The sequence below is a fragment of the Pleurodeles waltl genome, chromosome 10 (assembly GCF_031143425.1).
Source record: "Pleurodeles waltl isolate 20211129_DDA chromosome 10, aPleWal1.hap1.20221129, whole genome shotgun sequence".
Taxonomy (NCBI): domain Eukaryota; kingdom Metazoa; phylum Chordata; class Amphibia; order Caudata; family Salamandridae; genus Pleurodeles; species Pleurodeles waltl.
The window spans coordinates 598,709,588-598,853,766 of NC_090449.1; the positions used below are offsets into that span (position 1 = coordinate 598,709,588).

At 43.9% G+C, this 144,179-nt stretch overlaps 1 long non-coding RNA gene across 1 annotated transcript; it reads right to left on the reverse strand.

The window, feature by feature from the left end:
* Positions 1-4,783: 4,783 nt before the first annotated feature.
* On the reverse strand, positions 4,784-67,238 carry LOC138261737 (uncharacterized). Its single transcript, XR_011199143.1, has 4 exons — positions 67,214-67,238; positions 66,381-66,437; positions 10,078-10,168; positions 4,784-9,702 (listed from the first exon to the last, which is right to left on the reverse strand). It is a non-coding gene; the product is annotated as an uncharacterized lncRNA (long non-coding RNA).
* Positions 67,239-144,179: the final 76,941 nt, after the last annotated feature.

Consider the following 144,179-nt stretch of genomic DNA (forward strand, 5'->3'; position numbering starts at 1 on the left):
ACATTTAACAAGTCTCCTTTGGCATTTTTTTTTCTTACAATGGGAGTAATGAGCTGGTTAAACACTAAGGGCCAGATGTAGCAAAGGTTTTTACCCATTCTGTGTCTATGGGGAAAAGTGTTCGTACATATGGCCCTTAATTCCATGTAAAATGTTATTGTTGCATGTATTAAAATCTAGGTCTAAACTCAAAAATAAATGACTTTATCAGTACTCGTTCAAACTTCTTCAGGTATGTGGAGCTTCTGGCCAATTCTGAAAGTATAATTAAATATTATTTGGCATCATGGGGGATTGACTGCCCCGAAGAAAAGGTAATCAGTTCAAAGTTGCTCCAAAGAGGGTGCCAAAATATATTTTGCCCAGAGACTCTCCAATCCTTAAATTGTCACTGCATTTAATTTTTGAAAACTATTGCTGAGTTGCCCCCAATTTTCATCTCAAACAGCTATAAACCATGGCGCCGCTGTGGGTTTTGCAAGGGGAAACAACTGATGCACAGACAGGCACAAATGTCCTTAATAATCACAAGTGTTACCAGAGGGGTGCATATTGATGTGTAAACAAATCAGAACAAGAAAATTAGCTTTTTTATTATCAAGACTTGAATATATATAAGAGATGCTGGGGTAAAAATGTGGGACAAATTTAAAATAGCATATGGGAAACATCTGAGAGTAAAGTATACATAATTGAACAGTCAGTTTAAAAGAATCGCTGAACATTGCTGTAAAGCAGCTGCCTAATGGTTCCATGTTAGGCTTATGCTGCCGGTGCTGCCATCCCAGTCATCAACACTTTGTATTATTAGATGTTTAAACCATGCCTGTAGGAAGTTGGCTCTGTATGTACTATTTCAAAATAAGAAATAGCATGCACAGAGTCCAAGGGTTCCCCTTAGAGGTAAGATAGTGGCAAAAAGAGATAATTCTAATGCTCTATTTTGTGGTAGTGTGGTCGAGCAGTAGGCTTATCAGAGGGTAGTGTTAAGCATTTGTTGTACACACACAGGCAATAAATGAGGAACACACACTCAAAGACAATTCCAGGCCAATAGGTTTTTATATAGAAACATATATTTTCTTCGTTTATTTTATGAACCACAGGTTCAAGATTTACAAACAACACTTTAAATGAAAGGTATTTCACTTAGGTATCTTAGGAACTTTGAATCATCACAATAGCATGTACAGTTTTGGCAAAAATGGCAATAAGCTATTTTAAAAATGGACACAGTGCAAAAGTCAACAGGAGGTAAGAATTTGTTAGATTCACAGGTAAGTAAAGCACTTACAGGGTTCAAAGTTGGGTCCATGGTAGCCCACCTTTGGGGTTCAAGGCAACCCCAAAGTTACCACACCAGCAGCTCAGGGCCGGTCAGGTGCACAGGTCAAAGTGGTGCCCAAAACACATAGGCTTCAATGGAAATAGGGGTGCCCCAGTTCCAGTCTGCCAGCAGGTAAGTACCCGTGACTTCGGAGGGCAGACCAGGGGGGTTTTGTAGGGCACCAGGGGGGACACAAGCAGGCACAGAAAGTACACCCTCAGCGGCACAGGGGGGGCCGGGTACAGTGTGCAAACAGGCGTCGGGTTCGCAATAGGTTTCAATGGGAGACCTGGGGGTCTCTTCAGCGATGCAGGCAAGTGGGGGGGCTCCTCGGGGTAGCCACCACATAGGCTAGGAAGAGGGCCACCAAAGGAGTTTGGTTCCTTCAGGTCCTGGGGGCTGCGGGTGCAGTGTCTTTACCAGGCGTCGGGTTCCTTGAAGCAGGCAGTCGCGGTCAGGGGGAGGGTCTGGATTCCCTCTGCAGGTGTCGCTGTGGGGGATCAGGGGGGTCAACTCTGGCTACTCACGGGCTCGCAGTCGCCAGGGAGTCCTCCCTGTAGAGTTAGTTTTCCGCAGGTCGAGACGGGGGTGTCGGGTGCAGAGTGGAAAGTCTCACGCTTCCGTCAGGAAACGTCTGGTCTTTAAAAGTTGCTTCTTTGTTGCAAAGTTGCAGTTTCTGTGGAACAGGGCCGCTGTCCTCGGGAGTTTCTTGGTCCTTTTAAATGCAGGGTAGTCCTCTGAGGCTTCAGAGGTCGATGGCCCCTGGAGGGCGCGTTGCTGTTGCAGTTTTTCTCGAAGTGGGGAGACAGGCCGGTAGGGCTGGGGCCATAGCAGTTGGTGTCTCCGTCTTCTCTGCAGGGCTTCAGGTCAGCTGTCCTTCTTCATCTTCAGGTTGCAGGAATCTAATTTCCTAGGTTCTGGGGAGCCCCTAAATACTGAATTTAGGGGTGTGTTTAGGTCTGGGAGGGCAATAGCCAATGGCTACTGTCCTTGAGGGTGGCTACACCCTCCTTGTGCCTCCTCCCTGAGGGGAGGGGGACACATCCCTATTCTTATTGGGGGAATCCTCCAAAACCAAGATGGAGGATTTCTAAAGGCAGGGGTCACCTCAGCTCAGGACACCTTAGGGGCTGTCCTGACTGGTGGGTGACTCCTCCTTGTTTTTCTTATTATCTCCCCTGGACTTGCCGCCAAAAGTGGGGGCTGTGTCCAGGGGGCGGTCATCTCCACTAGCTGGAGTGCCTTGGGGCATTGTAACACGAAGCCTGAGCCTTTGAGGCTCACTGCTAGATGTTACAGTTCCTGCAGGGGGAGGTGTGAAGCACCTCCACCCAGAGCAGACTTTTGTTTCTGTCCTCAGAGAGCACAAAGGCCCTCATCACATGTGGTCAGAAACTCGTCTCTCAGCAGCAGGCTGGCACAGACCAGTCAGTCCTGCACTGAACAATTGGGTAAAATACAGGGGGCATCTCTAAGATGCCCTCTGTGTGCATTTTTTAATAAATCCAACACTGGCATCAGTGTGGGTTTAATATTCTGAGATGTTTGATACCAAGCTTCCCAGTATTCAGTGTAGCCATTATGGAGCTGTGGAGTTCGTTTTTGACAAACTCCGAGACCATATACTTAATATGGCCACAACTGTTCTTACAATGTCTAAGAATAGACTTAGACACTGTAGGGGCATATTGCTTATGCAGCTATGCCCTCACCTGTGGTATAGTGCACCCTGCCTTAGGGCTGTAAGGCCGGCTAGAGGGGCGACTTACCTATGCCACAGGCAGTATTTTGTGTGCATGGCATCCTGAGGGGGGTGCCATGTCGACTTTGCCTTTTTCTCCCCACCAACACACACAATCTGCAATGGCAGTGTACATGTGTTAGGTGAGGGGTCCCTTAGGGTGGCAAAACATATGCTGCAGCCCTTAGGGACCTTCCCTGGTCACAGGGCCCTTTGGTACAACTGGTACCTTTTACAAGGGACTTATCTGGGTGCCAGGGGTGTGCCAGTTGTGGAAACAATGGTACATTTTAGGTGAAAGAACACTGGTGCTGGGGCCTAGTTAGCAGGGTCCCAGCACTCTTCTCAGTCAAGTCAGCATCAGTATCAGGCAAAACGTGGGGGGTAACTGCAACAGGGAGCCATTTGCTTACAATGCCTATGACGTAAACTGTGATCTACAAATTCCTGAATACCTACATGGTTGACTTAAAAACGGAACCAGATGAAATTGCCATGCATGAGTTAGGCGAGTTGCTATTATTCAGCTGCACAACATTAAATATCTTTTTGTATCACGACCACAGGAGGAGTTGGTGCTTGCAGTAAACGCCGGGGTAAACCTCTGACCTCCACTGCAAGTAAGACAAGTGAAAGAGTTAACTGGCTGATCAGCAAGAAAATAGCCTAAACTGTGTTAGTTAGGGCCTCTGTGTTGACTGATGGACTGTGATTGGCTACTTAAAAACTCTGTGAATAGCTGGTCCAAGTATTCTGGGTAGTGAAGTTTTCTTTGCGGTCTTTAAAAACTGGTTGGCTGCTCTAAAAATAAAGAACATAACATTGTTTTTCATTGCAATGTTTTTTGTTGTTTGGAGAGTACTGCACTTGCAGTATGGAGAAACCGTATAATTGGCAACAATCAATATGTGTTTGTAATAACTTTTTTTCTTCACAGGATCTCTGCAGAAGTAAGTCGTTGAAAAAAAATGATAATAGTATTTTGTCCTGTATTATGTTTTTCTTTAAGTTGTTACGAAAAAAACCTTTATTTTCTTGCATACGAGTGAGTGCGATGAAGCTTTGCTTTTTAAAATCAGAATCTGTTTTTATGGTGCCACTTGTGAAGTCTGTTCATCTGCTAAATAAATATATGTTGATACTCTGAGTAAGGAACGGCCTGCATTCTTTTATTGGCATATGCATTTTTGTTTATTTTATTTTACCTTGATATGTTTGTGTCTAGTCATTTGTTCATATGCATGCTACATGCTTCCATAACGTTGCGATAGAGCACACATGTAGAGTCCTAGTACGGAGTTACACATATGACCGGAGTATGAGATTAGTGATCCCAGAAAAGGGGTAGTTCTTAGGGGGTTCATGTGGGTGGCATAGTTGATATTATGGATGTTATTGGTACGCGAAATAGCAGACCAATTAGATTTCCTTCGACTCTAGGCAAGTCATATACTTGGTTGTATTTAATGGTTGATGGTGGAACGGATATATACTAAGAAAGTGATGTATTAATGTGTTATAATTTATAAATATAGTGTATCTGTGACACCTTGGTCTAAGTAATTGATGTGTCAAAAGCCAACAGAAGATAATGTTCATGATGTTGTTTAAATATAAAATGAATTGATCATATTGCATGAGTGATATTTATGAGTTAGTAATGGAAACTTCATCCCACTGTATTATTATTATTCATGGTGTTCAAACCAACCAAATTCTTTTTTTATTTTTATTATTTAAATTGCATATCAAGCATAGAGCAAATAGCAGTTCATACTAAAGTCATGGATCAATGTCAAACAAAGTCAACCAATTTCTTAGCACATGTACTTTCAGTCCATTAGGAAAGCGTTGAGTTATCAACATTACCTGGATGCTGTTCAGCTTTCCCTTTGAAAATCCAATGCCCTGATTTCTGTTGTAGGGCTAAGTCTCTGTTAGCTGCTCTTTTACGAGTATTGACATAGTCCGAGAGAATCCATACACAATTTCTCTGGTGTGATCCTTGGTACGCGCACTTGCCATGTAGTATCCAGAATACTGGTTCATATTGGCTCTTTGATCTTCTAGCATGTGTACTTTGAAGATACTGTTACCACTTATATATTTTCTTGGTATTTGTGTAGGTTTATCACATTTGTGGAGAGGCAGTTGAATTCGGTCTGTTCACTTCAAATGTTGAATTTAGTAAGAAGAAGAAGAAACGCAAGGTGGCTGGTGTGCCAGGTCCTGTCAGTGTCATTTTTTTTTTGTTTAAATGGAAGTGACCTGCGAAGATCTTGAGGTTGGGTAGTTCGTTGTCTGTGTCCATATGGGTTTTGTCTCTGTTGAATACTTTTGATGTTTGAATCTGTTGTAGGCTGTGCCAGTAAATTCTCGAAATTGCCTAGAATAGTGCACCACTCCTACTATGATATTCTCGAATCAGTGTGATTTTTTATTCACTTTATATATTGTTCTTCTTTTATGCTTTCAAAAGGTTACTTCTTTCTGTTTGAGATTAATTTTACAACATATTTTTTCTTGTATCTGTTCTTTATTAGATGGTGTTTACCTGGCTTAGTTAGACTCCAACAACACTATGAGAACCAGTCAGATTTCCTTAATGTGTGTTATAGATGTAAGCAGACACAGATATTCATACACACAATTTCATTTTATTGTATAATTGTAAGGTCTGTGCAATTTTCAAAGTGTTAGCTGCATAACTGTTCTTCAAAGCATCTTGTAGGTATCAATGACTTCCCCCGTACAACCTGAAGGCTAGTTTAAACATATCCCAAGCACATGTTTTTCAAGTACTTTATGAAGTCGGGGACTAGAATATTGGTATAGAGCACCTGCTAGAACAAAGACTATCTGCATATATTCTCCATGACAGTTGTATCCTATGCATTACTAGCCTTTCTCGTGCATATGAGAATGAGGGATTACAGGCCATCGAGACTGACCAGATATTCTTACAGGTATGCACATGCTTTGTTTCAAAATTCAAAGTAAGTGTTACACGATCTACCATGACTCACGGCTGGAACCTATCAGCACATAGCATGAAAATGTGAGTATACAGTCTGTTTTGCACTACATCTACCATGCTATCTTCGAGGATGACTTTTGCAAGCAGCCAGTCATTGTGTGACCAGACTGTGTGAAATTTAGTACTTGCTCCTCCTCCTCACTAGAAGAGTTGGCAAAGGCTGTCTGTCAGCACCTGCACCTATACGCTGTTGGGTATTTGACCACTGTAACTAAAGCAGCAAATCATGCAAAATTACAGAGACTGCTTCCTTCTGACGAGTAACCCAATTACAAAACTATGGCCCAGATTTATAAAAAGTGGTGCTGCACCTAGTGCAGCGCCACTTTTCTTGCGCCCGTTAGCGCCCCTCTAACACTACCATGTGTGCGCCATATTTAAAATACGGCACACCATGGCGGTAGTCAGGGGGACTAGCGTCATAATTCTTTACACTAGTCCAGCGCTTTGCAGGACTAGCATCAAAGATTTGAACGTTAAGCCTGCAAAGCACCCAGAGGCCCATTGAACACAATGGGAGCCTCTTTTTAATGCAAGCTTTGTGCCACTTTGTAAGTCCGCCCAGCGGTTTTGCCCTTCCAACGCCGCATTAACGTAAAAAAAAATTATGCTAATGTGGCATTGGAATGGCGGTAGGCCACCATAAATCTGGGCCTATGTATACAAAAAGGGATGTTTACCTCTTGCTTTGCTTGAACCTATCAGTGAAAAATGGGTGTAATGAGGCTGCTGAAGCCTCTGGACTACTTTCGAGGAAGGGCTAAGAGCTGTTTATGGTCTCACCCTTACAAGGTCAGTTATATTATGATGAACCCGGGAGGACTGGACCATGCTTTGAACCCCCCAAACATCCTGCTACTTTGCTGGATTCTGAAAGAGGCATAGACGTGCATGGGACACTTAACCACAGCAACCAGTGCGGCTTAAAACACCCCCCAAAATATCAGAGTTTAGCATATTTCCCCATAAACAACACGGGCGCACCCTACAGTCACACACAACACACACGAAATTCTGGGTGTATCAATAACCAGAGCTTTAGCTCCCCAAAGCCCATATAAGATTGTGGCTCTCCCAATATCGCGGTGTCAGGTTTGGGGCGCAAAAAAATCAAAAACGTCATCATCATAGAAAGATGTGCCATATTGTGAAATATTTGTGGATCGAAAGTGGGCATGAACTAAGAGTAGCGTAATAGGTTTATATTTTATAGTCTGGAAGTCATGCCTTCTACCAGGCAGCAGAACTCAGAACAGAAGCTTGACAGTGGATTTACCATCTGTCACTTTTACTACCAAGGGTTTTGATGGGTATAAGGATTCGCCTCAGCACTCAGGCTCATCTGTTTAGTGGTTACTATTGTTTTGTAAAAACGTGTAGCCTTGCTGCAGGACTGAGTATTGCAGTTGTCAGAACCAGCCTTATACCCTGGTACACACAGATATTTGCCTGGGGTGACAAGTACTAGTGGCTCAGCAAAAATCTTTTCATCCTGGCCTTGTGGCATTATTACAAAGTGAATTTACTGTGTTTTTTTAAGTTTTCACTTGCTAACCTCAATTAGTCTTTTCAATGTGAAACAAATTAATGTTATTTTGAGTAAGTGAAAATTCATCTGAACGTGTGATACATTTAATTGCATTTGTTACGAAAATGTATTCCTGAATCAGTCAATAGGCTCGTTCAAAGCATTAATAAATCCATAGCATAACTACACATCACATTCACCATGCCACAAATATTTTTCCCTGCTATCCTAGCTAGATGAGTGGAACACATAGTTCATAATATTATAACAGTGTATATCTTCTTTAAAATATCAGCTTTCATTTTTTTGTGACAAACTTGCTGAGTCATTAGTTTCAGTTTAAGCTGTATTTATCTTATCTTGAAAGTACAGTTCAGTGTCATATGCAACTCTTTATAGTTTCAGGCTCATCAGTGGTATAGCAAGGCTGTTTTGTGGTCTGTAGGGGTCATAAGGATAACGTCTTGTTAGTGTATTCTTGGTAGCCTGTCATCTGATCTGGATGCAAGATCAAGCAATAAGTGCCCAACTCAGTGTTATTGTTTCCTTGCAAGCTTGTCAGCTTTTCACAAATATAACTTGCCAACCTCACCCTCTGCCATTACCAATTTAAGAAGGTCGGGCCTCCATACAACAATGCTGGGTGCTCGTAAAGACCTTCAATTCATTGCATTTTATCTTTTAGTCAGCAACATTGCCAAACATTGCCAAATCTAAGAACTTGTTTTGAGACTGGGCATCAATCCCAACAGATATAAGTTGAGTTTACATATTTAATGTTTGTTTGTCAGTTCCGCTTCTGGTTGGATTCCTTTCAGTAAAGGTATGCTGCCTTCCTTAGCTTCAGAGGCACTAGAATTGTATTCTGATTCTTGCGTGGCCCTCTCTGTATCAATGAGACCAGTTGGGCATGGTAAGAAAGTAAATGTAGATGCAGTTGCTACCACTACCCCTGGTCTTTGTTCGGTTGCATATTAGTGGGTTTGTCTGCTATCCCATGCGTTAATCTATTCTGCCATCTTCTGTGTTGTGATCTGGGAACCTGGTTGGTTGTTTTTCATTGGATGTTCCCCAGCACTCGGTCCAACTCCATGGTTCTTTTGGGTCAGTGAATAAGACAGATTTGCCTTTATTCAAGATCTCCAATTTTGCTGGAAACATCAACATATTACGTAGTTATGGCTTGTTTGGTTTTACTTTCACAACTCAGAACGAGACACTTTATTGCTGTACTGTCCCTGTGAAATTCAGCAACTGAAGAACTTTGGTGTTTTCAGTTACGATTGGCCCAGAACTTCAAGTGGGCTGCAGAAGCAGGTATTGGTTTTGGTAGTTCAATAACTTTGCAACCACGATTCTGGGCAGCATTCCGGCCATCGCAGGGGGCACCCTGTGCTTCCTTTTGAAAAAGCTTGATAGACCAATTGGAGCTAGTTTTCTTCTTAACAATTTCTTGATCTTGTTCTGACCCCCTACTTGCCTTAGGATGTTCATTACTGTCGCCCTTCAATATCTTCTGTTCGGCATTCCAAATATCGAATCATTCCCTGCGTGAATTCAGTGTGGTTTCTCATCTTTTTCATGGCAGGAGTCAGTTCAAGTAGTTGGAATTAAGTTTCAGTGAACCTTTTGGATTGCTTTTTGTAATTGGTTAGTGAGAGACCAAAGAGACCACCTTGATTTGAAAGACCTTAATGGTATATTGGCTTGCAAATAAAATAGAGTCCAATTTCTTGCATGGATCTCTGTTACTTATATGGTAGAAGAGAACGCCCAGGGCGCAGAGGTCCACTGCACATCTTTTCCCCAGGACATCAATGTCAAGGACGGCTGAGATACGCTTCTGTTTGGGATTTCCCCTGCTAGTGGCAGCTTATGTGTGCGCAGTTCTCAGAGGACCGGCACTTCTTTGGTAAAACCAAATCCTAATGTGTGTCATAACATGCACACCTAACGGTATGGTGTTCTGCTGGTCAGGAGCACTCCACAGGGGCCAGCATTGGCTAGGGTTCCACACGTTTCAGCCTTGTGATTCTAGGCCTCTTCAGGACTTTCGTTAAGGGCATGTGCTTTAAAGGAGAAATTGAAAAAGAACAATCACAGGGTCATATACACTCATATTTTCGTGAAAATAAATCTATGTGTAGTCTTAGAAAAGTGAGCCAAAGAAGCACACATGCATGATAAAGTGTCATGCAGTAGTGGCATAGAATGAGTGATGTTAAAATAAACTGTGTTAATGCAAAGATTTAAAAACTCGGGGATGCAGTACAATAGGCATAACATTAAATTGTAACTTCACATGAGGGTTCTAGTAGACCGTAGCACCAAAGAGTGTGAGGGACCCAATATGGCAAAAAAATAGGACGTGACTAGACCCAAGCATGTTCAAGTGCAACAGAGCCAGAGTGATGTACCGTGTAATGTCTGAAATGGGTGCTTACCATTGGCTGCAATAAATGCCAGATGGATACAATGGTACTCAGGGTGCATATGATGCCACGAGGCGCAGCGGTGAGTACAAAGGAACAAATACTGAGTGGAATAAAATTGAGGGAAGGACCATTAAAATCAAGGTACACTAGAAAGAAATAGAGTAAATTCAAGCAGCTTTCCACTTGCCCCTCGGACTGAAGGAACACATTTTGTAAAATGCCCTCTGAAATTATGACAGTATAGATAACCCCAAATAATCACTGTTTCTAAACTCAATGCCATGTACACATTTCAGAAATACACACAGTTCCTTCCTATCACTTCTTCATTCATTTGATTTTACTATTTGTATTGCTGCATGGTTGAGACATGATGAAAAATTGTTATAAGCTGCAGCTCAGTTGTGGGCTCTGGGTTTGCCATGCTTTTTGAAAACCTTCATAGCTGTGTGACCAGAAGAGTCTTACAGACGTAATTATGTATTGTTTTTGTGAATCGGCCATCATAACTAAAAATTACAGAGGAAAACATTGTCACTAATTGCTATTTTCTGGTACTCATTTTCATTATTTTTTATTTCAACGTTTAGTTTCTTTGGAAAAGTGTTGTGGAATCTACATAAATGATCCCTTATATATTCTGAATTGTTTCTGCTTTTCAGAAATGTATAGCTTTTTGGATCACCCATGTGTTTTACACCTGTTTCTAGCACAAACTGTAAGTAGGTTGAAACCTCAATAATTAGGAAAAGTAGATTACCTCTTAGAAAAATACATAAAACTGTGGTAACAATGTGTTTGATACAACCCTTCGTGTTCCTGAAAGATTTGAAGATGGTGATCCTGGTAAAGCAAACCTTTAATTTGTACCATTTGAAAAAAAACAAACAGGCTTTCTTGCAGAGCAGGTTTTTCTAATTTTTGCCAAAAACACAAACTTTAGCTATGTTTGACTCTTTTTTTTATTCCATCCAGGGAAAACTACAATCCCTGGGTGCCTATAGAACCCTCAGAATGTTGGCAAAAGGACACATATTTGGCAGAGATATCTTTTGTGGACAACACATTATAAAGGTGTAAGCATGAAAACCCCCAAACATCTAAGAAAAGGACTTAACATTGGGGGGGGGGTGCCTAGGAGTCAAGAAATTAAGGATTTCCAGAATCATCTATTGGGGAAACAATCATTGTTTTGCCTATAAAGTTGAGGGACCAGTTTCAAAGTTAGTTTTAATAATTGCTGGGTCTTAGACCCAGGCTACGCACCTCAAAGCACTAGTCAGTGTCAGACTGGTCTGCATGGCAATCCGGAAGTGCCCCAACAGACTGGTCTGAGAGGTCAGTGTGTGGGCCAGTTTGTTGGCTGTTTGTGGACCTCTTTTACAGTCTCTGGGATGGTTTCTACTGTCAATTTAGAGAATATAAAAACAAACTTTGCCAGTAGCAAGCTCAAATTCATGCTGTTTTATATATATTGTATAACACTTACACAGCATATCTTTACAAGTTCAAAACTGTCAATTTGCAAAGATGGGCTACTTTTTTAGCTATCTAAATCACTAATTGTGCCCATGTTTTTTGGTGCCTGGGCCTATTTTGTGTCCCAGTCTGGCCCTTGTGGCAGACCTGGATATTTATTGATCATCTGGACCCCCAGCACGTTGAAGCTCCAACTTCTGACACACCTCTCACAGATAACTCTGTGGATCATCCTCAGTGCAGGTGCAGTATCAGTGTTGTGACGCAGCGGCACCTCACCTAGTTCCACCAAAGCATCAAGTCAGGAGACTCTCCAGGCAGGCAGCCCGGGCACAATTTTGTCAACAGGCCACGTGCTGTCTTCACTGACAGTTGCTCGCAAACACCTACCTCTAAAGTTTTGTCGCTTTTCACAAGCCGGATATGGGTTGTTTTAGAAATTGGGTCTCTAACGGGCAGAGGAATGCAACCTGTCCAAGAGGGACCACAATCCTATCCTGGGTAAGTCAAATACACACTCTAAATTAACCTTTGCTCACCCCCCTGGTAACTTCACACAGAGCAGTCAGGCTTAACTTAAGAGGCAATGTGTAAAGTATTTGTGCAACACTTAATTACAGTAACACAGCGAGAGCCTCCACAAAAAGACTCAATACCTGTTTAGAAAAATAGAGAATATTTATCTGAATCCAATCAGCAGAAGTTGAGGTATGAATTTTTAAAGATCAAATGTGAAAACTGTGTTTAGAAGTCAATAGCGGTTAAAAGGTTACTGAGGTTGCAAGGGACCAAGGCAGATCCAAAATCCAGGCCAACCATGATGGAGCTAGGCCAGCTTCAGAACCCATGCAGTGTCCACTGAACAGTACTTTTTATTGAGCAATGCGTCAACGGTGAGCAGACAATGTTTGAATATTTTTACAGCTCTCTGGGCACTGCATCGTCGTTGAGCTCTGTAGAGGTGGATGAAATGTGTTGTGGGCAGGCCGCGCAGAGCCTCATCGTTGGGCTGCACAGAAGGTGAATCCACTGTCATTGGGTAGCCGCTGCACAGCCATCAGTGATACAATGCCTAATCTTTTTTGCTGCCTTCAGGGGCAATGCATCGCTTTTTGAAGTTTGGAACAGGCAGAGGCACAGAATGGTTAAAGTAAGAAAATGCAAACTTTCTAAAAGTGGTATTTTCAGACTAACAATTTAAAATCTGACTTCACCATAAATTGGGATTTTAAATTATGAGTCCAGGGACACCAAACTCCATATGTCTACCTCGTCCCAACTTGAAATTACACTTAAAAGGTGTTTATGTTAATCCCAATGTTATCCTATGGGAGTGATAGGCCTTTCATTACAAAAAAATGAATTTAAGAGTTTTTCACTATCTGGACATGTTAAACTTAAAAGTACATGCCCAACGTTTTAAATACAGTGCACCCTACCCTTGGTGCTAACTAGGGCCTACCTAAGGGGTGACTTACATGTAATAAAACGGGAGGTTTGGGCCGGGCCAGTGGGTACACTTGCCAGTCGAAATAGCAGGGTAGCACAATCAGTGCGGCAGTCCTACTAGTAGCATTTAATTTACAGCCCTGGACACATATAGTGCACTGAACTAGGGACCTACAAGTAAATTTAATATGCCAGTTTTGAAGAAGCCAATGTTACCATGTTTAGAGTATAGAGCACCTGCACTTCAGCACAGGTCAGCAGTGGTTAATTGCCCAGAATCCTAAAACCAACAAAAACAAGGTCAGAAAATGAGGAGGAGGAAGGCAAAAGTTTGGGGCAGACCCTGCAGAAAGGGCCATTCCCAACAGTTGTGTTCTTATTGATTCTTATGGTAGCTGTCAGTTAGGGATTGGGAGCATGCAGGGGGAGCATGCCGTGCCCACTTGGACGCTTTATAATTACATACGCAGTCTACTGGCTTGACACGAGGAGTGACCTCAACCGATCGCTCCTCACTTTATATAAAACCTTGGGCTGTGCCTAGCCCTCAGGATGACTAGGGTGCAACAAAGTATAGTAGATGACGGGTGGCATTCTATGTCCCTTCTAATTTTTATTATTAACTAAACATAATCCAATTGTTTATTCCGTACACACATAATCTCACAGTCTCTGACTTGATGCTGGGTTGGGGTGAAGACCATTCCGTTGCCTTCGGCTTTCTCCATCTCACCTCCCAGTCGTTAGGGTGACAATGTGAGATTGTTCTGTGCTCACTTCGGATGGATGGAGTAATGGTGACCTCTGGGGTGCCTTCTGAGTGCTGCTGGGCACCGCTGCCTCAAAGGTGATTCCTTCGTCCTCTCTCTCTTGGGTCTCTTCCCTGTCCCCAACCGGGGCCTCTTTCATTTTAACCAGGACACATTGCGGGCAATAGTAGTGTGGTCTCACCGGACAATGACCATAGCCCCTTGGATGCCCACAACTTTCCAAACCCCTTTCTCAAAAGGTGTGTGAAACTTCCACTCTGGGTGGCGGTCTCGCATTATGACAGTGTCTCCTTCTCTCTTGAGCAGCCTGTATATCCAGCGTAGCAGGTTGCCACTGAGGCCTTGTTAGGATGCTGACTCTATTAGCCCTTTGCATCAATAAGTCCATCAGTGCACAGTTTGTCCTGCTGGGAGGAGTTTGACAGTATGCTTGCAAGAACCTGTGGAGGCAACACTTCAAGTCTTTATCGTTGTCCACACCTATGTGGAGCACTCTATTCAGTGTATACATGAAGTGCTCTACCTTGCAGTTGGCCTGGGGCCACTGAGGGAGGTCACATTTTAGTGTTTGATGTTCAGTGATCACAGATAGTCCTTGAATTCATGCCTCTGGAATGGGGGTCCGCTGTCTGTTTTCATCTTGTCCGGGAACCCCAGCATAAGCGAACACCTTCTCCAATGCTGGCTTTACCTTGGAAGACGCAGTGGATTGTACAACTTCAACCACCGGGTACTTGGTATGGAAGTCTATCATACAGTGAGCCGACCATCCAAGAAACTCCCAAAGTCCGTTCTCATCTGGGACCACGGCTGCAGATATAGTTCCTCCATAATGATCGGTGCCGTTGGTGGGTCCCCGCTCATTATCGCGCATGAATGGCAACCCACACTTTTTCATCCACCAAGATGTCCATGCTGGAGAACCACACCTTCTCTCTCAATCTGACCTTGGTTTTTACCACCCCATGTTGCCCTGATGATCTAAATCAACAACTCTGGCTCGGAGGATCTGGGGACTTACAAAATGTCTTCCTCTGAATAGCAGGCCTTCCTCACTGGTGCCCAGTACGTCTCTTACTTTCCAAAGCTGGCTCATTGTTCTTTGTTTGATGTCTGTCAGTGATCTGGATCCATCCAGGATCTTGCACCAGTGTTGCCTCAGGAGTGCTTCCTGGACTTTAGACAGGCTCACATCAGAAAGGGTTGCCCGTGCCTTCTGTGATGGATATCGGCCTTCAACATGCATTTTGTACCACCATCCTTACAAACCCCTCTGCCTCTTTGTGCTCTTTGGCCGTGTCAGGCCTGAATTCTCCTTGCGGATGTTGCGACAGGTAAACTGCCGGTTGTAGACCTCAGTGCGGTGCAAGGCACAGAACGGGTAGGGTTGCAGCTGCACTGGCCACCACTTGATGCGGGGTGTGTTGAGATGTTCTTGCAAATAGTACAACAACGGCTTATAGTCGGTGAAGACCTAGAACTGTTGCCCATGAGGTATATGTGAAAATGGCAGCCAGCTCACCTGAAAGCCAATGCATCATGCTCTATTTGTGCCTAACTTGTCTCTGTGTCTGATTATGCTCCGCTGGGTACGCAACCGGAATCCAAGACCCTTCACTCCTTTCCTGTAGCAGGGCAGCTACTAGCCCCATCTGCCTTACATTAACCACTAGTTCTGTCTGGCACTTCGGATAGCATTATGCCATGGTAGCATCCACCAATAGTGTCTCTTTCACTTGGCTGAAGGCCAAATCAGCATGTGAGCTCCATTCCCACTGGACGTTGGCTCTCATCAATATTCTAAGTGGCTCGGACAGTGTGGCTATGTTCAGGAGGAATCAGCCACCTTATGTAGTCATGCCAAGAAAGCTCTGCACTTCAGTGGCATTTGGGGGGATGGACGTCGATATTCTTACCTCCACTTTCTTTGGGTTGACTCGCAGTCCTTCCCTTGAGAATATGTACCTGAAGAACCCTACACAGTTTTCATAGAAAGTGCATTTTTTTCAATGGAGCTTTAACCCACAGTCTGCCAGTCGTTGGTGTGTGGCTCTGAGCCTCACGTGGTGTTCCTTTAGAGTATTAGAGAATATCAAGATGTAATCTGTTATATATTTAGGATGCCCACTAAGTCAGGGAGGGTTTTGTGAATGGTGTTCTGAAACACCTCTTCTGCCGATGATATCCCAAAATTTAATCTCCAATACCATTGAAGACCTATGTGGGTTGAGAAGTTTGTGATATACTGACTGCCAAGTTCTAGTTCCAGCTGATGGTACCCAGCATTTAAATCCAGTTTAGAGAACCACTGGGCTCCGTTCAGGTCCGTCACAATGTCATCTGCCATGGGGCTAATGTGTCGCTCCCTCCAATGTCTTTATTGAGGAGTCACATATCCATGCACAGTCAGATTGCTCCTGGTTGTTTGGGTTTTGGTGCGATTACAAGGGGTGACACCCATGGTGTTGGGCTGGTGACCATCTCAATTACCCTTTGCTGTTCCAGGTTCTACCGTTCTTTTTCCACTAGAGGCCGTAGGTGGAATGGGACCCTCCTGTGCTGAAGTGCTGTGAGTCTCACAGTTTCATCGATGTATTAGCCTCCCAAGCTCCTTGAACAATTGAGGGAACTCCAGCATGATAGTGACAGCGTGGGACTCATGGATCTGTCGTGCAAAGAAAACAAGCGCCAGATCTTCTCCTGTGGGGCATCCTAGCAGCATGCCAGTGTCTCCTTCTGCGATGTGATATTGGTCTTACATTGATCTTTCTTCACTCAATACCACTGCTTCCACAACACCCTTAAAGTGCAATGGCCCTATGCCTCCATATGTGTAGATTCTCGCTCTCATGGGTGCTAGTTTGGGGCGAGTCACCAACCTCCTAAACTGCAGCGCCTCCATTACCTCAGCAGAGGCCCCTGTGTCGATTAGGGCCCTCACAAATCCACCTCTGATTTTCACCATGCACATCAGTGGTGCCCTCTTCCAGTTGCCCTCTCTCCCGGCAAAGGAGACTGTGAATACCTCATTGTTATCCTCCTCATCGACTACATACGCCCTCTGAATGCCTCCTGTTGATGGTCCTTCCGCCTCATCCTCCTCTATTGAGAAGTGCCACAGAGCAGCTCTCATCTTGTCTCTGTCTACTGATCGCTGGCATTAGACCTGACATCCTTAGGGTGGTCTTACCCCAGACTTTTGCTGTATCTTTTTGTTGGCATTAGGACTCAGCACTTTACCACTGCTAACCAGTGTTAAAGTGCATATGCTTCTCCTCTAAACATGGTAACATTGGTGTATCAACAACTGACATATTTAATTTACTTGTAAGTCCCTTGTAAAGTGGTATACCATGTACCCAGGGCCTGTAAATTAAATGCTACTAATAGGCCTGCAGCACTGATTGTACAACCCACTGAAGTAGCCCTGAAAACATGTCTCAGGCCTGCCACTGCAGGGCCTGTGTTTGCAGTTTCACTGCCACTTCGGCTTAGCATTTGTAGCTTCTTGCCATGTCTTAAAATCCCCTTTTGTTAGATATAAGTCACTCCTAAGTAGCCCATGGGGCAGGGTGCCATGTCAGTAAAAGACAGGACATGTACTTTTAAGTTTTGCATGTCCTGATTGTAAAAATCTCCCAAATTTGTTTTCTACTACTGTGAGGCCTACTTCTCTCAAAGGCCAGCAATAGGAATTCCTTAATATACTTTTAAGATGTAATTCCTGATCAGAAAGGAGTAGCTGCATCATGTTTCATTTCATTGGAATGGTAATGATAAATCCTCTTCACTGGTGAAGTTGGATTTAATATTACTATTTTAGAAATGCCACTTTTAAAAAGTGGGCCTTTCTCTGGTCTTACTGCTCTGTGTGCCTGACAGCCTGTCTCCAGTACATGTCTTGACTCAGCTTAGTGACAGCTACATCTGTGCATTCCTTCCAGACAGCCACAACACAGGACACTCAACTACATATGCCGCCGTGCTCCTCTTCTGATGGTGTCCCAGCAGTCCTTAGACACCAGCACAGGTTCCCCCACACAATCCTGTTGTTGCTCTCATGCTATATCTACCATGAGAGATGCACCAGGATTGGGTTGAGCGGCTTGGACACTATGTTGGAGTCTGTGCAGTTTCTCCAACCCAGCTGTGCAACACAGCTGGGTTGGAGAAACCTAAGCGATTATGTTTATTTGGCCGGCCTAAGATGGCCGGCCAAACTGACCTGCGCACTTAGTGCACTCACTCCACTCCTCCTGCCCCCCATCCTCCCATTGCCCAGCCCCAACCCTCCCTTCACACGCTGACTCAGCTGAGCCAGCCACTGAAAAATAAAACAAAATATTGTTTTATTTTTCAGCTGCTGGCTCTTAGCCAGTGGGGCGACACTCCTTCACCATTGTGAAGATGCCTCCATAGTGAAGCCGGTTTGGGATGAAAGGAGGATCTGTTCACTTCAAGGAGCTCCTTTGGAAGTCACCTCCACTTGAAAGGCACTTTTGGGTATAAGTACTTGGGCTCTGACCCTGGCAAATCAATACACTACTGGGTTTGGAAAGAACTTTGCTGGAGTAAAAACTGCTGTGCTGTCAGGATTGCCACTTTGTCTGGACTCACTGTTTTAAGGAACTGCTTCTCTGCTTTGCAGAGCTGGCTGGCTGCCTGCTGATCTCTGCCCTCCGGGGGCAAGGACTGGACCCATCTTGCTGATCCCAGGGTGACTCCGAAGACTTGCTGGCTTGCCTCCTGTTCTTCTGCAGTGTCAGGGACATCAAAGACTGCCTGCAACACTCCTGGTGCTGTTGGACTCTGCCAGCTGTGAGTCCTACCCTTCTCTGAAGTGCCCCATCCAGTCCTCGGGCCTCAGAAGTGGGTTCTGCAGCTGATTTCCACAAAACTCAACGCATTCTTTCGAGTGTGTGAGAAATTCTGCCACATTGCTCTTTTGACGCAGAGGCTGCTCAACGACAGTAGACTCACAGCTTGCATGGCTGGACGATGATGCTCTGCGTGGCTCTATGATGATTGACTACATTCACTTCAATGGAATTTGACGTTGACGTGAGTCCCGACTATGAGACTTGGTGCTGACACATCTACCTGACTGTGCAGATCGAAACCAACACACCATGCCCTTGACGTTGACGCTTTGCTCCATCAAAGGTACTGTTTCAGGGCACCCTGCATGGGTTCTGTAGCCAGCATGCCCTCCATCGCGGTTGCCTGAACTTTGGATCTGCACCGGTCCCTCACAACCTCAAGTAACCTTTTGACCGCTAGTGACTTCTAAGCGCTATTTTACATTTAATCTTTACAAATTCATATCACGTAACACCCGGGATAAGAGGCCGTGCCAGCCGGCCACACAGCAACAGAAGATGGTCACCGTTGGCCCATCGTTGACCGTTGACGCAGGAGCAAGTGCTGGGACAGCGCAGTCTCGAGGCACAAGAGTGGCGTCCTCAAGAGAAGATGCGGAGGAAGAGGATGATGACCCTCCAGTTAGGGAGCGGTCCACCAATAAGATCCCGGAACAGACCGGCGAGAGGTCTACCAGAAGAGTGGATCAAGGACTCAGCCTGCGAGAGGCTGCAACAGAGCAAGATGCACCGGCAGAGGTGCAGCGATAGGTCCATGTGACGCAGCATGCGACCCGTGGCACGATGCCACATCGACGACGAAGAGCAGGATGCACCGGCAGAGGTGCAGAGGAAAGTTCATGTGACGCAGCATGCAACCTGTGGCACAATTCCACACCAAGGAGGAGAGAGCGTGGCACGATGCCACACCAACAAAAAGGACGAGAAGAAGAGAAGAGTGTGACAGACCGGTCACACCACAGATCGACTCCATCACAGGTGCGCAAGCGGAAGGAAGAAGAGCGACACTACTGAGGACTCGTGCGAGCAGATAAGAAGGTATCCATCAGCACAAGACAGCCACCGGGTGAGCAGACGTTACTGAAGACAGCTACGCGGGTGGACTCCCACGCTTCTCAGTGAGACCGTCCTGCCACTTGTCACCAGCTGCTTGGCTGCGATGGCATCCCTGTCGCCAACTGCACAAGCCAGGCAAGATCAGCCAGTGGCCACAAAGTCCCTCAAGTGATCCTTTCACCGGCGAAGACACCACCACCACCTCTTTGATCTGCAGAATGATGAAAAAAAGATCATCATCTTGATGAGGTGCATCACCCAACCACCGAAGGAGCACAGCACCACCCGGGTGAAGCCAGAGTCAGCAACAAGAACCGACCCTGACCAGGCATCTCTAGCAACGTGGAAACTAACCACCTGAACACCTGCCATGAGCCCCGTGAACCAGACACCTGCTGGTGAGAGCAGACCAGACCATTTGGACCATCCACCCTTGGGGTTGCACAAGACTTGGACATGGCCCTGTTGGGAGTTCAGTGTGACTCCTTTGGCACAGCCTACGTTGGCCCGCACAGCCCACGCAGTCCTGTGGCAATCCAGGGGCAAGGGCCTCCAGGGAAAGCCAGTGAGAGAGGAATCTCGCCACAAGAGATGCATCTGAGGCAGCTCCACGACAGGCATCGGGAAGCACAGAGGTCACATACAGAGACTGGTCATCCAAAGACTGTTGCACTATGGCCAGACCACCTGAATCCTGATGGCCTGAGCAGACTGACCCTGCGTCAACCACCCTCGTGGCTCCATGTTTGATTAGGATGAGGTCCTGTAGGCTCTTCCCTAGCGACGTTTTCACTTGGCCTGTGATAGGCCGGCACAGTCCACACAGTCCCGTGGCAGCCTGCCAAAGGACCTCGAGGAGACTCCTGTTCGATGGAGTTCTGGCACAAGAGGGAAGCCTGCCGCCGCTGGACATCCAGATACACCAGGTTGTCACGTCATCTGCAACCTTAGGAAGTGTGCCATCCCCAGAGTCGGAATGCCTTTCAGAACTGTGTACAGTGGACTCCAGATGCACCCGCATCAGAAGTTGTACATAGTCTTTGACAACTTGAGCCCAGACCACACCGACAATCCCCAGTGAACTGTGAGGTTGTGGACAACCGACTGAAGTATCCGGATGTCATCTGCACTGCTGTTCGTGTCCAGCTCAGTCTAGTTGAACAATGGAGGCGTGCTGTGATGCCGCGTGCCCAGCTGCACTTGTTCCATGCCGCAGGTCAGACGGACCACCTGAAGAGACTCCGTATATATTTTCTGTCTTTGTTTCTCTCCCACAGGTTGGACTTTGTTGTGTTGTTCCTCAATATAGTTTGGGAGGGATGTAGTGTCCTGCTGGACACGTTCTAGTGTTCCACCAGCCGTTCGGCTGAGGGCTGGCTTTACACACACCCCCACACCCATCCAACACAGGCATCACCAGTCAGGTGACCCTGCCAATAAAAACAAGGTCAGAAAATGAGGAGGAGGAAGGCAAAAGTTTGGGGCAGACCCTGCAGAAAGGGCCATTCCCAACAGTTGTGTTCTTATTGATTCTTATGGTAGCTGTCAGTTAGGGATTGGGAGCATGCAGGGGGAGCATGCCGTGCCCACTTGGACGCTTTATAATTACATACGCAGTCTACTGGCTTGACACGAGGAGTGACCTCAACCGATCGCTCCTCACTTTATATAAAACCTTGGGCTGTGCCTAGCCCTCAGGATGACTAGGGTGCAACAAAGTATAGTAGATGACGGGTGGCATTCTATGTCCCTTCTAATTTTTATTATTAACTAAACATAATCCAATTGTTTATTCCGTACACACATAATCTCACAGTCTCTGACTTGATGCTGGGTTGGGGTGAAGACCATTCCGTTGCCTTCGGCTTTCTCCATCTCACCTCCCAGTCGTTAGGGTGACAATGTGAGATTGTTCTGTGCTCACTTCGGATGGATGGAGTAATGGTGACCTCTGGGGTGCCTTCAGAGTGCTGCTGGGCACCGCTGCCTCAAAGGTGATTCCTTCGTCCTCTCTCTCTTGGGTCTCTTCCCTGTCCCCAACCGGGGCCTCTTTCATTTTAACCAGGACACATTGCGGGCAATAGTAGTGTGGTCTCACCGGACAATGACCATAGCCCCTTGGATGCCCACAACTTTCCAAACCCCTTTCTCAAAAGGTGTGTGAAACTTCCACTCTGGGTGGCGGTCTCGCATTATGACAGTGTCTCCTTCTCTCTTGAGCAGCCTGTATATCCAGCGTAGCAGGTTGCCACTGAGGCCTTGTTAGGATGCTGACTCTATTAGCCCTTTGCATCAATAAGTCCATCAGTGCACAGTTTGTCCTGCTGGGAGGAGTTTGACAGTATGCTTGCAAGAACCTGTGGAGGCAACACTTCAAGTCTTTATCGTTGTCCACACCTATGTGGAGCACTCTATTCAGTGTATACATGAAGTGCTCTACCTTGCAGTTGGCCTGGGGCCACTGAGGGAGGTCACATTTTAGTGTTTGATGTTCAGTGATCACAGATAGTCCTTGAATTCATGCCTCTGGAATGGGGGTCCGCTGTCTGTTTTCATCTTGTCCGGGAACCCCAGCATAAGCGAACACCTTCTCCAATGCTGGCTTTACCTTGGAAGACGCAGTGGATTGTACAACTTCAACCACCGGGTACTTGGTATGGAAGTCTATCATACAGTGAGCCGACCATCCAAGAAACTCCCAAAGTCCGTTCTCATCTGGGACCACGGCTGCAGATATAGTTCCTCCATAATGATCGGTGCCGTTGGTGGGTCCCCGCTCATTATCGCGCATGAATGGCAACCCACACTTTTTCATCCACCAAGATGTCCATGCTGGAGAACCACACCTTCTCTCTCAATCTGACCTTGGTTTTTACCACCCCATGTTGCCCTGATGATCTAAATCAACAACTCTGGCTCGGAGGATCTGGGGACTTACAAAATGTCTTCCTCTGAATAGCAGGCCTTCCTCACTGGTGCCCAGTACGTCTCTTACTTTCCAAAGCTGGCTCATTGTTCTTTGTTTGATGTCTGTCAGTGATCTGGATCCATCCAGGATCTTGCACCAGTGTTGCCTCAGGAGTGCTTCCTGGACTTTAGACAGGCTCACATCAGAAAGGGTTGCCCGTGCCTTCTGTGATGGATATCGGCCTTCAACATGCATTTTGTACCACCATCCTTACAAACCCCTCTGCCTCTTTGTGCTCTTTGGCCGTGTCAGGCCTGAATTCTCCTTGCGGATGTTGCGACAGGTAAACTGCCGGTTGTAGACCTCAGTGCGGTGCAAGGCACAGAACGGGTAGGGTTGCAGCTGCACTGGCCACCACTTGATGCGGGGTGTGTTGAGATGTTCTTGCAAATAGTACAACAACGGCTTATAGTCGGTGAAGACCTAGAACTGTTGCCCATGAGGTATATGTGAAAATGGCAGCCAGCTCACCTGAAAGCCAATGCATCATGCTCTATTTGTGCCTAACTTGTCTCTGTGTCTGATTATGCTCCGCTGGGTACGCAACCGGAATCCAAGACCCTTCACTCCTTTCCTGTAGCAGGGCAGCTACTAGCCCCATCTGCCTTACATTAACCACTAGTTCTGTCTGGCACTTCGGATAGCATTATGCATTGGTAGCATCCACCAATAGTGTCTCTTTCACTTGGCTGAAGGCCAAATCAGCATGTGAGCTCCATTCCCACTGGACGTTGGCTCTCATCAATATTCTAAGTGGCTCGGACAGTGTGGCTATGTTCAGGAGGAATCAGCCACCTTATGTAGTCATGCCAAGAAAGCTCTGCACTTCAGTGGCATTTGGGGGGATGGACGTCGATATTCTTACCTCCACTTTCTTTGGGTTGACTCGCAGTCCTTCCCTTGAGAATATGTACCTGAAGAACCCTACACAGTTTTCATAGAAAGTGCATTTTTTTCAATGGAGCTTTAACCCACAGTCTGCCAGTCGTTGGTGTGTGGCTCTGAGCCTCACGTGGTGTTCCTTTAGAGTATTAGAGAATATCAAGATGTAATCTGTTATATATTTAGGATGCCCACTTAGTCAGGGAGGGTTTTGTGAATGGTGTTCTGAAACACCTCTTCTGCCGATGATATCCCAAAATTTAATCTCCAATACCATTGAAGACCTATGTGGGTTGAGAAGTTTGTGATATACTGACTGCCAAGTTCTAGTTCCAGCTGATGGTACCCAGCATTTAAATCCAGTTTAGAGAACCACTGGGCTCCGTTCAGGTCCGTCACAATGTCATCTGCCATGGGGCTAATGTGTCGCTCCCTCCAATGTCTTTATTGAGGAGTCACATATCCATGCACAGTCAGATTGCTCCTGGTTGTTTGGGTTTTGGTGCGATTACAAGGGGTGACACCCATGGTGTTGGGCTGGTGACCATCTCAATTACCCTTTGCTGTTCCAGGTTCTACCGTTCTTTTTCCACTAGAGGCCGTAGGTGGAATGGGACCCTCCTGTGCTGAAGTGCTGTGAGTCTCACAGTTTCATCGATGTATTAGCCTCCCAAGCTCCTTGAACAATTGAGGGAACTCCAGCATGATAGTGACAGCGTGGGACTCATGGATCTGTCGTGCAAAGAAAACAAGCGCCAGATCTTCTCCTGTGGGGCATCCTAGCAGCATGCCAGTGTCTCCTTCTGCGATGTGATATTGGTCTTACATTGATCTTTCTTCACTCAATACCACTGCTTCCACAACACCCTTAAAGTGCAATGGCCCTATGCCTCCATATGTGTAGATTCTCGCTCTCATGGGTGCTAGTTTGGGGCGAGTCACCAACCTCCTAAACTGCAGCGCCTCCATTACCTCAGCAGAGGCCCCTGTGTCGATTAGGGCCCTCACAAATCCACCTCTGATTTTCACCATGCACATCAGTGGTGCCCTCTTCCAGTTGCCCTCTCTCCCGGCAAAGGAGACTGTGAATACCTCATTGTTATCCTCCTCATCGACTACATACGCCCTCTGAATGCCTCCTGTTGATGGTCCTTCCGCCTCATCCTCCTCTATTGAGAAGTGCCACAGAGCAGCTCTCATCTTGTCTCTGTCTACTGATCGCTGGCATTAGACCTGACATCCTTAGGGTGGTCTTACCCCAGACTTTTGCTGTATCTTTTTGTTGGCATTAGGACTCAGCACTTTACCACTGCTAACCAGTGTTAAAGTGCATATGCTTCTCCTCTAAACATGGTAACATTGGTGTATCAACAACTGACATATTTAATTTACTTGTAAGTCCCTTGTAAAGTGGTATACCATGTACCCAGGGCCTGTAAATTAAATGCTACTAGTAGGCCTGCAGCACTGATTGTACAACCCACTGAAGTAGCCCTGAAAACATGTCTCAGGCCTGCCACTGCAGGGCCTGTGTTTGCAGTTTCACTGCCACTTCGGCTTAGCATTTGTAGCTTCTTGCCATGTCTTAAAATCCCCTTTTGTTAGATATAAGTCACTCCTAAGTAGCCCATGGGGCAGGGTGCCATGTCAGTAAAAGACAGGACATGTACTTTTAAGTTTTGCATGTCCTGATTGTAAAAATCTCCCAAATTTGTTTTCTACTACTGTGAGGCCTACTTCTCTCAAAGGCCAGCAATAGGAATTCCTTAATATACTTTTAAGATGTAATTCCTGATCAGAAAGGAGTAGCTGCATCATGTTTCATTTCATTGGAATGGTAATGATAAATCCTCTTCACTGGTGAAGTTGGATTTAATATTACTATTTTAGAAATGCCACTTTTAAAAAGTGGGCCTTTCTCTGGTCTTACTGCTCTGTGTGCCTGACAGCCTGTCTCCAGTACATGTCTTGACTCAGCTTAGTGACAGCTACATCTGTGCATTCCTTCCAGACAGCCACAACACAGGACACTCAACTACATATGCCGCCGTGCTCCTCTTCTGATGGTGTCCCAGCAGTCCTTAGACACCAGCACAGGTTCCCCCACACAATCCTGTTGTTGCTCTCATGCTATATCTACCATGAGAGATGCACCAGGATTGGGTTGAGCGGCTTGGACACTATGTTGGAGTCTGTGCAGTTTCTCCAACCCAGCTGTGCAACACAGCTGGGTTGGAGAAACCTAAGCGATTATGTTTATTTGGCCGGCCTAAGATGGCCGGCCAAACTGACCTGCGCACTTAGTGCACTCACTCCACTCCTCCTGCCCCCCATCCTCCCATTGCCCAGCCCCAACCCTCCCTTCACACGCTGACTCAGCTGAGCCAGCCACTGAAAAATAAAACAAAATATTGTTTTATTTTTCAGCTGCTGGCTCTTAGCCAGTGGGGCGACACTCCTTCACCATTGTGAAGATGCCTCCATAGTGAAGCCGGTTTGGGATGAAAGGAGGATCTGTTCACTTCAAGGAGCTCCTTTGGAAGTCACCTCCACTTGAAAGGCACTTTTGGGTATAAGTACTTGGGCTCTGACCCTGGCAAATCAATACACTACTGGGTTTGGAAAGAACTTTGCTGGAGTAAAAACTGCTGTGCTGTCAGGATTGCCACTTTGTCTGGACTCACTGTTTTAAGGAACTGCTTCTCTGCTTTGCAGAGCTGGCTGGCTGCCTGCTGATCTCTGCCCTCCGGGGGCAAGGACTGGACCCATCTTGCTGATCCCAGGGTGACTCCGAAGACTTGCTGGCTTGCCTCCTGTTCTTCTGCAGTGTCAGGGACATCAAAGACTGCCTGCAACACTCCTGGTGCTGTTGGACTCTGCCAGCTGTGAGTCCTACCCTTCTCTGAAGTGCCCCATCCAGTCCTCGGGCCTCAGAAGTGGGTTCTGCAGCTGATTTCCACAAAACTCAACGCATTCTTTCGAGTGTGTGAGAAATTCTGCCACATTGCTCTTTTGACGCAGAGGCTGCTCAACGACAGTAGACTCACAGCTTGCATGGCTGGACGATGATGCTCTGCGTGGCTCTATGATGATTGACTACATTCACTTCAATGGAATTTGACGTTGACGTGAGTCCCGACTATGAGACTTGGTGCTGACACATCTACCTGACTGTGCAGATCGAAACCAACACACCATGCCCTTGACGTTGACGCTTTGCTCCATCAAAGGTACTGTTTCAGGGCACCCTGCATGGGTTCTGTAGCCAGCATGCCCTCCATCGCGGTTGCCTGAACTTTGGATCTGCACCGGTCCCTCACAACCTCAAGTAACCTTTTGACCGCTAGTGACTTCTAAGCGCTATTTTACATTTAATCTTTCAAATTCATATCACGTAACACCCGGGATAAGAGGCCGTGCCAGCCGGCCACACAGCAACAGAAGATGGTCACCGTTGGCCCATCGTTGACCGTTGACGCAGGAGCAAGTGCTGGGACAGCGCAGTCTCGAGGCACAAGAGTGGCGTCCTCAAGAGAAGATGCGGAGGAAGAGGATGATGACCCTCCAGTTAGGGAGCGGTCCACCAATAAGATCCCGGAACAGACCGGCGAGAGGTCTACCAGAAGAGTGGATCAAGGACTCAGCCTGCGAGAGGCTGCAACAGAGCAAGATGCACCGGCAGAGGTGCAGCGATAGGTCCATGTGACGCAGCATGCGACCCGTGGCACGATGCCACATCGACGACGAAGAGCAGGATGCACCGGCAGAGGTGCAGAGGAAAGTTCATGTGACGCAGCATGCAACCTGTGGCACAATTCCACACCAAGGAGGAGAGAGCGTGGCACGATGCCACACCAACAAAAAGGACGAGAAGAAGAGAAGAGTGTGACAGACCGGTCACACCACAGATCGACTCCATCACAGGTGCGCAAGCGGAAGGAAGAAGAGCGACACTACTGAGGACTCGTGCGAGCAGATAAGAAGGTATCCATCAGCACAAGACAGCCACCGGGTGAGCAGACGTTACTGAAGACAGCTACGCGGGTGGACTCCCACGCTTCTCAGTGAGACCGTCCTGCCACTTGTCACCAGCTGCTTGGCTGCGATGGCATCCCTGTCGCCAACTGCACAAGCCAGGCAAGATCAGCCAGTGGCCACAAAGTCCCTCAAGTGATCCTTTCACCGGCGAAGACACCACCACCACCTCTTTGATCTGCAGAATGATGAAAAAAAGATCATCATCTTGATGAGGTGCATCACCCAACCACCGAAGGAGCACAGCACCACCCGGGTGAAGCCAGAGTCAGCAACAAGAACCGACCCTGACCAGGCATCTCTAGCAACGTGGAAACTAACCACCTGAACACCTGCCATGAGCCCCGTGAACCAGACACCTGCTGGTGAGAGCAGACCAGACCATTTGGACCATCCACCCTTGGGGTTGCACAAGACTTGGACATGGCCCTGTTGGGAGTTCAGTGTGACTCCTTTGGCACAGCCTACGTTGGCCCGCACAGCCCACGCAGTCCTGTGGCAATCCAGGGGCAAGGGCCTCCAGGGAAAGCCAGTGAGAGAGGAATCTCGCCACAAGAGATGCATCTGAGGCAGCTCCACGACAGGCATCGGGAAGCACAGAGGTCACATACAGAGACTGGTCATCCAAAGACTGTTGCACTATGGCCAGACCACCTGAATCCTGATGGCCTGAGCAGACTGACCCTGCGTCAACCACCCTCGTGGCTCCATGTTTGATTAGGATGAGGTCCTGTAGGCTCTTCCCTAGCGACGTTTTCACTTGGCCTGTGATAGGCCGGCACAGTCCACACAGTCCCGTGGCAGCCTGCCAAAGGACCTCGAGGAGACTCCTGTTCGATGGAGTTCTGGCACAAGAGGGAAGCCTGCCGCCGCTGGACATCCAGATACACCAGGTTGTCACGTCATCTGCAACCTTAGGAAGTGTGCCATCCCCAGAGTCGGAATGCCTTTCAGAACTGTGTACAGTGGACTCCAGATGCACCCGCATCAGAAGTTGTACATAGTCTTTGACAACTTGAGCCCAGACCACACCGACAATCCCCAGTGAACTGTGAGGTTGTGGACAACCGACTGAAGTATCCGGATGTCATCTGCACTGCTGTTCGTGTCCAGCTCAGTCTAGTTGAACAATGGAGGCGTGCTGTGATGCCGCGTGCCCAGCTGCACTTGTTCCATGCCGCAGGTCAGACGGACCACCTGAAGAGACTCCGTATATATTTTCTGTCTTTGTTTCTCTCCCACAGGTTGGACTTTGTTGTGTTGTTCCTCAATATAGTTTGGGAGGGATGTAGTGTCCTGCTGGACACGTTCTAGTGTTCCACCAGCCGTTCGGCTGAGGGCTGGCTTTACACACACCCCCACACCCATCCAACACAGGCATCACCAGTCAGGTGACCCTGCCAATAAAAAGGGCCAGGGGCACGTGCCCGTGGCCAGTTACCAGAACCATACTAGTGTCTGTGTCACCTTCTTTTAGTAGCATGAGGGCCTAGGGCCCCAAACACTACAGCACTCTACAGTGGCCTAAAAATGCTGAATGTTAACTGATTAGGGGCGAACAGAGGAAAGGCTGAGGCATGTCATGTCTCACTCCATAGGATGTTGGGGGCATAGCTTGTCTCCCCACCTGATATTGGTTACGCCATCACCAGGAAGTTCGTAATTATTTTTGGATTTTGTTTGTTTCGTTTGCGTACCAAGGTTTCCTGTACAACATGGTACTGCACTATGGACAGTAGTTAAATATCAGAGGACGGCAGAAAAGACACGGTGTGTGCTTAAAAATATACAATTAATAAATAAATACGCTTAATAAATAAAAAATCATGAAACTCAGTTCTAAAATTATTGTTTGCCTTCATATAAAAGCTTCGCAATTCGAGAAACGTTAGTCAGCAGACCCCGGCTTTTAACCAAAACGTACTTCATGAACTAATTTGCTAGAAAAAGTGATTTCTTTACTTTCCTGCCTAAATTAATAGCTCAGTTAGCCTGTTTTTCTGTGCCTCACAGGTGCCCCAAAAGCTATGTTTGTATGCAGAAAGCGCTCTGAATTGTTTGGCGTCTCGGAACCATAACACAAACATTATAACGGTTAGAATATTTTCTATGTATATGTTTTGTTTTCACGAAAATCGTGCCACGTTTTACAGTTTTTGCTATTGTTTGATGCGATCATTTTGCGTCACTCTCAATGCCACATGCTATTAAGGTATTTGCCCCAATTTCCTTCTGTAGAATAATAGGTGAAATATTTTGTATACAGATTAATAGTGATTGGGTTCTGCTGCGGAGACTTTGTTACTATAAGGTGCACTGGCGCCCCCTTGTGGTTTTCTGGATGTCCTGGCTTTACTAGTTTAAGGTAGCGGTGCGTTTGACTAGTGGTCCTGAGAACCCACTGAGTCATTATTGGAAGCCTATGACTCCGCCATAAGCAATTTCTGTGATTTGAACCTAAAAAATAAAATAAAAACAAGTATTCAACAAACTAAAGCTCAAATATTAAAATATTGTGTTTAATTCACAATCAAATATCGAAAACTTTTCACATTTTCAGTTTTGCTTCCTTATTTGTATATACTTTGTCAATTTTAATATTCATCTTTGTAAAATAGTTGCAGACCCCCTGACTAGGCCTCGCGCCCCCTCGGGTCTTCGAACCACACGTTCCGAATTACTGCTTCAGGGCAAAAGCAATATCTTAAGTGATCGGTGAGCTTCCCTACTCCATCATACGTAGCAGAAATATGTACATTTGTAACATCTGTTTGTAAGGCCTCCCCAGTTCCAAATTGTTATGAAATTCACGCTCCAAGTGTGTGCCACTGGTTTCCAAGCTCTGTCTGATTTTTAGCAAGCTGTAACATAGTGCGAAGGGAAAATCACACGATTGTAGCACCTAAGACCAACAACCAGTCACTCAGAAGAACCTCAAGGTCAGTCCATGCCTAAACATTCCAGCCAGGAATCTCTGACCTCGAGAAATCTGAGATAGCAAACATGCGCTTTTGACATGCCCCGCATAAACACACATTTTAGGACTATGCCCACCTTCATAGTATGAGCAAGACCCCTTTATTTCATTCATCAGTGGTTCTTTTGAAGCCATTTAATTAATAGCTTCAACATTTGACATCATAAACCCTAGCTCCTTTGACTTCATCACAATAATTTATATAACTTTTAAACAAGATTACTAGTTAACCACTTTGTAATTTGAAAATCATATGTACATTATTCAATTGACATGCTACAACGTGTGCATAAATGATGACACAGTGCTCATGTGATAATCGTGCAAGAACGTGACAAGAAAAGGCACAGGGGCTGCTATTATTCATGGTGAGCAGCAGGTGGGTTGATGCGTATCCCCTTCTAACTGGCTCCTCCTCTAGAAGGATGCAGGCCAGAAACGAAGTATTTGTGGGCGTTTTGGCACTACACTATATCCATTTTAAGGTGTCATCACCAGGGCGTAAGAATAGAAACAGTAGCATCCATTAAAAGAAAAAAAAAACAGAGGTTTCTAAGAATACCGAAGTGGAGTGTTAAATTTAACGATCGTTGTAAGAAAAGACAAGCACTGGGAAGCATCCCTCCAAAGGGGGTGTCATTTGGAAAGGGACAAGTATCAACCCATCTGCTGCTCACCATAAAGAATTTCAGCCACTGAATTGTGTTTTCTTCCTGTGCCTGTTCTTGTCATGTTCTTTAACATGATTACCACATGAAAATTCCGCCTTGACTTATGCAGAGTCGTAGCACCCCAACTGAGTAATGTAAATATGATTCTCTAATTATACAGCGATCAACTAGTAACCCTGTTAGCGTGATATATAAACTTTAATTCTCAAATGTGAACAATTTCATTAATAGTATGAAATGACACCGGAATAACTAGTGCTGCTTACTTTACATTTACTGATCCCTGGTTCCCATGGAATTGGGGTGCCCCTGAGTGGAGGTTTACTAAATAATTCAGCAATTAAAAGCAAATTATGCAACTGATTCTACGCCAATGTCTAGCTATTTGACGTTTTGACAAACCGTTGCAAAAGTGTAACCATTGTTACAAAAATATGATGGTTTCCCGAGAAAGGAAATTGTACACATTCTGCGGATTCTGTTTAAAATATAATTCACCAACAACTAATACTTTTGTTTTGCGTGGAAGCCCAAGGACTCAATTTCAACTTCAACTTTCTTTGTCACATACAATATGGAAAACATGCACTGCATTGCTGTTGGTCGAAAACAAGCCCTTTTGTTGCCACAATTTTGTGATAAAAGGTGTGCGTCCTTTATTCAACCTATTTTCCAAAACACGTCTTCAGTTTCCCATGTGTTCACAGTGTAGGGCCTTTGGAAGCACATGCGTAAATAAAACATTTCAGTTCTGCATAATACTCCAGTGCATTATATATTTATTATGTACATGCATTCCCAGGAGATACTGTGATATTTAAGACCTGGGACTGTCAAAAGAGATACAACATGTTTGTGATTGTTATTAAGTCTGAATAGTCTGCGTGTCTTGATATAATAACTGCTGTTTTGTGATGAGATCATAAGTTCGTGTAAAAAATGAAAAAAATAACACGGGCAAAGAAGAATTTATTTTCTGCATGTTTGAATTACATTTACATATTTAAGGTCTTTGGTTCCTGTCAAAAATAATAACATTTCCCCATCCATGAAATGAGGATGTATACACTATCTGTGCACCACGGTAATGCCTTCAAATGTCTAATTACAGCAATCAACTGGTGAAGATGACCAATTAATATTTACATTGACCGAAGCACCGCCGAAGCACATTGTTCAAATCTGCAAATTATACAGGAGATGATGTATTATGCGACGACTGTAGCAAATTCAGTTTTATGTTAAAGCCTGGTGGTCCTATGAACTGGAGGGGTGCACCAGATATACCCCCATAGTAGGCAGTGTGCTCTGGTCTTTGCCCCTGTTGTATTACATTGATTGATGATTGGAGCATATAGTGTTTTGTAAATTTATTGTACGACCAAACCCTCTTTCTCTGTGTCAGTGAGAGTGTGTGTGTATGGCGCAGGTGTGGGTATTACATCTATGGACTTGTGTGCATGCACGTCTGACTACTGGGGTTAGTGGGATCAATTTTGGATGCCTTTGCTGTATGGTGGCATAAGATAGAGGATGAGAAAATCTTCCCACAGACAGTGGACTAGTGTTTTCTGAATTCCTGTGACTAGAGGGTGGAGGCCAGACACTGAAGTGAGAATGATGGAGATAGGATTACCATTAGAAATTCTTTTGAGAGTCAGCAAAGAACGGCTGATTAGTTCTTACTAAATACTGCTGTTTCATAAATAGTAGAGATAAGAATAAAGACAGTATTTTATGTTGATTAAGATACAGACATTTTCAGGCAGGGCCTGCTCTTTTGTATGTTTGTGATAGGTGCTTTGGGAAGGCTGGTGACATCCAGATGCGGGAAACACACACTGCAGTATACCCATATTCTGGATACTCCTGCTTGGAGTCAGCACCATTGCAATCTGCTAGGACAGGCATCACTTATGCACAAAGGCTCTGTCTGGAGAGAAGCCTGAACATTACATTTTGTTCTGCTTTAGTTCAGACAGAGACGGAAGAAAGTGAAAGGAATGCAAATAATACAGCACTTTTAGCCTGAGTAATTAATTTAATAAGGCACTTCCCAAGTTACAAGAAGATTATAACGTGAGCAACACATGTGCAACTCTTAAAAATAATCACAGCAGTAGACTAATAATAAAATGCAATACATCAACAATGAATATAATATATATAAATATATATGGTGACTACATATTCATGCATGCACACTGCAAAGCTAGAAATTAGAATTAAAAATGCATCACCATGGGGCTTGACTCTGACTTCATCCCTTGTCTGACAATTTCAAGGTTGTGGAACTATGACAACCGCAACAAGAGCGAACTACCCTGATAGGATTACTCTCTGGGCAACGCGTTCATTCCCGGAGATTAGTTCCTTCTTCTCCCAGCAGTCAAGCTTCCCCACCTTATATATTTTAAACAAACTTAAGCGGATGGTTCTGGAAACCCCCCTCCCTTTGAGTAAGTTGTGAAATTCACGCGCTGGCCATGCCAGGCCAGTGCTGTAAAAACAGAGGCTGGCCAGATTTTACAGTGTATTTCCAAGACCGAGCTGTACAGTGCTCTACCATAAACAATCTCAGCCTGGTACATCCTTATCTACTTTTCTTTCCCATGTTGTGTTCCCTTTAATAGTGATAAAAAGCAAAAACACATTAACAAATCACAAAAACACGTTAAGAAGCTGTGTGCAGAAAAAAACATGCGCCACCAATGTGATGGCGTTTGAAGTTAAGCTAAGCACAAAATGAGTCAGTGGTCAAGTTGGAACCGGTGGTAAAATACAGATAGCATTACATATTTGAAAGAAAACCAAATCAAACCAGTTCTGAAACCTTGGACCTTGTGTGGAAAATGTGTATAAAAGTAGGATCAAACCACCAATATTTTTAATGATGCTATGAAAGTTATATCTGGGGTAATTAGCAGTGCATGGTGAGGGCACGAGTTATAGTTACCTTAGGGTGCGAGTTATAGTTACTTGATATAACTCTAACTGCTGAATTTCTATGGTTTTGTGTGAGTACATTCAGATCCTAACTATATCGTCACTGTAACCTTTGGTTTTTCAAGTGAATTTCTATGTTTTTTTACTTCTATTTCTTAACTTTAACATCCTTGTAACCTTTGTTTTTTTCAGTGAATTTCAATGTTTGTTTTAACTTAGAGAAATTGTAATTACTATACCTTGATCCAACGACCGTCATGCACCGCCCTTGGCCATGCATGGCGGGGGTTGGCTGCAGGGCCTGGCCTGCTGCCAGGTCTTGCGACCAATCCCCACTAACCACCCTACCCTTCACCATGCATGGCTATCGGCAGGCAGGCTCTGTGGCCAACCCCCTCCATAACTCTCTGAGTGGGTCTGTTTGTGGATGCATGACTGTGTGAGTGAGTCTATGACTGGATGCATAGATTTCTGAGTGTGTCTGTGATTGTGTGCATGAGTTGCTGAGTGGGACTGTGTGAGAGTGTGTGTGTCTGAGTGGGTCTGTGAGTGGGTGTGAGTGTCTGAGTGGGTCCATGAGTGGATGCATGAGTTGCTGAGTGGATTTGAGTGGGTGTATGAGTGTCTGTGTGGGTCTGTGAGTGGGTGTGTGAGAGTCTGAGTGGGTCTGAGAGTGGGTGTGTGAGAGTCTGAGTGGGACTGTGAGTGGATGCTGAGTGTCTGAGTGGGTCTGTGAGTGCATATATGAGTCGCAGAGTTGGTATGTGAGTGCATGTGTGAGTGAGTGGGTCACTGAGTAGGTGCATGAGTCAATGAGTGGGCTTGTGAGTAGGTGCATGCATGTCTGTGGGGGTCTGTGAGTGGGTGTGTGACTCTGAGTGCATGCATTACTGTATGAGTAAGTGTTCGTATGTATAATTTTTATTATTTTTGCTGCGGGGTTCTTAACTACACTGCAGCGTTACACGGGGGGCTGCGCTGAGCATCATGACGGATCTGCAACTTCAACCATATAGAAACTAAAATTTAGGGACATTTTGATACCCATAAGGTGTCCCTCAGAGACCCCTACAATGCAGCCCTGGGATCGGGGTACTCCTATCCTGACCACTTCTATAGTTTCTGACCTTTATCTTTATCCCCTGGGACTGTGCCCTGCTTCATAAATTGGCAGTTGCAACTTTCTACACAGGTTGCGACCACCCAATCACAGCACTGGTCCTGGCCCGTGGAGCCACGACGCTCCACGCAGGAGTCTCGAAGGAGCCACAAAGGAGCTGAGTCCCTATATATACAAAAGTGTTTTTCATGTAATAACCAGGAAACTACTGAAGGGATTTACACCAAATCGCAAAAAAGGCCACTTTCTGGACCATGAGCTAGCTTTCTGCCAGAGTTGGTGTAAATCCATCCAGTGGTTCGAGCTGTAGACATGTTGAAATTCCCTATGGAAATGAACATGGGACCCCCCTTTTCTCAGCCCCTGATTCATGGATCACACTGAAACTTTTTAGACAGCAGCTGAAATGAGCATACATTTTTTTGGGAACATTTCTTGAAGATTCATCAACCGCGCACTAAAGATATAAGCAAGTCAAAAAATGCTTTTCCTATGGAAACTAAGTCCTAACTATAACTACTTAGTGGAGATTGCGACTAGTTAATATAGATAAATATATATATATATAGTCACTTAAATAAACAAATGTTACACGGACGTTATAGTTAGGTTCCCAATTTACACACAGAAAACCATGGAAATTCAACAGTTATAGTTATTTTTATCTCAAATAAACATATCTCGTGCTCTAAGGTAACTATAAATTGCGCCCTCGCCATGAACAGTTTTCTCCTCAATAATTTTACTGCAAATATTATATTGATATTTTCAATGTTGTCATCAAAGAGGTCATGAGTGCAATAGTATGTGGGATACTTAGCAGTGCATGGTGGGGCTGCGAGTTATTATTATCTTAGGGCACAAGCTATAGTAACTTGATATAACCATAACAGGATTGGTGAATCTGCTGCAATTATTATTATTTTTTTTTACAGTGCGGTCTCTTGTGCTACTTTTCAACAAAGCCCCTGGGTAGTTTCTAGACATTTCTCTGACATTCAATCCAAAGATTTTGATGGCAAAAAGACATAAACGTTCCCTGACTAGGTATGTTTAACATACAAAACACTAGTGGTGGTCCCGGTGCCGGGAGTCTGCATGGACCCCATTCTTAATCTTTCATTTTGCCCTGGAGAGGTGGTGGTCCCTGGGTCATATGAAAGCCCCAGGAGGGGTGTCTTCATGGCCCCCTGACTTTTTAAAGAAAAGCCCCAGGGAGGCAGTAGTTCTGGTGGCCCGAGGTGTCCGCGCAGCCCCGTGTATCGTTTTTTATGTAGACCTGGGAAGGTGGTGCTCCCAGGGCCATTTTAAAGCTCTTGAAGTGGGAGCCGCGTGCAACCCCCCCTATATTTATGAAATGCTGATGCCCCCGGGACCTGGCCCACCTGGGGGCTAACTTGAGAACAAGCTTTTTTTTTAAATTTCCACAGATTCGCAGATCCTCTTGGTGGCTCTCAGGGGGACCCCAGCACCAGGCTAGAGGGTCAGGGTAATCCTACGCTGACCCCTTTTCAGTTTTTTTTAAACTTTTTTTTTAGACTCGGCTTCAGCCAAGTCCCAAAATGGCTGCCAACTCTTCTCGGTTGAAGTGTTGGCATCAAATCAGATATCAGCACGAGGAATGTTGGATCTGTGGAGGATTTGTGTCCCTGGATATCTATTTATTTTCCTTTATTATCTCTAAAGCTACTGAATGGATTTACATCAAATCACAATAAGAACATTATCAGGACCAAAGGCTAGCTTTCCGCCAAATTTGGTGAAATTCCGTCCAGCAGTTTGGTTTGTAGTGGTGTTCAAAACCCCTATGGCAAAATGCATGGGGAATACGTATTTTGGAACACCCCCCTTTTTCTCTACCCCCACTTGACGTATCACCCTGAAACTTTCAAGACAGCAGCTGATCTGACTGCCATATTGGTTTTGAACATTTTATGAAGATTCATCAAAGGGCGCCAAAGTTATTGCCGATACAAAAAACACTTTTCCACTGGACTCTAGATACTGACTTTAACTACCTGTTTAGATATCCATTCCTATGGCAGTCAACACTTGGTAGTTATAGTTAGGTCAGAGTTTCCATAAGAAATGGCTTTTTTTTGTTATGCTAATAGCTTTGGCACAGTTTGACAACTCAGAATGATCCGTCATGGGGAAACACCCGGAAGAATGAGACCGGAACCACGAGGTTGTGAAAAACGAAAGCGAAACAACGCTTTAGTTTTCCACGTCTTCCTGGTTTTGGTACCTTAACCACGCATGTCTGAACAACGTACATGCGTGGTTAAGGTACAGAAGGGAGTGGGAGTGGGAGTGGGAGTGGACGCGGTGAAGGAGGAGGTAAGTTGGACTTGGACTGGGGCTGTTTTTGGGGGGGTTGGGGGTCAGGGTTTAGGTTTTAGGGGCGGGGTGGGGACTCAGGGTATTTTTAGTTTTTGGGGTGGGGGGCTGGGGTTGATTAAGGTTTGGGGGGTCAGGGTTTAGGTTTAAGGGGTGGGGTGGGGGGCTGGGGTGGAAGCATGCTGGGTCGTGCATGCTGATTGCTAATGCCTTTACCAGGAATGCGTTTACAACAGTAAAATCGTTGTAAACGCATTTGTGGTAAATGCATTAGTGGTTAGAACGAGGTCATTGTTCTGACCTCGTTGTTGAGCCACGGGTGGTTTAGGCACCCATGGTTCCGAGATATAACCTCCGTCATGTGGTGGGGGGGCGAAAAAAAGGTAGGATCATAAAAAGGCAAAATCCCCTTGCATTTTCCTTAGACTTTTTTTTTCAGACATCGCTACCGCAAAATCTAATGAACGAATTTAAACAAAATTTGGCAGGAAGCTAGATCTTGATTCAGAAAGAGTATCTTTTATGATTTGATGTAAGTCAGTTCAGAGGCTTTTTGAAAGTTAAGGTGCAAAAATATTTGTATTTCTGGACGGTTGGGTCCAAGGGACTGCTGCAAGAGTCTTGCGGGAGCACCAGTTTGAAAATTGAGTGTTCTGATTTGCCCAGGGAGATTTGTTCCCCTTGGGCCATTTCACTCCCAGGGGCGTCTAAATCCAGAATTTACAAGCACTCTGGCTTCCAGAAACATGAGAAAATCATTACTGACAGTCATTACAGGAGTCCTACATTTAGGCTCCTGTCTGGAAGTTTAAAAAGCAATAATAATGTAAGGTGGCAGGGTAGGGATACCCTGTATACCTAGGCCCTGTGGGGGTAACCCAAAGGTACCCTTCTGGGCCAAAATATAAAAAAATCAGCAATTTTTGCCGCCATCCTGTTTGACTCCCACAGAATTGTGACAAAAACAAAAAAATGGTGAACTGCCATTTAAAAGAATATTTGGGGGGATGTCAGTGGAGGCCCCTTCCTAAGATGATTTGGCCCCGGGAACCCCATCCGCCGAGGCCAAGTCTTACAAAAGGGTTTTAGGCCACAGTGCTACCCTGGGGCTAATTCTATTATTAAAAAGAGAGGGAGCCACCCTCTGAGCAGATGGTGGCCATGGGGACCCCATCAGCTGGAGCTGATTGATGTAAAAAAAAAAAAAAAGGGGAGGGGGACCACACGCCCCCCTCATGACCTTTGTAGGCCCCAAATACCCCCATGGGCTGAAACTAACTTTAAAGGGAGGGGGCAGAGGGGATACTGTGTACCAGGGAGCCCATTCCTGGGACACAGTAGTTTATCTGCCTGCACTAGTGCAGGCAAGAAAATGTGTTTCTTCCTGTCTGGTGGAAGCATTTTAAATCTCCAACCATACAGGAGCAAACATGCCTTCTCTGCCTGCAATGGTGCAGGCAGGGAAGGTGTCTGCTCCTAGCCTGTTGGAGAGTTGAACATGATCCTAATGGCTGGGAGAAGACTTCTGTTCTAGTTCCATGCCGCTCACCTGTGGGCTAGGAAACAGAACATATATTGCTCCTGCCTGAAGAGAGAAAGTATATATAGCTGCTCTCTCTAGGTGGGAGCAACACTGGCTTCTTCACCATGTCTGAAGCCGGCTCGGGCTGTGGGGCCTCTGGGACTCTCCCCACAGTCCATGTGGCTTGTGGGTGCCCCGGGTGGGCACTGGGGCACCCATCTTTAGCCCCAGGAAATTGGTTTTCAGGGTTTGAGAAGGCTTGGGGAGTTGGCCCCCACTGACCCCTATTCAAATATATATGGCCTCAGTGCCTACAAAGGCTCAGGCGCACCCCATCCCTCCCCCTTTTATGGCATTTGACCACGGGGATAGGGTTGTCAGTCCTAATAAGGCTTGGGAGGTGGTCCGCATGGCCCGTCTCCATCTTTTTTAAATCATTTATCCCCAGGGAATAGAGTCCCTGAGGTCTATTAAGGCTTGGGGAGGGGGACCATGGCTCCCTTCTATTTTTAATTAAATCTTGCCCTAGAGGGATGGGGTCCCTGGCTCCTAATGAGGCTCAGGGAGGGGGCTGTGCACCCTTCCCCTTAACATTCATATAAGTGTTGCTTGGTGGGTGTCCCGGGTGGGCACCGTGCTGTAATTTAGAAAGGCCTCAGGGGATGGGGTCCCTGGGGCCAAAATAGGCTTGGGGAGTGGTGTGAAGTGGTACTCCTCCCCTTTTTATTGGAAATCGACCCCTGGAATAGAGTTCCTAGGGCCTATTAAGGCTCGGATAGGTGGGCATGCACCCAGTCCCCCTAATATGTATGTTTTGGCCCCAGGGCATGGGGTCTCTGAGGCCACTGCTGGTTTGGGGATGTGAGCTGTGCACCTCCTCCCCCTAACATATACAGTTTAGCCATGCGGGATGAAGTCCCCATGTTACTATTGGCTTGGGGAATCCCTCTCTCCTTAAAGGCTCTGGGGAATGGAGTCTAAGGGGCCCTTCTGGCTCTGGAAGGGGTGCCCTGTGCCCCTACCTCTTAACAAATACTATGCCTCCATACCCATTCCTCAGGGCCAAATGTTACCATTAACATTTGGCCCTGAGGAATGGGGTTCTGTGGTCTAAAGTGACTTGGGGTAAGGAGACCTTTTCACCCAACTATAACGTCAATTTAACTTTTGTTTTTTTCAGTGAATTTCTATGGCTTGTTAAAAAACAAAATCAGGTTTTATTATCTTACCTACTATAATGTCACGCTTACCTTTGTTTTCTTCAGTGCATATAAATGTAGAAATACATATTCACTAAACAAAAATCAAAGGTTAAAGTAACTCTGGGGGTCATTACAACCCTGGCGGTCAAAGACCGCCAGGGCTGTTCTGGAGGAAGCACCACCAATAGGCTGGAGGTGCTTCACAGGGGATTAATACCGCAGCGGAAGCGCTGCGGTCGTACCGCCGGGACCGGCGGTTTCCTGCCACTTTAGTCCCAGCGGGAGTAATCCTCCAGTGCAGTGCTGTTTGCAGCGCTGCCCAGAGGATTACAAGTCCCCCTCCCGCCAGCCTTTTCATGGCGGTTTGCACCGCCATGAAAAGGCTGGCGGAAAGGGGAGTCGCCATGGCATGGGCAGTGCAGGGACCCCCAGCCACGGCCCCATGCAGCTTTTCACTGTCTGCTATGCAGACAGTGATAAGCGCGACGGGTGCAACTGCACCCTTCGCACGGCCGCAACACCGCCGGCTCCATTTGGAGCTGGCTCCTGTGTTGCGGCTGCGATCCCCGCTGGGCCGGCGGGGATTTCCTGATGGCACGGCGGGAGTGCGGCTGCATTGGCGCCTATACCTCATGCCCCTATAATGCACAGTTTTGTCATCAATAAATTAATTGCAAATATTGCAGTGATTTTATTGATGATGTCATAGAAGATGTCATGAGTTATGTAATATGTGGGGCACTAGCAGTGCATGGCAAGGGCGTGAGTTATAGTAATTTGACCACGGAGGATGGGGTACCCAGGGCCTTTTGAGGTTCTGTGAGGGGGACTGTGTCTCAATTCCCTTTCTATTCATATCGGCCCAGGGAATGAGGTCCTTGGGACCTCCCAAAGACTTGGAAAGGGGGGCTAATTGCCCCTCACGCAAATAATTTTTTGGCCTGGCACACCCCCTGAGGTGTGCGGGGAGTTATGTACTAGTGCAGGAGTCTGTGTTTTTTTTTTTAATTGTGCTGCAGATTTGCGAATCCTACACAAATTTGCAGCAAAAGTTTACAAAAAAAATAATGTGGCCTTGTAAAACATAAATCTTCAGTGAACTTCTGGAAATAAACATCTACAACTCATAAATGTCCTCGCTATATAGATTTTGTCTACAGCAATGCATTACAACTGTTTACCCGGGGCACCTGCCCAGATATGCGCTGTTGGTTTATATGTTGTGGATGTTTTTGGCCCGGGCCTAGTGGGTCAGTGTATCCCGACCCTGATCCCTCCTCTATTTTTTTTAACCTTTTTTGTAGGACTCGAGACTGTGTACAGAGTGCTAAGATGGCTGCCCCCACATTCTTGTTGATGTGGTGGCAGTCTATCTACTATCAAAATAAACAGCTCTAAACGTGATTACGGACAGTGGTCAAGATGGTATTGATGTTATTCCAGTAACCAGATGGCTTCCTATAAATATTGAGCCACACGGACGAAAATGCTGCAAGTGCAGAAGAATAGATTATTTTGCCAAAGTTTGCAGCACAAGTAGCCGTTCCAAAAATGTATTTGCAATAAAGGGTGGAGTTAGAGAGGAAACTGATATAGATGAATACTTGAAAGAGCCAGCCTTATTGGTGGCCATCCTGGACAGATTTTATGCTACGGATCAACCAAAGTGCACCATTCAAATGAACCAGCGTGACATCACAATCTTAGTGGACATCAGTTCCAGTATCACTATAATATCCAAGGAAGATAATGATAGTCTGCTGAACAAGATTGTGTTGCGTCCCAGCAGAACTAAACCTAGTGCCTATGGTTGGCACAGAATTAAACTGGAGAGCATGTTCTAGGCTAATCTGACATTTGAAGGAAGGTGTACCATTGCTAAAATATAGATAGTTACCAGTCAAGTTGAAGCACATTTAGCACATCGCTAAGGGTCTTTTTTATGGTACTACTGGTCCATGCAGATACGAAGGTACCCACTTGCCAGCGTGATAAATTTGTACATGTGCAATAGGTGTTATAAAAGGCACTGCTTGAAATCTGTAATACATATTTCCAAAGGGTCTTAGATGTCTGTTGAGCTCCTGTGCTAATTTGATAATGGCAACCATGGTGTCTTAAGAACTGAGCTTCAAGCCCAATATGTAAAGCCCGATTCACAGGTTTCCTTCAGTAAGTAGTTGTTGCTAAGCCTGCCGGTGGTGTGAAACATTCCCCACTTCACATCTGATTCACACAAAAAAAAATTGAGTAATTGTGTCTTACGTTAGTATTAAGGGATCATTTAAAGCTTGACAAGACAGAAAAATCTTAGTAAATCAACCAATGTCCCACCACACCAAACATGGGATTCCTTTGCCTTATTTAGAAGTGGGTGGGCCTCTAATCAGCTGTCAATCAAGCCTATACTGCCTCTACTAACAGTCAAAGCTTACAACCCGTGTGCCTTAGGATCGCTGCCTTTCATTCATTGGAGCTGTCCTATTTTGGGCACTCATTCTGATGCATATTTTCCCTCTGCCTGAGCCCACCCTGCGATGTGGCCAACTCGAAATAGGGCTTGCGGTGTGCCACCGCATCTGCACAGGGGAAGCTTTCACTACCATGACTGCCTCAGAGGCCCTCTGATAGGGTCTAAATGACCCTCTTAGTTGTGAGATAAATGACTTTCCAGGAGTAAGAAGTGCTTCCTCATGTACATAAAAAAAGAACACTTTGTGTCAGAACTGTGTGTAAGCGGGCCTTATTTTTTAAGTAACATCTAAGACAAAATACAAAGAAAGTCTTAAAATATCTTTGTGATTCAGGCCCTAATTTGAACTTTTTAGTCAAGCATGTAGTGTGCTTCTTCTGTCAGGCCTTTCACATCATAGCTATCTCCGTTCCACAAGGGGAGTGAGCAAAATCTACTTAGTGAGGGAATACCACGTCCCCTATGCTCGGTGCAGCAGGTCAATGAAGCTGCTCCATTAAGAATATGTTGCTGTATTCTGGGTATTATTTTCTAGGGCTGGGCATAACTTGCATAAATCCGTGTAGCATAGTCAAGTGGAATTACCGAAGAATTCGTGAGATTCCGCTTGGATTACACAGGAAGAGTAATACTACATTTAGCCCTATTTCTTATCTCAAAAATGCCCCTCGCACCCAAAATGGATGCGAGGAAGCATTTCACGTCAAGAAACAATGTTAAATGTAGCACAACATAAATAGTGAGCGAGATCAGTCACTTTCACTTACGAAATATGGTTTTGAAGTCAAATGTTTTTCTCCTCCGAATTACTCCTAATTACACGAGCAGGAGTAATCGTGTAATTATCTGTAATTCAGTATCAAAGAGTAATGCCGAATTACCGAAATTACTACGATGACTCCAGCATAATCAAAATTCTGACCATGCCTACTATTTTTTTGTGATACAATGTGACCAATATAGACATAACGCAACCTAGTATCTGCCATGGTGGACACGTTTGAAACCTGTGACGGGTGATTAATTTAAGAAAATGAGATACATTGGGTGCTAACACAATGGAGATTGTTTCCAAATTTAGATAAGAAAGATAGTTTAGAGAGACTTTTTAAAAAGTTGTGGATATTGGAGGTGTGGCTACCAACACTGGCCAAACATCTTGGGATTCGGTGTCATATTCAGCTACAAACATTATCCTTTTGTTTTATTTGGATTAAGATCTTTTTTAGTTCCTCTTAGTTGTGTTCCAGGACTTGGTATTTAGCGTTCAGCTCATTTGTTTTACTAACCTGAACCAATCTATCTTCTGAGGGCACCCAACCATGGCATAGAATGCTTTGAATCATAGGGAAGTTAAAATAAAATTCTGTGTAAATTGCATTGGTTTTGTTAATATTGACTATGTCGTACATACCTAATATGCCCTTAGCAAATGAGTAGAAACGTATATTTGTGTTGGGGTTTGCATATGATAGTGACGCATAATTCCTTGTCAATACCGACAAGTATTAAAAAAAGAGGTTCCCAGAAGCCCCAGTGTAAATTTTTTAGACTATTGCCCAAGCCCTTAAGTGAGCTTCAGATTTAGCTGGATTGAATGAATGACCTCCGTCTTCCATAGTGAAAAGGAGGAGAGTTTGTTGGAAACCAAATTTCTCATTATATGCATCCCAGCTATCAGGATACAGTAGAATATAATGAGAGGTTTCACTGCCTAATGGATAGACATGATCTCAACTGAAAATAATCAAAGGGGGGGGGTGGGCAGAAGTTCAGTAGGCCTCATATTTTGCTGCTTTTCATTTCATTGTGGCTAGTATGTTTTTAAGAATATTGACATAATGACATCAGATAATTTTTTCACTCCATATTCTGATTTATCTTTTTAGTTCTTTCCCTAGTGCCTTTAATGTTAATATACTTTTTACTCAACTGTCTTGCTGTGCCCTGAAATATGTAACATTTGTAAATGATCTGCGCTTAATTTCCTAATTTCTAGCACCTTATTTTATCAGACTCTGCCTCACATGAGAAACCGAGCCGGATTTATTTGCTAGTAATAATTTGTTACGGGATAGGTCTGGCGTTGAAGTGCTTCCCTACATAGCCATATAGAGCTACCCCTTTCCCCACTCAGTTGACTGAAGGTGGGATGTTGGACGGTGACAGGTCATGTTTTGTTTTTAATTTCAGAGAAAGTGTGGATGTTACTTTGGTGATCCCCCACTGACAGAACATTCAGGTACCTCATTCTACTGACATTGTAGGAGGTGGGGAAAACCTGGAAGGAATGCTGTGCTGACGCTCTCCAAAAAGTTTACTCAAAAATGGCTGGCACAAATTAGGTTTATGTTCTACAAAAGCGAGATTTATGCTGTCCTCTGTCTGCTTTTTGAGAGAGTGAAAAATGAGAGCTCAAAATAACCCACTTTTCTTGTTTGAAGGGCACTAAATGCATAGGTCAGGATTGAGAGTGGCCATTCCGTCGGCTAAATCTTGGGGACTGCGGCATAATTTGGACAGACGCCCCATTACTAAAGCCTCCTTGAAATTAATTTTGAAAAAGCCACCTATCAATGGTGTAGAAATGAAAACAAGGTCTACTTCCATTATAACAAAACATACTATTCATCGTAAACATTGCCTACATATTAGAACATTTCTGTATTCTAGTCCTTCGACCCGAAAATCCAGTTGTGTAACTTGGCTAAATTTCACCTGATTTTACTTGATAATGTGTGATATTTTTGCCCTCAATATACACGTAATCAGCAATTTATTATATGTATTGCTATACAAAACTGTTCACTAAACTTTGAATTGGACCAGCACCAGCAGCTTTCCAACACTACACAGCATCCCAAGATGGGTTTTTTCTTGCTCCTCCAACCAGAAATGCAAAACAGAAACACTCATATCGGGAGGGACAATACAAAACATAAGTAAATAAATAAGTAAACACACAAATAAATATCAAAATCAGAAGTCGTATTGAACTTGATAACAGGACACTCTCAAGTGCTGATGAACATTCCCACTCATCTAGATAAGGTCTCTTGCTGTGCCTCCTGGATTCTTCCAAATTATATGAGATAAAGTACTCCCAAAAGTATGTAATCAAGATAAGCCAAGTCATGTCAATGTTCCATACCATTTTACAGGCACACCATTTTTGTACATTGCTACGATGGCGGAAATCATTTTTGAAGTAATATTGTCACAGTGATGAAATCATTTGTGAAGTAATATCCTCACACTGATGTAGTACTTTATTTAATGTCTATTTTTTTTATCATTGATTGATTGGGTCTCTGCTTTTGTAATCATGACAGTGACTATAAATTAAATCCACGCACTATACCAAGTTTTTCTGGTAATCCCAATAGAATTGGTAACAGGAGTTCAAAGTCCCATTGCTAAAATCAGTCAAAAACTGTGGCCGATTACAGGGCACAAATGTGCAGCTTTCGATCAAAAACATCAATTTCTCCCAGCCCCTCCACCAAAATCCTGTGTTTGCAAATATTACTGTCCCCCATACCCCCCCCCCCAACCCTCCCCCCAGTGTTAGGAATGACACAGTATCACGAGCTCAGATCCGGGGAGCAATTGTTTAAATGCTACTAATTGTAATTCTGTCGGAAGCTGTATAAATGGTCTTTGCCATTGTGGTGGAACAGTGGCTTTGCATCTCTTACAGTACTTAACACAAGTTCTGAGCACAGAGGCATCATTTTAGGTCAGAAGTGGAGGAAAGCACAGAGTAACCCAAAGTTGAGTTTTAGTTAACATTATTTTATTTTTTCCACTTAAGTCAGAACGGATATTTCACTATAAGTCGTTATTACCAAAGGAACCCTTCCTTGCTTCAAAACCGAGAATATCTAGAAGCCAGAAGAGGTTTACAGAAAGAGAGAAGCATTCTCATAGGCTGCTTCTCCTAGGTGGGATGCAGGGTTTTCTACACGTTGTAATCTTGTAGCTGAATCTCTAGTGGTGTTTAGGGAGACCAACATTCTAATCATCTGTAGGTGAACGTTCTGGTCACCTTACAGGGAGTGCAGAATTATTAGGCAAGTTGTATTTTTGAGGATTAATTTTATTATTTAACAACAACCATGTTCTCAATGAACCCAAAAAACTCATTAATATCAAAGCTGAATATTTTTGGAAGTAGTTTTTAGTTTGTTTGTAGTTTTAGCTATGTTAGGGGGATATCTGTGTGTGCAGGTGACTATTACTGTGCATAATTATTAGGCAACTTAACAAAAAAAATATATATACCCATTTCAATTATTTATTATTACCAGTGAAACCAATATAACATCTCAACATTCACAAATATACATTTCTGACATTCAAAAACAAAACAAAAACAAATCAGTGACCAATATAGCCACCTTTCTTTGCAAGGACACTCAAAAGCCTGCCATCCATGGATTCTGTCAGTGTTTTGATCTGTTCACCATCAACATTGCGTGCAGCAGCAACCACAGCCTCCCAGACACTGTTCAGAGAGGTGTACTGTTTTCCCTCCTTGTAAATCTCACATTTGATGATGGACCACAGGTTCTCAATGGGGTTCAGATCAGGTGAACAAGGAGGCCATGTCATTAGATTTCCTTCTTTTATACCCTTTCTTGCCAGCCACGCTGTGGAGTACTTGGACGCGTGTGATGGAGCATTGTCCTGCATGAAAATCATGTTTTTCTTGAAGGATGCAGACTTCTTCCTGTACCACTGCTTGAAGAAGGTGTCTTCCAGGAACTGGCAGTAGGACTGGGAGTTGAGCTTGACTCCATCCTCAACCCGAAAAGGCCCCACAAGCTCATCTTTGATGATACCAGCCCAAACCAGTACTCCACCTCCACCTTGCTGGCGTCTGAGTCGGACTGGAGCTCTCTGCCCTTTACCAATCCAGCCACGGGCCCATCCATCTGGCCCATCAAGACTCACTCTCATTTCATCAGTCCATAAAACCTTAGAAAAATCAGTCTTGAGATATTTCTTGGCCCAGTCTTGACGGTTCAGCTTGTGTGTCTTGTTCAGTTGTGGTCGTCTTTCAGCCTTTCTTACCTTGGCCATGTCTCTGAGTATTGCACACCTTGTGCTTTTGGGCACTCCAGTGATGTTGCAGCTCTGAAATATGGCCAAACTGGTGGCAAGTGGCATAGTGGCAGCTGCACGCTTGACTTTTCTCAGTTCATGGGCAGTTATTTTGAGCCTTGGTTTTTCCACACGCTTCTTGCGACCCTGTTGACTATTTTGAATGAAACGCTTGATTGTTCGATGATCACGCTTCAGAAGCTTTGCAATTTCAAGAGTGCTGCATCCCTCTGCAAGATATCTCACTATTTTTGACTTTTCGGAGCCTGTCAAGTCCTTCTTTTGACCCATTTTGCCAAAGGAAAGGAAGTTGCCTAATAATTATGCACACCTGATATAGGGTGTTGATGTCATTGAACGACACCCCTTCTCATTACAGAGATGCACATCACCTAATATGCTTAATTGGTAGTAGGCTTTCGAGCCTATACAGCTTGGAGTAAGACAACATGCATAAAGAGGATGATGTGGTCAAAATACTTATTTGCCTAATAATTCTGCACTCCCTGTATTTTTGATTGGGTTGGGCTAGCTATTACACGAGCTTGAAGTTGTATATGTTTATGCTGTTGTCCATCTGAATGAATATGTAGAGCTGTGAAAACTACAACCCAAGTGTTTTGCTTTGGGGTTGTGAGGGGGCTTCATTGTGGTGGAAGCAATGCTGAGAATGGGGCCATCCAGACAGTGTTTTTGGGGCCTGCAAAAAGTCATTTTTGGAGATGTTGGGATTTAGTAGACTTCTAGCCATTTTGTTTCGCTGTTATCATAGAAGGGGAGCAGGTGTTTCTCAGGAGAGTGAATTAGAAGAAGTAACAGTGCGATGTGAAGTTAAAGTGGACAGAAAATGGGAATTAACCCGTTTGTGGTCACAGAGGGAACAGGAAACATTGAAAATAATTATTTGGTGCCATTTCACTTTATTCTTGCTGTGTCTTTACTACAGAAATTTGTTCTGAAAAAAGATAAGTCACGGATGTGAAGGTGGTCAGATACTAACTCGTCCTTTAGGAAAAGCAAGTTCCTTTCTTTGCTTCACCTTCTTTCAAAAAATTTCCCCGGTACACTAAATCTATGGTAGCTCTTTTGAAGGACGCCTTAAATAATGTCTAATATCTTAATTTGTATTAACCAATTCGATCCCTTCATTTCAGAAATCTAAGTCGGCCTCTATTGGAGGGCAGGGGACCAAGGTGAGCCATCCATGGCGTTACTCAATAAAGAAAGATTCAGAATTTCAACCTTAGTCGTACCAGCCTGTCACCAAAGTCATCATTTGCACCCAACAAGCATTGGCAAAGCTAATAGCTCTTACATAGGCTCTGATTTGTCAATGCTTATTTTGTTTTTTCCATGTTTTTTGTAAAACTTTATTGCTGGTGAAGCTGCTGGTTCGGCCTGAAACAGAACCCATTGGTCTCAAAAAGCACACATTGCTATAGTAGTTCTTGGCACCAAAGGAAACTACTTTGTATGTCAATGGGCTACTTCCAAAATGCAGAATGTTATCACTCACAGTGAAGTTGGCCAATTACCGAAGTAAGCTGATCCATTTCCCCTTCTATATGCTGTAGTAGGTGGAAGAAACATGTGAATGACACAATAGCAGGCCAAAGATTGAAAAGAGCTTTGTGAAAGCCCGTATAAGTAAGTACATAATTATACATATAATTTTAGTAAAATCAAAAGGTCTTTTCTAATGACAGACCTAAATAAGGTTATGCCACATCCTCTTTGCAGATCATGTTTTGAAGCAATAGGCAGACCTCACTAATTGGTGGCTGTAGAAATATGGGACATGCCTAAACTCCAGATAACACATTGGGTATTCACAGAACATGACAAATAGTTTAACACAGAAAGCGACTTGTGCCAGCACTGAAAGGGAGCCTAGCATTCTAGAATCATCAATTGAACGTAATTTGTGAGAAGAGGCCTGCTCTTGATATTTGGAGTCGGTTAATAAAGTGCTATTCCTGAGCAGTGTGAATACATGAACATCAAAGCAGTAGCCATGGACGGGGTATATATTTTAGGAGTCATAAACACTGACATATGTTTTGACTAATGGGTATCGATTTGATATCTGAGGCTTATTCCGGGTAGTATTAGATAATAGTTCATGAAATAGCATAAAGTGTTTGCAGAATTCCTGTGTAACATTTCAACATAGGGTTTCTAGTTTTTTGACCCTCAGTGGGCAGATCTTAGGGTTCGCGGTGTCAAGTAAAAGATGAGAACTTCAAGAGAACTGAATTCAGCTTTTTACTTTTGGCAGGAGGAATTTACATTGTGAAAGTGGTTGAAGCCTTGCAGAGTGTAGTTTGATGGTATGCATCAGGTGACATGTACTTGAATCATATTCAATTTTATTGACATCTGCTGATTGACACGTACATAACAGAGGTTATGCAGAGAATGCAGTGTAACCTGCAGTATGTCCAATTAGGCTGCTGGCAAGTGCAACCTCCATCATCTTTGATCCTAGCAATGTGAAGTGGATTCATACAGTTGCCTACTCTCCATGTTACTGGTGTATTTTATTCATGAAGGTGTGTTTCAGGAACAGGATACAAGCCCCGCTTGCACAGCAATATTTATGCGCACAATGTCAAGGCTTCTCTTGTATAGCAATATGTATCCACATGATACAGGTATCATCACATTTCTTCATCACTGTATTGCATTGGAATTTACATAGTAATTACATGCCTTTTTCAAGACCAAAAGGGCTTTCATTATTAAGATATATGCACAACATCATCTTTTCTTTTTATTCCGGTCTCACAGAGGTGGACACATTGAAAAAGAGCAAAGAACATTTGATCCCATGCAGGGTATTTACAGCACATAAACATTGAAGCATAGTGTTAATACAGAACTCTGCTATCTGATAGACACTTCTAGCCACAGATTCTTTACTTTAGAATATTAATCAGGTGTCAGACTTGATCCGGAAATTTCGAACATTACTGCTGTGTGTCGGTATGTGGTGTTGATCAACTCTACTCAGCCCTGTCAGTGCTGGATGTGACGTGCGATGCTTGCATATAAGTGTCATCCCAGTGAGTTGACATCAGTTCTTTTCTTTCTGCACCATAAGCACAGATCTCGAGAAAGCAACCTCAGTAAAATTTCTGGACTGTTTTTTACAATTCCTTTACCTTTCTGTGCTTCTAGTGTGCAAATACCGATGTCCCTATAAAATCCTGTGGGGTTTAAACCCTGTGATTCCTGATCCAGGCAGCTGCCTATGACAGAGCCCACTTGGTTTGGCTCTGGAGCCTAGAGCCAGACCACGATTCCAAGGCCTGCCCTGACTGTTGCGCCATGATTCCTAAGGTGTTCTGGGGTGTTTCCTGAAGCTATTGGTCACCCGACGCCAGTCAACTCCGTGACGCTCTTAGTCCTGGTCGAGTGGAAGATCCCTGGCCCATTTGCTGAGCTAGTTCCAGCGTTCATCGTCACGTTCTAAGTCGCCGGGTAAATCCAAAAGAAATCAAAGAAGTAAAAGCCCTCTTTGGTTTTGCCATGCCAATCCAACTCTTTGGATGAGGCAAGGGAACAATGTCACAGGTCTAGACCCACACCCAAATGTCAGCCTCAGAGTTTGGGTCCACTCCGTGCCTTCCAGAATTTTCTGAAATTGGAGCCACCTCACCCATTTAAAGCAGTTCTATGAGGACATGCGCCTGTCGGGCCCTTTAGATCTGTTCCCAAGTCTGGATTGGCACCAGTTACAAGGCAACACCCTTCCCCAGAGCCTGTTCCACTGTTGTCAACCACACTGTCATACCTGACTCCAGCTCTGGCTAGAACACGACATTCTGAGTAAGAGCCAAGGCCTACTTTTTTCAATAGGTCCTGTGAGAAGAACCATTGGGGAGGATCTCAGGATCCTTATGGTTATCCCACCCCATGGAAGATCCTGAGGATAACTTGTTTGAGGAACTGGCAGATGTCACTGGTTTGGACACTTCCCCAGACACTGGCTTAGTTTCTTCTTCTAGTGTGGCTACGGAGGAAGGGGCTTCATTTACCATGGTGCAGAGGAAGGCAGCGAAGTTCCCAGACCTCATGCTGCCCTTGGTGTCATTGAGGGAAACAACTTCACAGTGGTGCTTCAGCCAGGGGTTGCCCACACAGAACCTCTTCTCCCTTTTAACACAGCCTTCATGAATATCCTGTTTGGGACATGGGCCAATCCTTGCACAGGGGCACAGAGACTTACTCTGAAGCTGCTCTGTGTCATTGCTTCCTGCATCATGCTGGTAAAACATGCCCTATAGTACATGCAGGTGCAGCAGTGAGACTCCCACCTAATCCAGCTATTGGAGTGAACTGCAAAAGGCTTGCACTGGTGACTGACGAACTGCGATTAGGTCAGTGACAAAACCCCTCTCCCTTCCCCACCCAGAGCTCAGTGTGGTGGCAGATGCATCCCTTCTGGGTTAGGTCGACCATAAGGGAGAGGTGGAGATAAGAGTATTCTGGTCTACGGTGGAGTCTCAGCTCCATATAAACCTCTTGGAATTGACAGAAAAATGCATGGCATTGAAAGACTTCCTTCCATAAAGGGTGAGGCACCACCATGCGGTACTGCAACATGTGGGGCAGGGTGGGGTCTAAGACTCTGTGTCAAGAGGTTAATTACCTCTGGACATGGCTGGCATGCCAGGACATCTTCCATGTTGTACAACATCTGGTAGGCTCTCTGAATGCCAAAGAGGTGAGCTCAGCAGTCGATGCCTTGTGGATCACGAATAGCATCTCCATTTGGAGGTGGTGCAAGGTCTCTTCTGCGACTGGGGAGAACCTTGGTTAGATCTATTCACCACTGCAGTAGATGTGTAATGTCAGCAACTCTGCATGCTGGACTTTCCGAGGCTGTCCTTACTCCTAAATGCATTTTGTCTTGAGTGGACTTCATGCTTCCTGTACGCCTTCCCACTGACACCCCTCCTTCCCAGAGTTCTCAAGATGGTCAAGAGCAACCAGTCCTAAGTCATATTGTGGCTCCTGATTGGGCATGGAGAGTATGGTATCCCGATCTCCTGAGCATGAGTGTCAGTCCTCAGGTTGGGCTTCCCCTTTGAGACCATCTTTTGTTGCAGTAACAGGGCAGTGTTTAGCACCCAAAGCTGCGCACACTCCACCCTCATGCTTGGAGATTGAGCAGCAGCAACTGACAGCCTTTGACCTCCCTTTGGAATGATGTGAAGTCATTCTGGCAGCCAGTGATCTCTCAACTAATACCATATATGCCTTCCATTGGGACAAGTTTGTGGCTTTATGCTATGACAAACATGTTGATCCCCTCTCTGCACCTTTGTCTAATGTCTTGTTGTTTGTTCTGTCTGTAGCCCAGGAAGGCTTTGCTTTGGGCACAGTTAAAGGGTATCTTTCAGCAATCTGCACTTTTTTTTACAGTTGCCAGATCAACCCCGGTTCAACTCACCAGTTATGACCCCTTTCATAAAAGGACTCCAACGTTTGTTTCCTCCAAAACCCTTCATTTTGCCCCTGTTGGACCTGAAGTTGGTTTTGATGTTTTTGATGTGATCATCCTTCAAAATCATGCACAGTTGCCCTCTACACCTCTTGACCATCAAATCAATATTTTTAATGGCCATCACATCAACCAAGGACTTAGCAAACGTCAGGCACTTTATGTGCCCCCTCCTTAAACCACTTCTTCTCAGATAAACTGATTATCTGTACTTGTGCCTCTTTCCTACCAAAGGGGGGTGACGCTTTTCCACACTGGCCACATCACATTCCCGACCTTCTTTGCTCTATCTCACCCTTCTAAAGAGGAGGAGAGACTCCATCAACTCGACCTCAAAAGAGAGCTGTTGTCCTGCATTGGTAGCACCAAAATAGTTCAGGCAGATGACCGACTTTTCATTGGGTTCACTGGAGCAAACCAAGAAAAAGCTGTGCAGAAACAAGCCATCTCCATATGCATTTTGCTTTACATGAACAGTTGTTACAAATAGACTAAAAAGCACCTTCCTGAAGGTTAGCAAGCTCATTCCACCAGAGCCAAGAAAGCAACCACTGCTTTAGCCCACAGAGTCCCCATCCTAGACATCTGTAAGGCTGCTATAAGGGCATCTCTAACCATGTTTACCAAACACTACTGGCTGGATAATCAGGTCTGTTGCGATGGGAACTTTGCCAGTTCGGTCCTTCAGGACATCTTGGTTTAATCTATTCGCAAACTCACTTCCTGGGAGGTATTATTTCGGTATGTATTTTGTGGCAATGAATCTGTGGTTAGAAACCTATATCAGATGAACAAGTTACTTACCTTCAGTAATGCCTTAACTTGTAGCGACTGTATCTAGCTGCAGATTTGATACCGACCCTTCCATCCTCCCCTCTTTTGGTAATGGATGCTCTCTATTTAGAAGGCCCCTATTTAGTGTCTGCACACTGGTTCATCGGTTCTGTGTGTGGCTAAGTGCTTCTGGCATGGAAATGTCAGAAAAGAAACTGGTGTCAGGGCACTGAGGTGGAATGTATGTCAAATCTGGCACAGATGATGCTGACGGAGCTAGTCAATGCAACCTACTGGTGTGCAGAGGTACTTCTTTAAAAATTCCAGGTCTAATCTGATGGCTGGGGAATAGTCTAAGGTAAGAAATCTGCAGCTAGATAGAGTCTCTACCAGATAAGGTAATACCGAAGGTAAGTAACAGGTATATTAGAAACAGATTGCCATTATTTGCCACTCTTGACTCTACAGGTTCCCTCTCAAACAGGTCCTGTCCAACTCAGAACCTTTCCAGTATTGCTTGAAAACTTCAAAATTGATGTTTTTGTAGGCTTTGCAACAGGGTTGCTGATTACAAAGGTTCTCTAGTTTTTCACCTTATGCCTGTTGTAAGGAAATGCCTCCTTGACATGGTTACGCCCTGACTTTTTGCCTTTGCTGATGCCAAGTTATGATTTGAAAGTGTGCTGAGGCCTGCTAACCAGGCCCCAGCACCAGTGTTTTTTCCCTAAACTGTACCTTTGTCTCCACAATTGGCACAACCCTGGCACCCAGGTAAGTCCCTTGTAACTGGTACCCCTGGTACAAAGGGCCCTGATGCCAGGGAAGGTCTCCAAGGGCTGCAGCATGCCTTATGCCACCCTAGAGACACCTCACTCAGCACAGACACACTGCTTGCCAGCTTGTGTGTGCTGGTGGGGAGAAAATGACTAAGTCGACATGGCACTCCCCTCAGGGTGCCATGCCAACCTCACACTGCCTATGGCATAGATAAGTCACCCCTCTAGCAGGCCTTACAGCCCTAAGACAGGGTGCACTATACCACAGGTGAGGGCATAGGCGCATGAGTACTATGCCCCTACAGTGTCTAAGCAAAACCTTAGACATTGTAAGTGCAGGGTAGCCATAAGAGTATATGGTCTGGGAGTCTCTCATACACGAACTCTACAGCACCATAATGGCTACACTGAAAACTGGGAAGTTTGGTATCAAACTTCTCAGCACAATAAATGCACACTGATGCCAGTGTACATTTTATTGTGAAATACACCCAGAGGGCATCTTAGAGATGCCTCCTGAAAACATACCTGACTTCCAGTGTGGGCTAACTAGTTTTACCAGCCTGCCACACACCAGACATGTTGCTGGCCACATGGGGAGAGTGCCTTTGTCACTCTGTGGCCAGGAACAAAGTCTGTACTGGGTGGAGGTGCTTCTCACCTCCCCCTGCAGAAACTGTAACACCTAGCGGTGATCCTCAAAGGCTCACCCCCTTTGTTACAGTGCCACAGGGCATCCCAGCTAGTGGAGATGCCCGCCCCTCTGGCCACTGCCCCCACTTTTGGCGGCAAGGCCAGTGGAGATAATGAGAAAAACAAGGAGGAGTCACTGGCCAGTCAGGACAACCCCTAAGGTGTCCTGAGCTGAGGTGACTCTGACTTTTAGAAATCCTCCATCTTGCCGATGGAGGATTCCCCCAATAGGATTAGGGATGTGACCCCCTCCCCACCGGGAGGAGGCACAAAGAGGGTGTAGCCACCCTCAGGGCTAGTAGCCATTGGCTACTATCCTCCCAGAACTAACCACACCCCTAAATTGAGTATTTAGGGGCTCCCAGAACCGAGGAAGATAGATTCCTGCAACCTGAAGATGAAGAAGGACTGCTGACCTGAAGCCCTGCAGAGAAGACGGAGACACCAACTGCTTTGGCCCCAGCCCTACCGGCTTGTCTCCCCACTTCAGGAAAAACTGCAACAGTGACACGTCCCCCAGGGTCCAGCGACCTCTGAAGCCTCAGAGGACTACCCTGCATCTAAAAAGGACCAAGAAACTCCCGAGGACAGTGGCCCTGTTCAACCAACTTGCAACTTTGCAACAAAGAAACAACTTTTAAAGACCACACGTTTCCCGCCGGAAGCGTGAGACTTTCCACTCTGCACCCGACGCCTCCGGCTCCACCTACGGAAAACCAACTCTACAGGGAGGTCTCCCCAGCGACTGCGAGCCCGTGAGTAGCCAGAGTTGACCCCCCTGAGCCCCCACAGCGACGCATCCAGAGGCTCCCCCTGACCACGACTGCCTGCTTCAAAGAACCCAACGCCTGGGAAACACAGTGCACCCGCAGCCCCCAGGACCTGAAGGATCCGAACTCCAGGGCAGGAGCGACCCACAGGCGGCCCTCTTCCTAGCCCAGGTGGTGGCTACCCCGAGGAGCCCCCCCCCCATGCCTGCCTGCATCGCTGAAGAGACCCCCGGGTCTCCCCATTGAATCCTATTGCGAACCCAACGCCTGTTTGCCCTCTGCACCCGGCCGCCCCTGGGCCGCTGAGGGTGTACTTTCTGTGCCTGCTTGTGTCCCCCCCCGGTGCCCTACAAAATCCCCCCTAGTCTGCCCTCCGTAGTCGCGGATACTTACCTGCTGGCAGACTGGAACTGGGGCACCCCTCTTTCCATTGAAGCCTATGTGTTTTGGGCACCACTTTGACCTCTGCACCTGACCGGCCCTGAGCTGCTGGTGTGGTAACTTTGGGGTTGCCTTGAACCCCCAACGGTGGGCTACCTTGGACCCAACTTTGAACCCTGTAAGTGTTGTACTTACCTGTGAAACTAACAAATACTTACATCCCCCAGGAACTGTTGATTTTTGCAGTGTCCATTTTTAAAATAGCTTATTGCCATTTTTGCCAAAACTGTACATACTATTGTGATGATTCAAAGTTCCTAAGATACCTGAGTGAAATACCTTTCATTAAAATATATTTTTCTATACAAAAACCTATTGGCCTGGAATTGTCTTTGAGTGTGTGTTCCTCCTTTATTGCCTGTGTGTGTATGTACAACAAATGCTTAACACTACCCTCTGATAAGCCTACTGCTCGACCACACTACCACAAAATAGAGCATTAGAATTATCTCTTTTTGCCACTATTTTACCTCTAAGGGGAACCCTTGGACTCTGTGCATGCTATTTCTTACTTTGAAATAGTACATTCAGAGCCAACTTCCTACACCTGTTTCTTCCTTTACTGTGCACGTCCGGTCTCTTTATATCACTCTTGAAGGTTCTTTTTTTTCTCTGCTTCCTTCCTTTTTCATTGCGCCCTTCTCTTTCTCTTCCTTCTGCATTCTCCATTTTCCTACTTTCTCTCTCTCGCGCTGGGTAAAAATCTGTTCCTGAAAGTTCTGGTCGCCAAAAATGACTACTATTGTCCCTCATCTGCAGCCACGAGCACAACTGAAGCACTGAAGAATAGACTGCACCCTGCAGGCTCCTGCGCTCACCCGCCACCACAACCCTGGAAAAACCCAAACCGGCAGGGGTGAGGTGTGGCTAGACACCCCTGAGATCCCCACCCTCTTGGTTGAGCCCATTCTTTGAACAAAATGCTTCCAGCTCAGATTAACTGATTGTTCATTTTCCAAATAAATGTCTCGAGTGTGGATTAAATTACAATCTTCCAAAATAAATAAGAATTTGGCAGCTGTCTTTTACTTCAGTCAGACGGTGGTGAAATGTCCCCAGGTGAAGAACAGTTCAAGAAACCGAACACGCTGCTACACCCATGTCATTACCAAGCTCTTAACAGAGCAGTCATGTTTGGTGGAAATATGATCCGGAAAGACTCCTCATAGAACACATCTTTCATCACAATCATGATTGAACTATGATACAAAAAACGGCCATAAGTGGAAAAAACCGTTTGTATTCTCTCCAGCTAAATACCAAAGGGCGGGAATGCATTTCTTTGAGTATTTGGCCATTTGCCTCTTTACACCTATTGTGTCGAAAACTAACGAGACGGTGGAAATAATGAATCATAAATGAACTGAAAGCGCAATGCTGCCATAATAGAAAAGATAAAAGGCGTATATTCAGTACGCATAAACATACCCACTTGCGTGAATTAAAAATGTGAGCTCTGACAAACTGTCATGTCTGTATGTTTATATTATTGGAAAAAGACACCCCAATAATACACAAAATATTAACTTGTGACTTTCGTGCATGGTCTCATCTTAAGAAAAAGAGTAAATAACATTTAAAAACGTTGCATATTTTCAAAATAATATGTAGGCACGTTTCAGTCTTCCATGCAAGAAAGCTCTACGTACCAAAACGTGACAGAATACCTAAGCGAAGAGTGATTATTTATAAAACGGAAGTGGGGAACATTATGAGAGCGAGTCAATCAGTACCCACGTTGAAAGGGAATTTGCATAGTGGTGACACATCATTATGGAATTAACTTAATGTATATTTAGACAAGAAAAAAGTAGGAGGTATTCGACAGATGTTTACCCTGGAATAAATTGATGCCACAAACACTTGGCGTTTGATTGCTTAAGTTCCAAGCGCCAATTCAGTTGAAAAGTATTGAAGTATGTGACATAAGAAGAGCGCGCCACCTTCAGGCGTTAATCAGAACTATTCCGTTTTTAAAGTTTAAATTCCAATTTTAAGTTCGTTGTTATTTACAATGAACGTGTATATCCGACAATACCGCCCACAGGATAATTTGTGTATCTTTAATGAAAAAACTGTGCAAAACGACTGCAATCAACCGTGGCAACTAAAAAATATATCTGCCGGCCGTCTTGCAAACGAGTGGGAAAAGGCTGCCTATCAACTGGGGTTGTAGCTACTCACTCTGAGAAACCTAGGAGGACTTAAAGACTCTAGGTGCAGACAGGAAACTCCTTTCCAGCCCCAGGCTGGAAGTGAGGTCTACCCAAGGCTCCAAGTTGTAGCCTTGACTTCAGTGACAAAGCCCAAGACTAGACTGGCCGTACTGGGAATCAGGCATTTCCCAAGGAGGCTGGAGGGGTGGGGGACGTTTTTGTTACTTGGGGCAGATTTCACAGTAGTGCTGCAATATCGATCCCCGGTAACAAAATAAGCAGACCTGGCCAGCATAATCACTCACTCTTGCAGCAGAGTTTCATGATTATCCTGCAGTTTTCAGGCAACAGTAAAAGTGTCAAGATTGAAATCTCAAGTGGTTAATCTGCCTGCTGGAAAGACATTGGAGTTTTACCTATTGGAAGTTTTGACTCATCTAAAGTAATACAGAGAATTAATATACCTGCTGCAAAAAATATGCACCATGCAGATCACGGAACTGTATTTTATGAGGTTAGCTCAGTTGGTTACGGATTTTATCATAGAGATCCTTTAGTTACAGTTCATAACTTAAAATTGTAATCTAGCAAAGTGAGGTATGAACTGCCATCAAAAAGCTGCATGCAAACTTCATGGTACAGTTTTGAAAGTTATGTTTCCCCCCAGCCTTTCATTAGCCCAATGTTGCTGAAATGTGTTTATTCGGGTAGACACACACTTGTATTAGCAAATCCAACCCTAATCACTGTTTTAGGTTTTGAATCCTGAGTTTGTGCTTCTCCAGACCAAGCACTCTTAACAAATGCCTACCATTATGGATGACGTGAATCCTATAACTTGTATTCCCTTTTGTCTCCTGTAACATTTTCTGTACACTAATTTATACATGTATGATTCATTGTCGTTTTATGTGTGTGTGATGTAAGATGCTCTTTCGCCATACACTGACAGTATAGGTGGGAAAAAAAATGAAAGACACGTGAAAGAGGGGCTATGGAGAGATGAGAGGCCCTGTTGAAGGGTGATAGTGAGGGAATCATTGAAGGGCCCCAACAAAGATTGGGTGCTGCATTCTAATGTCATCATTTCATATCCTTTAAAAGCTAATAAATTGAATATATAATGGTCAATGTGTTTTAGAATGCACCATTTTGCTATTTTTCCCAAATTTTCAAGGGGGAAAGCCCCAAACTCCTCTTGTAGTGGTCAGTGGCTGATTGCACTCACCTGCTACATGACGTACACGGTCTGGTCTGACAAAATTTGCCAGGGCTCTACACTATAGATACGCGTGAAGCTATGGACAAAAACTAGAATAACAGATACGCACAACCAGTCACTCAGGACAAGGAACACAACCTTACACCATGCAGAGGACCTTTCCAACTCAATAATATAGATCTGATTTCGCTGAACGTGAAATCCAAAATCTCGGCCAAATTTCCCTTATCCATGATTCTTGATAAAAACGATACCACCTACCATTAAGATTTGGAACGTTCATTTTGGGTCTGGTTTCATTGTTTGCTTGTTGTAATCTGTGAATTCTAAGTTCTGAAAAAACCCTTGTACAAGTACTTGGATGGGGTTTGGGTAATGGGCTGAGTGACATAAGTCAGTTTCCACTTTCACCCTCAACTAATTAATTAATCTTCAGAGTGGGCTAAGTTTTCACCAGCTGTTTAGATCTTAGCTCCAAAAGTTTTTGGATTTACTGCGCTTTAGGATGCTAACTAATAGAGGGGACTAGCACCTCATCTTATATACGCGCAGCCAGTCACTTGGATTTAGTAGGACAAAGGAGGATGGCGTGTCTATTGTTGAGGTTCTGAGCGAGGTATTATTCTGGGTAGATCGCTCAGGAATTCCACTTCACCGCAAAACTTCACTTTTAAGGTTAATTGGTTTCTGTTTAATAGTGATTTAGATGCAACATTTCTTGGTGATACAAATACACATTAGTAAACCTTTGGTACTAACAGGGAGGAAAGACAAGGGAGTATCGAAAGATTGAAATAGAATCCTACTTTTTCAACAGTATAAAACTAGTTCAGGTTGGTACAGGACAAAATACCTAAATACCTCCAACATCTAAAGTTAAAATAGCCCTGTAAAATATATTTCCAATGTATTAAAATACATCCTCTTTTGCAGCTCCTTCTACTGAAGAAGCTATTTGAATGAGGTTCTGCTGAATGACAAGAAGGCCACTTTCCTTGCACTTGCTGCCTCTCAATTCCCGAATTCCGCGTCGGAACCTGAAGTAATTTCGAGTTTTGGAAAAGGGTGGATTTACAATGCTCCCACAAGTCTCCCAGGCAGGGTATTTTTTACAAGGTTAGTCCATCATTATAATTCTGCTGATAATGATCATCAAGGCTGATATCTCCCTCCAGTTGTGTTCCTTTTTATTAAGGGAGGTATTCTACATGTTCCTAGCTATTCTTCTAAACGTATCCAAGGAGGGTTCTTTCAAGCCCAACAGTTATTCTTGAATCTTTAAATTGCTTCTCTTGTTGATCAGATGTTCTCTTATCACTTCCTAATGTAGGTCCAGAAATGTGCACATGAATGTCAATATGCAGAGGACTTCCATTTATTTTTTAAAAATTCACCAGGTAACTGTGCACGAGAGAAGAATTTGCGCCTTTCACAACAGTACTTATTTTCCCCCGTTTTCTTCCAGTTCTCTCAAGGCTCCCTCATATTTGCCTTAAGTCATCAGAACCCTTTTCCATATCTAAATCACTTTCATTCTCTCTAGCTTCTCTTGCAGTTTTAGGTATGGTTTTAGAAATGCTTCTGCTCTCATCTCCTAAGTTTCCTTTTCATCACAAACTCATCCACTCCCAAGGCTTCTGAGTAACTTTCAAAGGCTTGATGCCAGCCCCCCACACTATTGCTGGTGCACTTGGACTTTGCAAAATGCCAGGAGGCCAGTATTCTGCCATTTGCAGAGCCATTGCATAGTCATTCTCACTTAGAGTATATGAGTTCACCTTTAAACATTTATTTTTGTGTTGGCCTTAAACAAAGGTTTGTGACAATGCTAATAAGTTGCCCCTTGGAGTTGTGTACTAAGAGCAAACTCCACCACCTCTACAAAACAAATAATTGAAACAAGTAAATTTGTCACTGCCATCATGAAATTCCTCACAGTAAAAATAAAATAATTAAAGTTTTCACCGATGTCTTGGACCCTCTATTTTCTTTTTAAATAAATGCCTAAAATAGATAACGTGGTCATCATAGTCTTAAGAAAGTAATCCACAGTGCTCATTGTGCTGCATTCCCACACAGGTTAGGTTTAACAGGATCAGAAGTCATCTGTATACTTCTATGTTTCACCTTTAGTCTTTCTTGAATGACAATACAAAATTATACTGGTGATGCACCATATAGGTGTTTCACCCCTTGACACTCCTCAGTTTAATGGGTCGCCATTCAATCATTGACTGTTGTGCTGCATTACTCATGGAAAAAATGATGCAGCACCACATACAGTATTCTTGGGAGATAAGGTGCACTACCAAACATGGGATTAAGCTGCTCTGATTTGAGTGTTAGCTCGCGGGTGGCACCAATGCACGTGATGGTTTGTGAGCAAGTTCGTGTATCTGGTGGCCAGAGGACTCTGTACCTTCTGGTAGCAACTAAGCACTGAGGGGCAATTCAAAGAATGCTAGGCAAACTTGCAGTGCTTGTTAATTATAAAAAAGATAATTATTGATTGCAGTAGCACATCAACTCTTAGGAGTTGGGTACCATGGAGAATTACTGTGCGTAGAAGTAGGATTCACACTTGTTGCCAATTCTGCAGATTACTCACACACTAATGAAAGTCTTCCAGGTAATTGGGAGAATTGTTCACATGGTCCAGCTGCTGGCAGGCACAACAATCCCATCATTTTAGAATCACTGCAGGTCCATACAGCCTTAAAGATACACTCAATGCAATAACAACACCTTTTAGAGATTGCAAATCTTGGGCGATTGAGGGGAAGAGTGGTGAAAAAGTACCTTGTATATAAAATTCCAGACATACCACTAATCTGGTCAGCTTGCGGAGTAAGATGTCCTAATTTTGCAGATTTGATTTCAACTCTTTCTTTAAAGACTCCACTTTCTTACTTTGAAGCTTTAACATTTCCTTCATAGAGTTTACTAAAATGTCAAAATCAATCTGACAGGGAGACAATCATTTTCATAATTCATGATCAATCCAAAAGTATTTGGAACTGATATTATGATCTGATATCGATGGAATGCTTGGATTAACCTCAGCCACTGGTAATTACTCTAGTTTGCATTCCAGTCCTTTGTTCTTTTGCCTACCATGCCATCTCAGACATGGACCTGCCATATGTAAATCTGCCCTGATCCAGCTCCAATAGTCCAACCTTAACTACCAGGCTCCCATTGAATGAGAACACAAGCAACCCTAAGACCATTTCATGTTTACCAGTTTACATGAGCTTGTGGAATGTAAGGGATCAACAAACATTTAAGTTTTCTTTAGTATTATCACAGCAAATTCACATGATTGGTCCAACAAAGTCAGGAAGCAGTGGGATCATGGTATATTGTTCTCTCATCACAGGATGTTAATGATATGTAACAACTCTTCATATGTGACTTGGATAAAGTGACTAAAAGGTCCTCATCTTGGAAATGTTTACACCTACAAGTGAATAGGCCTCGTTTCTCTGCTCTGCTCCAGAACTACTAATTTCAGTGATCCTGGACCAGCCACTTTGGAAAACAGTCAGGAATGCTGGGACCACCTCAAAGAAAAAAAGTTATAGTGCAGCAAAGTAAAGTAAGGAGTAGGTCAGTGTTTTGGCTAAGTCCATTTTCAGACATCGGTTGTCATATAGTCTATACCTAGTTGAATTCTTTTGATACCTTTTATTGAACCTATATACTAACCATTCAACAATGTGTCCCCTTTTTAAAAATAGGTCAGTGGGTGCAACAATTCTCATATTTGTCCCATTGTACTTGCCATTTTCCACCAGGTTTCCCCCATATACAATCAAATGCCATGTTGTGTCCAAAGTTTCCTCAGAATACCAACCAATGTCATCCTATGCCTGAATTTTCTGACACACCTGCCAATGCCATGAAGTGCCCCTTTTTCATCCTTTTGCCAGGGAATGCCATAGTGTGCACATGATTTCACCAAACGTCAAGCATATCCATTAGGTGGCTGTAGTACTCTCCTGTTTTTCACATGCATGGCTATTTGATTACATACAGTTTTCTAGAATGTTACGTGTAGAATGGTCAGGTCCACTACTGGTCAGTTACTTAATTGTTGCGGTTTGGATCCGATGTCCCTGTTGAACCCTTTATACTTCAGTGGAATAAAGCTGAAGCTGATACAACTACTTTGATCTATGAGCATATTTTCTTCCACACTACACTGGTGATGAGGATTACTTATGAATTGGGAAATTTAATAAGTTGTATTTCTTGCTTATGTGGTGTTTTTGGATGGTAGTTATTGTTCTGCGGATAGGAAGTGGTTGTTTTTCAATCATTGTTTGTGTTGATTTTGGGTTACAGGAATTTATGAACGTCTTTCCTTTGGTAGGACCAGGTTGTAAAGATGTTTATGAATATGCTTTTAAACAAATGTTACTATGCTATTGAAAGAATACCAATGTAGTTATGGAACAATATACATTTTAGTCATGCAAACAGGGTAATGATGAATCAATTGAAGATTATGTCTCAGTTTGATGGTCTCTTGCCTCCACTTGTGATTTTGAACATATTAATTATGAGTAAGGGGTATGTGATCAAATTTTGATGAAAATCGTTAACAAAAATGTACAAGAAAGGGGGTGAATAACAGCTGACACAACACTTTACACCATTATGCAAAAGGGATTGAAAATTCTGAACTTGTTGTTCATGAAATCAGTGATGATCCAGAAGTCCAAGTTAATACTGTTTCAATGAAAAATGTAGATGAAAAAAATAAAAATAAAAACATAACAGCTTGTGGGATAGTAAGAGGAATTATAATCATTTTTCTTACAGATGTAGAAGCCAAGCACATTTAGGAGATTTTAAAAACAGTTCAGCTGTAGAAATTTGTTGTAAATGTAGGAACACTTCAGTAGAGTGTGTTAGAGTACGGACAGCAAAAAAGTAACTTTTGTAATAGAAGAAGAGTAAGATGAAAATGCTACATACAGCAGGATGTTATTATGATACCAATTAGGTTCTCACTGTGGATGACAAGAGCAACAGTTTCTCCTCATGCATTGTAGACATTGATGAAAAACCCATTTTGTTATTTGTAGTTTTGTATGTTTGGTTGACCATTTTAACCCCTTAACTGCTGGCCTTCCTACCCACCCCATGCCGAGCCCTCTTTTGGCTATTTGGGGTAGCTTGAGCTTATCGCTCCATATTATTTTTCCACATAATGTATCCATGCCAAAATCACGTCCTTTTTTTTTCAACTTCCAAGGATTTCTAAGGGTAACGAAACAAAGAGAGTGGGACAAGGAGATCAATAAAGGTACAGTGTACGGCCTCTCAAATTACTGAACATATCAAAAAGAGTACACTGTTCCTACATATTAAATGTGCAGACACAGGTTCAGCACTGACAGTTTCAATGCTAGAAAGAGCAGGCCCTCACACATCTGTGGGATGTCATGCTTCATCATAGGGCCTGCTTCACGTCAGACTGGCGCTGCAATGTCTGACGGCCACCAGAGGGGGCACTCTGCTGCAGATCGTTAACAACAGTGTGTGTCAAAAGTGAGGGTTAGGACTATATCTAGATCTTCCCCGAAGAAAAAAGCAGAAGAAACTAAAACCAGAATAAAATTGGCTCAAGGACCTCTTAATACTAATTTTAATTGAGGTGGAAGGCCTTGGTCAACATTAAAAACATACATATGAGGAGTGGGTGCGGAGTAAGGTTCCCCCACTCGCAAAGTGGAAGCGTTGTTGAGAATATTCTTCCCAACAGCTAGTAACTCAAGTCAACATGTTTCGTGCCTTTCATGCCCCTACGGATCGTATGGCGCTTCTTCAGGACCAAAAATAGCAACAATTCTTCTGCTATACTACATACCTCTAAGAATTATCGGGGAGTAGGTTATTACTTACATGAACACTACATCGTAAGTAACCTACATGGAAGCACCTGTGTACAAAAAGAACAAGGAGTTACATCTAAACATTATTTGAGCAAACTAGTCAACATCTCTTGCGAACAACCAGTGACATTGTGGAAAACCGTGTGACAGTTGTGTGCAAACAAAACCATGCACCATTAAAAAAATCCTTACCCTCCCTTCCTTGGGAACAAGTTCCTTGGGATCTAGCGGACCTTGGGAATCACAATTCTGAATCAAAAGATGAGAAAGCATATGCAAAAAAAGGTCATCATCAAAACCTGGAACTAAACTCGTATAGAACCATTATTTAAAAGAGATTTGACACGTGTGCATTGGGCAAATAATAGATTACAGTGAACAACAGAGACAAATAGACGTCAGCTGTCAAATTAGTTACAGGAGTCCAGCTAAGAGGAACAAAAAATTAATGAACAAGAAATATATATGCAGAGGTGCTGGTGAATAGAAAAATATACATATCAACTGAGAAAATATCTGGTAACTCCTGGCTCTCCAGATTATGGTGTCTGAAAACAATCAAAAGTCGATGTAAAAATTATAATCATTTCTCCTCCACCAAAGTGGCAGAGCCCTATCTTACTTTGAGGTTTCATATATGTGGCTACTGACTTTTGCAAGGAGGTAGTGTGCCAAGCATTAAACAAAAAAGCGAAAACAACCAAAATTAATCAAACTATAAGCTACTTCAAACCTATTTGCCGGTTAGCTACCTGGCCGACGTTATCCTAACAGGGGAAAAGTCGGAAAAAAACCACTTGTAACACTAAAAGGTTCCCAGGAGTACGTGGACTGGTTAAATGGGGGAAAAAAACTTTCAAAAACATCGAACGGCGTAAGTAATACTCAGAAAGTGGACCGGCGGGAGCAGTGATCAAAGGATCTCAAGTGCCGGGTATAAACCTGCATTACGGAGAAAAAAAAATTAAAAAGTAAAAAGGTGATATTGCCACTTAAACGAAGAGTTCCCGATGCTGGAGACCTACTCTGTGTGTGCTGTCCCGGAAGTTGGGAAGGGGAAGGTTGCGCATCAGTTAAGGCGTCTCAGGTCATACACAGACCAATGAAAAGACAGAAAACCCACTGGGGCAGGAGCAGGGAAGGTCGAACAAGCGAGTGGAGGACGGACTGCAATTTGCATGTCCGTGCTTAGTTTCAGTTAATCGTGCCATTCTTCAAAGGAGGGCACATATCGGGAATCAAGGAGAGCACATGTAGGAAATATAATCACCAGCTAATGTAAATAGATAACAAAAGAGGCAACCGGGCATTTATAAGACAAGAAAGTGATAGAAAAGCAGACATAATAATCATTTGGGAGATGTCAAGTAACTGCAAAGCTTGCTAGGGTACAATGCTTGTAATCACAAGAAATGTAATTTGTGCCTAGCTGGAAAAGATATTGTCAATTATAAAAATAAGGCCTAGAGAAGCCAAGATGTCAAGAATTGTTTTTACAAATTTTTATCAAGGACTAAAAATTTATTTTTTAAAGGCAAAAGTGAGGTAAAATGGTTGTTTATCAGTCAAGTTGTTTATCTTCGATGAAGGAGATATCCCAAACACTAGTTTCAAAAGAACGAGGTCCGTGGGATATCATAATTTAACCAGTCTCTAGTCTGAATACCCAACGTTGCTCTTTCTCAAAAAGTCTGAGAGGGTTACTGATATTGCTGAGAGATTCCAGTACTACCCACCATAATTCATCTGGTGTGTGTTTGCACTCATGAAAGTGGGTACTTAATTTGGTAATGAAGCGTCTACATCTGATATTACTTCAATGTTCGTTTATCTTAACTTTGACTTGGCGTGTAGTCATCCCAACATAACGTAACTGGCATGGGCACTAAATCATATAGATACAATTGCGAGTGTTACAGTTGGTATGTTTCTTGAGGTACTACTGTCCAAATGGTTGTAGGTCTAAGACCTCTGTGCCTGTAGTTAGAGTGCATACATTGTAATTACCACAGGGATGGTGTCCCTTCACTGGTAGTAGGTGCCATAAAGTAGTTTGTCTCCTTTCCTGAGTCTCTACTCGGGGGTGGGTATGCACCACCGTATCTTTGATGTTATTAGTGCATTTGAATGCAAACAAAGGTTTGAGGGCCTGCTCTTTCTAGCATTGAAACTGTCGGTGCTGAACCTGTGTCTGCACATTTAATATGTATGAACAGTGATTTCTAAGGGTATTCAGGGTTTGTGGATTCTTCTGGAGTGGATCGAGAAAATAGACAAAGTATTGCAAACTTTTGAGTTTTTTGAGAAAAATAGGAAAAAAGTGCTCTAGATATGTGTCTGTTTTTTTCCTAAAAAAGGCAACAATGAACGGTTTGCCCTACTAAATTCATAATTTTTCCAGCTTTTGGGAACATGCAGAGCTTTATAAAAAAAACTTTTTTTTTACCACCGTTTTGGCATCTTTCAAAGAGGTAGCCTATTTTTCCTATTTTTTGTGCTCTCAACCTACTTCCAGTTTGTGGTCAAACCAGTGTAAAACCCCTGGGTGATCTAGGAAAGCTATACATTTCTGAAAGTTAGACAAAATTCTAAATTCAGCAAAGGGTCTCATTTGACCCTCAAGGTCTTCTCACAGAAAATAAATATTGAAATAAAAAAATGTTGAAAATGAGTAGAAAAAAATGGCCATTTCTGACAACATTTTCACCTGTAGTTTTTTGTTTGTCGCAATGGCTGATTTACAAAAGCAATATACCATTACGTTTGCTAGAACTTTCTGGTTGTGGGGATATATACGGTTTGTAGGCTCTCCATGACTGCAAGGTAGCCTTAGCTAAATACTGGGCTGCACCACGCATTGTTTTTTCATTGAGTGCTGAGTATAGACCAATTAATATGATGAAATATGTAGAGTAAAAATGGGTATCAAGATAAACCATGTCTTTCTGAAATGTGTACAAATTATGGAGTTTAGCAGCAGTTTTTATTTGTACATCACTAAACTTGTGGGTGCCTGAAGTAGTGTATGATTTGGAGGGTGTCGTTTAAAATATCTTCTTTCTTATACACTGGCTTACATTTTAAAGGCACAAATGCAGCAAAATCCAGTTGGTAATCATAAATATCCTAATATCCTGTGCTCCCATAAGTCTTCCAATAAAAATGGCACCTCCGTTGTGTGGTTAGGCCTAGTGCCCACAACAGGAAATGGCCCACAACACGACATGGACGCATCACATCTTTCCACTCAAAACTGACCATTTTTCTGTAAAGTGGGTAGCTGTGGATTTTGGACCCTAGCTCAGCCGGCACCTAGGGAAACCTAGCAAACCTGCACATTTTTTAAAACTCGACTTCTAGGGGTTTCTAGGATGGGGTGACTTGTATGACTCTCAGAAGGTTTTTGTATTCAGAATTCCTTGCAAACCTCAAGCGTTGACTAAAAGAACACATTTTCCTCACATTTCTGTGTGGGAAAGTTCTGGAATATTCAGGGAGCCACAAAGTTTCCACACATCTCCCAATAAGAATGGTACCCCACTTGTGTGGGTGGGCCAGGAGGACACAACACAAAAGGCCCTAAAGTTCTACATTAAGAGATAAGAAACAGAGGTAACTGCTGTATTTGGGGCCATGCTGGGGTGCTACTCATGGAAACCCACGAACCACAGACATTTTTGAAAACTAGACAACAAGGGAAGTCTAGGGTGGTGTGCCTTGCATTGATCCCACAAGGTTTTCTTATCCATAATGCTCTGCAAACCTCAAACTTTGCCTGAAACAATACTTTTTTCTTACATTTCTGTGATAGAAGCTTCCGAAATCTGCAGGAATCTACAAAAGTTCTACCACCAAGAATTATCCTACTTGTGCCAAAAAACACTGCACCACTTGTGTGGCTAGGCCTTGTGACCACAACATAAATGGATCAAACCGAAGTCAATGGGAGTCTCCTAGCGAGGGCAGTCATTTACCTTGGTTAAAGGCTTTCCTGTAGAGAGATCATGGAGACCACCATCTGCCACAGGCACAAGGGCTCCGACAGCCCACATGAGCTTACATTGAGGTGCGCACCAAGCTGTGCACTGAGCCCACTGATCTGCACTGACCCAGCGGTTGCCAAATTGTTGCCCTACCCTCGCTCAATAGCTACAGGCCTGCCGGGTTGAGCAGCGAGTCGGAAAGTTGCGGAGTGGACGAATCACCCTCACTCGGCCCCGGAAGACCCAAATCCACTTTTAGGCACAGCCACCCTACAGAACGCCCGGGAGGCTCGGTAAGAGCAGGGAGTGGAGGAGACTCTAGCGAGGTGGTAATGGGTTATGCCCTGCTGTATGCAGATTGAGCCCTGGCTCGCAAAAGTGGCCTGACCAGGCTTGGGTGCAGGTTGTGTACTGGGTGAGCTCCTGTACCTTACCCAGCAGCTAGAAGAGCTCCAGCCCCTTCAGCGCCTCGCCCATCATGCATGAGGAACCCAACCTGAGGTTCTTGTGACACAGTCACTGGATTTCGGCCATTCCAGGCCAGTCATCTTTTACAACTCTCTAATCTCCCAGTCTCAGAACACCTAAGCCCCAGGCCCTAGCCCACCTCACACCCAGAAGCCACAAACCCTTGGATTAGTTTGGCAGAAATGTAGTGTGTGCCCACAACTTGAACACAGGAGCCATTACTGCTAACACTTCCATATGCTCCTATCAGCCAGAAATATACACTAATTTTAGTTTTTTGAAGGATGCAGGATCTGCCCTGTTCTCCAGCAATGGAAGTCTCACTAGTACTGGAGAAGGCAGCTAATCACAGCTGAGGAGCTCTCGACCAACCACTATGCTGAAGCCCTAGCACAACCCCTGGGTTCAGGGCTACCTCCTGAGGCATCTGTGGAGGAAGGGGTTTCTGTCTGCAAGCCGGATCCTTCGGAGACCATGCAGGGGGGTGGACTGACTGCTGAAGAGGCAGTTCCCACCTGCGCACTTGAGCATTCTGAGAACGGGCAGGCTGGCTCCAGCAGATTCTGTACTGGAGACACCATCAACCAAGACTAGGGGCAGGCTTCTGGTTCAATCTGCATAGGCCATTACTCTCCTCCCCCCAGCAGCAGCAGGAAACAAGGCCCCTGGCACTCCTGACTCATGCAGAAACTTTGTAAGGCGCAGCCTGTTGGATCACTGGATCTCTGAGGGCTGTAAATCCTTATCAAGCTACTCTCTAACATCAACCCAGGAGACTGCAAAATCAGACCATTTTACCAGTAAGCGGGCCATTTCACCTCTCACTAGCAACAGAAGAAAGCATGCAAACCTGCAGGATCAGGAATGAGTCCAAGGGGGCAAGCAAAAACCTCTTGTATCCAGGAACCCAGGAATGTGAGGAGATGGTTGCATTGTATGCGCAAGGCCCCACCCAAGGACCCTCTGTGGCAGCCAGGCCGCAAGGTTCTGAGGCTGAACCGGGCCAAGGGAAAGCACTGCACATGCACAGTGCCTGGGTGTCTCTTCTAAACATGGTGCAGCTGTCAGTCGAAATACTGCAAATATCAATCAAACAAAATGGGCATCCAGCTGTCCCTGCTCAATACTCAGGCTGTTTTCGACGCTGGCATTGACAAAAAGCTAGGGAACTTAAACTCACTAATTAAGCAGGCTAAGTCTGATATGTTGCTGGAGGAAGCAAGTTGCACTTGCTCTGTGTTAGTAAATAAGCTATCTTCACTTCTAACTATGCATAATGACCTAATGACAGACTTCAAAGAATCTTACAAACCTTCACTGGGAGTGGTATTACGGACCACATCCACAAACTCTGAGGCACAAAACCCACTTCAACCCAATCTGTCATCATCTCCTTCTGACGGCAGCCTAACCCACCACCCAGTAGTCCACCGGGAAAAGCACCACTACTTCCCTCGAAGGAGCAAGCAGCAGCCACAGTGAACTCATCCCTCAAACTGAAGACTGACTCTGAACTCAACAATAACACTCATGGAAGCAAGGGAAGAAATATTGGAACAAAAAAAATACTGTAACAAAACAAACTAAAGTTTATCTCCTATTCAGACAGTCGGCGATGGAACACTGGGCCCTCATTCACAAGATACACCAGTAGCAGACAACCATGCCTTCAGTGGTGATGGTGAAGGGCATTCTACTCACTACATCCAGATGGGGTATCAGGCCCACACTTCGCGGAACCAGGCATAACTGAAAGTAGGCGGGCGTGAGATTGAAGTTGGAAGAGGCAAACATTTGTTCTTCAGGGTCTGCACTGCAACACTGCAGAACTGACCACAACCTTGAAGCTGGAACAACAACCCAGCTTAGGGCTCCTTAGAGCAATGTGCAGCAAGGCACTGTAGATGGCAACTCTGTTACGGTGAAAAGGTCTATTATGCAGGAAGGGGGGGCAGGCTCTGATAGGAGAACACTAGGACAGTGTCAACTTGACCCATTGCCTCAACAGTTTGCTCTACTGACTTACGAGTTAATTTTCAAATCTGGCCAGAGTTTCAAACTTCACCCACTCAGTATCCCAGTAGTATCAAACATGCTTCATGGGCATTGCAAGTTGCGCCAGGAGGCACTAAAACAAGAATCCTCATGACAGAGTATAAATCCAAAGGCAATTGGAGTGTCCTAAATAGGGGCCACATCTCCAGCTACTATCATCCATTCCTTTACTAGCTGACCTAAGGTCAACGGATCTCAGTTCAATAGAATGTGTTTAAACAGAAAACGTCTCAGACAGCGAAGACACCAAGACCACCTCGAGCACAGCTGCAACTGCCCAGAAAGTGCTGACTGAATGGCAGACTTTAAAGAAATGGAGAATACAGCTCACTCCTTACTATGAACCAGGCTACCCACTACCCCTACCCCTACTCCACCCTAGCAGAACAGAATTGGCATACAAACCTATTTGCTCTGTGCTACATAGGGCTCCTGAGAACTCACATTCAGTCAGCAGTATCATATGATCCAAAAGGGTGGAATCCAAATAGGCTTGGAGCACTAGATTCCAATTTGAGAGGGATGCCTAGAACATTAAATTGTCCATTTCAAAATCCATGACAAAACCCAGACAATGGCGCACCCTCCAAGGACAGTCAAAGCCTTCTACGCCTCTGCTCCTGGAATGTCAATGGCCTTGCTAGCAAATCACTAGACCCGAAATCCTGTCAGTACATGCAAACCTTTGACATCATCCTATTTCAGGAGACATGGCTTGCTGAACAATTCCACTTTGAGGGATTAATTAACTTTTTACTCCAGCCGGCAAGGGGCAAAGCATAGGCACCTTCTCGGCAGCCTAGCAACCTATGTCCCAATAACAAGAGTAGCATCAACAAGGGCACTGCATTCCAATTTACCAGCAATCAAGATCTCAATTCAGGATCATGATGATGTAACTGAGGTTGTAATTATAAACGGCTACATACACTCCAAGGGCAATCCAAAGGCTCCAAGATTACTGGTGGTGGAGGGGCTGAGGTATTTGGAGGAGAAGGAAACCTCAAATGTTGTGCTTTCAGGTGACTTTATCTCTGGGACTGGCTTCCCCAGGACAGAAATGGCCTTGCAAATTAAACAAAAGTAGCAGGCAACTAGTGGATGACTTAGAACACTTAAGTCCCAGAGCCCTCAACAGCAGATTCATTGGGGATAATCCGCCTGCAGCCTCATATCACTCCACTATAAACAGCTTGATGTTAGACTACACTTTTGTCACTCTCTCACTGCTTCATCGGGTCCATTTGTATCACTAAGGGGACTAGACGGATCCTGCAAGAGGTCACATTTTATATACGTCCGCCTGCATTTGGTCGCACATCAGAAGCATCTGGATTTGTGTTCACTAACAATTACAAGAGAATTAAGTATTCACAATCCACCATGGATGGCCTGTCAGCAACAGTGATGGGATTGCTACAACAAACAAAGGCAACATCTGATAGTGCTCTAAAAGTGTGAGAGTGCTTCACTAAAGGGCTGGGAGCCACACTTGCCATCACAATCAAGACTAGGCCCCAATACAAGCGCAGTGGGCAAAAGGGCAGCAAATCTCAGGGCCAGTTAACGCAGGGTGCCAGGCTACAACTTGCGCTGGGACAACAAAAAACCTCGCTCAGGAAGTTGAAGTGGGCTATTAAAAAAGTCCCAGAATGACCTACACTGGGTCAAACTGCAATAGATATAAAGCATAACAACAGTGCACAATTTTGGGCAACAGCCAGCAAGTTATTGCGTCCAGCATATGGAGGAGTCAGCTCTTATATTTCAGAGGAAACCTGGGTGATTTGTCTTGACAACCACTTCAACCAGCAATCGGCCAGAAGAGCTACAAGTCAGGCAACAGTAGCACATCCATCAGCAACTTCCAACAATATCAATATGATGGCATTGGGCCCAGCAGCAGCTCTGCTTCAACCTACAGCAGGCCAATCATTTGCTTTTGAATCAACGCATGTCAAATTAATCAGATGACAAATAGCAAAGGGCAGAAGAGAAGGGGTCCCCTGTCCAACGGCACTACCCCCTGCTCTCTTCAAGCATGAAGCAGATTATTGGGTGGGGGTACTGGACTTCGTCTTTGCTCAAGTCAGGCTCGAGAACATACAATCAGCCTCCTGTAGAGGCTCTATACTCTCGCCCACCTATAAATGTGATGACAAATCCCTGGCAAGAAACTACCACTTAGTGGCACTCATTGATAATGAGGCCAAGTACTTTGCCAGGACACTGCTTGATGAATTAACAACCTGGTCCGCCCACAAAGCCATAATCCCATTCAATCAGAGTGTGTTTTCTAAGCTGTTGGGCACCAAAACCCACAACCTCACCCTAAATCTCCTGATTGGTACAGCAAAAGATTCTTGGATGCCTCTGAACCTCTGCTTTATCGATTATAAGGCCGCCTTCAACCATGTTGACCTTAACAAACTTTGGTGGAAGCTGGCTAACTGGAACATCCCTGAGGCTTTATTGAATGTGTACGTTTTTGCTTCATACTGACACGAGGGGACAGGTCAAGCTGGGCAGCGAAACGCACCCCTCTAGACAAATCAATATTAACTAAGGGGCTGAAGCAGGGGTGCACTCTAGCACCTACACTGGTCAACCTCTTTCTCACTGACCGGACCTAAAAGCTAAATGCTTGTAACGCTTATGCCCCAGAAGTTGGTGGCAAGACACTCCCCAGCCTCTTATATGCTGATGATGTTGCCCTGTTCAGTCATACCCAGGTGGGGTATGCTCAATGCAACACATGATTACTCAATTGAAAACGGCCTCAACATCAATTTAGGAAAAACTAAAACTATGGCGATCAGCAGCAACAAGGAAAGGATATTATTCTGGTGCTGGGCCAAACCACAGATTGATGCAGCAGATGAATATAAATACTTGGGGGTGCTCAGTGACAAAAATGGCTCATTTGTCCCACTGAAAGAGGCCATAAAACGAAAGGCCCTGGCACTGGCTGTTATGCTAAAAAATCTCAAAAGGATACTGGCTGGACCAATATTGACTCCCTCCTTCGACTAATACAAGCTAACCTGCAACCAATCATAACGTATGGTAGTAAACCACTGAGGAGAGATTCCTAAATTCTGGACAGCACAATGACGAGAGCATTCAAAATCATCTTCAATCTCATGAATTACACCTCACTGGCTCAAATCTGGCTGGAGTTCGGCCTCCAAAGGCAGACCTTGGCCAGACAGAGTGACTATAGAAACTGTTCGAATAAAAATAGGAAGGTAGATACCAATACTATGAACTTCTATCTCGGACAGGAGCTGCAGAGCAAGGAACACTTCAGCTGCTAGAGACTATCTTCAGGAATCTCTACTAGTCACCGAGCTAACCCAACTCTAGGATACTCCCATCAGCCATTTGGACTTGAAACACCTGGCCAGGTGAATGCTACCTTAGCGTGTAGAGCCCACGCCTGGCTGACTCTAACTAACTATAGGTCTGTGGTACCTCAGCAATATTTTTCCACAGGGTACACAAGAACAGTTAGGGAGAGGCTCCTGAAGTACCGCTTAGGCTAACTCTCTTACCTTTTGCATCTCGTTCCCTGGCAGTGTAAGAGTACACTGAATGTTTGCAGTTTGTGCAGGAACAGCTTAGAAGACATCCCACTTCTAATATGCTCTTGCAACGAGCTGCTGGGCTAACAGAGGCAGATGCTAAGAGTTCCCATCAATTAAAGATAAATAAAGTCACAGATGCAGGCCGTGCTGGCCTGCTTCACTCTAGGGACCAGCAGCTGAACTGCCAGCTGGTAAAAGTTCTCAAGATGGTAGAAGAGAAAATAGCAACTCTTGACAGTTTGGTGCCTATCACCTTGATCACCATCAGTTCTCAGGGCAGGCCGCAGGTGGGTCTGCAATTACCATCAGACAGACCCAGAATGTGCATGTGGCTCAGGAGAGGTACATACTGTAAGCCGCACAGCCGGACCGCAGCCCCTTTGGGCTGTGACCTACTTACTAACTACAAAGGGAAGACAAATCAATCTATCGGGACTAATCAGTGGTTAAGGGCCCGACAGCCCAACCAATTTACACAGCATGCCTCTTTTGGCACATTTGAACTTACCCTATCTGCACTTTTCTGATCTGCTGCTCTTTGGCTGCTTACTTTCCAACTCCTTCTCACTGTGTGTGAGGTGGAAGTGCACTGTCATTCTCGGGCCCCGCCAGCATGTACTGCACTTTACTGATCTCTTTGCACATCGGCTGCTTGCCAAGCCCCCTTTATCTTTCTACTGAAGGAAAGGGAGCCCAAAAAGGTGTGAATCTGTCGCCAGGTCTGCAATGTACTCTTCTGTTCACACACTGGCATCTTTTCCATTTTCACTGCGAGAAAGAGTGGTCAAAAGTGTCCCATTCTGCCTGGGTTGCACATAATTCCACTGCTTGCACTTATTCATCGACATCAGTTTTATCAGAACTGTTTCAACACGTAACAGTTTTTCAACTATAAATTGCCTGCTATTAGCTGACAACTGGGGTTTTATATTGTTTTTAAACTCGTTAGAGCTGCTATAATAATTTGTTGTAAAAACCCACTCCCCTCAAACCCATGTGCGTCCTAGTTCTTCCCAGTGCTTAATTTGTAAATAAAAAGGTGCCAGTGCCCAAACCCCTCCTCTTAAACACGCGGCTGCTGCAATTAAATGTGCGAACACGGAATACTGAGGCAGCCTAAACCCGAAGCCATCTCGGACCTCTTCAGTCCATTTAAAAGCCACTCCCTCCCCCTTCAGCTCACACCTGCAGCTTTCTGCTTTCTCTCATTGTGACGCTTTTTCGTTTTTTCCCTTCCTCCGTCTTTCCCAAACGTGTCTTTTGCTCGCAGCAAATGCTTGAGGCAGGAGACTAAGCACCGGCCGTGAAAAATAGGTGCCGGTGCTCAGCACCGGAAACAACAAGCACAAATTAAGCACTGGTTCTTCCCCCTCAGTGAGAGTTATAATTTACAATGCTCCTCATGGTTTTATTGTGGTTAAGGGTGTGTGATAGAGAGCAAGGATCTGCCCGGGGATATTTCTCAGCATGCCAGCGCAGAGGTCAAACCTCTACGTCGTGCCGGTGCTAGGGAGAAAAAGGTGGTGCTACTACAAACAAAAAAACGCATGGAAGACGCGGACAACGAAGAAGACGCGGACAACGAGGAAGACGCGGACAACGAAGGAGATGGCAACGCGGAAGCAGAAGAGGAGTTCTTAGAACCGAACGAGCAGAAGGAAGGTGATAACGCGTCCAGCCCTTATAAATTACCTGTACCTGGACACGTTGGAGGTCGGTGAATCTTTTAACCGAGTCAGGCTCTCCTCATCCTAAAATAGTCGAGTCACTCAGATCAATAATTAATAACTATTATAATCGGTAATCAATACTCAATTAATAGATCAATATAGCACATCAGAAATCAATAACAGTTGGTATTTCGGCGCACCATGACCTTTCAGTCATGAATAACCACACCAGTTTATTAAAAGTTAGTGAATTTATTTCCCTATATTAACAAAGCTAACACGATGTATATAAGTCTCAAAACCAAATGATATATGTATATGAACATTACTGGCTGTCTATAACGGCGGAAGAAACGCAATCTACGCAAAATCTGGATGATGATACACTCAGTTATCGCAATGCAAATCACTAATATGACTAACTGTATTTGACTAATTTCATACATTGGTCAGCATAACAAGATTTCAATTTAGCATGATACATTGAATGAATACCTCGACTAACCTCTAATTAGCATTGGCATGTGGGGCTTCATGCAAAACGAATTTAGTCAACACAAATTTGGAAAACTTCTAACTAGGACCCTATCAAAATAGCAGTTGGTACCTAAAAGGAAAAACACAATGCATAATACATTTATCCTTTCATATTTACCAAATACAATCAGCATTCAAGAAAAGTCTTCGTCCTTCAGGTACCGGTTGATCAGCATGGGGCAAATTTCAAAGGGGCAAAGTTAAGGGCAAGCTTCCTTGCAGCGGCAAGGAGAATGGGTGAGAATTCTTAAAGTCTCTTTCTCTCAGATAGAGAAAAGGGCATCAGGGTGTCGTCCAAAATGGAGTCTGGCATCTGGCTTCAAACTGGCATCGAGGAAAATGGCTGACTTCTCTTTGTCCAGTGGGTTTAAGTAAGAAACATTCCAAATTCTGCAGGGTCTTCCATTGGAGGGTTCATAGGTTGGCTTCAAATTGTCCAATGAAAATTGTCTTTTACTAGCGCTCATTTATGCATACACTGTCCTTGGAGCCTTGGAACACAAGTTGTAACATGGGTTGCCAATTGTTTTACTATCTGTACCTTCATTGTCCGCAGCTGCAGACTGACCTTGTATCAAAGGGGATGAAACCGGCCTAGTACGAAACCTTGGAGATAAGTGTATCAGTCAGCTCTACTGGAAAAATACAACTTCAAGCAAGAATATATGTTTTATTAGTTCAAGGAAAAACCACGCAGTTCGAATTTGAAACCAGGCAACTAGGCCAAAGCCTGTACTAAATTTAAGCTAAGCAAAACAGTTTTCAAACAAGAAATCATGGCATACATTTGCAATTATGACGGATTACTACATTTTCAATACTTCATGATTAATAAAGCTCGTTTACAATGATGGCGAACTACCCCGAGGGCACAATTTCCCTCGTACATTATTTTCTTTACTAAAATCACACTTCATTATATGTTTTGATTACACAATATGTATGAATATATGTCGGACCTTCTTTTTCTGCGTCATCAATACCTCCTCTGATGACTAATTATGTCATCACATCAAATCTACCCACAAATTTTATTCCATTAAAATTCTGTATAGTAATTTGGCACTTCAGTCAATTCCCTTTTTCTTTTAGTCCCTTTTGATTTTTCTCTATATATTTCCACCATTTTGTTCTCTATTTTCTCTTCTCTTTTTCTTTTGTTCCTTGCTTTTAAAATTTTGAAAGCTTTCCATGTTCCCCAAGAACCTAATAGACAAATTAATATTATTAATATTCCCTTTACTATTTTTAGTAACAATCCGTTCCAAACGTTGCTGAGCCAATTTCCCACAGAAGCAAATCCTTTTCCAACTTTCTCCCAAACTCCTGGTTCTTTCGATTCCTTTAAATCGACACTTTCTTTAGTTAAATTTGTAAGCATCGTTCTAATTTTTCCACTGCTGTCTGGTATATATGTACAACAGTGACGTGTACCAAGCATTTTGCAAACGCCGCCATCCTTTGCTAAAAGAATGTCTAAGGCAAGCCGATTTTGAAGAGTCATAGCTCTTTCTGCAGCAAGTTCAGAATCCATCAGGATTATAGCTCCTGAAAACTTTGTCAGCATGTTATCCACAATAGTAGACAACTTTCGTATTTTGATTGAATTCAATATGACTCCTACTGAAGGAATCAATGCTCCAAATATATCTCCTACCACACCAGAAGCTGTCTCCCTTTTCTGAACATGATGTGATTCAGACAGCCTTGGAAATTTCTTTAAGTCGTCTAGTTGGTAAATCTTTGGGAACACTATACCCAAATAACACCTCCCATACCATCCTTTAGGAAGACGATAATAGGCGTTGAGTCCACAAATATAATATATTCCAGGAATAACTGGGTCTTGTCCATTCAGCATGAACGTCCACTTAGGTTTAAATGCATACGTATGTTTACATTCACTCGTTCCCACAAAAACTGTGTCATAATATGATTCAGCTCTATATATACAAAATTTCCCTACGTGCAATGTATCTAAAGCTATTTTTCCTTGTGTCTTTATTGCGGCAAAAGCATAGTTATCTACAGATGTTCTTTTGTGTAATTCCCTTTCTAATTCCTCCTTCATTTCTTTCCTCCTATCATCAGTGCGGTCTAAGAAATTTATTTCTACTGGTGAAAGCAAGCATGTAAGGTTCTCTATATGTGCGTGAGCTGTGTGAAAAGGTGACATTGGTTCGAAGAATTCCCTCATTAATTTGGCATAATAATCTCTAGCTATTTTACTTAGGTGCCCTATTATGGGGACATATGCAAAAGTAACATCATAATTAGTGTAAAAATAATGAATGTACGTTTGACCATAAAATCTGGAAGCTATTATACTACATGTAATTCCACACGTAAGAGGCATGCTGTGATACGTTACCCCTTCCACTACTGAGGTAGGTATTTGTGTACACACATAACAATCTTTCGCATCCATGGTCTCAACATACTCACTCAGTAAGCGATAGAAAATGTTAGATGAAAGTTCCTTCTTATCATGCAAGTGTCTCTCGTCTTGCTCAAGTCTCTTCAGAGCTGTTAGTTCAGTAACGATAATAGGTTTAGAAGTAGAAGCATCATTCGTCTCACTCTCATTTTTACCATGCATTCCAAGAACTATTGCTACAATGATTAGTACGCATGCGGTTATTAAACCTATACACATGTATTTACAACACTTCATTTTACGCCCCTGTGTAGTGAAGCTAGTCATGATCTGTATAGAATCAGAAAGTTGAAGACACTTTTTATCAAAGCGTATTTGCAGGTATTTACAAAGCTGAACGAGTTCAATGTTCACACAGTTTTCTTTAGCAGCTTAGTCTCTTATCGGTTAGCAGCGTTGTCTCAAAATCGTTTTCAAAGTCAATCAAGTTAGCAATGTCTTAGCCGGTTGAAAAGTCAATCAGGTGATCAATGTCTTCAATCGACAGAGTCCATAAAGTTTTTATTTCCAAAATGAAGTTCTGCCTCTTCGTTCTCAAGACTGAGGGATACGAATTCGTCTGACCAATCGTTATTGGCTATGTATGCCCACTCCGGACCGGAATACCTCCTGCTCGGTATCCTTTTTCTTTTCAATTTTGCATCTCTCTTTGATTCTTTCTCACTGGTACTTTCCTCTTTGGCCAAGTCCTTTTCTTCACTTGGTGTTGGTACTACGACAGACACTTCCTTTCGTTTCTCTTTCACTCTTGGCCCTTCACTGTCGTTCAACGTTTCTCTAGTTCTTAATTTTACTGGCGATATGCTTGGTCTTCTTTTTGCACTGTGTCCACTTGATGGACCTGCAATCTCTTCTGAAGGAGTTTGAGCAGTTTCGTTCTGTTCTGCCTTGTCCCCTCCTTCTGGGGAGTCAATCGGGTTTTCCTTTTCTTTTTCTGTATCGTCTGCTTCTGGGAAAGCCCTCCTCTGATCAGGCTCTCCTGCTTCTTCACCTGTTTCGAGCCCTTTGTCACCGTTACTTTCTTCAGGCTCTTTGTCACTTTCAGCTGCTTCAGGCTCTTTGTTACCTTCAGCTGCTTCGTCGCTTTCTGAGGCTCCTCCTTGGTCTTCCCCAAGTGAATCAGTTGCTTCGTCCTCAGAGAATATTTCTCCCTCCTCTATTTCTGCCTGTTCGCTTCTAGTTCTTTTTCGCTCTGTCTCAGCGCTTGGCACTTTGTTATCAGGTACTGGCAACTTCAGCGCTTCAACTTCCTCGTCTGTGGGACACAATACCCTCTTTGTGTGACTGGCGTGAATCCAGTTGGGAACTCCCGCACACTTCACAGTGGTGGTAGTTGTCAAAATCACTTGAAAAGGTCCTTTCCAACGGGGTTCCAAACACGACTTCCTCACGTGCTTCTTTATCACGACCCAGTCACCTGCTTTCAGGGCGTGTCCTGGACCTTGGATCAGTGGCAAGGTGGTTGCCTCCACCTGGTGAGAGAAAGAGCGAACCACATCAGCTAGACCTTTGCAGTAGTCTAACACCATATCATCTGTAATATTCAAAAGTGCATTTGCAGGAACTGCTGGAAGTCTCATAGCTCTGCCCATGAGAATCTCGTGTGGGGACAGCCCAGTCTTTCTGTCAGGGGTGTTTCTCATTGACATTAGTACCAAAGGCAATGCATCAGGCCATTTCAAGTTTGTTGATGCGCATATTTTCGCCATTCTTGATTTCAATGTGCCATTTATTTGCTCCACTAGACCTGATGCTTCAGGGGGGTAGCTACAATGCAGCTTTTGTTCAATGTTCAGTGCTGCACAAAGCAATTTTATTACTTCGTTATTGAAGTGACTTCCCCTATCTGATTCTAAAGAGATCGGGAATCCAAAACGTGGTATTAGCTCTCTCAAGAGTAGTTTTGCAACTGTGAGACTGTCATTCCTGCGTGTAGGGTATGCTTCGATCCAGTGACAAAAAATGCACACAACCACCAACACATACTTCAAGCCTCCATGCACAGGCATCTCGATGAAGTCCATTTGCATCCTGCTGAATGGACCCCCTGCTCTTCCTATGTGGCTTAAATTTACTACGGTTCCCTTCCCTGCGTTCATCTGTTGGCAAATGACGCAACGGTGGCAAACTGCTTCAGCAACTTCACGGAATTTGGGGTTAAACCAATCAGTTTTAAACAATCTAATCATGGCATCCCTCCCAAGATGAGCTTGTCCATGGTAAAATCTGGCTATCTGTGTCAAAAGGCTGTTTGGAAGAACGAATTTCCCTTCACTTGAAACCCATAATTCATCTAGTCTCTTTACACACTGTGATTTGGTCCACGAGAGTTTCTCATCCTCACTGACATCATACTGTAAGGATTTCAATTCGTCCATCGTATCTACCACCTTTAGAGCAAAGATTTCGCTTGGTTCGAGTTCTGGTTCACTTATCAAATTCCATTCATCCCTAAGCAATATACAGTTCAATACGCAAAACCTTGCGACTTTATCCGCATATCCATTTCCCAGAGAAACATAGTCTTGTCCCTTCGAGTGTGCACTGCATTTTACCACTGCTACTTCTCCTGGTAGTTGGATGGCATGTAACAATTCTCTTATTCTTTCGCCATTTTTCACTGGTGATCCTGAAGAGGTCATGAAGCTTCTCTGTGACCACAATTGTCCAAAATCATGCACTATTCCAAACCCGTACTGGCTGTCAGTGTAAATGGTAACTTTCATTAATGCAGAGAGTTGGCAAGCTCTAGTAAGGGCTACCAATTCTGCTACCTGTGCAGAGTAAACTCCTTGAAGCCAAGATGCTTCCAAAACAGCTGTTACCGTACATACAGCGTACCCTGCTTTCAATATACCCAGTGCATCTCTTAAACATGAACCATCAACAAAAATAATTTGATCATTTTCTTCCAATCGGGTATCTTTGATATCAGGTCTTGGTTTGGTGCAAAATTCAGTCACCTGAAGACAGTCGTGCTCGATGTCTTCAGCGTTCTCAATTTCGGCATTTTCACTGGGAAACAAGGTTGCTGGATTCAACGTAGTGCACCGTTTCAGCTGCACGTTAGGTGATCCCAGAATTATTGTTTCATACCTTGTGAGTCTAGCACCAGTCATGTGCTGTGTTCAAGAACGTGTCAAAAGTATCTCGACTGAGTGAGGGACCATGACTGTTAAAGGGTGTCCCATCACTATTCCTTCACTCTGAGTGAGGCTGATACCAAGTGCGGCTATGGCACGCAAGCACCCTGGCAGTGCTGCTGCGACCGGATCCAAAGTAGCTGAAAAATATGCTACTGGTCTGTTTACGCCACCATGGGCTTGGGTCAAGACAGACAAGGAACATGCATCACGTTCATGACAAAACAATGTGAAAGGCTTTGTGTAATCAGGCATACCTAAAGCTGGAGCCCTGCACATGCATTCTTTCAATTCAATAAAAGCATCCATCTCATCTCCTTTCAGCTCAATTTCATCCAATGCATCCTTCTGGGTGAGTTGCAGTAAAGGTTTTGCTAGAGTTGAGAAGTTGGAAATCCATTGGCGACAGTAGCTCACCATTCCCAAGAACTTCCTCACCTCCCTCCTCGTCTTTGGGGGACTCATTTTGAGTACACTCGTTATCCTTTCCTTCATAATCCTTTGTGACCCTTTCTCTATTTGGTGACCCAAATATTTCACTTTCTTCTGGCAGAATTGTAATTTCGAAGGAGACACCTTGTGTCCAATCCTTCCCAAATGGTTCAATAGGGCAATGGTGTCGGCTGTGCAATCACTTTCTGTCTTGGATGCAATCAGTAAGTCGTCAATGTACTGTACTAGGGTTGACTCGAATGGCAATTCCAACTCTTCCAAATCTTTCTTTAGAATCTGATTGAAAATTGACGGTGACTCCGAAAACCCTTGAGGAATTCGACACCAACTGTAAACTCTGTCTAAGAATTTGAAACAAAAGAGAAATTGGCTGTCCTCATGAAGAGGCACCGAAAAGAATGCTTGTGACAAGTCGATGACTGAGAACCACTCAGCATCACAAGGGACTTGAAACATTATCACAGCTGGATTTGGTACTACAGGACAACATTTTATTATTATGTCATTTATTTTCCTCAAGTCCTGCACAATTCGGACCTTTCCACTTGGCTTTATTAGTCCCATGATTGGCGAATTACATGGACTGCTTAACACTTCTTTCAGTACCCCCTGCTTTACAAACTCATCAATGAGTTGGGCGACTTTCATGAGGGTGTCTTGTGCCATATGGTACTGTGGGCTCTGGGGAAAGGTTACATTGGGTTTTACGGTCACTTTCACTGGTTCCACTCCTTTCACCAATTCCACCTCTTTCCCTGTCATATCCCACACTTCTTTCCCGACTGTTTCCTGTAACTCAGCAGGAATATCTGCTTCAGTGATCATCGGATAAAGGGTAATCAGGGGATACTCTTCATCGACAGTCTCCATCTCATCCCCTTCTACACTGTCCTCTTCTTCCCCATCACTGCTCGTCTGAATTCTAATTCCATCGTTCGAACACATAATCGAACATCCCAATTTGCACAATAGGTCTCTCCCTAACAGTGATATCAGGCTTGAGTCACATACCACAAAATTATGTGTCCCTTGATAGTTACCAATTCTGACTTGTACTGGATCTGTGATTGGGTTCGTCAGGTACCTGTTTGCTACTCCCACTACTTGAACTGTTCTCCCTGAAAGTGGCAAATTTGGTACTTCAACACTCCTGACAGTGGAACGTGTAGCTCCTGTGTCAACCAAGAATGAAACGCGATGACCCATAACGCTTCCCTCCACATACGGACCCTTTTGATCAACTTCCAAGGATGCTGCAAGCACACAATTTCCTTCCTCATCTGAACTTTCACTCTCCCATACATCGTTTATTCCATTCTCGCTGTGTAGTGGGAATTGGTGTACTGTGTCATTTTGACTCATTCCCTGACCCGTGACCTGTTGAGGAAGCATTGTTTGCTGCTGATTCATTGGTGCTAAGGGTATTTGCATTTGCTGATTAGGTACCATAGGAAACTGCTGTTGCATTGGCTGCAATTGTGTCATTTGCACACGGGGCATTTGCACCTGTTGCGGTTGCATGGGTTGTAAACCCTGCAGCTGGTTCATATTGTTTTGGAAATTTGGGTTTGGACCTCTCAGTTTTGGTCCTCTCATAGTCTGGAATGCATTGACATCATTGTTTTGCTGACCTACACCTTCCTGCACCATCATTGGGCACTCCCGTTTCCAATGCCGACGATTCCGCACGTGTGACATGGCATCACCTTCTTCATTGCCTGTATACCATTTGGAATCATAACGGTATTCAAATCAGGACCATTATTCACAAAACCTCCTTGGCCTCTGCCTCTCATCTGCGGCTGAAACATAGCATTTCCCTGCTGCTGCTGCTGCGGCATCTGTTGTTGAAAACCTTGCAAACCTTGTAAACCTGTCTGAGCTGCTCTGAGCTGCATCACCATCACCTTTTCTTTCAATCTTTTCTGTTTGGTCTCAATCTCATCACTGCAGTATTTCGCAAAATTCAACACTTCATCGATCGACTGCCAACAAATCAAATGCGTTTGAATCATCTGGCTGATTTCGGGTCTCAACCCTTCCACAAACCTGAACACAAAATGGAGCATGTCCTTTGCCTCAATCGTTTCCGTGCCACTGTAATTTTTAAACGCTTTCAACAACCTCTCATAATACGCATGTATAGACTCTTTAACCTCTTGGGCTGTTCTGTCAATCCTCTGCCAATCCACATTTTTCGACGCAACCTTGGTTTTCAAGTGCTCGATCACCTTGTGGTACACGCTCATTACCGTGGGTGATGGCGCACCTGTGTCCCTGTCTCTCTCTGGTTCACTCGTCGGCCAACCTACAGCCCTTTTACAATCTTCCCACAAATCCGCCGGAACCACAATTTCAAACAAAGTATTCAAGTCTTCCCAGAGACACTTCGCGAGTTTCACAAATCTATCTGTTTGTTGATACCACTCAATCGGCTTCTCTCTCAATTTGGGAAAGTCATCCGTAAAGGATTAAATATCGCACCTGTGCCATGGTACATGTACGAGTTTTCCCCCTGCTGTCTCTCTCATTGGTAACATGGTTATCAGATCGTCATTCTGTTGTTTTTTCTCATTCCGTTCTGGAGTATTTTCTTTCTTTTTGTCCTTTTTCTTAACCCACCTGCTTTACCACTTGTCTAAACATCTCCAGACCTGTGCACTCTGCAGTATCTCTTTAAGGTGTGTTTTCATCCCTGCGGATCTCATGTGTTCAAAATCTTTTGTCTCAAAGTCTAACCTGTAACTTCTGCTCAGGTGTTTAGTCTTACTTATATCGATCTCGTTTCTGTCTGCAATTTCTTGTAATTTCTTATGTATGCTGCTTACTTCTCTTGTAATCCTAGGGCACATGTATCTTAGTTCTTCCTCTGTGTATGATTCTAATCTGTTCAAACCCATTGTTCCCTCAACCAGTTCATCTGCCTCCATACCCAACCTTATTTTATTCAGGTATTCTTCTCCCTTCCCGCTAGATGCACTCTGTGGGGAGTTCAGGCTGTTAAACCATTGTGTTAACTGTTGCGCGTTCAGTCCCATCAGTGTAGCAGTTACATCAACTGCCACTGACGGTTTCTGTAATGTTTCAGTCTGTGAGGTTAACGGTACTAATAGTGGTGGATGTGACCTTACCACGGTTGACGGAGCACAAATTGGAATTGGACTAAATTCCGACAAGGACCCAGATCCATTTGGCAGTGCCGCTATCGGAGTTGTCTCTGGAGTGGTTTCTATGCATCTTCTCCCTGTCCCATTCTGTATCATTAACCCTTGGTCGCTTGTGCTTGAATTTGCCTGTATGTACAGTGGTACTGGTGGACCTACAGTGATAGGTAGAGATATTGCGTCTGGATTCTGTCTGTTCCCCGAATTCTGTGGCATGTTAATCCCCACATTGTGGTTCATCATTGCTGGCATACCTAACTGGCTTTCTATTACTCGCACTTCTTGTGTCTGCTTTTGGGGCATCGAGAACTGTGTTGATTCAGCTTGAATCAATGTCGGTCTCTGATAGTTTTGTCCTCCCTGTGCCATTGAATCAGAAGTCATTCCCATGTTATGCTCATCACAACAGTGCCTTTGAACCTGTGGCTGATAGTTATCAGCAGGTTTCAATGTCGGCACGTCTGGGTATATTCTCTGAATCTGTGGTATTTGTGGTGGGAAAGGCATGTCGGAGCTGCTCGGCCTCTGAGATATTCTCAAATTTGGTGTTACATTACCCTGTATTGGTTCTGGAGGGGTAGTACTAATGCTTGAGCCTTTTTCGCTTTCCACGTATGGTGGTGGGCGATCATTCAGCAATTGTATAATGAACTCTTCATCATCTGACTCGTCTCCCCTTTTCAAGTTTCTATTGCTCTCTCTCTCTCTGGACTGACTCCTGTTTGTCTTATAGGTGGCTTTCCTTCCTTCCGTCTCCGCTTCATCAGTGATCGCTGGAAACAATTTAATCCCCTGCAATCCGTCTGATCTCCAAACCTTTTGTGTGCTGTCCCATCTAGCATCCGCTAGTGTCTTTTCTACTTTTCTTATTCTTGTCTCAAATTTCTTTTGTTGTTGGTTTCTAGCTATTAGCTCCCAAATTGCTAGTGCCTCAAACTGTGCTGGTCTTGGAGGTACTTTCATGTCGTATAGCGCAAATCTCAGATTTTCTAAAACTCTTAGATTAAACGGCCTGTGGATAGGGAACGCTACACTTCCATGTTTCTCTGTTAATTTGCACCATTGTTTTAACCAAAGACATGGCGCTACACCCTTTTCTTCAATGACAATGTAAGCGGGTGTACCCTCAGGCGGTGTTTCTTCTCCTACATTTGCTTTAATATAAACATCTCCCCTCATGGCACTCTTAAATGCTTTGAAAAATGTAATCTTTCCGTCTTTTGTTTTTCTAAAATATGTAATCAATAAGTGACTTTAATTCCTGGAATACTCTTCGCTTGCCTTTCCCCTTCCAATTGCGCTTCACGGACTGCGTACAATCCGTGCGCGACCCTTCTCGCCAACCGACCTATCCCAGCGCGGCTCCTAGTGACGTCACACTCACACACTGCGGCTGACAAAGTCCTGCGGCTTGTCCTCTTTTCATTCGGCTTCACTCATAAACTAATTTCTGCAATATAACGCGAGCACTTAACCAAAAGAATAAAACAGATCTGTCGGTTTACTACAGGAAAGGTAATACAATCGCTTCAGAAACCTTAGGGATTTTTCACTAGCCTCGGCAGTTATTCCATCTTTCTCGGTTTCCCACTTTCGCAAGCAAAATTTGACCCGCAAACTTTACTCTCAACTGATCAATGAACTATTCTAGTGCACTTTAGAATTTGTCAAATCTCAAAGTCAGAGTTTTCTTTCACTCCGCAACATTCATACCGACTTGTTGACCACGCCCGATCAACCTATTAAACCTGACCAGATCACAACATCAAACAAGTGTCACATACACTTTTCAACATACTCCGGAGTCTCTTGACCTCGCAGGGCCCGTCTCAACATCAACAACCACGTGGACAATTTTTTTTTTCTGCTCAAAGCGCTACACACACACGTGAAGTTCAACGACTTCCCTACTCTCACACCTTTGGAGTAACACTCCTCTAATATCTTTTAACCCCCCCTTAAAATCCTCACAAACTTCTCAATTAATCTGCGGCGATAAGCTGTGCAAGCGCGAAACCCTAACTTCACTCATACCGTCACTAGAAACGCTGAGACCATTCTTATACCTCCATGTTCCTCATTCGCAAGCTCAGAGATTCCGGGAAAGTCATTGGGGACTTAGGGCATCATCATCTCTCCAACTTGTTTTATCAAAGAAAATTCTAACTTGACTCTGTCTATTATTCGGATGGGGTCCCAAAGGGCTAAACCATCAATCTCTGCTACCATCTACTGATAACGCGTCCAGCCCTTATAAATTACCTGTACCTGGACACGTTGGAGGTCGGTGAATCTTTTAACCGAGTCGGGCTCTCCTCATCCTAAAATAGTCGAGTCACTCAGATCAATAATCAATAACTATTATAATCGGTAATCAATACTCAATTAATAGATCAATATAGCACATCAGAAATCAATAACAGTTGGTATTTCGGCGCACCATGACCTTTCAGTCATGAATAACCACACCAGTTTATTAAAATTTTGTGAATTTATTTCCCTATATTAACAAAGCTAACACGATGTATATAAGTCTCAAACTCAAATGATATATGTATATGAACATTACTGGCTGTCCATAACGGCAGAAGAAACGCAATCTACGCAAAATCTGGATGATGATACACTCAGTTATTGCAATGCAAATCACTAATATGACTAACTGTATTTGACTAATTTCATACATTGGTCAGCATAACAAGATTTCAATTTAGCATGATACATTGAATGAATACCTCGACTAACCTCTAATTAGCATTGGCATGTGGGGCTTCATGCAAAACGAATTTAGTCAACACAAATTTGGAAAACTTCTAACTAGGACCCTATCAAAATAGCAGTTGGTACCTAAAAGGAAAAACACAATGCATAATACATTTATCCTTTCATATTTACCAAATACAATCAGCATTCAAGAAAAGTCTTCGTCCTTCAGGTACCGGTTGATCAGCATGGGGCAAATTTCAAAGGGGCAAAGTTAAGGGCAAGCTTCCTTGCAGCGGCAAGGAGAATGGGGCAAAGTTACTGCATAGGCAAGACGGGGCAAATCAAAGTTAAAGTCTCTAGGGTGAGAATTCTTAAAGTCTCTTTCTCTCAGATAGAGAAAAGGGCATCAGGGTGTCGTCCAAAATGGAGTCTGGCATCTGGCTTCAAACTGGCATCGAGGAAAATGGCCGACTTCTCTTTGTCCAGTGGGTTTAAGTAAGAAACATTCCAAATTCTGCAGGGTCTTCCATTGGAGGGTTCATAGGTTGGCTTCAAATTGTCCAATGAAAATTGTCTTTTACTAGCGCTCATTTATGCATACACTGTCCTTGGAGCCTTGGAACACAAGTTGTAACATGGGTTGCCAATTATTTTACTATCTGTACCTTCATTGTCCGCACCTGCAGACTGACCTTGTATCAAAGGGGATGAAACCGGCCTAGTACGAAACCTTGGAGATAAGTGTATCAGTCAGCTCTACTGGAAAAATACAACTTCAAGCAAGAATATATGTTTCATTAGTTCAAGGAAAAACCACGCAGTTAGAATTTGAAACTAGGCAACTAGGCCAAAGCCTGTACTAAATTTAAGCTAAGCAAAACAGTTTTCAAACAAGAAATCATGGTATACATTTGCAATTATGACGGATTACTACATTTTCAATACTTCATGATTAATAAAGCTCGTTTACAATGATGGCGAACTACCCAGAGGGCACAATTTCCCTCGTACATTATTTTCTTTACTAAAATCACACTTCATTATATGTTTTGATTACACGATATGTATGAATATATGTCGGACCTTCTTTTTCTGCGTCATCAAAGGTGATCGAAGAGACGAGGACAACGGAGGGCCTTGGCGTCCGACGGCAGGGAACACCACATCGGAACACATCTCGAGGCGACTAAGGAAGAGACAGTGCGAAGGAGCCGGCCACATTCCAGGAGGAACATGGCCTCACCAGGTACAGGGCACGGACTGGGGAAGGGGTGGGAAGGTTAAAGGGCACTAAGAGTGGGGAGCACTGGTTTGTTTCATTTTTATTTACTAGGAGACCCTCAAACACAAATCACTGAAAGAAAAAACAAAAGAACCCAAGGAAAGACACTGGGTGAAAGGAGCCACCAAACTAACAATTAACAGAAAGAAAATAATAAAAGGAAAAAAAGGTATATTAAAGGCAATGAGATAGAGAACAAGGGCATCAAAAAGGGAATAGTGAAGACCCATCAGGAAACTAACAGACCAAGGGGAGGAAATGGCACAGGAGAAACAAGGGAAATAAATATAGACAGAAACCAGGGAAAAGATACGAACCAGACAGGAAAAGCCAGTACCTACCAGATAGCAAAAACTTACCTTTACTAAAACAGGCTTCTTGTTTTTCTCTTGTTAACGCGTCCTTCTATGTCAATTTTATACACATTAGGACTCGTTTTAGGCCAATGAATCTTTTGACCCAGTGGTGAGACACCGTAGGACGAGATAACTGATCAATATGTCAAGCAATATATATCAATAAGGACATCAATATTTATCACCACCATACACTTCACTTTAGATAAAGACATTAATCAAATTGTCGACACAACCATGACCTTTCAGCCATGAATAACCACACCTTGTGATAGAATTTTATGAGTTTTATTCCCTATTGATTACAATCTACTAGCAGAAGTGTCAGTCTCAAAACCAAGAAGCATAAGAGCATAGTCACAATATGGCAACTGTAATAATACTTCAATAATGCAAAAATCACAAACATAAGAGCAGAGCACAAAGTAAACATAGATCGGAACACATAGAATATCATGCAAGTCCCAGTTCAGCATAGTACAATGTCAGTCTCGTCTATTTGTGTCAGTCAGGGTGATCACCTAACCTAGCCACTAATTAGCATCAGCATGTTGGACTTCATGCAAAATAATTTAGAACACCAATTTAGAAAACATCTAACTATGGTCTCTATTAAAAAATACAGCAGTTGGTACCTAGAAAGGAAAAGCAAATAGACAAATTACATTAGCATTGTCACAATTACCCTGCAAGGATTGAGTCAGCACACAGGATCAGTCTTTGTCTTCAGGACATCAGTCGCATCGCCATCAGTCTAACTTAGTCTAGTGGAGAGGGGACACTTCCCTCATATGGAGGAGAAGCATAAAGGCAGTCTATGGGTGAGGACAGTTTATTAAGTCTCAAATCACCAAACAGAGTGACAGAGTTTCTGGATAAAATTGATGGCATTCCCTACCTCCTTCCTTCCTACCCTTCTGTGACATGGGTTTTTATCCCTTTTCCGTAACACCTTCCCCCAAAATTCTATTGGATATTCACTATACCCCACTATCTTTAACCTATCAAATTATACATTAGGTAATCAAAATTGTCACCCCACGATAATTTATAACACTTTGATTGGTCTTCATAATTGACGTCTTCGTAGGTGGCACATCTGGGGGGTTTCGTCATCATCTTGGCACATTTCTCGGGTCATGAGCTTCTTTGTCCATGGTTAAATGTCCTTGTACATTCCTTTCTATACTTTTGTTTCAAAATCTGTATAAAACTTATACTAAGGCAACTAGCATGCGGATGAGAACAGGATGAATTTTGCTACATGAGACGAAAGGAAAGAACAAATGCAGGGTCATGGCCCTTTACGAGTCAGCACACTGAAAACAGAAAATATGCTTTAATATGAAAGTTACACAGCTAAAATCCTCAACTCACGCTAACTTAAGGCCTATGGGTTTTAATACAAATGCAATATTCGTAAGCGTTAATATATTCAATTAATCATGGTGCAAGCAATTATTTCTTATAATCGACATTAGTTTATGTGCATAATAGTAACTTCACGTTTTATAATCATAATTCAAATACACATTAAACAACTACTATTTATTGTCGTTTTTATATGCAGCATTGTTAGGTATTATATAAGCATTTCATTTTTAACATATGCAATATTTAGATTACACTCTCTCAGTCCCTCCTCTGATGACGCTCGTCATCACACAAGCCTTTCCCTTCGACCTTTCACTTTTAATTTTTCACCTTGCGCATAATACGCATTTCAACATCTTGCCCTTTATGTGAACTTTCCCAAATTTTATTGAACATTTTCTCTCTTTTACTTTCTTCGTTTCTCCTTGTTCTTTTAGTCCAATTTCTCTTTATGTTGTCATTAATTTTGCATGCCCCCCATAATCCTAATAGACAGACCAGAACAATTAATAGACCCATCAGTATTTTTGCAAGTACCCCATTCCAAATGTTGGTAAACCAGCTCCCAACCCTGGCAATTCCCTTTCCAAATTTCTCCCAAACACCAAGTTCTTTCAAATCCTTCAAATCTGTACTATCTCTAGTAAGGTTAGTAAGCATACTTCTAATCTTTTTACTGTTATCTGGAATGAATGAACAACAATGACGCTCATTGAGCATCTTGCAGACTCCTCCACTCTTAGCTAAAAGAATGTCTAAAGCCGATTTTGAAGAGTCATAGCTCTTTCTGCAGCAAGTTCAGTATCCATCAGGAGTATGGCTCCTGTAAAATTTGTCAGCATGTTATCCACAATAGTAGACAACTTCTGTATCTTCATAGAATTTAAGATAACCCCTACTGAAGGGATCATATCTCCAAATATGTCACCAATGACAGCCGCCACTGGTTCTCGTTTTTGTCTCGGATGTTGTAATTCAGACATCTTAGGTATCTGTTTTAAGTCATCAATCTGGTAAATCTTTGGGAATACTATTCCCAAATAACATGTCCCATACCATCCCTTAGGGAGACGGTAATAAGCATTTAGCCCACAGATGTAATAGATCCCAGGGATCGCTGGATCTTGTCCATTTAATATAAAGGTCCATTTACTCTGGAACAAAAACACATGTCTGCACTCACTCGTTCCCACAAACAGGTTGTCTTGCTCGGATTTTGGCCTATATATACAAAGCCTACCTACATGTAATGCATCTATAGCTAATTTTCCTTGTGTCTTGATTGCGGTGTATGCATAATCATTTGCGTATGTGTGTTTCTCTAACCCTTTTTCTAATCTTTCTTTCAGTGCTTTGCGTCTATCATCAGTGTGATCTAAAAAGCTTTTCTCAACAGGTGATAATAAGCAAGTCAAGTTATTGCGATGTGCGTAGGCTGTCCCAAATGTAAGCGTTGGCTCAAAGAATCCTCTAACTATTTTTATATCATGTTCTTTAGCTATTTTATTTAAAAATTCAATCACAGGCACAAAAGAAAACACAACGTCTACGTTTGAATAAAAGTATTGCACATGCTCTTGATTGTAAAACCTTGTTAGTAGCAAGCTGCAGCTAATTCCGTAAGTAAGAGGCAGACTATGGTAAGTAACTCCCTCTTGTACAGACGAAGGAATTTTAGTACACACATAACAATCTTTCACATCCATAGTTTCCACATACTCATTTAGCAAGCGATAGAAGACATTAGTAGAAAGTTCGCCCTTTGCATTAGTTCCCTCATGCATGTGTCTTGCATCCTGCTCAAATCTTTCCCACGGTGTTAATGTGATAGTTTCAGGTTTTAAAGTAGCATTAATGATTTCTTTCTCTATCCATGGCATTCCTACAATCACTCCCACAATTATCACTGCACACACAACACCTATTATAAGTCCTAGCCAACCACACACTTTACTTCCCTTGCTACTACTTCTATTGTAAGCCATGTCTGTATAGAATCAGATAGTAGAGCAACAATCAACTAGAGGATGGTTCAAATTATCTGGCTTTCTGCGTGTATTTACAGCGCCTTCACTCACTCCAGGACCCCTTTTGTCAAATCAGGTTAGCAGCTTGTCGTAATCGAGTTTTAAAAGTCAATCCAGTTTTAGTGTCTCTTTCGGTAATTTATAATGTCTCTTTCCAGTTTTCACATTTCCAGATTTTTCTTTTTAACCAAGCTTCCTTCAGATTCATTTAAGTACCGTAGTATTTGCCTGGTACTTCTCGATCAAAACAGAATGCTAGGAATTCTTGTTGCCATTCCGATGTTGTAGCATACGCCCATTCAGGACCTGCATATCTTCTGTTTGCAACTCTTTTTCTTTTTAGCCTTCGTTCGCCCTGTTGTTCTCCTTCGCTTAAATCTTCCACTCGAGATGTATCGTTCTCTTCTATTATTGTGTCGTTTGATACGTCTCTTATCTTGAAGAGTGGTTTATCTGGCCAATTATCACCTCTATGCGTCTTCTCTTGATATGTTCTTTCAGGACGCTGGACAGCACCCTCCTCTTGTGATTTTGTGTTTTCTCTTGATGGACTTGCAGCTGGTTCAGGGACTTCTGGTACGTTCTGATTTCTTTCTACAATTTCTCCTTCTTCTTCTGGTTCTGTGCCGGTGTGAGTTCTATCCCGTACTTGTCTTCTTCTGGGAGAACTTCTTCTTGATTTAATTCTCCTGCCGCCTCTACTGAGATAGGCACTCTGTCACCTCTCTCGAACTCATTGACTGCTTGAGGGACAAGGCTGTTCTCAGAGGGTTCTCCGGTAGTCTCAGTTCCTTCTTGACTGTTTTCTGGCCCTGAGACTTCTCTTCCTGAAGTTGATGTGCTTGGAAACTTCAAGTTCCTCTTCAACAGGACACGTTACCCTTTTTGTATGACTGGCATGTATCCAGTTGGGAACTCCGGCACACTTTACTGCAGTAGTAGTCGTCAAGATTACTTGATATGGCCCTTTCCAACGTGGCTATAGACACAATTTTCTTACGTGCTTCTTGACAACCACCCAGTCACCAGCTTGTAGAGAGTGGCCTGGATCGCCAATCGGTGGCAATGTGTTAGCTTCCACCTGGTGAGAGAAAGAGCGAATCACATCAGCCAAACCTTTGCAGTAATCCAACACCATATCATCTGTAATATTCACTAGCGCATTTGCAGGTACTGCTGGTAATCTCATAGCTCTCCCCATGAGGATTTCATGGGGGGATAGTCCCGTTTTCTTGTCTGGTGTGTTTCTCATTGACATCAGCACTAGAGGCAAGGCATCTGGCCATTTCATGTTAGTTGCTGCGCACATTTTTGCCATTCTCGATTTCAAAGTACCATTCATTTGTTCTACTAGTCCCGATGCTTCAGGGCGATAGCTACAATGCAGCTTTTGCTCGAGGTTAAGTGCAGCACACAGGAGTTTAATCACCTCGTTGTTGAAGTGTCTACCCCTATCTGATTCTATAGAGACCGGAAACCCGAACCTTGGTATCAGTTCCCTCAGTAGTAGTTTTGCAACCGTGAGACTGTCATTTCTACGTGTGGGATATGCCTCAATCCAGTGACTGAAAACACACACAATCACCAACACGTACTTCAGTCCCCCACAAACAGGCATTTCAATGAAGTCCATTTGCATTTTGTTGAACGGACCTCCAGCTCTCCCGATGTGGCTCAAAGTTACCACAGTTCCTTTCCCGGCATTCATCTGTTGACAGATGATGCACCTGTGGCAGGTAATTTCTGCGGCATGTCTGAATTTTGGGTTAAACCAATCAATTGTGAATGACCTGATCATGACATCTCTTCCTAGGTGAGCCTGCCCATGATAGAGCCTGGCAAATTGAGATAGAAGGCTGTTTGGCAGAGCTAGTTTCCCTTCCTCTGAGACCCATAAATCATCTGCCCTCTGTACACATTGCATTATTTGCCAAGAGCGTTTTTCTTTTTTGCTTGCACGGCTCTGTAATGTTTTTAGCTCATCTAATGTGTCAACTGCCTGCAATGCTAGGTTCAAACATGTGTCATTTTCAGTTTGTGGTAACAATTCCCATTGCTCCTCGAACGATATACAGTTCAAGGCACAAAATCTTGCAACTTGATCTGCATAGCCGTTTCCCATGGATACAAAGTCTTGTGATTTAATGTGAGCACTGCATTTCACCACGGCAATTTCAAGAGGTAACTGAATCGCATGTAACAAATCCTTTATTTGTTCACCATTTTTCACAGGAGAACCAGATGAGGTCATAAAACCTCTCTGTGACCAAAGTTGGCCAAAATCGTGTACAATTCCAAATCCGTATCTGCTGTCAGTATAGATAGTGACTTTCAAATTTACAGCTGCGTGACATGCCTTAGTAAGGGCGATCAGTTCTGCCACTTGTGCGGAAAACACTTTCTCGAGCCATGAAGCCTCGATAATGCCAGCTATGGTACATACCTCATAGCCACCTCTCAGTGTTCCAGCTGGATCTCTTAAACAGCACCCATCGACAAACATGATGCAGTCATTTTCTTTTAATTGCGTGTCTTGAATATCTGGGCGAGGTTTGGTACACAGCTCGGTTACCTCAAGACAATCATGTTCAAATTCTTCCTCATTTTTTATTTCAGTATTTTCATTAGGAAGTAAAGTTGCCGGGTTCAATACATTGCAGCGCTTTAACATGACATTTGTGACCCCAGTATGATCTTCTCATACCTAGTGAGACGTGCGTTTGTCATGTGTTGTGTTTTAGTTCAGGTCAGCAGAATTTCAACTGAATGTGTAACCATTACTGTTAGGGGATATCCCATGACTATGCCTTCACATTGTGTAAGGCTCTGACCAACTGCTGCCACTGCACGCAAGCAACCCGGTAAGGCTGCTGCAACAGGGTCCAAGGTAGCTGAAAAATATGCTACAGGGCGATTCGCATCTCCATGGACCTGTGTTAAGACAGACAAAGAACAAGCATCACGTTCATGACAAAACAACAGAAAAGGTTTCTCATAGTCTGGCATTCCTAATGCTGGTGCCCTGCACATACATTCTCTCAGCTCCATAAAGGACTCAAGTTCTTCCTTAGGCAAAGTTATAGTATATGGCTCATCCTTGATTTCTTTGCCTGTTAGCTTTATCAAGCGTTTTGAAATGATCGAGAAGTTGGGTCTCCACTGGCGACAGTAGCCCACCATTCCCAAAAACATCCTGACATCTCTCTTGGTTGTGGGCGGGTTCATTTGCAAAACAGCTGTTATTCTTTCTTTTGATATTCTCCTGGAACCCTTTTCAATCAAATGTCCCAAGTATTTCACCTCCTTTTGACAGTATTTTAGCTTTCTGGTTGACACCTTATGTCCATTCTTTCCCAGATGATTCAGTAATGCAATGGTATCGTATTTGCAAATGTCTCTAGTCTTAGATGCAATGAGCAAATCATCAATGTACTGCATAAGAGTTGAATTAAAAGGCAGCACCAGTGGCTCCAAATCTCTCTTCAATATTTGATTGAAGATGGACGGTGACTTAGAAAACCCTTGAGGAATTCTGCACCAACTGTACACCTTATCCAGGAATTTGAAACTGAACAAAAATTGGCTGTCCTCATGAAGAGGTACCGAAAAGAAGGCTTGTGATAGGTCTACTACGGTAAACCATTCAGCATCACAGGGGACCTGGAACATTATTACTGCTGGGTTGGGTACCACAGGGCAACATTTTATCACAATCTCATTTATTTTTCTCAAATCCTGCACTATTCGAACCTTTCCGCATGGTTTCTTTAAACCCATTATGGGAGAGTTACATGGACTGCTCAGGACTTCTTTCAGAACTCCCTGCCTGAGAAAGTCTGCAATTATTTGTGACACTTCAATGAGAACGTCTTGGGTCATGTGATATTGTGGCACTTGAGGGAACACTGCATTCGGTTTTATCTGGACTTTAACTGGCTCTACCCCTTTTATTAGTCCTACTTCTTTCCCGGTTAGGTCCCACACCTTCTCCGTTACCGTTCCCTGTAGTTCAACAGGCAGATCAATCAAAGTATGCATCGGGAATAGAGTAATCAGAGGGTAGTCCTCATTTGTTCCTGTTTCTTCCTCTAAAAACTGACTTTCATCTCCCTCATCATCGCTATTTGTCTGTACTTCAATTCCGCCATTGGAACAGGTAATTGAACATTTTGTTTTACACAGTAAGTCTCTTCCCAGTAGGGATACTGGACTCGAGTCACAGTCTACAAACCTATGTAGCCCCTGGAAGTTGCCGATCTCAACTTGCACTGGATCTGTAATCGGGTTAGTCAGATACTGATTTGCTACTCCAACTACTCTTATAGTACATCCTGAGAGAGGCAATCTTGGAACTTCTGCACTTCTAACTGTGGAACGTGTGGCTCCCGTGTCGACTAGGATTGAAACCTTATAACCCATCACCTTTCCTTCTACATATGGGCCTCTCTGATCCACCTCTAAGGACGCTGCAAGCCTGCACTCTTCAGTGTCTGAGCTATCATCTGACCAATCTTCATTCATGCCATTTTCACCTCGTAATGGGAACTGTTGTACAGTATTATTTTGATTTGTTACCTGGCCTGTGACCTGCTGAGGAAGCATCACCTGTTGCTGTCCCATCGGAGCCATTGGTAATTGCATTTGCTGTCTAGGCACCATAGGAATCTGCTGCTGTACTGGTTGCAATTGTATTGACTGAAAACACAGCATTTGCATCTGCTGCATGGGCTGTACCCCTTGCATTTGTACCAGATTTGTTCTGAAAATTCAGGTTCTGATGTCTTATTTTCAGACCTCGTGAATTTTGTAATGCACCAACATTAGTACTTTGCTGAACAGCACCATCCTGTACCATATTCGGGCACTCCCGTTTCCAGTGCCCCACGCCCCCGCACGCGTGACATGGTGACATCTTTTTCACCCCTTGCACGTCATTTTGAATTACAACATTATTCACATCTGAACCACGGTTCACAAACCCTCGACCTCGACCCCTCGATTGGGTCTGAAACATCCCGTTCATTTGCGGTTGCTGTTGTATCATCTGTTGAACTCCGTTTCCCTGTATTCCTGCCTGTGCAGCCCTTATCTGCATCACCATCACCTTTTCTTTCAACTTTTTCTGTTTCAACTCAATCTCGTCACTGCAGTATTTCGCATACTGCAACACCTCATCAATCGGCTTAGCTTGCCAACAAATCAAATGATTCTTAATCATCTGACTGACTTCTGGTCTCAGCCCTTCAACAAATCTGAACACGAGATGGTTCATATCCTTTGGTTCAATAGTCTCAGTACCACTGTAATGTTTGAAGGCCTTTAACAATCTTTCGTAATATGCATGTATTGATTCCTTAACCTCTTGAGAGGTACGGTCGATTTTCTGCCAATCAGTCACTTTCGGCGACACCTTTTGTTTCAGAAACTCAATCACCTTATGATAATACTTCATCACTTCTTCAGAGGGTGCCCCGGTCACCTTGTCCCTTGCCGGCTCCTTCGTTGGCTAATCAACTCCTCTCTTACACTCAAGCCACAAATCAGGCGGAACAATGATTTCAAATAAGGTATTCAAGTCTTCCCAAAGACACTTTGCAAGTTTCACGAACCTATCTGTCTGCTGATACCACTCGATCGTTTTCTCCCTCAATCTGGGATAATCGTTAGTAAAGGATAAAATGTCTCCTCTGGTCCATGGCACGTGAACTAGGACACCACCAGCTGTTTCTCTCATAGGTAATATTTTTACTGATTCTAAACCAGGTGAAGCTTTAGCTTGATTAGATCCTGGCCTGTCTCCCTTTCCCTTCTCTTTTCTTTGTCCATCTGCCTTCCCATTTTTCCAGTGCCCTCCAAATTTGTGCGCTTTGCAACAACTCTCTCAAATGTGCCTTCATTCCCGCAGACCTCATGTGTTCAAAATCTTTTGACTCAAAGTCTAATCTATAACTTCTTTTCAAATGTTTGGTGTTTCCGATATCAATGTTGTATTTATCTGCCAGGTTTGCTAATCTCTGATGCACTTTGCCCACTTCTTTGGTAATCTTAGGGCATAGGTACCTCAATTCTGCCTCTGTGTATGACTCCAATCTATTTACTCCCATTGTACCTTCCACTAACTCAGCAGCTTCTGCCCCTAGTCTCACAAAGTTCAGGTATTCATCTTGTTTTTCTTTCTCTGGCTCGACTGTAACAACTGCAGTCTTTTGTGAGGTATAAATCTTTTCTAACCATTTGTTTAACTGTTGGACTGTAAAACCCTGCAACATTGTTTGTGGAGTTAAAACTCCTAACCCTGCTTGACGCATGGCTTCGAGGGGTGCTCCCACTGGGCTAAGGTCCATTAAGGGCCTCGGCTGTTCAACTGTTTGTTCTCCTGGGGCCATAATCTGTGGAGTCCCCATAGACCCTCCTCTTATCGCATCTTGAGTCATCACTCCCTGATCACACGTGCCTGTTTTGCCCTGTGCATACAATGGTACTGGTGGACCAACAGTAATTGGTAATGATATGGCAGCAGGTGTTTGACCCGGACCCAGACTCCGTGGAGCAGTAACTCCATAGGTCTGTTCCAAGGTACCCGGGACAGGTACTAATGGCGGTCCAGCAACTGGGTTATACCCTGGTATCAGCTGTGGCTGTGGTTGAGATAGCAATTTCGGAGTTGATTCAATCTGTATTAATTTTGGCTTCGTGTATATCGGGTCTGGTTGCACTATTAGATTTGTAGTCATCTCAAGTACTGGGACATCTGGGTAGATTCTTTGTATCTGCGGTGGAGGCTGCAACTGTATCGGCATGTCTGGTGCAGTGGGTACACTGACACCATTCTGTATCGAAACAGTATCACTAGTCTGTACCGTATCAGTAACTCCCTTCTCCTGCGTCTGGTTCCCAGGGTCTGTACTAGTACTTGGAGCATTGTCGCTCACTGCATAAGGTGGCGGACGATCATGTAATAACCTGTCCATAAATTCCTCATCATCTGAATCATCTTCCTCTTCCCAAGATCTTTTATTTTCTTTAGATTTGTTCGAATCTTTATCTGTTTTACAAGAGGCTTTCTTTCCTTGCGTCTCTTCTCCCTGTGCTATTGCTGGGAACAATTTTAATCCATCTACAATTCCCCGTCTCCACATTTTGTTCTCATTATCCCACCTAGCCTCTGCATAGGATTTTTCTGCCCTTCTCAATCTTCTCTGAAACCTTTCATGTCTATGTTTAAGTGCCATTAGGTCCCAGATTGCTAACGCCTCATACTGAGCTGGTCTCGGAGGTGGTTTCTGTGTACTTAACATCCACCTTAAATTCTCTAGTACCTTTGGATTGAATGTCCCATGTTCTGGGAACGCTAGACATCCCTCTTTCTCTGTTAGTTTGCGCCACTGTTTCATCCATAAACAAGGCGCAACACCTTTCTCTTCCATGACTATATAAGCTGGCGTCCCCTCAGGTGGTGTAGGCTCCCCATCAGTCGCTACAATATACACGTCTCCTTTTAGAGCACTTTTGAATGCTTTAACAAAATTCATTTTTGCGATTCTCTGTTAGTTTTGTATTTAATCAGAAGTGACTTAGGGCCTCATTCTGACCTTGGCGGGCGGCGGAGGCCACCCGCCAAAGTACCGCCGCAGAATACCGCTGCGCGGTCAAAAGACCGCTGCAGTAATTCTGAGTTTCCCGCTGGGCTGGCGGGCGACCGCCAGAAGGCCGCCCGCCAGCCCAGCGGGAAACCCCCTTCCACGAGGATGCCGGCTCCGAATGGAGCCGGCGGAGTGGAAAGGGTGCGACGGGTGCAGTTGCACCCATCGCGATTTTCAGTGTCTGCTATGCAGACACTGAAAATCTTGGTGGGGCCCTGTTAGGGGCCCCCTGCAGTGCCCATGCCATTGGCATGGGCACAGCAGGGCCCCCCAGGGGCCCCACGACACCCGTTACCGCCAACCAGGTTCTGGCGGTCAAAGCCGCCAGAACCAGGCTGGCGGTAAGGTGGTCAGAATCCCCATGGCGGCGCTGCCTGCAGCGCCGCCATGGAGGATTCCTCAGGCCAGGGGAAAACCGGTGGGAAACCGCCGGTTTCCCTTTTCTGACTACGGCTTTACCGCCGCGGTCAGAATTGGCCTGGATGCACCGCCAGCCTGTTGGCGGTGCATCCGCGGTCCCCGGCCCTGGCGGTCCATGACCGCCAGGGTCGTAATGACCCCCTTAGTTCCCAGGACACTCTTCACCCGCCTTTCTCAACCTATTGCCTCTCACGGACGGCAGCCAACTCGTGCGCGACCCCTCTCGACCACTGACCTATCTCAGCGCGGCACCACTGATGTCACACTCACATACACACTGCAGCTGACAAAGTCTTGCGGCTTGTCTGCTCCTCACTGCACCCATACAAACCCATTCAACTAATGCAATTATTGCGAGCACCTTAAATGACAACACAAATCTGCCGGTTTACTACAGGAAGGGTAACACATTCGCTTCAGAACTTTACAGAGGTTTCACTTGAAGCCTCGGCCGCTACTCTCTCCTTATCAGTTCCCGCATACGCAAGCAGAATTCGACCCGCAAATTCTACTCTCGACTTGTCAATGACTCCTTCTAGTGCACTTTAGAATTTGTCAAATCTCCATCGAAGGTTTCACACATACGTTTTGACTCAAACTCGACTTGTCAACCACGCCCGATTGACCTATTAAACCGTACAGATTACAACATAAACCCAAGTGTCTCCTACACTTATTAACATACTCAGGAATCTTAGACCTCACCAGGTCCTTACATAAACAACCAACCACGTGGATAATTTTGAGCATTAAGCGCCACACTTACTTGAAGTACGCCGACTTCCCTACTCTCATACTGCGGAGTACGCCCACTCCTAATAAACAACACATATTTTGGCCTAAATACACACGAATCACCTGCAAAATGCATAAGCTAAGCAAGCGCAAAAACCCTAACCACATACATTATGGCACTGAGAACATTTCCCAACTCATTTAGGCAGGCTCTGAGGTCCCGGGAAAGTCATGGTGAACTTAGAAACCCATCATACCTCCAATTTGCATTATCACAAAAAAAACAAATTAAACAATAAATCTCCGTCCTAGGGCTCCCAAGGGCCTAACCGTCGCTCTGCTACCAGAACTGTTAACGCGTCCTTCTATGTCCATTTTATACACATTAGGACTCGTTTTAGGCCAATGAATCTTTTGACCCAGTGGTGAGACACCGTAGGACGAGATAACTGATCCATATGTCAAGCAATATATATCAATAAGGACATCAATATTTATCACCACAATACACTTTACTTTAGATAAAGACATTAATCAAATTGTTGACGCAACCATGACCTTTCAGCCATGAATAACCACACCTTGTGATAGAATTTTATGAGTTTTATTCCCTATTGATTATAATCTACTAGCAGAAGTGTCAGTCTCAAAAACCAAGAAGCATAAGAGCATAGTCACGATATGGCAACTGTAATAAGACTTCAATAATGCAAAAATCACAAACATAAGAGCATAGCACAAAGTAAACATAGATCGTAACACATAGAATATCATGCAAGTCTCAGTTCAGCATAGTACAATGTCAGTCTCGTCTATTTGTGTCAGTCAGGGTGATCACCTAACCTAGCCACTAATTGGCATCAGCATGTTGGACTTCATGCAAAATAATTTAGAAAACCAATTTAGAAAACATCTAACTATGGTCTCTATTAAAAAATACAGCAGTTGGTACCTAGAAAGGAAAAGCAAATAGACAAATTACAGTAGCATTGTCATAATTACCCTCCAAGGATTGAATCAGCACACAGGATCAGTCTTAGTATTCAGGACATCAGTCGCATCGCCATCAGTCTAACTTAGTCTAGTGGAGAGGGGACACTTCCCTCATATGGAGGAGAACCATAAAGGCAGTCTATGGGTGAGGACAGTTTATTAAGTCTCAAATCACCAAACAGAGTGACAGAGTTTCTGGATAAAATCAATAGCATTCCCTACCTCCTTCCTTCCTGCCCTTCTGTGACATGGGTTTTTATCCCTTTTCCGTAACACCTTCCCCCAAAATTCTATTGGATATTCGCTATACCCCACTATCTTTAACCTATCAGATTATACATTAGGTAATCCAAATTGTCACCCCACGATAATTTATAACACTTTGATTGGTCTTCATAATTGACGTCTTCGTAGGTAGCACATCCGGGGGGTTTAGTCATCATCTGGGCACATTTCTCGGGTCATGAGCTTCTTTGTCCATGGTTAAATGTCCTTGTACATTCCTTTCTATACTTTTGTTTCAAAATCTGTATAAAACTTATACTAAGGCAACTAGCATGCGGATGAGAACAGGATGAATTTTGCTTCATGAGACTAAGGAAAAGAACAAATGCAGGGTCATGGCCCTTTACGAGTCAGCACACTGAAAACAGAAAATATGCTTTAATATGAAAGTTACACAGCTAAAATCCTCAACTCACGCTAACTTAAGGCCTATGGGTTTTAATACAAATGCAATATTCGTTAGCGTTAATATATTCAATTAATCACGGTGCAAGCAATTATTTCTTATAATCGACATTAGTTTATGTGCATAATAGTAACTTCACGTTTTATAATCATAATTTAAATACACATTAAACAACTACTATTTATTGTCGTTTTTATATGCAGCATTGTTAGGTATTATATAAGCATTTCATGTTTAACATATGCAATATTTAGATTACGCTCTCTCACTCTCCCTCTCCCTGTGAACGGCCTTCTGGATCCCTGAGGCGCCAACCCATAAGCAGAAGAAAAAGAGAATAAGAAACAGGAAAGAAGAAAAGAAGAATACAGTCTACAGACATACAAAAGAAGTAGAGATAGAAATGAAGACAAAGAAAGAGACAACTATTAGAGGAAACAAATAAATAGTAAATCTGTAAACCAAACAAAAATGCATATTCATGTATCCATTTGTACTTACCTGTCACAGGGTGGTCAACACGCTAAAACCTAGTTTGCATTTTTGGGTTTGTTGCTCATCAGCTGATAATGTATTGAAGTTTTCAAATCTGCCTGCTATCACTGCAAACATTGTTACTAATTGTTTCCTTTATTTTTACTTTTCAAACCTCTGGGTATTTATGTCTTTTATGTTTGTTGAATTTCATTGCAAGGGTTTTAAGTAACCAAGCACATTTAAATAAACTTAAACTTGAAACTTCCTTCTAAAACTCTGTCCAATCTAGAAGGCAGAAGTATTGTTCTAAATCAGTTGGTGTGTGTGTGTCTGTGAGACATGTGCAGCAGTAAAAAACATAAAAACATACTTTTTGGCAAGTCTGCAGGTTCTCAAAGGCACAAAAAAAGACAAAAAAGACACAGTATTACTTCACATTGCCACATACTCAATTCCACAGCATACCTTTGTCATGGCTTATGCAAAACTTTATTGCTAGGGGATATCCCATATAAAATTATTTCCCTGAAGCCAAAAATCTACTTTCAAGCTCAAGAAGCACACATTCACATAATACCCTACACTTTGTGAGTAAGCATGCACAAACACAGTGCTATCATCAGGGTCACAGGACTAATACCACTGAGAATTCCTTCAATTATGCAAGGCAAATTTCGCAGCTTAATGTGGTACATTTTAGCCACATGTGTACAATATGGCTTTTTTTTAAAATACATGTGTATTTTCCCATTGGAGGTAGAGAGAAGTGGAGCACAGATGTCTGTGAGATTGGTAGAGTTGGAGTATGTTGGTGAAGTAGGCAGATCCTGCATTGTTGAGGGCTAGGTAGTCATGGATGAGACGATTGAATTTGCAGCAGTCCTTGATGGGTAGCCAGAGCAGTTCTGCGATGTAGGGCATGATGTTTGTGCTTCTGGGGATGTCTAGGATGAGTCTGAAGGTCTGCAGTCTTTGAGCGAGTTGGCTGGAGATACTGACATAAAGTACATTGCCGTAAACCAGTCTGCTGTGATGAAGACCTGGTCGGGCAGCCACCCAAAAGAGTCCCAGAAGGAGTTCTTATTTCTGAAGATCAGGGCCTCTGTTTTATCTGTGATGAGCTTGAGACAATTCTCTTGAATCCAGTTAGTTACATCATACATGTAGGTGGTGCATTTGTTCTAGGTGGTGTTGTTTGTGTCGGTGAGGGAGCGGATGAGCTGAGTGTCATTGGTGTAAGAAGCAATGTTGATGTTGTGGTTTCCTATGATGCGGGCGAGAGGTGCCATGTAAACATTGAACATAGTTGGGCTGAGGGAGGATCCCTTGGCAACCCTGCAGATGAGCTTTTTGAGGTTTGGAGGTGAAAGTGTAGAAATGTACCCATTGTGTACTGTTGGAGAGGAAAGAGGATAGCTGATTTAGTTTGAGTTCTTGGACTCCTGAATCCTGAAGTCTGGTGCTGAAGGTGCTGTGGGAGACAGTGGTGAACACTGCCTAGAGGTCAAGTAAGAGGACTAGAACGGTTGCTCCTCTGTCCTTGATTGAGCAGATGTCATCTGTTGCTGCTGGGAGGGCGGTTTCTGTGCTGTGGTTGCTGCAGAATCTTGATTGGGTGGCGTCCAGGAAGTGGTGCTCGCCACAAAATGAGTGGCAAGTTGTTTGTTGATCTCCTTCTCAATTACTTTCCTGGGTAGAATTAGCCCAGGGTTTCTTAAGAAGATCAATGACCTCTGAATGCTTCCATCTGTCCATTAAGAATCAGCTGAGGATGGAAGAGTTGATGATGGTGGTGAGGATGGCACTGATCAGTGTGCTCCCCAGGTTGTACATGTGGTGATGTCAGAGGCCTGAGGGGGACCCTGAGTGGATGGTCTGCCTGATTCTGGTGGTGTCTTTTGTGATGAGTGGGGTCCAGCTAGATAGGCAGTGCCAGGTGGCGGTATCAGGTTGTGTGCTGATGTACTCAATGGTGGGTTTGGATGTGAAGTTGGAGTAGATCTTGAGGATTTTGTTGTGACAGAAGTCCGAAAGGTTGTCACAGAGGGTCTGCAAGGGGGTGATGGTGTTTGTGGTGGCTGTCGGGTTTGTGAATTCCTTTACAATGTTGAAGACTTCTTTGTCTGTGTTACAGCAGGATTTGAGTCTGGTCATTAGAGCTGCTTTCCTGGCTTCTTTGATCTGCATGTGTACTCTCAAAGTGTGGATTTGTAGGTGTCTCTGGTGGTGTTGACTCAGCTTGTCCTCCATATTCTTTCCAGCTGTTTGCAGTGGTACTTGAAGTCTTTGAGGTCCAAGGTGCAACAGCATGCTTGGGTGCCCATTCTTGTGTGTCTGATCTTTTTCATAGGGGCCAGATTGTTGGTGCAGTCTCGAAGGTGAGTAGGTCTTTCTGTAGGTTGCCAGTGAGGGTTAGTAGGCTGAAAATGAGGGCATTTGAAGATTGGGTCAAGAGTGTGTCTTGTGGTGTGAGTCAGGCCTTGTACAAGCTGCATGAGGCTGATGTTGTGAGACTTTCCAAGAGGTCTGCATTATTGCGGTCCCTGGGGTTGTCAAGATGAATGTTGAGGTCGCTGAGGAGGAGGAAATCTTTGGATCTGATGGCGTGGGGATGATGAAGTCAGTGAGGAGGTTGCTGAAGGAGTTGTGGGGTCCTGGCAGTGGGAGACATGGCCAAAGGAGATCTTGTTGCTGAATTTGAAGATTGGGTTGAGAATGTGTTTGGTGGCATGAGTCAGGCCCTGTACAGGCAGTTTAAGGCTGATGTTGTTGAGACTTTCTGGGAGGTCTGCAGCGTTGCTGTCTCTGTGGTCATCAAGATGAATGTTGAGCCCACCAAGAAGGAGTAAATCGTTGGATCTGATGGTGAGGAGGTGATGAAGTCAGTGAGGCGGTTGCTGAAGGAGGTGTGTGGTCCTGGCGGTCGGTAGACAGGGGTGACAGTGATGGTTGTGGAGTGGGTAATATGGAGTTGAAAGTGTAGGTGTTCCGTGGGTGCGGTTGGATCATCCGAAGAGGTAGTGCAGGTAATGGGATCCTTGTGGATGATTTTGAAACCAGGGGTTATGGCCATGGCAATGGAGGGGGGGTGGAGAACAGGCTGAGCCAACTCTTAGTGAGGAGGGTGATGTCCAGGGAGTGGGTGTCGATGAGATCTCAGATCTCAGTGGTGAGCTTGCAGAGGGATCTGGTGTTGAGATGCATGCAGGTGATACCAGGTGTTGTGTGTGCGGAGACTGGCATGAAGAGGGTGTTGCAGGAGCACCAGCAGTTAGCGTAGGAGGAAGGAGCTCTGTGCAATGCAGTGCAGAGTGGGTGCAGTGGTGGTGGCAATGTTTGATGTTGAGTGCTAACAGGTTGGCGGGACTCTAGTGGTGACAGTTGGATGGTCTAGAGTCTGTAGCACTGGGTCTAGTCCAGGCACGGACAGGCGCAGACGAAGTTGCTTTGGCATGCCTTTGGTGCACCTACTGTGCTATCGTACCACAGGCACCATTAAGTAGGTCTTAGGAGGGGAAGAGCATGAGGAAGCTAGGGAGGGGCTAGAAAGCAGAGGGAGAAGGTAGAAGAAGAAAGCATGCAAGAGAAGGCACCTGGGAGAAGCAGGTGGGGGGGTGGTGAGGTGGAAGCGGCACAGGAGGGAGGCACCAATTTTAGGAAGAGCAAAACCGGCACAGAGGCAGAAACGAGTGCAAAGGACAAAAAAGCTAATTGGGCACAGAGGCAGAAACAAGTAGATAAGACACAAAGGGAAAACAGACACATAGACACAAGCAAGTATAAAAGACAAAAATGCAAAACGGGCACAGAGGCAAAAATGAATACAAAAGACAGAAAAGCAGAGAGATAGAGACAAAAACGAGTACAAAATACAGTAATAGTAGGCAGAACAGCAAAACAAGGCACTCAAGACTGAAGGCACAGAAGGCAAAGCACAGGGACAGACAGGCACAAAGTAAGAGTGCAGAGAGGCAGGGCGTCAGGCGAGACGGCTGGGTCCAGAAGGGCCTCATACTGGTCGGAGGACCAGTTCAAGGTAAGTGGGAGCTGAGACCTAGGAACCTGTTCAATGGCATCATCACTCCAGCCACCATTAAGTAGGTTCTAGGAGGGGAGGGTCACAGGGGTCGAGTGAGGGAGGGGCAGGAAGACAGTGGAAGAAGGCACATGGGAGGAGAAGTTAAGGAGAGGAGGGTTGCGGGAAGTGCATGGAAGGAGTAGCACAAAGAAAGGGCAGAGAAAAACGGACACAGAGGCAGAAATAAGTACAAAAGGCAAAAAGGCAAACAGGCACAGAGGCAGAAACAAATACAAAAGACAGAAAAGTGGAACAGGAACGGAGACAAAAACAAGTATAGAAACCAGAAGGACTAGGAAGAGCAGCAAAAGAAGGCACTCGTGAGAGTGGGAACAGAAGACCACACACAGGGACAGACAGGCATAGAGGAAAAGTGCAGAGACGTGGGGCCTCAGGCCAGAGGGCGGAATATGGAAGGGCTTTAGATTGGTCAGAGGACATGTGATAGAAGACACATGGGATTCTGATGAAGTTTTAGATTCTTTAAAGGAGAAATCTAATGCTGTCTTTGTTGATAAATTGGGCAAATTGAAAGGTTTCGAACATAAAATAATCTCAAGGGAGGGAGAATGCCATTCCCAATAAACATAAAGTAAGAAATATCCCTTTAAATTTATAGGTTTAAACTCAAGGAGATATTGGCTGAAATGGTAAGCAAAGAAATAATTGAACCCATAGAACTATCTCCATGGTTTTTATCAGAGGTAAATTCTGTGATAAGCTCAGGGGAATTAAAGTAATGCATAGATCGTTGCAGCCTTAATGATAAATTACAGGTAGGCTCACACCCCTGGACAAATGTGCATGGAATGGTATCTTCCCTAGCAGGAGCATCTGTCTTTTCCATATTAAATATAGCAAGCTGGTTACATCAGGTTGTTCTAGAAGATGAAACCAAATATTTTATAACTGTTGTCTCTCCTGAAGGCATGGTCTGTTGTTGTAGAATGTCTTTCGGTTTAGCCAGTGCCACATCTGTTTTTCAGAGGCAGATGAAGGAAACCTTAGAGGGGATTCCAGGAGCAATTGTGTTCCATAAAGTATTTTAGTTTTGGGATTGATATCACTGTGCATGACAAAAATGTGCATGCTGTCTTATTTGCCCTAAGGAGCAAAGGTTTGACTCTTAAACTGTGCAAATTTACATTTTGCAAATGTGAAGTGGAAAACGTAGGCCATACCATCTCAGCTTTTGGAATGAAACCAAAACTGTGCCATGTAGAATACGTAGAGAAAGCTTCTTCTCCTACCACTAAAGAACAGCTGGTAACATGTCTGGGTTTGACTGAGTATGCCAAATTTATACATGATTATGCTGCCAAAGTGGAGCACCTGAGATGCTGTTTGGAGAACAATGTTATTTTGTTTTAGGGAAAAACAAATAAAAGCCTTTAATTTATTAAAACAAGAAATTATCAATGTACCATGTCTCTCAAAGGGAAGAAATGTATTATTGCAGTGGGTACTAGCAATTGTGGTCTAGGTGCAGTTTACTACAAAACGATGGAAGGAAGGATGAATAGTTTTCTATGGCTCGAGAGCCTTACCTGATTCTGAAAACAATACTCAGTCATTGAGAAAGAAATTTTAGTTTGTGAGTGGGAAACAGAACACTTGGGGGTGTTTTTATGGGGCTCTAAGTTAGACGTAAGAACGGATCACAAACCATTAGTTAATATGTAATGTCAGGGTGGCAGAAGAACATTGACTGCAAAATAAGATAGATTAGCTTCCAAACTACAAGTGTTCCAATACAGGATTGAACATATAACTGGAGGACGCATGCAAACTGCATGTCAAGATTACTGATGATAGTAGATGATCCGTGCATGAGTGTGAAGTAGCTTTTAGGTTTTTTGATGTTTCTAAGATGGTAACTGGTGGTGGAAAGTCAGAATATATAACAGAGGAAAACTGATTTAAAGAAGATAAAAAAGACATTTCTCTGAAGAAGGTGAAAGAGTACACAACCAAGGGATAGCCTTCGGAGTGGTGTGTCTTGGGTGAATTTCAGATTTTTTATAAGATTCATTATGAAATAGGTGTTGAAAATGGTGTGATTCTCAGAGTAGACAAAGTCAAATTCTTCCTTTCAATTTAAAGGGGAAATTATTGAATGTCCATATGATGGTCACATAGGTATTCCAGACATAAAGATGTGAGTACATGAACAATGCTGGTGGTCTAGGTCTGATGCTATGGTGGAAGGTTGTTAGAAGTCATGTAAGTTGTGTGGTTCAAATGACAGCTAAAGGTATTGGTAGCTGAATACATTTCTGTTGAGTTACTTAATGCATCTTGAAAGAAAGTAATGGCCAGATTTAAGAAAAGCTGCGTTGAACCTAGTGCAGCACCACTTTCCTGGGGCCCCTTAGTGCCTCTCTAACGCCACCATGTGTGCGCCATATCTAAGATATGGCACACCATGGTGGTAGTTAGGAAACTAGCATAAACATTTTTTACGCTAATCTTGCAAAGCCCATTGAGACCTACTGTAAACAATGGTGTGCCTCCTTTTAACGCCTGCTTGGAGCAGGAGTTAAAAGTGGCAAAAGAAAAGTATTCAAAGAAATCTCTTAGATTTCTTTCTGCCATTTTTTCAGCCCACCTAATGGGGGAACCCCCCCTTTGCATACTTTATGCCTGGGACAAAGTGGTGCAAGGCATGCATTGCGCCACTTTGTAAATTTGGCGTGGTGCTTTTGGCCTCATTGGGCCACGTTAGTGTACAAACAAATGATGCTAATGTGGCGCAGGGAGGTATTAGAGGCTCTTAAATCTGCCCCTAGGTATTAATAGTTTGGGGCCATTTCCTGTACTCCTTAGACCATACGCATATAGCATAGTTATAGTAAATTGTTATTGTAAGTGTCAGAATTGAGAAAAATCACTTCAGAATTTGTTGTTGAGTTTCTGGATGACTTGTTTTATAGGGAGGGATAATCTGAACTCATTGTCTGAGATAATGGTTCCTAGTTTCTTAGTAAGTAAACCAAAGATGTTTTGTCAAACTGTGGTTTTTCACACAAGAGAATATCTGTATTCTGTCTTGAAGCTAATGGCCATGTGGAAAGGTTTAATACAATCATTAATGAAGCTATTGGGTTAGCAGCTAAATGCGTTACATCCTGGAGGAAAACGTTACAAGCCATTCCTCCCACATTGAGCACCACTCCCAGTCCAGTCAACAATCTATCCATTTGAACTGTTAAAATGACATAGAGTAGGATTGATGCTTGTTCCTTGGTGGTTGAAAAATAAGTGTGGTAAGAGTTTTGGAATTATCATGTTATCATGAGTGCTGTAAATATGCACAAATATAAGGAAGCCTTTTATGGACCTTAAAAGAGGGAGGAAAAGTAGTAGAGGTTGTGAGAAAATAGGTGATTGGGTCAGATTGAAATTGGTTTATGACTCTGGAAAAGGTTCACGCTGTTGGTCTGACCCTGTCGAAGTAATTGAAGTCCTCAAGAATGCCGTCAGAAATAAAAGAGGTGCGGTATACATCTTTTATAAGGTGTCTTTGTGTGATGAGAGAGCATGGGAGCAGGGAGCAGGGTAATTTAATGTTTTTCATTCTGCAAATGATAATGTATTTTTGGATGTTCTAGGGGTAGGAGATGTAAGCAGAGTGGCAACACTGGAATAGGCTTCCACTGGAAGTGTGACTTTGTATTTAGATAGGAAAGAACCCTGTGTTTCAGGTGTGTGGAGGAATGTACGATGCCACAAGTTTCCTGCCAAAATGAAGGACTGTATTATGTACATATAAAATACTACATTTTCGTATGATTAGCATTTTTCCATATATTTAATCCTAGGTTCATATGTGGTTTACACATTTATACAGTTACTGAAATTGATAATGAGCATGTAGTAGTTCATTCTCATTGCGTTCTTTGTATTCATATTTTTGAGTGTAGTATTTTTCTGTTTATCACATGCACGCTTCTTTGTTTATATTTGGGCCCATATTTATACTTTTTGACGCTAAACTGCGCTAACGCAGTTTAGCGTCAAAAAATTTAGCGACGTCTAACGCCATTCTGAAGCGCCATGCGGGCGCCGTATTTCTGGAATGGCGTTAGCCGGCGCAAGCAGACCGGCGCTGCCTGGTTTGCGTGGAAAAAAACCACGTAGACCAGGCAGCGCCGGCGTTGGGAAAAAATGACGTTAGGGCGTCTTAAAATGGGGCAAGTCAGGTTGAGGCAAAAAAATCGCCTCAACCCGATTTGCGCCATTTTTTTACGACGCCCAGACGCCATTTCATGACTCCTGTCTTAGTAAAGACAGGAGTCATGCCCCCTTGCCCAATGGCCATGCCCAGGGGACTTGTGTCCCCTGGGCATGGTCATTGGGCATAGTGGCATGTAGGGGGGCACAAATAAGGCCCCCCTATGCCACCCAAAAAAAAGTAAAAAAATATAAAAAATAATACTTACCTGAACTTACCTGAATGTCCCTGGGGTGGGTCCCTCCATCCTTGGGTGTCCTCCTGGGGTGGGCAGGGGTGGCAGGGGGGGTCCCTGGGGGCTGGGGAGGGCACCTGTGGGCTCATTTTGAGCCCACAGGCCCCTTAACGCCTACCCTGACCCAGGCGTTAAATAGTGGCGCAAATGCGGGGTTTTTTGACCCGCCAACTCCCGGGCGTGATTTTTGCCCGGGAGTATAAATACGACGCATTTGCGTCGCCGTCATTTTTTTAGACGGGAACGCCTTCCTTGCATCTCATTAACGCAAGGAAGGCGTTCACGCAAAAAAATGACGCTATTTGCCAATACTTTGGCGCTAGACGCGTCTAACGCCAAAGTATAAATATGGCGTTAGTTTTGCGCCGAATTTGCGTCGAAAAAAACGACGCAAATTCGGCGCAAACGGAGTATAAATACGGGCCTTGATGTTTTAGAATGTCATGTTTTGAATGGTCAGGTCCACTACTGGCCATTTACTCCAGTTTTGTGGTTCGGATCAGATGCCCCTGTTGTACCCCTTATGTTTCAGTTGAATAATATTGTTTCTGGCACAACTACTTTGGTCTATGAGCATCTTTTTCTTCCACTCCACAGTTGCCATATTCCCAACCAATAGCCCATTGCACTGATGTTCTAGTTGCTTCCCCTGTGTACCAGCGATTGCCATTCTGTGCCCCTACTTCACCCATATTTGTCAGCCAATGTTTTGATGAGTCACTGATTTTTCCAAAAAGCTGACCAATGTTATGATGTACCAATCTCATCATTATAGCCAGTCAATACCACCATGCGCCAGGGGAAACCTTAATGCGCCAGGAAATCCACAGAAACACACAGATGATATTCACAACCACACACACACATTTGTACTACCATAGCACAAAGAATCCTAGGTTTGCTAAACCTCACTTACATTCCCTGCTGTTGGATCGTGGAATCTTCAGAGTTCTCTGCAGCTCTGTGATTTGACTTTGGGAGTAGGACAAAGGGGGTGAGCTAAGATCCATTGCAAGACAATAAATATTTTTCCTGATCCCTATAGAAGTTCTTCTCTAGTGTCCCAGGCAAAGAGCAGCAGGCCAGGACAGGTGCAGGAGGGGGATATCAAAACCCAGTAGAAGTGTATGCTTCCATGCAATGACAGCAGTGCACAGGATAGATGTGTGCTGAAGGAAGGTTGCATGAAGAGAGCCAGAGGGCAGAAACTATCAAAGAGTGAGGATTGGGAAAACTCTGGCTTCCCTGAATAGACTGCAACCTCTTCTGCACTTTGGCCAAAACTCAAGCAGCCTGTCATTCATAAACAGTAAAAGAGCCAATGAAATGACACCAGAGAAAACGTAGATAAAGGTAAATTTATTGAAGAAAGAGCTCTGAGCTTCTGGTGGCACCCAAGCCCTTTCCAACTGCTTTGTATTCAAACAAATACATTCTATTTAGAACTTTGGTGTGTAACATTCCACGCAACCAAAGAACACAGAATACTACATGACTTTCCCCTTTTGCATACAATAATGCTCAATAATGCAAAAAATCCACATAAAAGAACATTATGAGTAAAAGAGAAAAAACTAATTTTACAAAAGTTTTCTAAGAACATCAAATTTTACAAAGATGAAAATCAAAGCACAAACAATTCAAATAAATGTAAATTTTAAATGTTTGAGGTGTATTCCTCTGTCTGGAACTCTATCTTGGAGATGACCCCATCTGAGAAGAATTCTAGATAATTGAATTGGTGGACTTCATCATCTTCTTTTCTGATATCGAACCTTGTGCTGTGTCAGCAAATTCAACCCCACCAACACACCTCCTACATCTGACTTTTACTACACGTTCACTGTTCCACCATTGTTCTCCTTCTACTTTGATACCATTTCCCTTGGCCCCTACAAATGTAAGAGGTAGCTCATACTTAGATTTCTACTTCCTTACATGAGTTGGATTAGCGACACTTAACAAATCTCCCACTTCAATTACAGAGAGCTTCACCTTTTTTCTCGTGTCATAATCTTTTTTTCCTTTGAGTAGCTTCCGCTTTTGAGCCAACCTTCTTATCAGAAAATTGAACTTTATTTTCCTTAATCTGTGTTGTCATCCATGCTGCGGAAAAACTTGTAGCAGCTTTCCTTCCACACAGCAATTCAAATAGTGACACACCTGTAGAAGATTGTGGTGTAGTGCAATAAAACCCCAGCATAGATTTAATGGCATTACCCCTCAGACACCTGTTTGCAATCACCAATTGAATGCATTTACCCAATCTCCTGTTCATTCTTTCCACTAACCCATTGGTTTGGGGATGATAAACTGAACTTTTAAGGTGACATATACCAATGACCTGTAAAAATTCACTTACTTCATTGGACACAAACTGTGCACCACACAACTGTAGCAAGAAATCCTTCTTTAAGAAATACATCTTTCAGAAAATCAGTAACAACTTTAGTTGTAAGTTCACCAGCAATCTTTCAGCTCAAGCCATTTACTGTAATAATCCCTCATAACTAAAGCAAAACCTGGACTCTTGGCAAAAAAGATTAATTGACCAACAGTATTTATACCAACTTTCTCTCATGGAGAAGGCGGTAGATTGATAGGACAAAATGGAGGAGAACAAACTTTTAAGGATTGATTACAGCTTTAACCATCATCTCATCATCATTTCTTTTTTGTGACAACCCCTCCCCTAAACCTACATGGCTTACATGAACAGTTAAGATACATAGTGGATCAGGGTCATTGTGTTTAAGTGAGAACACCTCACTTTAACATGTTGGACAGAGGTCTCAAGTGAGATGCATAATCCTGTATGCAGTGTTAATAAAGTTCACACAATTCCAAAAATGATTTGAGACTTGCTTTATCTACACGAGGTTTGGCGTCAGTGATGCTCCTAACCAAACTAAGTTTTGGGCAATACCTTCACATGAAACCAAATGACCTAAGTACTCAAAGTTGCCTGACAAAAATATACATGGATCCCAAATCAGGACAACTCCGTTCATCTAAAATCTTCTCAAGACTTCTTCTAATATTTTATCATGAGATTTAAGGTCTGAGGCAAAAATCAAAACATCATTGTGAAAGGAGAATATACCATGAATCTGCGTGAGCATCTGATACATCACTCATTAGAATACCAATGCCAAACCAAAAGATAAGCAACAATATTTGTACATCCCTGTTGGACCTGACTCTTTTTGCAGGGTCATCCCCAAACTTTTTGCCTCCTTCCTCCTATTTTTTCTGACCTGTTTTTGTTGGTGTTAGGACTCTGGCCACTATATCACTTGTGACCAGTGTTAAAGTACAAGTGCTCTCTGTCTCAATTGCACTGGTGATTGATTTATCCATGATTGGCATATCTGAATTATGGTAAGTCCTTAGTAAAAGGTGCCCAGGGCCTGTTAATCAAATGCTACTAGTGGGCATGCAGCACCGATTGTGCCATCCACATGAGTAGCCCTGTAAACATGTCTCAGACCTGCTACTGCAGTGCCTGTGTGTGCAGTTTTACACTGCCAGTTTGACCTGGCAAGTGTACCCACTGCCAGGCCCAACCCTTTCCTTTTACTACATGTAAGTCACCCCTAAGGTAGGCCCAATGCAACCCCAGGGGCAGGGTGCAGTGTATTTGAAAGGTAGGACATGCACTAGTGTGTTTTACATGTCCTGATAGTGAAATACTGCTAAATTCAGTTTTCACTATTGCACGACCTATCTCTCCCATAGGGTAATATGGGGTTTGCATTGAAGTATATTTTAAGTGCAGTTTCCCATTGGGAGTATATCACAATTTAAAGATACATCTTTTGGTGGAGGTGGTTTGAAAATGCCACTTTTAGAAAGAGGGCCTTTTCTTCCTTAACCATTCAGGGTCTCTGTCTGGCTGGTGAAGACACATCTGGGTCAGACTGACAGTTCGGCTGTTTGTGAATTCACTCTAGACAGTCACACAAAGGGAGCTGAGGTGTATCCTGCATATCGTAATGAATCTTCCTGGGGAGGAGGAACTGACACTTGCACCTATATAGGGATGTGCCTGTCCTACACAAAGTAGTATCCAACCCCCTAGAGTGTGTCTGGGGCAAGGAGAGAGAGAGGCAGGGTCTTGTGCTCTACAAAGACCTTCCTTTCAAGTTTGCCTACTTCAAAGGCAGAAATGAGTATAAGTATTGGACTGCTGACCCCAAAACTTTAGAACACTCCTGGATTGAGGACATTCTGCCTGGAAGAAGAGATGGATGCTTGAGAAGGCCTGCCGCTCTGCCTGTTCCTTTGCTGTGCTGGCCTGCTGCTGCTTCTGCCCTGGGAGTGAAAGGACTGGACTTTGCTTTCTACCTACTGCTTTTCAAGGTGGTCCAAGGGCTTGAACTGAGCTTGTCTCCTGTTGTGACATCTCAGAGACATCAAAGACTTTATCTTTCAGTACCTGGGCTCTTCTGCTGAGAGTCCTGACTTGCTAAGTGGTGCCAAATCCAGTCCCTGGGTCATTAGAGGTAGAAGCTGGTAACCTGAGTGAAAATCCATGCACGGGAGCCCTTGCAGCAGAAAAATCAATGCAGCGCATGTACCACAGCTGAAAAATCAATGCAGTGCCTGTCTCGTGGCTGCAAAATCGATGCATTGCCTGCTTCAGCCTGATTCCATTGTTGTTGTGCGTCTGGATTTTCCACGCATCATCCCTGTGTGTAAAATCTTCCACATCACCGCACGGACCCGAGGCTACGTGAAATCAACACATCGTCCTCCTGCGGGGAAAGAAACAACACATTGCCTGCCCGGCGCAAAAAGAATCAATGCACAGCCTCACTTGTGAGTGAGGAATCAACGCATCGGTTGCCTTTCTGACACACCACCTCCCTTGCAGCTTTATTTTTTATGCTTACCAGGCACTTTGTGCTAAAAAAACGCATCCTTTGTTTCCTATGAATTAAGACTCTTTTAACTTTAAAAATGTATATATTTTCTTGTATTTTGGATTTTTGTCATTTTGGTCTTGTTTACTTAAATAAATATTGGTTATTTTTCTAAACTGGTGTGGAGTATTTTTGTGATGGTCTCACTGTGTTACTATGTGTGGGTACAAATACTTTACACATTGCCTCAGAGATAAGCCTGACTGCTCGTGCCATGCTACCAAGGGGAGTGAGCAGGGGTTATCCTACGTGCGTGACTCCCTTTCTCTGACTAGAGTGAGGGTCTCTACTTTGACAGGGTGTAAGTTGACTGCCAACTAAAGACCCCATTTCTAACAGTCCCAAATGGTGGCACAAATACAGACAGATGTCTTTATTCTGTATCCAACTCGATTTGGTGGCAAACTGAAGCTAAATTTACCTTCAAGAACCACTTTGCTTCTTTCAGCCTCAACAACATTTTAGTATTGTTCTGTAGGGGATGTGAATCTACACACATTTCTTTATTTAGACAATGAAAATCTACACTGAACCTTAGCTCACCATTCTGCTTCTGTTCAACCACAAATGGGGATAACTACAAGGAAGCATCTACAGGCTCTATTATTCCTTGTTTACACACTGGATTCAATTCTCTAAACCCTACCATATAATAAATGAGACTCCTTTTATTTTGTTTTTAATTGGTAGTGCATTCACTTGGACTTTGATTGAATGTGAGAAATGTATGATTTTATCCTACTAACCAGAAAGCACATGAAGATATTTGTTAATCATTTCCTTCAACTCTTCACCACATTATATGGGTAATACTTGTTGTTAGAAATGGGGTTTTTGGTTGGCAGTCAGGTTACCCTCTGTCCAAGCAAGAACCCTCACTCTAGTCAGGGTAAGTCACACACAATCCAAGATTATCCTGTGCCCACCCTCTGGTAGCTTGGCACGAGCAGTCAGGCTTAATTTAGAAGGCAATGTGTAAAGTATTTGTGCAATAAATCATACAATACCACCATATAGCACCACAAAAATACACCACACAGTGTTTAGAAAGATATATAATATTTATCAGGATAATTGTAGGTCAAAAAGAATAAAGTTGCAATGGGAAATTGTAGAGATATCACTGAAAAGTGATATAAAGTGTCTTAAGTCTTTAGAATATAAACAAACTCTCTTTCAAGCACAAGTACCTGGTTCAGCGTGGAAAAATCTCCTCAGAGGGCCACAAGAGAAGAGGTGCGTGGAAAAAGGGTGTGTGCGTCGATTTCTCCCCAGCACACACGGACTTGCGTCGTTATTTTCCACGCGGGGAAGTCGGGCGTCATTTTCCGGCGCGCAGACAGTCTCTTTCTGTGGATCGCGGGGATTACCAGATGTCCCGGGTCTGTGCGTGGATTTTCCTGCTTGTTCTCCAGCTGCGTGTCGGTCTGCGGGGTTGCGCGTCGAAATTACGATCTCACGGCAGGCGTCGCGTCGATTTCTCCTCTAGACTTCGATCTGCGGGGCTGCGCGTTGAAATTACGATCTCACGGCAGGCGTCGCGTCGATTTCTCCTCTAGAGGTCGGGCGGCGTTGTCCTTGCGAGGCCGTGTGTCGGATCTTCGATCGTCCCAAGAGCGTTGCGTCGATCAGCGTCGGAGTGCAGCGTTTTTCTCGCCGCGAAACAAGCTGTGCGTCGAAATTTTCGGCGCACGGAGCGTCCAAGTAAAAGAGAGAAGTCTTTTTGGTCCTGAGACTTCAAGGAACAGGAGGCAAGCTCTATCCAAGCCCTTGGAGAGCACTTTCACAGCCAGACAAGAGTTCAGCAAGGCAGCAGGGCAACAGCAAGGCAGCAGTCCTTTGTAGAAAGCAGGCAGGTGAGTCCTTTGAGCAGCCAGGCAGTTCTTCTTGGCAGGGTGTAGTTTCTGGTTCAGGTTTCTTCTCCAGCAAGTGTCTGATGAGGTAGGGCAAAGGCCCTGTTTTATACCCAAATGTGCCTTTGAAGTGGGGGAGACTTCAAAGAGTGGCTAAGAAGTGCACCAGGTCCCCTTTCAGTTCAATCCTGTCTGCCAGGGTCCCAGTAGGGGGTGTGGCAGTCCTTTGTGTGAGAGCAGGCCCTCCACCCTCCCAGCCCAGGAAGACCCATTCAAAATGCAGATGTATGCAAGTGAGGCTGAGTACCCTGTGTTTGGGGTGTGTCTGAGTGAATGCACAAGGAGCTGTCAACCAAGCCCAGCCAGACGTGGATTGTAAGGCACAGAAGGATTTAAGTACAAAGAAATGCTCACTTTCTAAAAGTGGCATTTCTAGAATAGTAATATTAAATCCGACTTCACCAGTCAGCAGGAGTTTGTATTACCATTCTGGCCATACTAAATATGACCTTCCTGCTCCTGTCAGATCAGCAGCTGCCACTTCAACAGTGTATGAGGGCAGCCCCAATGTTAGCCTATGAAGGGAGCAGGCCTCACAGTAGTGTAAAAACGAATTTAGGAGTTTTACACTACCAGGACATATAACTACACAGGTACATGTCCTGCCTTTTACCCACACAGCACCCTGCTCTAGGGGTTACCTAGGGCACACATTAAGGGTGACTTATATGTAGAAAAAGGGGAGTTCTAGGCTTGGCAAGTACTTTTAAATGCCAAGTCGAGGTGGCAGTGAAACTGCACACACAGGCCTTGCAATGGCAGGCCTGAGACAAGGAAAAGGGGCTACTTAAGTGGGTGGCACAACCAGTGCTGCGGGCCCACTAGTAGCATTTAATTCACCAGCCCTATGCACATAAAGTGCACCTTACTAGGGACTTATAAGTAAATTAATAGTCCAATCAGGTATGATTCCAGGTTACCATGTTTTAGGGGAGAGAGCATATGCACTTTAGCCCTGGTTAGCAGGGGTAAAGTGTGCAGAATCTATAAACCAGCAAAAACAGTGTCCAAAAAGTGGAGGGAGGCAGGCAAAAAGTTAGGGGTGACTACCCTAAGGCTGTCAGGTCTAACACTTGTTCTTTGGTACCTGGCTTGAGCACTATGGCAAACAAACCTTGGGTGAAACTACTCCAGAATGTTTAAGCCCTAATAAGCTACATAGATCTTCCTAGCTATCGTCCTGCCTCTAAATTCCAGAATGTCTTCTATAAACCCGGTTAATTCAATCTTCCCTCCTTAATAGGAGACAGCTAAGCAATCCGGTGGCAGTAAAAGTCTACTATCCCACAAAGCCTTATACAATTTGTAAGTTATTATAGTAATACGTGCACCTGAATCTATCAACAAGTGCAAAATTGTATCTCTGATCTTAACATCAACATATGGATCCACCTAATCATCTGGGTCGCCGACCCTTACTCCATCACCGGTCACAGCCATAACCATGCCACATAAATCATTTTCAATGCTTTCCTTCTCCACATGACAAAAACTATCCCCTACACACATGACTTTAGGGCTTTTGTTCCATTTCATAGATAGACAAACTTTTGCAAAATGTCCTCATTTGGCACAAGCTCTGCAAACCACATTCTTTGCTTTGCTTTGTCTTCTTCCTTGGCTATGAGATGGTTTACCACATCTGAAACATACATTATGTTGTGAAAAAACTGTTTTGACTTGTCAATGATAGATTTTTGATATTTAGAGACCTTTTCACTGCCGATGGACTCTCGTCATGGGTTCGAGACATCTGGTTTCAGGTGGCAGCTCCACTGCATATCGGGGACTGAGTCTTATCCCACACTGTCTGATAGCTGTCAGCCTAACCCTTTCCGCTAGCTAGCCGCACCTAACCAAAAAACAAAAGGAAAGGTGATTTGTGACAGCCTGACGCATGACACTCTGATTTGTCAGGGAAGTCGTGGTGGAACAGATCTTACCCCTTTCTCTCAGTTACACAAGTCTCATACATGCAAAAAACAACTTTTATTTTATTGAAGCAACTGCGTTCTGTGTAGAAAGGCATGAATTGTGACTATTGGGACACACACACTTATTACGGAGACCAGAAAAGTGAAACAGATAAAAAGTACCAGCATTCTGTCACACTAGTGAATCTTAAATCACGACCTGCACTATTAAAAATCTACTTGTGAGCTATAGAAGTGTTAGCCCTAATCTGCTCATACTAGACTCTGCAAGAAAGCTACACCCCCAAACCTAAGAAAATGTAGGGGTTATGCCTGTTGGTCTGCTGGCAGTCCTCCCCAGTGGATGGAGTGAGGAGGCCAAGTGCAGTAGAGCTGCGATTACATGGCACAGCGTGAGATGGCTGGCCTAGATTGTCCCCTCTAACTTGGTTTGGGGCATCATGCTGTTCTATAAGAAAACATGTTGTTGTTCTGAGAACTACCCTGACGTGATAATGCGTCTTTTCTGTGTACGTTAGACATTGTACTTTTTAGACCGGCAATACTTCGTAAATAATCATGTACAGCCTCGTACAGCCTTGGGCTGAGCACAAGATGAAATGTCATGCAGAAGAACTAATAACAAATTCTGTATGAAAGGGCAACTGATAATAATAATAAAAACATCACCACTAAATTAAGCTTTTGCTAAAATAATAGAAAGGAATCAATGAAATGAACTAGGTAAAAGGGCACAGAGCGTAGGTCTAGTGCTAAAATAAATGTGCCAATGCAAAGCCCTAATATAACCCTGTGGCGTTGCTATTCCATTTTACAGCACCAGATCTGAGTCCCTAAACTCTTTTTCAGAAATCTGTGGTGTCAATACTTTTAGCTGTTTTAATGGTATGGATGTGGTACCCATAGAGAACATTTTCTGCCTGATTGATTTGTCACTACAATGACTAATAAGTTGATCTCTGACCAGTTGTTCAGAAAAAAATCTTAAATTGACAGCTACTAATCTCTTTAGGGAAGTAATGTAGGAGTGGACATTTTTCCCCAGTCATCGTACCCTTCAAAAAATGCATGGCTATGAAACACACGTCTTGCCTGAACATCAAAACGTTTTTCAGATCTCTTCTCTGTTTCTTGATATTCATCAAGTTGTTTGCCATCTTCTATTAACAATTCAGGCAGATGTTTAAGAATAGCTCTGCCTTCAAACCCTAAAGAATGAAATAAGTAATAGTTTGATCCTTTCTGCCCTAAAACGTAGAGCACCAATTGCACCAAAATTTGTTTCAAATGTGTCAAATAATGTGTCAGACAATAGGGGGTTCACTTGGAGTGTGCGTGGATTGACTGACTGCATAGTTGGCTCCAAATGCAACAAGAGCTATAAAATATTAACTTAAATGATTCTGATAAAATAAGTTCTAAAGGGAATAATTATGTAGTGAACTCCTCAGCACAGCTGAATTATCCAACCCACGCTAATATAGTATAAACACAAACTGGAGTGCATAAAATTGAGCCATCTTTATGCTGGTAAGTTTTTTAACATAGTAATTTTGGTGTGCACATCACTGTTATCAAGCAAATTACCACAAAGGAAATGTTCCAGATGATGTGCTGGTGTCTAAATAATACACCTGGGCGGAGTTCACAAAGTTTGCAGAGTTCTGCTATGCGGAACTCCGCAAAGTGCTGAAAAACCTCTGCTGCCCTACACAGAGTTCTGCAAGTGGCGGAGTTTGGGTAAGTTGCGCTTTTCGTGCTGATTTTCAGTGGCAGGAGTTTTTCCTGTGCTGTAAAATCAGCATGGAGCACCAGAGGGCACTAACTTCTTTCTACCGCTTGAGTAGGTTTTCTACTCGAGCGGCAGCTACCTCAACGAGAGCAGCAGTTTTTTTAACGTGGGTGGGCACGACCTGCCACGACCTCGAGTTCTTGTTGAACCTACAAGCCCTATCTATCCTCAAAACCAGAAGTGTCCACCGGGCGTAACAGTTTATTGATTTCGAAAATCTGCCATACTTAGAAAAAGTTACAGATGAAAACTTAGAAACAAATGGCTGTTTTTTCAACTCAATTTCAATATTTTTTTTATTTCAAATGTTACTTTCTATAAGAAAACCTTGAAGGATCTGCAGAAATGTACCCCTTGCTGAATTCAGAATTTGGCATCCTTTTCAGAAATGTGTGGCTTTCTGGGATCCACCATTGATTTCATGTCCATTTCTACCACTAACTGGAAGGAGGTTGAAAGCACAACAAATAGGAAAAATGGGGTATGTCCCAGTAAAATGGCAAAACTGTGTTGAAAAATGTGGTTTTCTGATTCAAGTCTGCCTGTTCCTGAAAGCTGGCAAGGTGGTGATTTTAGCACTGCAACCCCTTTGTTGATGCCATTTGCAGTGAAAAAACAAAAGCTTTCTTCTGCAGCACTTTTTAAAATTTTTCCCAAAAAAACCAAAATTTTGCTGTGTTTTGATTCATTTCGAATTCACAAACCCTGGGTAGCTTTAGAATCCAGAGGATGTTGCAAAAAAGGACACAATTTAGCTGGAGATAGCTTATGTGGACAAAAAGTTATGGGAGTCTAAGTGCAAACTACCCCAAATAGGCAAAAAGGCTGATCACAGGTGCGTAAAAGGCTTAGCAGTGGAGGGGTTGAAAATGTGGTACACTTTTATCCTTATCTTTTGCTTTTTCAAAGCTTCTTACAGCAAGTTGTGATCTTTTTTATAAAAAAGCAAAGTCAATCAAAAGTCAATTAAAGGCATTGAAGGCCTTCTATTTAAACAAGGAATATTTTAAATCATTTGACATATAAACTGTTGCATTTAAAGTGTGTTTACAGCAACAAGAATGTTGTTACTAGGGCAATTTGGAGTGCGGCATTTGCTTGTTTTCATTTATCCCAGCCGCATACATCTAATTTCTGTCATCACAAGTATCTCCAACCAATTTTCCCCCTAATGTGTGGCAATGCAGGGTCTGTGTGCACTGCCTCCAAGGCAAGTGTATCAGAGCTGTGAGACAATTCACTAAAGAAGACATGCAATAAATCACCATGCAAGCAAGTGCAATGCATGAGTTACACCAATCAGTTTAGATGTGTCAGAAAATAAATGCAAAAAGATGCACATTGACTCACATTTCTATGCTTGCAATAGTCACTTTAATGATACCACGCATTACAGAAGGATATGGATTTGAAGTTGATATATACTAGGAGAAGGACCTTCTCAGCAATTAACATACTCTGTCACTATAGATGAACAGCAATGTCACTTGTACCACTTGTAATACTTTGCAGATTGACCCATTCGTTGTACAGAAACGTGAGGGATGTTTACTTACATGGAGCACACACCGCAATAAATGCTATTGGTGATACACACTCCTACATAGATTCACACATCATATATTAAATTAACATATTTGCATACATTCTTTTCACAGCCATACTAGTTGAAGACTGTAATGCAGGTCAGCAAAAACAATGACCGTACGTTCTCTCTCCTTTCTAGATAGAGTGTGAAGCGCTTTTCAACCTGTTGTAAGTATTCTCTGGGCTTTTAACTACACCCATGTCATGCTCATCACTTTCTCTCCTTCGTGGTCTAGCCTTTCAAAAACCCCTTGATGTAATTGTTAAATGCTTTACATTTGTCCTGCCTTGGGATGGTGTTGTTACTGCCTTGCAGACTGACCCTGTTGCATGGATTATTGCATGGTTGCCTATATACTTCAGTGTGGGCAAACTATTTTTTTCTTTTGTCTCTCCCCTTCATGTGGCCATGGCGCTCAAAGTGCATACAGCACAGAAAGCACGCTGCTCACGTTGTTCACACTGTTACCTAATCAGAGACATTTCTTTTGGCTCTCCCCAAAGTACTTTCTCTCTCCAGAAAGAACATGAATCACCAGAGTCATTTTGACATTTTTATATTATATGCATTCTCTTATGTTTTTTTGCAGCAGGCATATTAATCCTCTGCACTATCTTATAATAATTCCAATCTTCCACTAGATAAAACTACGTTCTCTCTCCAGAAACAACATTAAATGCCAGAGTTATTTTGACATTTTTACATTATATGCACTCTGATCTGCTTAGTACACTTCTTTCCAGCAGACATATAACCCTGTGAACTACCTTCTGATGAATCCAGTCTTCCACTAGACAAAAGTATGTTCTCTCTCCAGAAAGAACATAAATCGCCAGAGTTATTTTAACATTTTTACATGAGATGCACTCTAAACAGAATAATGTCACAAATGGAAAAAAACAGCCATAACAGTGAGCTGATGGAGGCAGGAGTGGCTGGACATGGAATATATAGGCCCGATATGGCTTTAATTTGCCTCAGTATTTAGTGCATTAACATTTATATGCAGCAGCCACATAGCGCTTCAAAGCTATTTTCTGCTTTGAAGATGTTTGCTTTTTGGGCCTCCAGGAATAATGAGATACTTGTTTAAGCGCAATTTTACTACTTTACTGAACTCCTTAATAAATACCTTTGAAATTTCTGCACTTCGGACGCTTCCAAACACTGTGCAGGCAGCCAACCCCTCTCATGAGCTGTAGCTGCAGTCTGTGATGAAAACAGTCAGGTAAGGTGCTCAAATCCTGGCTTTGCAGTGTTTTTACTGTGATACACTACTATTCAAGAGGGCATTCCAACTGTGATATCGTAAAGTTGGAATCCAGCCCTTGAAGTTGTATTCATAGAGTTGTCCAGCTCCCTAGTTCAAAACAAGATTTGCTCATTTAGTTTGTTTTTACTTTGCATTCTGAGACTTGTAGTTTTACTTTTATAAAGTGATACAAGCTGGAAACCATTCTTTGGAGTGGTACTCGTAGAGTTGTCCAGCTCCCTAGTTCTATGCATGATTTGCTCATTTAATTTATGTTTTTGCTTTGCATTTTAAGACTTGTAGTTTTATTTTTATAAAGTGATACAAACAATGAATACAAAGCAGAAACCTGACTAGATAAACTACATATGTTTGAGTCTGTGAAACTTGAGCTGTGTGTGCGTGTATTTATAAAACCGACCTCCAGGAGCCCTTCCAGTTGATTATGCTGTACAATAGTCAACATTTTATAACTTATAACTATAAGTTTAAGACTGACTTTGGATCATTAATACCATGTGATGTGACTCTCCTCAAGGGTGTCAAAAATCATGGGCATTTTGTTCGACTCCCCAGACAGCAGTAAAGGGACAGAGATCCAGTAAGCACACATTCTTGGAGTACAGTTCTTTATTTGTTACCCCACAGGCAATGTCGCCTGTACCAACTGCTAAGTAAATATGTTTTGCACCTGGGAGTAGTTTGTGTTTTAAGGGCCTTGTTTGAAAAAATATTCAAGTAGGCCTACTAGCCCTTTAGTTACATGCAGGGTCACTGAAATTATGTGGCAGAAAGGACCAACATATGCAGCAGGGCTGACCAATTAATGTGGCAAAAAAAGCCCAGTTATGCATTTACAATGCCAATAGCTCCAATTCAAGTAAATGCAAGACCTATTGCATTGCAAATGCTTGTTGATTTCTGTAGCACTGAACAGCTGCAGCCAATAAGGAGAATGTTTTCTGTATAGCGCCCTTATGTGAGTCAAGGTGTGATGCAGCTTTGAACTGTGCCTACAATGCTGACTCTTCCCTGAAACTGGTATATATATTTGTATGTATGTACATATGTAGATAATATTTGTATAGCACAGACCTAGAGTAAAAGGCAGCAGAGTGTCAAAGACAAGTATAAAGTCAACGAGTGATAGGAGAGGTAGCTGGTTATTAGATTGTTACTGCATTGTGATGTAGTGTTCTTTAAAGAGGTGTTTTTTCAACTCTTTTCTAAATTGGAGCAGCTTTGGGGCAGTTCTGATGGATACAGGTGTGTTGTTCCAGATTGTATGTCCATAGATGTTTTTAGTTTTTTACAATTCTTGGCCTCCAGTCTCACAGTGACCTGGCTGCAGGTGTGCCGTGATCCACTTGATGTTGGCCTAGGAGACAGTCAAACATTTAGGGGTGTTCACTGCCCACACCAACCTGCAGCTGCTGATGAACAGTGGCTCATTGCCGTTGCACAGAACAAAACTAGTAATGAGCCACAGTGAGACTTTGGTAAACAGCCATATCAGTCTGGAGATGAGCGCTGCCCGCTGCCTCACTTGCTCTCGCTGCCTGGAGTTATGGAGCACTGCACAGTTTAGCTTCTGGGAAATGGCTGTACCACCCCAAGGACCTACAGGGAACAACTGAAGCTGAAGAAGGAGTGGTACAACAGCCAGAGGTAGGCATTGCTGTAGTCACCTGTCATGAAGAGGGATTGCAGCAGAGGAACCACCTGACAACAAGAAGTTGAAACCTGGAAGGAAAGAGTTTTGCATGAGCCTGGAGGGAGTGTTGACGGCAGCAGCTCCTCTGCTATGGCTGAGGAGCGTCACCACCCGCCCCCCAAAGCCACTCCTCCAGCAGCAGCATCTGCAAACCTTTTCCAATAAAACCATAATAAACTATGTTTATTATGGTTTTATTGTAAAAGAGGCGGGCCATGGGGGATGATGGAGGGGGAGTGCAAAGAACCAGCCAAACACACCTCCACAGGGCTCTCTCCAACTTGGCACTGTGTTGGCGGGTTGGAGAGAGCAGGCAGAGCCTTCGACTCTGCCTAGGAGCGCCCGGCCGGGGCGCTCCAGCAAATCCGATCACTGCTTTCATGCTGCCAGCAGCATGAAAGCAAAGCACAGTTCGGATTGGGCCGCAGTACAGGCTGGGAGCCTGTGCCTGCTGAGGGGATGGAGGAGCAGCACAGCGAGGAGTGGCAGGTACGTTTAAAAATATATAGTTTTATTTTATTATGATCCTCCCATTCCACATGCCGTCCCGCCCAGCCTCTTTTAACCCTCACGAGCCACAACTGAGTTTTGAAAGGGGTTTCCTGGCATAAGAGAGTCAAATACTTTTGGAACAATTCCTTCAAGGGCAATTTATCTGCTGAGACAATTACACTTTTTGTTGGGAGAAATTCTTCTGCCTGGGATTCATTCTTTTTGCAGCTCATAGAACAACTGTGTTTGTAGTAAAGTGTACCTCAAAGTATCACACATAAGGTATGGAAATGCCACACAAACACAGGCTAGCAGCAAAATTCAGGAGGAGACCTCAGCCAGTGGCACCTTTGGGGATTGCTTTGGTCCCAAAGTGCCATTGCATGAGCAAGGCATCAAAAGTCCTATCATGTCAATCACACAGCAAATGACATCTGAAAATCCAAGAGAGGTGCATAAAATGTTAAAGAAACATTTTTTCTTACTTGTATATTTTTTAATAACGTACAAGAAGTTATGTGATTGAGTGAATTTTTTTTAAATTTAAAGTATCAAACCATACACTTTGAAAAAATATCTTGGCAACTTTGCCATAAGGGCTGCAAGAGATAGTTGCATTTTTGGTGTTCTCAATATACATATTTATATTATTCCATTGTGCATACATAATTCATATTATTTTAAAAGGAACAACATTATGCTTTGTTAAATTATATATGAATTATGTTTTTTGATACAAGTTTGACTCTGGGCTAATTAATTTTTGAGAACTATTGTCTCAGGCTCACGCTATTTGGCACAGAGGTGAGTGGGCTTGATTTCAGTCCAGGCTTTCTAGTCACACAAGAACCGGGCACATTTGGGTCCGGCCACCTCTAGGGCTTTGGGAGCAAAGACTGGAGACCAGGCCCTATAGCCAACACCATGCTGTGCATTGCTCACCTGGGGTTCGCTGCCCACAGGAGGTTGGGCATAGGTCCTCGCCTGAACTTGATCCTCCTTGTGCCATCCGCTGTGCAAGTTCAAATGGCATGCAAGCGTGGTGTGGCTGCCCACCAGAGGCGAGGCCAAGCTAACACTGCAGCACACTTTCAGTTTGCTAACTTAATTTCCGTTCCTTGTCCTGAATTCAGTTGCAAAGTTGAAAAAGGTGTAAAACTTACCAATTGGTTTCAGCTCTTATTCACAGTATTTTACAGCAGTTCTTCTTTGTTTTGCAAGACGCTTCTTGGTCAAGGCAGATGCTCGTTTCTGACTCATGCATCAATCTGGCCTTAGAGTCAGTTGGAGCCGCATCTTCGGCGATCCCGGTTTAAGCCTCTCTTGGTTACCGATCTGTAATAAAGACAAGCCAAGCTGCCGGTACCCCCCTAATGCCCCGTCCCCGTACCAGAGACAAATGGACCAGGTGGCATTGTAAACACCTTCTTAAGATGGCATTCCGTCTTTGAAGCTCCAGTTCTGTCTATAGTTCTCAGTTTTTTGGTGTGCATTCAAGAGGATATCATGCATGCTGACTGACTGGCATGTATTTTTAATCACCCCACGTGTGAAAGTATGACACTGTTCTCAAACATTTTCCCCCAAAATTCAAGAACTGGAGATAGAGTGGTAAAGCACAATCTCCTTGAATATTTGAGGATATTTGAAATCTCCCTGTGCGAGTTTTAGGATAAGCAGAGAAATAGAGGCATCCAGGGGCATTGACAAACGGGTGGAGATTGGTAAAAACACCTGTTCTCACCAGTCCCTAGAGCGCTGCCACCATTGACTGGACACATTGAGCAAGGAGTGTAGGCAACAGTCGTTTTTTTCCCAAATTCACAGAACCCACTGATCATAGGGTGGCCAGATGTCCCAGATTTCAGAGGACTGTCCCAGCATCCCAACACTTTTCCCAATTTTAAGTTTAAGTCCTTTATTTGGGACAAAGGTCAAGGCATCCTGCAAAGCAGAACAGAAATGTATGTTTTCATTTCGGCAGACGCATCTACATTTTCAAACATTAGTAATTTTGCTTTTTTTTTCAGGCAGCAGGAGGTCAGTTGCATACTGTCAGCAGAGAGGAGTGAGGAAGGAGATTGGGGACTACAGGGTGGAGGCCCTGACATAGCTAATGTGTCTGATTTGTCCCGGTTTTGATCGGCCAGCTGAGCACATCAGGAGCAATACTGGATTTAGTCAGGTAAAGTCCATTTCTCTGCATGCACGGGGTACATATGCCTAGAAAGTCTGATGTCAGGGGGCAAGGTAGCTCTTTTGAACCCTATGAGGAACAGCTCCGATCCCAAATGCCAGACAAGGCCAGCATGCACCCAGCTGTCCTTTACTTTTGTGCCTTGGGTTGAGTTTAGAACACCTTTCTGCAGTTAGCTTATTACACCAGGCATTCCTGAGTGAACCTGCATGAGCACATATGAATGACAAACGTACCAACATTTTGGGCCCAATATAAGAAGTAGCTTAGAAAGGACACTGTCGGCCTTGATCCAGGCAAGGACCTGTCTGCTGCTTGAATAGTAAAATAGAGTCATAATTGGTGTGCACTGGGACCCGGTGCCACTGCACCCTCTGAACCACTCCTGCCATTTAGAAAAAATGGCAAATGCAACCTTTGTGTAACCTCTCATTGCGTTTGAGAAAGACTTGGGAAAAGCTATAGAAAAGCAATTTATGACTTAAAAAATCGTGTTTCGCACCTGAATCAGGAGCGTTGGGTCAGAATGTATAGCACTGTCAGGATAAACTCAGACTAAATGGCATGTCTTGATACATCTTTGCGTGTAACAGGTTAATGCTCACAAAAAAGGCGCAGTAGTCGCTTTTGTCTCTCTGAGTTGCTGCTCCCCGAAACCTCCCTTTTGTCTGACTCCAGCTTGCTCTACCGGACATTTTGTAAGATTGCAACAGAGAAGCAGTGTTTGTGATCCACCCCTTTAAACTGATCCTGCGCTTCCCTAACAGAGGGCGGATTGTTATTGATAGGATGCTGCATTCTACAGGTTACAGTATTCCATCTGAAAGCACAGGAGCTGAGAAGTTGGAAACAAATACCTCTTTACAGAAACATCACCTGTATCCTACACAGCCCCAGATTTACTGTGATGTCCGCTGGCAACATATTAAGACAGCGGCCAGTGTAAGTAAAAACATATTATTTTGAAATAAGGATATGGTCTTCCAGTGCATTCATTGCTGCCTCACAACTTATAATGGGTGGGGGGAGGCTGCAACTGGCTAAATCCTTCCCTTTGTTCAGAAATAGTGGTGTTTCTGTCCCACTCTGAAGAAGATTTTGCACTAGTTTTGGAAGATAGTTTGCCACAAGGCAGGAAGCTTCATGTATCCTTGTTCTTCCAAACTGTGTGTCTATTTCAGGGTGTGTGGTGTTTCGCACCTTGGTATAAATTTGCCATCTTAAAACGTGAGCTATTGGTGGATAAGAAAAAGGAGCAGCAGATGTTCCATTGTAGTCCTTTTACTATGTCAAGGATTATGAAGTCTGCAAGAGGAATTGATGCTCTGAGCTGCACATTATCGGAATGTTTGGAGACTGTTTATCGAAACTGCTCTTCAGAGTTGAGAAAAGGTCCAGGCTGGGGCTGCCTTGCGCAGCATTGCTAGGGACCCTTCTCCTCACTGCATGCCCAATCACCCTAGTGCTTTGCTGTTGCTTGGTTGGCGCTCAGCTTTCTGCTCACTGCCAGCCTGTCTTTGTGGAGCTCAGGGCACAGGCCTTGCTTGGAATCTGGGAATTACAGGAGACTAATGGCTGAGGGGCTAGAGAGCTCCGCTTGTTACTCCTACAAGGCTTTAGGTACTAATGCATGGGGTGCTAAGCAGACTGTTTCCACATGGAACTGTGTTGTATGTTACCAGTGGTCAGTGTGGCTGAAGGAGAACAGTAGGATTGCTTGCAGGGGTCATGGTGCTAGAGTGCTGGCCCCTCTCAAAGAATATGCCTGTGCCAGGTTCCATGCCAATGAAGCAATCGACTTTAGAATCCTTTGTTTTTGCCAACAAAGATGACTTGTCTGTGTTACTTCACTTGCATATGAGACCCCAAAACATTCTTTCTGTTTCTTCAAGTTAAGTATCTGTTATGTATGTGAGAGGAATCTTTTACCATTACCAGTGTGCACTGTTAATGTCTATGCACTAACTGTGTGTGTGTATTTGTGTGTGCACACAAGCGTGCACACGCATTGGGAACCTGCAGTATTTTCTTTTGCAACTGTGGTGATTATGTAAGGCATTCTGCACAACTGCTGCCCCTTCTGTATTTGCGGAGTGACTGTGTTTGAGGACTTTATGTGCTAGAAGCCTTGTGGTTCTAGGCAGACTCAACAGAGGAGTTGTGTAACTTGTGGGGAGGTGTTATGGTGTGGTTGTAAGTGGTTATGATGTGATCCGAGTGTAGCATGTGATCACATGCTGAGGAATAAAGAAGTTTGTTACAGAGCTATGTGTGTGGCATAGTAATTTACAGGTTCCCTGACTGGGGCGAACACTACAACTAATCACGAGTAGGGGATCTGAGCCCCGAAGAAACAAGACTGCTCTCCATGAGAGTTTGCAACGATACAGCAAGCTGCTTGTGCGAGCTGCGGGCACCCAAATCGATAAGAAACAATTTGAAGTTGGCATGTGTGGAGTCGAAGCTCCGCTGCAGCCCATATCTGGCTGTCAAAGAAGTGAAATTCCCTGCAGAGCAGTGTATTCGAAAAGCACACCAGAGTCCTTTGATAAGGCTGAAAGAAGAAATACTCTGCTGCGCCATAACACAGAGCCATTATCCATGCAAAGCAAGGGCTAAAGGCAGAGACCAGGTATAAAAGTACAAACGTTCTCACCAGCAAGAGCGAAGGAAGTTCCTCACAACCTCGAATTGGGTGTGACAACCCCAGCCCAGTTGAGAATGAGTACACAGAGTGAGTGGCATCCAGTGCAATGAATGCCATTAGAACACCAATTTTTTTCAAAGGCTGCAGAAAAGAGCATGAAGAACGATGCAGTTGAGTTTCTGAAACTACCACCATTCAACACTACCAACAAGCAAAATATTGGAACCATATGCACCACATGGATTGAGAAATTAGATGACTGCGTAGATGCTCTAGATGAAATAGATGACAATCATTAAGTATTTAAAGAATCTTGCAGGTGATGGAGCAAAGGAAGTGCTGAAGAAAATGTCACATAGTGATGCAATATCGTACCGTCAGATAAAAGAATCATTGGGTTCTAAGTTCAACCCAATGCCAAATGGCGACTATGGAAGGTACATTTTCAATTAAGTGAGACCGCAAGCTGTAAAAACAATAGATTTGTTTGTTGAAAGACTGGAGGTTCTTATCTAACACTGCAGGTTCGGTGAATTTAATGATGAAGAAGCCACACACCTCAGAGTTATCATTGACTCTCTTTTGGACTCTTTCAGCAGAATCATGAGACAGTCTAGAGAAAATACTAATGGCTGCAAGAGCAGACGAAAGAGAAGATAGACAAACTGATGATATGGAAGCTGGAACAGTGGAAAATGAATCAACGTTAGTCATGAAAAGCAAGCCCAGGTACAAGACAGATGCATGCCAGTCGACATCTTCAAAGAAGAAAAAGTTTTGTTTCAGATGTGGGTTTTCATTTCCCAATGAAGGTAAATGTCCAGTCATAGGACAGACGTGTAGAGGGTGCGGAAAGGAAAACCACTTTATAATGGTTTGCAAAGCGAAAGAGTAACCAAATATGTCACAGTAAGAAGAGAAAATGGATGCCAGAAGTTTCTAGAAGCATTTCAGTCATGCCCCCAAGACAGAAAAGCATCACCAGTTATGACAAGTAGAAACCAGACAAAGTTGATTGTCGTCAAGCTCATCCTATGAGGCTCTTCAATGTCATTATCAAGCGTTGGTGAAGAAGATGGATGTGCCATGATGATGTCAACCAGATGCATGTTGGTTTGGCTGCTTCTAAGGAAGAACAAAAGACGAAGGCAAACCATCAAATGAAACAACTGAATCAATTTGGACACTGCTCCAAGATCACAATAAAAGTAAACGTTTGCCCCAAAACATCATAGACAGTGGTGCCTCGATTAACATCATGCCAGTCAAGAAGTTTAATAGCCTGTCTCCTGTGCCATGCCTAAACCTTTCATATATGAAGATATACACATGGACTGCCTCCAAGCCATTGCAGAGTCAAGGATCATTCTAGCAACTATGGGACATAAAGCAGTATCAGTGCAAGCGCCAATTCCTATTCTTCAAGGAACTTCGTCTAGTGCATGCTTACTCAGTTTTGCCACTGCTGTTGACATGGGGTTGATATCTCTGAATTACAACCTTCACACTCAATCTGAAACTGTTAGTCAGTTTCCGTTATAGCTTCAAAGCCTAGGAGAGTTCAAGACAATGAAAGTGTGACTTCACATTAATGAGGACATATGCCCTTTTGCCAAGCAGCACCGTCAAGCTGCTTTTCACTTGCAAGAACCTCTGAAGAAAGAACTAGAAACACTGTTGAAGCATGACATCATTGAGTGCTCCACTGGTCCTAGGCCCTGGGTTTCGCCCATAGTGATGGTGCCAAGAAAGGACAGTGAAAGTGCAGTGCAGTGCGCATCTGTGTTGATATACGCCAGATCAACAAAGTAATCGAGAGAGAATGACATCCTGGTCTACACATGTAAACGATATCATGCAACGGAATAGTGCCAAAATCTTCTCTCGTCTTGAGCTGAACAAGGGATACCATCAACTTGAGTTGGAAGAAAGCTGCAGGTACTAGTTTTTTGACTCATGTTCGTTTGTTCAGAAACAAAAACTTGAGCTTTGGAGTGTTGTTAGCTGCTGAAATGTTTCAGGATGTTATATGGTAAATAATACAACCTGTCACACATGCTCTTAATTCCAGTGATTACATACTGTATGTGGAGTACACAAGAGGAGCATGACAAGGCTCTTACATAAGTATGCCAGTTACTTGCTGATGCAGGTCTCACTTTGCTCGCAATAAAGTGTGAGTTTCACAAAACCAAACTTAAATTCTTTGGGCATATATTCTCTGATGGGAGAATGACTCCTGACCCAGATAAAGTGCAGGCAGTGTCAGCTACTTGCCCCCCAGAAGATCGCACCATGCTGAAATCTTTCTTGGGCATGGCCAGTTATTGTTCAAAGTGTGTTTGTGATTTTGCTACAAGTGCCTCATCAACAGACTTTACAGAACAAAATGCCCCTTTCCAGTGGTCATCTGAATGTGATCAAAGCTTCCAAAGAATAAAACACGTGATTGAGAATGCCACAGAGATGGCGTATTTTGACCCCAAATTACATACTGAGATCACAGTAGAAGCAAGCCCAGTGGGGCTGGGGGCAATCCTTGCTCAACATAATGGTCAGGTGAATGTTCAGAAACACATTTTAGCATATGCCAGTCGGAGCCTTTTTGACATGGAAAGTGGTTATTCTCAGCTGGAGAAGGAGAGTCTGGCTGTAGTGTGGGCCTGTAAACATTTTCATGTGTTTTCATATGAAAAGGCTTTCAAGATCATTACTGACCACCAAGCACTGCTCACCATTTTTGGCAACTCTAAAGCCAAGATGCCCCTTCACATGGAAAGATGGGGGTTGTGACTGCAAGAGTATTGACTATGCAATTGTACACAAGCCGGGTAAAGATCAGAACCCTTCTGATTACTTTTCACGAGTACCACTACATTGTTGCAATGCGACATCCAAAATGGCTGAGGAATGTATGTTTGCTGAAAAACAAGTCTATGAAGGCAGAGGCTACCCGAACAAGTGGACTGTAATATGGCAACACTGGCAAACTTCCAAGGGGGTGTTGCTGGCGGTGTAATCATTAATAGGCTGTTAGCGATTAACCCATAATTCTACAGTTGACCTAATTAGTTTAGTTATAGATATAGCAATACACTTCCATTTGTGTATGAGAATAAATGTTTTCTTTATTGATATGGAGGAAGCCTGATCTTTGTAAAGGTGACCAATATTTTTAAATGTGAAAATCAATAAAAAGTTTTATTTAAAAAATAAAAAGCCTAATTGAACATCAATTTTAATAACATACAATCATTCGACCTCATGAAAGGCAAAAGTGCAGGCACCTTATATGATTTAATTCTTGCTAACTAGTTTCTTTCTTCAATTCCAAGCATAGAAAATGTGTTTAGAGATGGCAAAGATTGCTACCTGGATTATTTCAGATTTACATAATCTAATTGCTGTCTCGTAGCACTTAATGCCTATGGTGCTTTAAGCCATCAATCTGATGACCTGGGGCCAGATTCATCAACCGTTGACCCAGCACAACGCATCAAGACAACTTGCTGCGCTGGGTCAAATTGAGAGGGCAGGAGTGTGCCATATTTATCAAGATAAACCACATTCCTGCTCTCTCCTTGCATTTTCCTCTTTCTAAGTGTGCTGCAGAATGCATTCTGCAGCACACTTAGAAAGAGGAAAAACAAGGAGAAATAGAGATATTCCTCCTTGCTGTGTCTCTATTGGGAAGGCAAAGCATTTTGACGCATTTCCAGGTTTACCAGTCTGGGAAAATCAGGGAATGCATCAAAATCCACAGGTGGATGTCGTGGGAACACCCACACTCCACCCATGGAACGTCTTCCCACAGCACAGTAACACAAGGCAGTGACTTGTGCTGCCATGCATTACTCCAGATTTTCAAGCAACACAGGTCCAAAAAAGGTGGTCTTGCGTTGCCTGGTAAATCTGACTGAAGGATTGTGATGTGTGACACACGGGCAATGTACAATGATTAATCTGATCCCTGTTTTTTTTTATTACTCAGCAAATACCTTTTAAAGAAACAGATAATCTATGGATGGACTGTGCCGTTGAGATTTCTACAATCCTTATCTGTGTATACCCACAAAGGAACGGCTTGGATTTTCAAAAATCCGCAGACAAATTCCTATAATTTGTCATGTGACCTCAGTCCTTAGGCACATTTTTGACATTCAAATAAGAGACGTGACTTTTTAGACAACTCTGAATAATTACACTAGTATCTCCCAGACTCTATGGTATCTACACCACGCTCCCTCACTATGCTCCACTCTGCAATATGTACTGAGCATATTAACCCACATCTATGTATGAATACATGTTGTGGTATTCATATTATTGGTGGGTGAGCCAACAAATTAACAGAAAGAGCTATGCCAGAGCCGAGCCAAGAATCTGACTTGGCTTTAGGTGTCCTTGCAGGAGCCGAGCCGTGAAAATGTTTGGCATGTTAGTCATGCAGCAAACATCCTTTAAAAATGCTTCCTTTTATTTTGTGAAAGGGAGAGAGCAGAAAAGAGACATATTTCCTAAGATGTGGTGATGTATCTTTCTCTTACCCTATGCTGGTGCACTTTAGGCTTTCTTATGCCATGCAAACATCCATGCACCACAGTGCAAGAATGGATGTGTGATGTATGTAGGACCCAGCTCACCAGATTCCTGCCGACCTGACAAGAAGAAGAAGGACTGCTTAGCAGAAACCCCCAGCAGAGAAGAAGAAAAACGACAACTGATTTGGCCCCAGCCCTACTTGCCTGTCTCCTGCTTCAAAGAACTTGCACAAGAACAGCAACGCATTCAGCGGGATCAGCGACCTCTGCCAAGCTCCAGAGGACTGCCCTGCACCAGAAAGGACCAAGAACTCCTGTGGACAGTGGCCCTGTCCAAGAAGAAATCAATGACCAAGGTCTCCCACTTCACTCCGAATGCGTGAGTCCTTACCACTCTGCACCCAATGCCCATGACCTGTGTCCAGGTGGCCCAACCAGCTAGAGAAGATCCCCAAGTGATTCAGAGCAAGTGCCCACTCTGGGTTGACCTCTCCACCCCTCCACGACAACGCCTGTAGAGGGAATCCTGAGGACCCCCGATTGTGAAATCTCCGAATGAAGATATCTGACGCCAAAGGACCCACTGCACCCGCTGCCCCCAGGCCTTGGAGAAACGGATCCCAGCTGCAGCCACATTCATCAGGTGGCCCTCCTCCCTGTCCAGCAGGTGGTGTGCTCAAGACGATCCCCTGCAACCTCTTAGTGACCCCGAGGTCCCCTCATAGAGAATCATTGGAGATCCAACATCTTGTTTGCACCCTGCACCCGGCCGCCTCAGTGCCACTGAGGGTGTATGTTTGGTGCATACTTGTGGCCCCCCAGTGCTTCCCTAAACACCCCAGGTCTGCCCTCTGAAATCGCGGGTACTTACTTGCCTGTAGATCTGAAACCGAGTGCCCCCAGTCTCCATAGGAGCCCAGGTTAATTTTGCCTACACATTGACATCTGCACCCGGCCGGCCAGTGTTGCTGGTGGTGGGTGTTTGGGGTTAACTTGAACCCCAACCTGTGGACTTCCTAAACCCCGGAGACTGGAACTGTAAGTGTTGTACTTACCTGTAAAACGATCTATGTTTCTTCCTCCCCAGAACTAATTCTGAAAATTGCAATGTTCATTTTTAAAACTGATTATTACAAATATTTCAAGAACTGTATAACTTATCAATTTCAAACAAAGTACTGTTGATACATGTGTGAAATACGAATCTATTGAAGCACTTACCTGCAACTTGAATCTTGTTGTTCTAAAAATAAACTAAGAAAATATATTTTTGATATATAAAAACTATTGGTCTGTAGGTAAGTCATTGAGTGTGTACTTTTTCTGTTGTCTGTGTGTGTACAACAAATGCTTTGCACTACCCCTGGAATCTGTGCACACTACCGCCCTCATTACAACATTGGCGGTAAATGCAGCCTACGGCCATGCTGACAGCCGCCAACATACCGTGACCGTGGCAGTATACCGCTACGGGCATTATGACCCACACAGAGAAATCTGCCACTATACAGACACCCACACAAGTCCGCCAGACCAAAGGTCAGTGATAAACTGGCGGTACCAAAACCCACACCGTTACGGCAACAGGAATACGCCCACAGTATCAGGACCCACTAATCACTGTGGTGGTCTTTCTACCGTGGTGAACCATTGGCGGTACACACCGATGCGCTCATAATACACACACACTTACAAAACTCCACCACATTGGACAATTAAAACTACACACACCTGACACATACACCCACCACACCCACACCACTATGAGACACACATCCACATTACCCACAACCCTTTCAATGAAAAAAAGATAGCTAACAGAGAGAGACACAAGCCAGGAGCACCCACTCAACCTGAGCCACAGAACACCATCACTCATACACCACCCACACATCTCACAGCACACACCACAACACATCATCCCACACATCCTCACACGAACCACTCACACTACATCCATGGTACCCCAAAGACACCCCAGGTTTTCAGAGGAGGCGCTAAGGGTCATGGTGGAGGAAATCATCCGTGTGGAGCTACAGCTATTCGGATCACAGGTGCAGTAGACATCCATTGCAAGGAAGATGGAGCTATGGCGGAGGATCGTGGACAGGGTCAATGCCGTGGGACAGCACCCCAGAACAAGGGATGACATCAGGAAGAGGTGAAACGACAAACGGGGAAAGGTGTTTTCTGTGGTTGCAAGACACCAGGTAGTCGTACAGAGGACTGGCGTTGGACCCCCACCTCCTCCCCCGCAACTAACAACATGGGAGGAGCAAGTCTTGGCACTGATGGCCTGAGGGCCTCACAGGAGTACTCTGGTAAGTCAAATCTTTACTACTATATCCCCCACCCTACCTGCATGCCATCACAAACAACAATACCTACCCTCGCCCCATCACTCCACCACCTCACAAATACCCCACTATCACAACCCACCCATCCCAATACCCACCCATGCATGGACGCCCGTCACAGACCTACATGGACACCTGTCACTAAAGCATGCCCATTAAAGAGAATCACCTAGCCCACAAAATCACCACGCACACAAGGCAATTCTGACAGGGCTATCACAACCATACAGGGAAACACACCCAAGTACAAAATGGCACATGCAGATACAATAACACTGCATTTACATCCCCACAGGACCCCCACTCAACATCACCGGAGAGGAGGTGCCACCAACATCCAGTCCCCCCACAGAAGAGGCCCAATATGATGACAGCAGCTATGCACGCCTGGATCACGATGACCAACCTGACCCAACAGGGACCACTGGACAGTCGGGTACCCAGGCACAGTCCCATACCACCACAGACCCTCCTCCCTCAGGAAACACCAGCACAGCACTCACCCAGCAGGCGCACACCACTGTCCCCAGGACACGTCAATCAGCAGTGTGTCCACCACTACAGGAACTCCAGGCAACCCCACAAACCCAAGACAATCAGGGACCTGGGGTCAGTGGAAGTGGGCACACGGTTCAGGGGACAGAGGCACAGGACAACAGGGAAGCTGGGAGGACTGCTGTGCGACAGGGGGAGGACAGGCCCAGGGAACCCATTCTCCACGAGGCACTTGCAGGGATCCTGGGAGCATACCAACATTCCCAGGAGACCTTGAGCCAGATACTGGCCAAGTTGCAGGAGACCCAGCGGCTGCAAGAGGGACAGTACCAGGGGATCAGGGAGGACCTCAAACCCATCCTCACCATCCTGATCACCATTGCAGGGGTGCTGGCTGACATGGCCAACACCATGAGGGAGGCAGTGGCACACCAACAGACCCCTGACACTAGCCACACCGAAGAACAGCCCTCCACCTAAGCCGGCGCTAGTAGACAGGAGGCCCCACCACTGGAACAACAGGCCACCAGCACCCCACCTCCTGTAGAAGGAGAACCACCCCGCAAACAGTCCCTGCGATCCAGGCAGAAGCCAGAGAAATTGCCAAGACCCCCGCCAGGAAATAAGACTCTCTTGATTATCACCCTTCTGTCCCACTCTGTTACCCTGTCCACCTTGAACTGCCATTGCTTCCCTTCCTATGCCCCATTGGACAATGCACCTGTGATACAAAGAGACTGGACTCTAACTGGACATTCCTCCACCATCACCCAAGCCCATTGCACATCCCCCTCAACCTCTTAGCACTTAAATAAACACCCTTGGAGCCAATACAAGTCTGGAGTCTGTCAATTGATTGAAATATGTATAACAATCTGTAAACATTGCAATTCATATGTACAGTTATATATACATTGGTATGACCTGTATTGGGCAGCAGTAAACACACCAGGTGCCAGAGTGGGGCACAGAGATATGAAAATAGAGATGCCAAAGGGTACAGTAAGTGGCCATAGACATGGGGAAATCATACAGCCATGCCCAATGTCCAACACAAAACTGCAATGTAAAGTGAAGATACAGGGCCTGATTACAACTTTGGAGGACGGTGTTAAACCGTCCCAAAAGTGGTGGATATACCACCTACCGTATTACGAGTTCCATAGGATATAATGGACTCGTAATACGGTAGGTGGTATATCCTCCACTTTTGGGACGGTTTAACACCGTACTCCAAAGTTGTAATCAGGCCCACAGTGTCTTACCTGTGTGTCACTGGAAGTACTGCTGTATGAGATAACATCTGTTGTCCACATTTTCATCCTCTGCCTCCTCTTCCTCACTGTCCACAGGCTCCATCCCTGCCACAAGACCATCTCCAGACTCATCCTCCTGC